Below are 125,685 nucleotides of genomic sequence, written 5' to 3'. Positions count from 1 at the left end.
GCCCTGACTTTTTTCCTCTATTTAATGTGTGATCTTCAGGAATGGTTTGAGATAGAATAAGAGGTGAGAGAAATTTGAGTAGATCCAGTAAAGCAGGACAAAGTGCTCTTCCTGCTGGTCCTTATCAGATAGTGCAAAGGGAGGAGGAAGGAGGGAGGAGAACTATATCACTGAAAGGCAGGAATGATGCCCTCTGCAACTAAAACAAAATGGAGAAGTTATGCACTTTGGTACTTCTTCCTGGTCAAAGTTCTGTTACAACTATTCACTACAACCGTCTCAAGAAAGGAATCTTTTTTTTTTCTCCAATGCCTCTTACAGAATTATAATTGAATTTTTATGAAAACTCCCAATGTGGAACCCCCTTCATAATGCATATCAGAAACTCATCTGTAATTTATGGGCCTTGGAGAGATATTAAGGGCACTGAGAAATTAAGAAACTTGCCCACTCAGAAGGGGGATTTGAACCTGTGGCATGTGAAGAGTTCTAGAGACACAGGTGCTGGGTAATTAGTCATTTTATTAATAATGCTAGTATTTTAATAAAATAGGTCAGTAACATTCTCGAATGCCAAAGACCCTCAAAGTGAGGAGCTCATAATTCCTATGTCCCTTGGAAGGACAAGTAGCAATCAACTCTGATGGTTAACAATTAATGAGAGAATGAGTATTATAATGAGAGTATTATAATTATAATGAGTAGGTTATATTCCCTTTTTAATACTAATAGCTTTTTATTTTTCAAAATACACCAAATATAGTTTTCACCCTTGCAAAACCTTGTTCCAAATTTTTCTCCCTCCCTCCTCTCCTTTCCCCCCACCCCAGAGAGTAAGTCATCCAGTAGAGAATGAAATATGTGCAAGTATTCTAAACATACTTCTACATGTATCAAGCTGCACAAGAAAAAAATAGAATAAAAGAGGGAAATGATGGGGGAAAGCAAGCAAGCAAACAATAAAAAAGAAATAAAAATACTATGTTGTGATCTGCATTCAGTCCCCCACAGTCCCCCTCTCTGGATGCAGATGGCACTTTCCATCATAAATCTATTGTGATTATCTTGAATCACCTCATTGTTAAAAAAAAAAAGAGCAAGTCCATCCCAGTTGACCATCATGTAATCTTGTTGTTGCTGTGTGCCATGCTCTCTTGTTTGAGTAGGTTATATTCCAAAGCGAGTCTTGAGAGGGGATCACTCAAGTCTTGCTCAAAGAGGTATCAATTTCCATATCAGCTATCTGATTAAAAAGGAGAACCCATATTTTCTCACATCTGAATAACACAATGATCTAGAATTCTCCCATTGCCCTAAACTTAGAATTTCTCTTACTGTCTGATTAAAATTTAGTTTCAGTAAATCTTTTACAAGATTTCCCACACTGGTTGGCTTCTGGATGAAGAAGCAGAAAAGGGGAAAAACCTTGATCCTGATTCGATAATTAGTTATTAATAAAATGGAGAAAAAAATCATTTCTCTCAAACCCAGATCTTTTTGCCTGAGTAAGGCCTTTCCTTCCCTTTATCCTATATTATCTCTCTTGCACATTATAGCCCCTTAACAACTGTTTGAATTCAATTTAACATTTCAAGATGCTGAGTATAAAATGCTATACTAGGAACTGTAATAGGTTAGCGTAGGGGAAACCCCCTTCACAATGCATATCAGAAAAGTTGTCTATAATTTATGATCTTGGAGAGCTGTTAAGGGCACTGAGAAAGTATGGAAGTGATGAGTTCACCTTCTTTAAGAGCTTTTTAAACAGAGGTTGGGGGACAACTTATCAGAGGTTGTTTTTTTTTTGTGTGTGTGTAGATGACCACAGAGAACCTTCCAACAATATTCTTGATTCTAGGATGGAAGAGTTAATGGTTTAAATTTATTTTGTTTAAAAAAAATCTGTCCATGTTCGTAAGCATCATGGAAGCAATCTAGGTACAGGAGTTGTATCTATGCTCCAAGCTCATGAGCATCATTTCCATGTCTCATTATAAGGTTTCTTAAAAAGTTCAGAAAAGAGCCCTATCTCCTGGGGAGGCACTGGGGAATGGCAGCGCTGCTGAGAGGAGATAGTGGAGAGGTGGATTAGTCCCAAGGAAGAAATGATGCAGGATGCAATCAGATGTCTTCTCTGAAAGAGAGGAAACTGGGCCCTGGCTGCTGGGTAGATCTGAGAGAGTGGGGTGAGTCCTGATGTTTGTGGGACCCACATCCTCTTGACTTGGTGATATAGAAAGCCATGACCTGAAAACAGCAGAATCAGGAGAGGTGGAGGATCTATGGTCCCCAAACATTCAGAACCTCACAAGTGAGGAAGGTTCCTTCTTCCTAGAAACAGGAGGAAGAAGAGCTCTGAACTGAAGCAATCAAATTGTTGTGTCTGGAATTTGGGGGCTAGTGCAACTCTCAGGGGAACTGCAAACTCTTAGTTCCTATCATATTTTATGATGCTTGATCTCATTCATCTTTGTTTCTATGTTATTAATAAAGCATACCATTAATCCACACTGGTGTGACTCAATTGAAATATGACATAGAGGGAAGAAGGAAGTTTTCCTGGTGGAAACTCATGGGAGCTGAGAAGAGATTATGTTTAATAAATCTACATAGATCATACTAAGAGACTAATAAGAACAGTGCCATCCATAAAAGGGGCAGAAATAGTGGTTTCTGAGGACCATAATGAGGATGATATTTCCACCCTCTGATTCTCTCTCTCCTTTCTCTTCCCCCCACCCTTCTCTCTTTCCCTCTCTCTCTCTCTCTCTCTCCCTCTCCCTCTCCCTCTCCCTCTACTCTCCTCTCTCTCTCTCTCTCTCTCTCTCTCTCCTCTCTCTCTCTCTCTCTCTCTCTCTCTCTCCTCTCTCTCCTCTCTCTCTCTCTCTCTCTCTCTCTCTCTCTCTCTCTCTCTCTCTCCTCTCTCTCTCTCTCTCTCTCTCTCTTCTCTCTCTCTCTCTCTCTCTCTCTCTCTCTCTCTCTCTCTATCTCTCTCTCTCATCCTCTCCTCTCTCTCTCTCTCTCTCTCTCTCTCACACACACACACACACACACCTGGATTAATTTACTGATAATTTCAATTCTTCAGCTAATGAGTAGAAAGGTTATTATGAACAACAAGGAGAAAACAGATTACTGGACTAACAGGTCATCAAGGACAAGGCATCCTAAAAACAAATTATACTGTTCCATTTATCAAACTCCATGAAACTAATGATCTTGTTTTATAAAATCATATTTTAGATTGGTTTTAATTCAAACTTCCTAATATCATGGACTCTGAGCAAGTCAAGGGGAGAGGGATGGGAAGCAAACAAGTATTTATTAAACATCACTAGATGTCAGGCCCTGTGGTAGGGGCTTAACAAATGCTCTTCCATTTGATATATTAGTTGGTGGGGGAGTTTTAAGCAAAAGACTTCAGTTTATATCTTACACTGAGTTTACTTGCTTTGCTTACAAAATATTTGATGTGTGCTGGTTACTAAGAAATGATTTCTGAGGAGAAAACTTCATATACCATTTCCCTTTGCCAATAAAAGTGATGAAGAAAGGGAAAGACATGTATGATTAGGGAGGCCTAGTAATCAACCTTGTATTGACTTTTGTCTTGCTTTGTCTACCTTTCCAAAACAATATGAACAGTGAAGATGGGATATTAATGTGTGCTTTATAGGCAATCAAGGGGAGGGTTATAAATAGAACAAGTTTAAGAATAAAATAGATTAACTATCATGCACAAAGTCTGCTTGATAAAAGACATCAATTTACATTTCACAAATGGGAATTTTCAGCTTGATTCTCCCTTTCTGGTCTACTAGGGCAAAGCAGCAAAACCTAGGGAACTACTAAATAAATATGGAATAATAAAAAGAGTACCAGTTCTAGAGCAAGAGGACCAGGGTTCAAAAATCTTTCTAGCACTTGCCATCTGATGACCTTGGAAGGTCATTTAACCTGAGTGGACCCTCATTTTTATTTTGTTTTGTTTTTCTGAAAAATGAGATTTTACTAGGTATTCTCGGAAGTTTCTTTTAATTCTAGATCTATGATCCTATGAAATAATTTTCCTTTTGTTTCACTATTCTTTCTGTGGAAGCGGAATCTCTCACATCACACAAACCTATGGAGAGATTTTCTCTACAGACTTATAGTAACCCAATTGGCTGAATAGTAACTTAGAGTCACATAGTACCTTTCTGCCATTATCTCAAGATAGTATAATATACCTTCCGAATACAATCCTTCCTTTGCAACAGCAACAACAACAAAATTCGGTTCTGCACATATATATTGTACCTAGGATACTATAAGATATTTAATATGTATGGGACTGCCTGCCATCTAGGGGAGGGGGTGGAGGGAAGGAGGGGAAAAACTTGGAACAGAAGGGAGTACAAGGGATGATGTTGTTAAAAAAAATTTACCTATGCATATGTACTGTCAAAGAAAATGTTATAATTATAAAAATTAATAAAAAAGAAAAAAACTTTTACAATATGCTGAAAAAAAAAAGATAGTATAATATATCTACTCCATTTCCCTTATAAAAAAAATAAAGAAAACTTTTTTAGAAAAAAAAATACAGACATCTAAAACAAATTCCTCCCCTGGCCATGTCCTAAAACATATGTCTCCTTCTGTCCTCTCTCTTTCAAGAGGGTTTCATCCGCAGTCCTTTGGAATCAAGGATGTACATTGCATTCATCAGTTCTCTAGTCTTTCAAAACTATATTCTTTTGCAATGCTGTAGTCATTGTAGAGATCTTCTGAGTCTGTTCCTTTCCTGATTTCATATAAATCCTCCCCAGATTTTCTGAATCCATCCTTCTTTCTCATTTCCTATGGCTCAACTACAACTATAGTCCTAAAGCCATTGTGAATATCCTTTATTCCAGCAATACCATCACTAGACATGTCCCCCAAAGAAATCACATATCAGGGATGTGGTATAGCACGTTGCCTATCTGGTGCTCCAGCGACGTGACCAATAACTATCTTTTCTGATTATACATCTCTTGGATGCTCTCTTTCCCACTACTTCTTGCATTCAAGAGGCCACTGATTTTACATTAAAGTCTACTTATGACTACTATTTGTCTCTCCTTTGTCTTCTACGTGACCTGCACATTAGAGACTGCCACATTTTATGATTCATAAAAACACAGGGTCATCATAAGAATATTGGTGCCAAAAATTTAGGCTTTTTAAAATACAGAATGCCCTCTTTCATTACTAAATGCAGAATATTTTTAAGTAGTAGTTTTTTGTTCAGAGAGAAGCTTGGGGTCATTGGCAAGTAGAGTACAATTTTCCAAAGGCAATTCATCCTACTCTCTTCATTCTATTCAATTCTGAAACCTAGTAACTCTTCGCTCAGGCCAGCTTTGGAAAAAAAAGATGAGAAAAGAAATCATCAGCCTTAGGGTAAAACAAAGAGAGTTTCTAGGTATTCTGTACTTCATGCTCCCTATAGCACTGTCCCTTTACATATATAAGTATATGTATAAATGTATATATACATGTGTATATGTATTATATATTCATATGTGTATATATATGTGTGTGTGTGATTGATATGCATGTATGTCTGTATATAAATGGCAGGTAGCACAGTGGATAGAATATTAGATGTGGAGTCAGAAACACCTGAATTCAAATTTCGCCTCAGATCCCTACTAGACCTAATGACCCTGAATAGGTTACTTAAACTCTCTACCTCAGTTTCCTCATCTGTAAGTGGGAATAATAATAATAATAATAATAATAATAATAATAATAATAATAATAATAATAATAATAATAATAATATCTATTACCCAGGGTTATTATGAGGATCAAATTAGATTATATCTGTAGAGTGCTTCAAATATTATATAAATGCTGGCTATTGTTATTAAAATAGCATCAAGAAAACATAAAAAACACTCAATTTTTAAAAAGGTTTAGAGAAAATGAGAACAATAGAGCTGCTAACAAAAATAAAGTAAATGGCTACACAGAAATAAAATAGAATAAAGCTCTTTAAAGAGTTTAAATAATTTACCAAGAGAATACTGTTCTATGAGTGTTTAATTGTTTATATAAAATAATCATAAAATGCTTCTCTTAACTGCGTATTTATAGTTATGTATATGCACATACACACACATATAATCCTAATATTCCTTTTGAAGGCCCCAGTACAATTTTTGGAAATTTCTTATACCCAGGGAAACTCTGGCAACTTAAATATCAGCTCAGATTATTTAATGCCAACTGGAGCTCTTAGCTGCATTCAGGTAACCATTCAGGTTGATGACAACAGCAAACAGAGAACAGCTCAAAATGGTTAAAAATAATAAACACAGAAAGGAGTCACACCTGAATCTTTGGAAACCCCCTTAATGTTGGCCTTCTTCTACCCAGAGTTCCCATAATTCATAAAAATACTCTGGGTAAAGAGCATCCAAGAGCAAAGACGGCTGACCCTGTTGCCCATCTCCATGTGGCGCTGGCTCCTTTTTTCTGGGCAGCTCACGCTGTTGTCCATCCAGTTTAGCGGAGGGCTTAGAGGAGCTTTCTTTGTCTTTCTGTCCCTTTTAAGAGAGTGTTTTCCAATATATTAAATTTAATAACCAATCATATGATGTACATTTATTTTTAAATCTACTTCTCTATGTATATATAGAGATTAAACAGCTGAACTTGCAGGATTCTGACAATTCTTAGTTATGACAAGTTTACGAAAAATAGACAAAAATAATGAGGAAAGATGCAACTATAAACATAATAGAAAGACAAATAATGGTGTGTTCAGCATTCTATCCAGCATCAAGCATGTACAAAAAGCACTCATTTAAAAAAAAAAACTCAATTTTTATTGTTGCCTTTTGTTTTTAAATGAATTTTATTTCTAAATAGATATCTCTCTTTCTCCCATCTACATTATCCCCTATTAACAGAGATTTTAAAAGAAGGGGAAAAGGGATTTCAGCAAAACTAGCCAACAACACATCAGTCATTTCTGTCAGTATTTGTAATGTTCCCTACCCATAGTCCTCCATATCTGCAAAAGAACGGTGTATATGTTCTCAACTCTTCTCCAAGATCAAGCTTGGTCCTCATAATTAGCATTAAGTTTTGGAGTTTGGGGAACTTTCTGTTGACATTGTTGTAGTCACTATGCATATTATTTTCTTAATTCTGCTTATTTTGCTCTGCTTATTTCAATCATTAAAAAAATCCAGAAAACTAGAACTCTCCAAGCACAATTTTTAAGGCAGATAAAAATATAGTTAGTGATAATGATGAGGAGGCTAATGGTAGATGGCATTTATATGGTGCTCTAAGGTTTGAGAAACACTTTACACACATAATCTCTGCCTACATTCCCTCTCGCCTGAGAATCAAAATTGATAGGAGATAATAAAAGAACACCTATCATCTCTAGTAAAGGAGATTCCCTAATGAAATCACCAAGGAAATAATGGTGTTTGATCAGTTGTGGTAAAGAGTAGAGGTCTGAAACCTGGAGATGAGTAAATGTTCTGATTTATGGTGAAAGGGACAAGATGATGAGCCACAGAAAGCACCTGGGAGATGTGGAGGGAAACAAGATCATGTAACCTGAAAGTACCCCCTGAGAGGGATCTATAAGATACAATCCAGGGAAGAGCATAAAATAGAAATGGGGAAATGGTTTACAGTGGGTAAGCTGGAGTAAAATGAACAATTTGTGTTTCTTGGGGAATGGAATATCCAGGGTGCAAGAGGTGGGCTTGAGACCCAGATGTTTGTGCATCTGAAATGGACCGTTTGAATTGCTTATCTGATTGACTCTGTTGGGCCTTGAGGGCTGGACTGCATGGTTTAGCCCACTTCTACATCCACCATCTCTCGGTCTGTGAGCTTTATTGTCAATCCCAGGCAAATTTCTAGAACGGATTATTTGACAGTTTATCAGGATTTAGAAAGTGATATCTAGAAGACAGTGTAAGTTTACTAAGAACATGTCATGGAACACTAATTTAATTTTCCAGTGACAGGATTAATAGATTAGGGGAATGCTGTAAAAATATCTTATGTGTATTTCTGCCAGGGATTTGGAATGATCCTCCATGATGTTTATTGGATCAGTGACTTTATACTTCAAACAGGTTTATTATTAGCAATTCTTTCAATTATGCATGCCATCTAGGCACCTAGGGGATGTAAAGTATAAAATAAAGTATTGTACTTATGAGTCAGAAAAACCCAGGTTTGCATGCTGTCTCAGATACTAGCTATGTGACGTTGGACAATCAATTAACTTCTCTTCATCTAATTCATAAACTGGGGATAGCAAAACCTCAAAGGATTGTTGCAAGGGCTAAGTGTAAAGTATGTGTAAAGTGGTTTGCAAAACTTAAAGCATATATATATATATATATATATATATATATATATATATATATATATATATATATATATATATGTATATATATATACATACATATATGTATATATACATATATATGTGTGTATGTTACTTATATATACATATATGTATATATGTTAATAACTATAATATGCCTTTGCACAAATTGCCTCCATCCCTCCTCACCATCCCCTCCTAAGCATACACCTCCTAACTGAAGCCTTTTCTGATCTCTTCAAATGTTAGTGCTGGCGGGCAGCGAGCTGGCTCAGTGGATAGAGCACCAGCCCTGAAGTCAGGAGGACCCGAGTTCAAATCTGATCTCAGACACTTAACACTTCCTAGCGGTGTGACTCTGGACAAGTCACTCAACCCCAGCCTCCAAAAAAAAAAAAAAAATGTTAGTGCTGTTTCCTTTATGAAAATGCATGATTAATTATGTATTTATGTATACACTTTCCTGATAGGATGTCAAGCTTCTTAGGCATGGGATGCCCAATGCTTCATTCTTTAGTTCTATATTCCCTAACACCTAGAACAGTACTAGGTAGTCTACATGCATAAAGCAGACTCTTAATATTAGTTGATCTCAGCTGAATTGATGAAGGTATAATAAACTAGTAAATAGGGTTTTAAAAATAGAACCTGAAGGGAAAAATCATCCTGGAAAAAGTGTGTTTGGGCTGTTGTGATCTGAGATAGACAAAAAGATGCTCTATTGGTTCAAACCAGACTTCACTGAATAACCAGGAAGGAGCCAGGAAAACTTGCTTGTTGTGACATTCTCAACTGGGAAAGACTACAACACAAAGGGAAGAGATAGATCTCACAGAAGTGAAGGCTCATCTCCCACAGCTTTTCCCCTCAGAGAGCTGTCTCTTATGTCAGGGACATTGACTCTGCTTGGATTCTGGACAATCTCCCTTTAAAAAATATGATGAAATAAGGGGATGGATTATATATAGTACATAAATGTAGATTCATGACTGATGGAATCATCAAATGAAGAGAATGAATTATTTACCTTGAAGAATGCTTCTAGTAGTAACCACAAGAGCTTTGCCCTTGATCCCATCATGTTTAATATCAATGATTTGAAGATGTTATATCATTGCCTAATTTGAAGATGAACAAAGTTTTTTGGAGGGATAAAAAAAATTGGGGTGAAGTCAATATTTTGGATGATAGAATGAGAATCTCAAGATTCCCCCAATTTACAAAACAAAATCAAGCCAGCGAGCTTGATCTAATGACATGAAATTTAATGACAATAACTCTGTTTAAAAACCCAGAATTTGAACTAAAAAGTAATCCAAGTGTGCTTCAGTAGTTGTACAACATTTAGTCTATAAAGATCGGGAGGAGGAAGCCCAGTGGGAATACTATTACAATACTTAGGACAAAACTACCTGAACTAGTGGGATGGCCATGACAGCAGATACAAGAGCTGCTGGGGAGACGGACTCACCAGGATGGGGGCAACCAGATGGTCTAAAGAGGAGCAGAAATGGGGCAAAGAGACCTAAATGAATTCGAGCAGGCAATTTTGGAGGAAGAGTAGTTTGGAGAGTAGCAAAGGAAGATGTGGGCTAGTGCCTAATTCAAGCTTTTTTAATAGGAAAAATAAGTCAATCAATGGAGGAGAAAAGGGAAAGCAGCTTTTCTTCTTTGAATCATCCCCATCGCCCTGGTGTCTCCATATGCAGCAGAGAATAGCCACGTGAGGTTGTGTTCAGCTGCTTTCATTATTGATACCTCTTTTCCATGGTTCTTAATTAGACCAAGTTGTCTCTCAAGGGAATATCAATTCAAAACAAACATCAGGTGATCTTAGAATAACTAAGGAGCTTGTTAACAGATGGAAAGGACTGGCACCAAGGGATAGATATTAGGCAAATGTCTTGATCCTGTAATAGGGTAAGGGATGGATAAGTAGGTTCACTAGTCCAGTCATGCAATTCATTATACAAAGACAGAGCCATATTATACTCACTTGATCTAATTATGGGGTTTATTGATAGGGGACAAATTAATTTAGTAAAGAAAGGATATTGAAGCTGCAGCTCCCTGCTCACTACCTAGGCTTCCTGAGAGAGGATGCAGAATCCACAATAGCATCCGGAAACCCGCCCAGAACTTTACAGGCTAGTCCTGAATGATCCCGAGGAAATCAGGGCTACTGGATTTAATTCTGAGATAGACAATGGGAGCTAGAACCCTTAAGGGTTCTACATGTTCCAATCTGGCATGTGAAGATACTAGTCAATTAGAAAAATATTCCAAGCATAAGATCTAGAGTAGAAGGGACTTCAGAGTTACATCTTGGGTTTGAGTTTGGGGCTGCAAATTGAATTAGGAATTGAATTATATAATAATGACCTCCAAATCCCCAAATGCAGAATTTCTTATGTATGGGTTTAAGGCCAAGATTTTCAGCACTGTTACCCAAATGTACCATCGTTAGTCTGGGTCTTTTTCAGAATGTTACAGGTCAGGGAGCCCCATTCAGAGCTACTGCCATTCAAATGGGGACATCCCATTGGAGAATCAACCTTCTCTCTCCTTTATAGTTGCATTATTGACTCCTCGAAAGTCAGGATTTCATGGTCTACAAAGCTTTGGGTGCGATCTCCTAATACCCAGGTAGGGAATGAGCAGAGGTAATCTGCTGAGGTATCCCACAGAGGAAAAAAAGTTCTGTTGTAGGGCTTTAATTGTGTACACTACGCCAAGCAATGCCTAACTAGTAGAAATATTCAAGCATATGAGATGCCATATCCCAAGGTCTTGAAATGATAGGAGGCTGCTGCCTGTCAAGGTAGGTTCCCTCCTATAATGAATAGCCATTGTGATGTGGAAGACTAGCACAGTGGAACCTCATCCATACTTAAACATCTTTTTGCTGTGGGAAAGGAAAAAAGGAAGGAAGGAAGGAAGGAAGGAAGGAAGGAAGGAAGGAAGGAAGGAAGGAAGGAAGGAAGGAAGGAAGGAAGGAAGGAAGGAAGGAAAAGAGAAAAAGGAGGGAAGGAAGGAAGGAAGGAAGGAAGGAAGGAAGGAAGGAAGGAAGGAAGGAAGGAAGGAAGGAAAGGAGGGAGGGAGGGAGGAAAAGGAATGAATGAAGAAGGAAGAGAAAAAGAAAGAATAAAGAAAGAAAAGGAGAGAAGGAAAAGGAGGGAATAAATAAAAGAAGAAAGGCAGGGAAAAAGAGAAAGGGAAAAAAGGAAGGAGGAAAGGAAGGCAGCCTTAAAAACGATATTGCTGATCTAACCCCCACTCCATACATCAGCATATGGCATCATTACCAAAATCATAGCTAACATATATATATATATGTGTGTGTGTGTGTGTGTGTGTGTGTATATATATATGTATGTATGTATGTATGTATCGAGAGAGAGAAAGAGAGAGACAGAGAGACAAAGTGACCGAGAGACAGGAAGAGGGAGAGGGCGAGGGGGAGAGAGAGGGGGGGAGAGGGAGAGAGAGAATCAGAAGATTGGGGCCATCCTCTATCCTGCTGCTTTATGTTTCTTCATGCCCAGATGCCATACATATAGAGCCTATAGCGTGTCTCAAGGTTTACAGAGCATTTTATATGTATTATCTCGATTTAAAACTGCACTCCCCGTCAGGAAATAAAACTACCCCTCTTGTCTTTCCCTAGCTGGCTGCTCCTAGGCCAATTCCTCAGCTTCTCTGACTCTCACTTTCCGTGTGCAGAAATGGAGATAGATGGTGATAGTGTCTGCCTCACAGGGCTGTTGGGAGGACAAAAAGAAGTCCTGGGTGTAAGATGCCTTGAACCTTAAAGTCCCACACCCATGTGAGATTCTACCACAATGAGCCTTCACAACTACCCTAGGAGAAAGGCAGCACTGCCATAATTTTAGAGAAGATAAACATGAATTCCCCAGGCTTGCCCTTAGCCATACTGTCAGTCCAGACTTTCTCCTCAGAATCCAAGGGACAGTGAGATGGCACAGTGGACAGAGCAGAGTCAGGAGGACCCGGCCTCAGACACTTACCTCGTCCTGGCTGGGTGACCTCAGGCAAGTCACTTACCCCCAATTGCCTCAGCAAAAAACAAACAAAAAATAAAAACCAGAATCCGGTGCTAGCTCTCACCTCTATGGGACAGATACTGCTATCTTTGTATCATCCCTAGGCCCAGCACGGCACTTTTCACATCATGCAAACCCAGTAAACATGGACTCCCTCCATCACTGCAGAGCTTTCCTTTCATTCTTCCCCAACAGACTCCTTCCCACAATCTATCTAGCGGCTGTTCCTGGTCCTTCTGCCTCTTCTAAAGCCTTTCCACATCTTTGCCCTGTCTCAGAGGATAGAACGGTTCTCCGTACAAAGGCCAATTCTCTACTGCTATTCATTGATCCTAAACAGCATTCCCTCTTTCTTTCTACTTATTGGGTCCTTCCGTGCAGTTTACAAATACATTCAGCCTTCTCATCTTTAGATTTAACCCTGCCATCTATTACAGCTAAAATAGAAACCCATATCCTAGTTACGTTACAAACTTCCCCCAAGAGCCTTTTGTTCATAAGAGTTGCCACTGTTCAATCCAGAATTTCAAAGGGATTTTCAAGTGAAATGGCCCTGGCTGGGCCTCATTGACAAGAACTTGAGAGGATTAGTATCAAACTGCTAGAAAATCAGCCAGGAGGGAGGAAGCATAAACATCCCTCTTTCCTTCCCCTTCCACTCCCCCCAGTGTTGGTCTTATTTCTCTCCTAACAGGAACTAGGAGTCTGCAAGACCACATTCCCTTTTGAGGATACAACTTTCCTACCCAGTGAGGTGCAGATCCCGGAGACTCGAAGATTGAGGCCATCCTGAATCCTGCTGCTTTCTGGCCTTTGTTCCTTCATGCTCAGCCGGAAGGCCAGTTCCTTCCTCCCCCTCCCACATTATAAAATGGATCCTATTAGCCCCAACTTTCTTCCAATTACAATTTGCAATCTCCCAAATCTAAACTTAATACAAGTATACTTAGAATTCAAGTTAATCAAACCAAAATGAAAACAAATAGGAAAAAAAAAAAAAGTCTTTGGGCATTCCCCAGTTTCCTGTATATCTGTAAAATTCAATGTTTTCTTTATTGCACAACTTTAGCAAGAATCATTAGCTGGCCAGACTAAGAATATGAACTCAAAATATACACAGTTTGTAAACTTTTAAGTGCCAGATTCCAAAATCAACTCATCACTTCCTCCTCTTCCCTCTAATTTAATAAACTTGCATCAGTAAATTGAACTAACTTTCCTAAATGAAAACACTAACACACACCCTATTGTCATTTGCGGTTTGGGTTTTTGGCTTTGTTTTTTTTTCGCTGACCCCAATTCATTTGTCTTCCCCCTTTCCCCTTGCTTAGGTTCTTTGGAAGCCACCTCATAAATCAATCCAAGCATGGCATCATGGGAAGACAGGTAGGAGAGGAGCAAGATTCAAAAGACAAGGACGATGTTACCTCCCCCTCCATTTTCCCTCCCTACCCACCCTGTGATTAATTTTGTATGTCCTCCATTTACTTGTCTGTTTTGTATTCCCCCAGTAGAATCTAAGATGGGTGAGGTCAGGAACGGCTTTCTGCTCTTTGTATCTCCAAAGCTTGACACAATGGCCTGCACAAAGAAGGGGCTAAGAATATTCATTAAATTGAATTGAACTGAGTGGAAGGAAGCCTCTATGTGGTCATTCATCTCTGTTAAAGGAATGGAACATGGAGGAACTAGGGAGAGAAATAAGGTTCACCAAAGGGGAAGTGAGGGCTGGTGGGAGGCGCCTCTGCTTAAGACCCCACAGCAGATGGGATCCCGTGGGACCATCAGCCCATCTTCCACTGCACGGCTCTATTCCTCTAAGGTCCTTTGTTTCTGAGGAGGGCCCCTGGTTTTGTGATAACATTTAAGAAAAAACTTTGAGCAAATGTCAGGTCTAGGACTAGTCTTGGTTCTGCCACCAAGAAGCTGTGTACCGCTGGGCCAGCGACTTGGGTCTCAGTTTCCTGATCTGTAAAATGAGCATGTAGCATCAGGACTCCTGGGTCCCTCCGGTTTCCTCAGGTCTCACAAAGGGTTGGGTCCCTTTCAGTTCATGATTCAAAGCCAAAGAGCAGCGAGAGCATCCAAGGTGGGGGCAGCCTCTGACCCCTCACATCCTTTGGACCTGCACACATTTAGATGAGTAAATATTAGAGTTGCACAGGGGGCAGAGGGGAGGAGGGGGAGTGGGCTAATTTTGATTCTTCTGGGAAATTAGCAGATGTCGGCTTCATTTCTCCAGCGGCTGCCTCGGGATCAGCAAACTGTGCTGAGGGCAGTGCCCACATTCCTGGGGATCGCTGACCCCCACGGGTTCTAGCTATATACTCGGGCGCTGATTTGAGGTCTGTTGTTTATCTGGGGTGGGCAGCTGGGAACAATGAGACCATTCAGGGCTGAAGGTGCTTCCTTCCGTCTAAGGCCTCATTCTTTGCCTCCTTGGACTTCTTTGTTGTTCTTGTTCTATTTAATAAACTGAGTGTGGGTGTGGGGAGAATTTGAATGGCCAGTGACCAAGGCGGATGACTGAGGACTCTTGATCAGAATGCATTTCAGGGCAAGTGGCCCAGGCTGAGCAAACCTCCCCCAAGAGGCCCTGCCCACACTTCTGCCCCCGCTTCTGCCCCCACCTCCAATTTTGGCCTTGGTCTCTTTAGTCTGCACAAGCCAAAGCCAGCCAGAACCATGGGCTGGTCCTGACACATGGGTCTCATTCCTGACCCAGGGCATGGGGTTCTCTGGGGAAAATGAAGGGCACATTTACACAACTGAGCCCCGACCCATGGTGAACGTACCTTGTATTCCTTTCCCGAGGGTCAGTTTCTAACTGTGACATGTAGCCAAGTAGCCAAGATCTCTATTATTTGGGATGATGAAAGTCCCCCCAGTAATCCCTTATTTCTCTGTTTTGTTTTCGATAGCATTATTAGCATCATCATCATTCTGGCTGGAGCAATTGCACTCATCATCGGCTTTGGCATTTCAGGTAGGTGATCCTCTGAGTCAGGAGATGGAGTTTGGCCTTAAGCTCCCCTTCTCTCAGGTGCAGCCCTCTGGGGAGCAACCACGCTCTCCAGGTAAAGGTCCCGGAGCTCCTTTACCAGGTGGGTGACCGGGGAGGCTCTGTGTCTGATGGCGAGGCTGCCCGTGGGTCTTTAACAGTCCTTAATTTAGAGAAAGGCCAAGCTCACTGTGGCCACTGTAGCATGGCGCTAACAGATGCTTCCACAGTGTGGATGACTGGTTTCTGAAGGCAGCTTATGTTTCAAGTTACAGAAAGTCACCTCTCCCTTCTGGCGGACAGCCTATTTCTCTGAAGCACCTGCACACATTTGACGAACATTAATGGTCAAAGAGCCTGAATTGTACAAACGGGCAGATATTCCCGGCTTTTCCTTTGTACCTTAACACTGTGCATGTCTAGGTGTCTTGGGAGAGACCCCCGAGGTTGCCTAGTCCAATGTTTACTAGCTCAGTGTCTCCTCTACAATACACCTGAAAAATAGTCATAGTTGTCTCGGCTCAACGACTGCTACTGCCTCCCGGAGCAGCCAATTTCACTCTTGAAAAGCTTTTACTTATCAGAAATGTTCCTTACATCAAGCTAGAATCAGTCTCTCCCTGGGTCTGGCTTCTGAAGCCAAATCGAACCCCGCTTTCCATATGCCATCCTTCAGATATTCAAGAGAGCTACTGTTATCCTCCTAGGATCTCTTCTCCGGGCTGAAAATCATCAACTAAAAATCATTTAACTGGGGATCATCTGGAAAGAGTTTCCAGGCCCCCTATCCCTCAGCTCCCCTCCTAGAGCTGGAGTTCAGCTTCAGGCTCCTTCCAGAGACATCTGATCCAGAACCGAACAGAACACTCCAGTTGTGGGCGGAGAGGGCAGGCTCTGAGCTGCTCACCTCTTCCCACAGCCTTCTCGAGTTACAAACTGAATTAGATACGCACATCTCATGAAAGTTTTATGGGTAAAATTTGGGTGAGAATTCAGGAAAAGCTGCCCCTTCCTCTCTTCCACACCTGAGAATGATTTCCCTCCTCTCAGACGGCCGTGGTCCTGAGTATTTACTTGTACCTGCAGCACCTGTTACAGGTCTGAAGGACAGTTCCCTCGGCGGCCTGTTGGTTTGTAGTCTCTGAGAACAGGGGCAGAGGCGACCCTTTGTCTCTTTTTGTATCCCCAGCTCTTAGCCCAGTACCTGGCACAAAGCAGGTATTTAATAAATGTTGATTGATTGACTGATAGATAATGCAGCCTTTGTTTGTACAACGTTCCTCCTTCCTGAATTCTCACCCAAATTTTACCCATAAAACTTTCATGAGATGCGCGTATCTAATTCAGTTTGTAACTTGAGAAGACTAATTTACTACTTGGCAGGCCTTTATCGTCTTTTCCTCCTCCTATATCACTGGCCATCTCCTTTCTATTCGCAGGGCCTCAATAACATATTTTACTCAACTTTTTCTATGTGGTTATTCCCAGATAATGTATGATAGTCTACTTATACCCACCCATCTGTTTTTCCACTGCCCTTTAAGTCGTTTCCAATTTTAGCCCCTTTGTGCTCATGACATCCCATGATTTGTAGCCATAGAGCATCACCCAGAAAACAGTAGTGGTAAAAAAATGATTTTTTGGTGCCAAAGTGTTTAAGAACACCAAAAGCATTCTGCAATTTCTCAAATGCCAGGAAGCCTTAAGCTCCCCTCCTCTTCCCCATCTGAGCCCATGAATAATGAGGTCACTGTAACACTGTAAATATTCTGTACTAAATTGGAAAAACTTTAGATGGGGAGCATTATCTCAAGCACTCAGCTACTGGGATTCTGAAGAGGTTTCCAAGCTTTCTTTTTGTCCCTGAGACCGCCAACCTTTGCAGCAACTGGCATCTTTGTGGCTTGTTATTCCACATCACCTTGAATTACATCGCCTTTCCCCTACACAAACACCCATATATATCCTATGTAGAATATATAACATAAATATATCTTATAATATATATCTTTTTGAACCATTGCTGGTTTTGAGAATTTAAAGGAGTATTCTTTGTTGCAATAATTAATTTTTACTTAATAGTAGCTACCTTTGGGGGGGGGTTGCAGAGCACTTTACAAATATTATCGCATATGCTATTATCCTCATTTTGCAGATAAGGAAACTGAGGCAGACAAAGATCAAGTGACTTGAGTACGAGGCAGATAGTAATAGTGACCGAGATCACATTTGAACTCAAGGTTCAGAATTCCTGAATCCAGGTTCCGCATTCTACCCATTGCACCAGGTAGCAGCCTTCAACATGCTAATGAATTCATGATTGCATAAATGTGGGTAATTTCCCAAATCTCTGAAGATCGCCCATCCTTCTCATCCTTGTCTTTGTCGCCCAGACCTTTCTAGAAATCCTCCCAAAGGCTTCATCCACTTGCTAGGCTGGGAGAATTCTTCTCCTTACTTGAATATTGTATGGAAATCAGGGAAACACCTGGGCTACTTAACATGGCATCTAAGATAGATGAAGCACTCTGACGTCCACAATTTTTTTTTCAAATTGAACTCCATTTTTAGTTCATGCTCATTTTTGTTCGATTCAACAAGGATTTCGTAAGTTTCCACCATGAATTGGGTGCCAAACAAAGGGGTTTGTCCTATATCCTGGAAGCAGTGGGGAAGCCTGAAAGCTTCACTTATAGGAGAATGAGATTCTCAAGCCTTCTTTAGTTTTGTTTTTTTTTTAACTATTTTGATTTTTTAAATTTTGGTTAATTTGTTTGGCAATGTAGGTCATAGGTTCATCGATTTAGAGCTAGAAGGGCTCTCATTTTCCAGATGAAGAAATTGAGGGTCAGAGTCACTGAGCCTTGCCCATGGCCTCCCAGCCACAAAGAATCAGAAGCAGTATCTGAACCTTAGCAGAAAAGACAAGGACAGAGCCTGGAGGCAAGGAGACCAACGAGACCCTTGCAATAACCCAGCCAAGAGACAGACCCGACCCAGGGTGGCGGGCAGGGACAATCCCCATCACTTAGCAAAGAACCTTAATAAATGGACCGAGTACGCACCGAGCTCCTCTCACGTGCACGCTCAGAGTCCATATTTGATATCTCCAGACTTAATGAACATTGACGTTCATTCCATCTGCCGCAGTATTAACGAAAAGAGTAAACGGGGCCCAAGGCCGCAGCACGTCCCAGCGGCTCACCACAGGTGCCCGTTTTCCATCATTATGTCCGCTCTAAAAAGTTTCAGTTCATTTCCTACCTGTGGGCTCAAGGCCAACCCATTTAAATTAATTTGGTGAGTAGCAATATTACTGAAATTGAGATACATCATTACCATTGCACTCCTTTCATAAGCTCCACTAATTGCCTATTTTTATCCAAAAAGCAATCTGCTTCCGTCCAGCATGGCTGGTTCTTTATAAACTCCTGCTATGCATAGCTACATTACCCTCAAATTGACAGATGTTTTCTCTTAGTAATATTTGTTTCATTGTTGTAATAAGAATTGATGAGGGCAGGTATTTCCTTCTCTCTCATCAGCTAGTCTCTGGGTGGGGTGGTCCCATCATCAACTCATTCCTCTCCGGTGTCATCTCCCTCAGAACTGGGACCAGAAATCGGCCTGGAGTTAAACACATACTGATAATAGCTTGCATTTTCACGGCACGCAGAGTGCTTTATACAAACACCATCCCTTTGGGGCCTTTCCAGCAACCCTGTGAGGAAGGTCACAAAAGTATTATTATTCCCATTTTACAGGTGAGGGCTCCAGGAAGCAAAACGGGCCTAAAATGAGCCACATGTTATGACACTGCTAATAAGTGACAGAGCTGAGGTTGAGTTTCTACCACTATAGGTGCTACCATTTTCCTCGTGATCCCTACAGGGAATGGGCTCTGATTAGTTCTTGATTAGTCAACATCTCTGGCCAGCATCGTTGGATCTGTGTTTAATGAGCTAAGGGAGGGGAAAAGCCCCAAGACGGCTCTTTTCAGTTTGGGGACAATTTTAACTCAATGCCATGAATGACCCTGAAAATCTCTCTCCAGTCTACCTCTGGATGCCTGGATTCGGTGCATTCATTCTCTGTGAAGGTGTCAGAGAAGCTCCAGTATACAACATAATTGTTACTAATACGTGTGTAAATTATTAGGCAAAGTGTCCAGCTCAGCAGAAAACAATGCAAGGATTATATTACAGAAACATCAAACATCAGCAAGGATTCTTCTCAGCAGTATAGAGAAGTGCCCAAATAATTCAGAAGGGTTTTTCTTGTGTCTGAAGGAAGCCCCGGGAATCTCATGACAGAGGAAGAATCCCTTGAAGACCTCTGAGGTTTTCTGTAGCTTAAAGTAGTGAATTGAATTTCATCTTCTCCTTCCCTTGCTTCGCACTTCTAAATGAGATGACAGTGATCAGTGAAATGGGCAGAGAAGGGGTAGCATTTTTCATTGGGTTCTTAACTTTTCACATTTGCAGTAGGTGAAAATTCATTCATCAATGCATGATTTGTTGACCTTGAAATCATTTTGTCTTAGCTTTCGCTTTTTTTAATTGACTTAATTCCGTATTAATTCTTAAATGGGAGATAATGATAATGTGTAATGCACTAGAAAGCATACTGGGAGTCAGGAAAAGGGTTCAGATCCTTCCCCTGCTAATACTTTGTCTGACTGGGAACAAATCATTTAATTTCTCTGGCCAATAAAATAAGGATAAGATGAAAAATAAGACCCTTTCTACCTCGGAAGGTCTCTTCTACTATTCTGGGATTGAATGATTCCATATTGTCATGTAATGATTTTAACATATGCAAGGACCTAGGATGTACTATAACATATTTAATATGTATGGGAATGCCTGCCATCTAGGGGAGGGGGTGGAGGGAAGGAGGGGAAAACTCGGAACAGAAGGGAGTACAAGGGATAATGTTGTAAAAAAATAAATTACCTATGCATATGTACTGTCAAAAAAAAAGTTATAATTATAAAAATTAATTTTAAAAAATGGAATTGAGAAATATTTAACAAAGTAAATAAAAATACACTATAAAAATATGCAAGGTACTTTTATATTCGTTCTCTTACTTGATTCAGGACAATGGCCGTCTAGATTTAGGAGAACCTGAGTCTGACTAATGAAAATGAACAATAGAGAGACTGTCTTGCCAAGGCCACACAGCTCAGGTTCTACTCAGGCCAGAATTTATTCTTCTAAATTTGTCAGATTGGGGGATATGACCTTTCTGGAGCTTCATTTTTCTCATAGGGAAAATAGATGTCTTTGTTTCTCATCAACAGGGAGGTTGTAAGAATGACTTTAGAGGGATTTTGTAGATCCTGAAAGGTCTTTTTCCTTCATTCTAGCAAACAGAGATCCACACGGGATCACAGATTGAGAGAAGAAGGCACCTCAGAGATCAACTAATCTAATGCTCTCATTTATAGATGAAGAACTAAGATCCAGACAGATTGAATAATTTTGTCTCAAGTCACACAGATATCAGAATTAAAAATCTAATGTTTTCCACATCCATTTCTTTACAAATATTTAGGTTGTAACAAATTCAAACCAGCCCCTCGCCCAGCTGAAAGTATTCTTTCCCTCCATAATTTTCCTAAAATACTTTTGTTTGGATGGCTTCTTTATCCCCATCACATGCTTGTATTATGCTTACTTGTGTACACCCTCCCTGATTAGATTGTAAGTTCCTTCAAGTCAGAGCCATGTCATTTTTAAATCTATATCTCCCTATCACCCAGGACTGTGCTCTGCTCCTGGTACGTGCTTAAGAAATGTTTGCTGAATTGAACTCAATCCCATCAAGTTTTTAGTCCTGAGGCTGGTCATTTGTAAACCCCTGGAGTAATCTATGTCTGATGTTTTTCATTCTACCGATGTAAGCCCCTTTGGCTCTTTTTGACCATAAATCACTCCCAGAATATTACCTCTACCCTTTACCCCTTCCCCAAATTTCTACAGAGCTTTCCTTGCTTCTGCTCACTCTTTGGCAGAATCCAACAAGGATTCTTGAAATATGTTCTAGACCCAAACTGCAATGCTGGAAGGTCTCAATCCTTTCCCATTCCAGCTTGACAGGCTTTAATTTTGTTCCATTTTTAATACTAGCCTTGTTTGAGCTACATTTTTTTTTATTTCCTCGTGGGCTTTTTTTTAATTATTATTCTTTTCATCTTATACTATGAATCTTTAGGTCTGATTTTTTTTTCTGTCATATAGGATGAATAGAATAATGTAGAACTGGAAAAACATTAGAATTTATCTAGTCCAGCCTATTCATTTGCAGATGAGGAAACAGATCTAGAAAAGTAACATTATCTGGTTAAGAAGTAGACCATGGGTCCATGACTTCCTGGCCCATTGTTCTCTTCCTTGCATTTTGCTTCCTCTCTTGTTCTTCATAGTGCTTTAAAGAAAGCTGTGGTTCGTTGGGAAAAGTACCAATTTTATAGTCAGAATCTGAGTACAAAACTCATTCCCAACGTGCCAATTTTATAGTCAGAGAATGAGTGCAAAACTCATCTCTTTCGATTGCCTATGTGATCTTGAAAAGTTCTCTGTGCCACAGCCTTAGTAAAATGAAGGGGGAATGTAAGATTAGAGAGTCTTTAAGGACCCTTCAAGCTACAAAACTATGAACTGATTTCTTTAAAACCTGGTCTTTTCTCTTTAGCCAGATCTCTTACTTGATGCACAGCAGGTGGTCCCAAAACATCTTCCTTTGATAATATTAATATGAGAGCAGTAAGAATTCAAAAAATCAGACTCTAGATCTCTGCAAGTCCACTGGTGCTAGTCCAAGGCTAGACTTGGAAATGACAATTCTTTATACCTAGAATTACCAGGGATAATAACTTCAATGTACTCAAAGGAAGATGTTCACCACAGCCAGCCTTGAAGAAAACCTGCCCATACTAGCAGGTGGTAATCAGAAGAACCATTTACTTTAAAAGATAAAGATATCTATGTAGATTTTTTAAAACTTGGTATATAAGTAAATAATATATTCTGTGTTTTTTCCTTTAAAAAAAGAAAAAAACATTTGGAATTTAGTTAGGTATTTTACTACAGCAGTGTCTCACTCAGTTACAGTCTCAGATGTGATCAGAGGCTACTGAAAGCTACAGAACAAAAATAACTATAATGTTTTTATTTGAATGGATCTTTAAATGGGCAGGTCTTAGTCATCACGCCTTCCTGCAGTTTCTTCATGCAGGTTCCATCTAATGTGCTGGAGGCCTTTCTCAAGGTCTCTCAATATTGTGGTGACTTGTCCTCCATTCCTGAAGAGGACCATTCCATCAGGGAGGTGGCCGTGACTTGTGAATGAATTTTATTTAAGTGAGGCAGGACTGTGCAGAGTCACCAGTCTCACTTATGCAGAGAGAGTGGCCAGATATGGAGCAGCATGACTGCAGAGGGCCCCAGATGTATAGTGGGAAACCAGCTTAAGCGCGGATCTTTCCCAGGTTTCAATCTAAGAAAATGTCCAATCAGTGATTGGACAACCTTATAGTGTAGCCAAAGGACCAGGAGTCTTCTTGATCTAAGAGATTGTTCTGCTAATAAAGGCTTTGGTTGATTTTGCCTAATTCTTGGATTTTATACATTGTTTTTCACTCCTAAAAAGGGAAGGGGAGAAAGGAATAAGCATTTTATGGCACTTACACATGCTGGGCATTGTGCTAGCTAAACACTTTACAAATATTATCTCATTTGATTTGAAAAAAGAGGACAACAAATGATCTGTGGGATAGTAGAAAGGGTGCTGGACTCAGGATCAGAGGGCCTGTTTTCTAATTCTGGCCATATTCCCGAGTCTCTTAGTCACTTCTTGTGGCCTTGGTTTATTCTTCTGTTAAATGAAAGCCTGGATAACTGAAGATCCCTGCCTATTCTTTGATCCTCTGCCTACTTAGTCATTGGCGTTTCTTATTCCCTTTATTAAACTACAACCTGCATGAATTTGGACATTTCCTTGTTCATTAGTGTATGTCCAGCCCTTAAAAGCCACAGTTGCCTGACCAGAACTGCCTAAGGAACATACTTATTTAGTCTGTAAACGATTGCAAGCTATCTTAAATAGTTTTTCACTTCATAGCAACATCCTTATAAGGTACCACTCTGGCCCTGTCGCTTCTGCCCTCCACAATGGCTAATGAATGAAGGCCAGACCTTTGAGTGGAGCCTTCAAGTCCTCCATCTCATCATTCCCCTCTCTTACCTGTGAATCCAGGAAGCTGTAGCAGGTACAGTGGCCACATCCCAGTAAAACCTTCTAAGAAGGTGGGCCAAACCAGACTGACAATAATAGACAAACCTCAAACCCGTTAATGACTTGGGGGATTCTACCCCAAGCAAGGGAAGACTTCCTCTGATGGAAGAGCCACAAAGGTGGCTGATGCAGGAGGGCTTGGAGCTTGGTCAGACATCAAAGACCTCAAGGTCGTCCACTACAACCCAGGCCATCCTGAGATTTCCTGTCTAGTCTTGCCTCTGGACCTTGATGACTCTGGAAGACAGAATGAGGGCCACAATTTGATGCAACTCTGTCTCCCTTAAAACCAAGTCACACACACATTGCTTATCACATTGTGATGTGATTGATCCTCGTCAAAGATGAAGGATGTCCAGCAACATTCGCTCTTTCTATTGGGCCCTTCATGGACAGGCCTGCCTTTAATTACACTTCATCAAAATCTGCCATCCTTCCAAGTACCATCATCTACCTCACCTGTTCTTTCACCCTACTCTCTTAGAAAAAGTTGTCTCCTCTTGATACCTTTCACTTCCCCACCATCCATTGACTTCTCAGCCCTTTTGATTTGCTTTCTGAACCTAAAATGCTACTGGAGGGATTCTCTTAACAATCATTCATCAAGTAAATCAGACGGTCTGCCCTCTTTGTCCGTTACCTCTCTGTAAATCAACACCACTGACCACCTCCTCCTCTTGAATACTTTCTCCTCCCTGGGTTTGAATAGCTTTCCTTTCTCTTAATTTCCCTGGTTCAGTCCTCTTTTCATCTCCTAATTATGGGTGTTGCTCAAGATGATGAATATTCTCATTTGTTTCCATGACTGCAATTATCCTTTCATCTGCTCTCCTGTGTTTCCAACACCCTAGTATTTTCTTTCACCTGAATATACTTCTACATCATCAAACTCAAAAGATCCAAAGCTAAACTCCTCTTTCCATTTAAAACTATGCTTCCTCCAAACTTTCTCATTTCTGGTCATAGAATCATCACCAGGCTTGAAACCTTGTGATCGTTCTGGCTCTTCCTTCTCTTTCTCCCCTATACATCTTGCTCAGTTGCCAATTCCCATTTATTTTTCCTTCGCAATCTCTTTTTATTTCTGTTTCTTTCTACTCCCACTGGACCCTCCCCCCAAATCCAAGCCACTCCCAGAATTCTCATGGGTCCCTAATATCTGTGTTCCTCTTTTTTCCTTTGACCTTGGAAGTGGGGGAATGAGAGTCACAATGACATTTGGAGCTGGAAGGCATTCATTTTGTACTAATTCTATTTTTAACACGAGGAAAATGAAGTCCGTAGAAGTGACCTCTCCAGAGTCAAGGAGGTGATAAGGAGCAGAATCTCCTTTGTCTCAAAAGTCCTTTGACTCCAGATCCATTATACGACACCACCTCTCCTCCATCATCCATTTTAACTTCTGCCCCTGTTAGCTCTGACAATCACCCATGATTTGGCATTATCACCATCTAGGAATTCACCACACAGAATTGACAGAGGCAGGGTAGGAATAGTGGGGAAAGTGTAGGATGGGACTCAATTTCCCCCTCTGACACTGACCTCCCTGGGCGACCACTCACCCTTTCCTCATCGGTACAATAAAATAATTGGACTACACAGGCTTTTCCAATTCTAAATATATGGTCCTATAAATTTCATTTTGTTTTTCAGGATACTTCTCGGCTTAAACTGTCAAAATATCTTTATTGTTCATGTATCTGATAAGATTAATTAACAAACCAATCATTTATTTCATGCTTACTACAACCAAAATATAGTCACTGGTTTTGTTTGTTTCTTTGGTTGGTTGGTTTTTAATTTGTGGTGTGCTTACAAAAAAAAAAAAAAAGGCAAAGTGCTTCAGGTGAGAAAAGGCCCTGACTTAGTCACTTGGTGTAGTGAATGGGATTAGATAAAGAGTTAGAAAGACCTCCAGTGCGACCCTTCCTGGGGACCCTTCATAGACTCCCCTTAAAAGGCGAGCAAACATTTCCTCCGGTGCTAATCTCTCTTTCAGGGAGGCACTCCATCGCGGTCACGACTCTCACCTCGGCGGGGAACATCGGGGAGGATGGGATCCTGAGCTGTACCTTTGAGCCCGACATCAAGCTCAGTGACATCGTGATACAGTGGCTGAAGGAAGGAGTCATGGGCTTTGTCCACGAGTTCAAAGCAGGCAAGGACTATCTGTCTGGTCAAGATGACATGTTTAAGGGCCGCACCGCAGTGTTTGCAGATCAAGTCATAGTTGGCAATGCTTCCCTAAAGCTGAAAAACGTGCAGTTAACAGACGCCGGCACCTACAGGTGCTACATCGTCACCTCCAAGGGCAAGGGGAACGCCAAACTGGAGTACAAAACCGGAGGTGAGTCACAGCTGGGAAAGGGGAAGGACGCGTCCCCCAAACTCACGTCGGCTTCTTTTGCAGACCTTGTAACCCCTAACAGAGTTCTTGACAGTCAGAAGGCACTTGGCAAATGAAGAAGAAATGAACTTGGATCAAATGTTTTGCAGAGAATCTAGGACCTAGCTCGCCCCTGCATCTCCCACTATCTCATCCTATAGGTCTAGGAGAAATGAATTTAACTTCAAAATAGAGCCACTTTTGGAGTAAGAAGCAATATCTGCAGGGGGAAGAAGTGCCTGAGCTTTATTATTATAAGTCTAGAGCTGGAAGGGACTTGAAAGATTAACCAGTCCAACCCTCCATTTTACAGTCCTAGAGAAGTTAAGTGACTTGCCTAAAGAGAGAGAGGGGATTAGAACTCAGGCCTTGAGATCTTTCCCCTATATCCTTTTATCTATTTACAGTTGCTAGGACTGGATAACTTCCATAAAATTAGTGAAAAAACATTTATTAATTGCCTATGTGACAGCCACTATGCTAAGTGCTGGGGATGCAAAAAAAGGCCAAAGACAGTGCTGACCCTTAATGAGCTCAGTGTCTCTGTCCCTGTGTCTCTGAGTATGTTTCTCCCTCTGTCTGTCTCTCTCTTCCCATCTTTCTTCCTCCCTCCCCCTCTGCCATTTCCTCTTTCCCTGTCTTTCAGAATGTTCTTTAATTCCCCTGAGCACTTTCATTTTCTTTTCTTACAAAGCAGTTGTATATTTGTCCATCCCCTGGCATGGGCAAGGAGAGTAGGCTCCGAGTCTGTATTAGCATCTCCAGCTTTTGGCACACTACCTCACACCCAGCAGACATGATACTTTTTTAAAAATCTATCTGAATTGTGCTCTAGTCCTAGGATGCTTCTATGAGCAGCCAGACCCACACACAGGACCCTGGGAAGCCTGATGCCCAGGGCTAGGTATAAACTCGTTTTTTGGGAGTGATTGGGTACTCAAGACCCCTGCAGTAGGGGTTCTCCTTCCAAGTCTCTCACTTTCCCATCTATCCTCTTCATCTATACAAAAATAATTTTCCTAAAGCACAGGTCTGCTCGTGTCACTCCCCTAAATAAACTCCAAATGGATGCAAGTTAATTAATGCTTTTACTTTTGAAATTTTGCTCTCAAACCACTGACTTGTACCTTTAGTCCTGACCTCTGCTCTCCTCTGGATTACATTTTAGCCTTCAGCATCCCAGATGTGAATGTGGACTACAACGCCAGTTCAGAAAGTCTGCGCTGCGAGGCTCCCCGATGGTTCCCCCAGCCCACTGTGGCCTGGGCCTCTCAGGTTGACCAGGGAGCCAACTTTTCCGAAGTTTCCAACACCAGCTTTGAGCTGAACTCTGAGAATGTCACCATGAAGGTGGTGTCTGTGCTCTACAACGTCACCGTCAACAACACCTACTCCTGCATGATTGAGAATGACATTGCCAAAGCTACAGGAGATATCAAAGTGACAGGTGGGTCCCTCTACATCTGTTCTGGGCATGGAATTGAAGGGACTCGGACTGGGTTAGAGAACTGGTGGCAGACTGAAATTTAATCTGATTGGATTCAATAGCTATTCATGGTTCTGCAGCCATCCAAGCCAGTTTTCTAACAACTCAGAGTAATTATACAACAGATTCACCTGAAGCAGCCGCTCACAAAAGCTGATTCACGGTGTACCTGGGAGCTGATGGGTTTAGACTACAATGTGGGGATGCGATTTCCTCTGATGCGGCTCTCAGGCCTCGCCTGTCCCTAGTATATGAAAGATCTCGAATAGATCCAGTGGTTTTTAACCATTTTAGAGTGAACTTCGTAGCACTGCTTGAAAGCTTTGAACTTAACTGGCCTCCCAGGTTGGACAGATGCAGATCTAAACAGTCCCAGAAGCATCCAGCTCTCCTTGGGTTCTTTTAGAATACAATTTGTGGTGGGGCTAGTCTTTCAAGAAGTTTTTCTAGACTGACCAGGACGCCCTGGGTTTATGTAAGAGTGAGGATGGAATCAAATTGGTCTCTAAGATAAAAAGTAACTAGAAAAAATTTAATTCAGAAAATCCAGTTGTTATTTACTCATATCACCATCAACCAACATTGTTTTTAGGGGCCTTTGATTTTGAAGGCTTTAAAAAAGGAGTTGTGGAATGAGTTGATTGGGAATTCAATTCCCATCGAGTGACATTTCTCCACATATTACAAAGACTGTCTATTGGCATAGAAAGGTCAAGAACGGCATACAACACAAAGGATTCTGGACTTTTACTCCATTCAGAGACTGGGTCCTTGGCTGCCCACAAGGAGGTCACATACAAAAGGGGAATCAGACCTAAAGGCCTAAGACCCAAAGAAAGTATTTGGAACAGAACAGCACAGAAATCATTAATCTGATCACTTCCTTGCTAGACACTCAATAAATATTTGTTGAATGGATGACTGTGTTATGGTCTGTTTCTTACTATTGATAACTTAGGTGACCCCTGGTAAGCCAATCTATTTCTTCACTCACTGACTTTCTCAACTATAAAATGAGCAGTTTTTCTCCCTAAGCATTTTACTAATGTTGTGAGGGTATCTGTAAAGAGCTAAATACTATGCAAGAAAATGCTATATGCACATAGGGATTTTCCATGAACATGTTTGTTGAGAAAATGAACCAAGGAAGTCTATTCTATTATTAGGCAATGTGTAATATTATTCTATTGGCAAAGGTTCTCATTTGACTGAGTGATCATGGGAATGGGTCCAAGAATGGAATTTCCTTTGAAAAAAGATCTGCTCTTAAGCCAACTATAAATTAAATGGTGATCTGGAAAAAAAATGGCTTTTGTTAAAAACAACTTCTATTGTTTCAGTGTTTGCTATTTGTTTGCTAATGAGCCACATGAAGAAAAAAAGCACCCAGTTTGCCCTCAATGGTATTTTTTCCCCTCCATCTGCAGATTCTGAGATTAAAAAAAGGGGCCACCTGCAGCTGCTGCATTCCGAAGCTGGCCTGGCAGGCTCATCCCTCTGTGCCCTCGGTTGGGTGCTTCTGCCCCTCGCCCCGCACTTGATGCTCTTATAGGTTCTCTGGGATATACAGAAACATACACAGTCATTAACAAAACAGGTAAGATACCCAGGTGAAAGGTATGGGAAACCATTTCTGAATTATATGTGCATGAAGGTAATTTCAAGAAGCTTTGCTCACAGTTGTTGGTCTCAGAAAACAATTAAGCAAATTCATGAACCGGAGCTCTATTTATTCACAAACTCTCTGGGATAATAACATTCACTTCTCAGCCCCATGCTCCAAATGCACCACCCTCCTTTGCAGAAGTGGGAGGACTGCAGGGGAAGAATGCTGCATCTATTGTCAGACATCTTGGTTAATTTTTTCTTTTTTCTTATACAAACTTTGCAGAAAGCCATCTTTTTTGGGTAGCAAACAATTCAGAAATGAAAATGGTACACAAAAAAGATATCAGGCATTTTTTAAAAAAAAACTTGTGCTCGTGATACTGGAATCAGTGTCCCCTAGGAAAGGATCTCATATTCTTCTGATGTTGTATACATGCCTCTGTACTTTTATTTATTTCAAAACCCTTGGCCTGTTTTTAGAATGCCCTTTCCCCCCATCTCTATTTTTTGAAATCCTTCACATTCTTCAAGATTCAATAAAAACACTACATGACACCTTTTCTGACGGTCCTTATGTAGTTCTTATATCTCTCATTACACTTATTAGAGTCTATTTTGTACCTGTGAGACCCTAACCACCAAGAGCCTCAGTTTCCTCATCTGTAAAATGAAGATAATAATATTTGGACTACTAACTACACAGGGTTGTCTTGAAGAAAGCACTTTGTAAAGAATAATATTCAACATAAATATGAGCTTTAATATTATCATTATTTTGATATGTGCCTTCTCTCTCTTCCAGGATAAACTCATTTGAATCAGGGATGATGTTTTATTTATTTTTGTATCTCCTGCAGGACACAGCAGTCTACCCTGTATATAGAATATGATTAATCAATGTTTAATTGAACCGAAATTTTATTAGGATTTGTAGAAATATCTTTTACTGATGGGCGTCATATACTTCAATGAAGGCAAAACAATATAAAACAAATAAATAATTAGCCCTGACCAGAGAAGGATGAAAAGGCCCCACTAATGTGTTAATTCTTTTAACTCAACAAATAGTCACTGAGCACTGTGTGCTAGAGCCAGCAAGAACTGAATTTTCAACACGATCACTGACATTTCAGAAATGAGCAAATGCTACAAGCTTTAATAGCTTACAATGATGATTGATATGATATCATCAATTATGTTAATAACACTTTCTACTGCCTCTTCTCCCTTTTCCTCCCCATTCCAATTGATTATAGCACATCAGCATCTTCCACAAACTCAAATTTCATTGTTTCACTCTACTGCTCAGGACCCAATAATGGCTCCTTTTTCCTCATTGTCAACTCTAAGATCCTCATCTCAATGTTTAAGGACCCCCATTGACATTTCAGCATTTCTTATTACTGCCCAATATGGCTCTCCACTCCAGCCGAACTAACTTGCTCCTTCCTATAATCATCTCACTGCCTTTTCTTCTGCCATTCCTGCTACATAGAATAGTTCCCTCTCCCTTCCTCTCTGACAGTATATGTGAATCACACTTCCCTTGGGACCTACCTCAAAATTGGCTTCCAAAGAGTCCTCCCAAAGTAGCCTCTCCTTTCTGCTCCAACACTGAGGGAATTTAAATAGAATTTATGCCATAATACCTTGTGCTTGTTTGTTTCTTTAAACATATTCTCTAGATGCATGAATCATGAAATTATGCCTTACTTAGGAGGTAAGCTGTACCAAAGGCAGATAGGCTATCTTGTATTTCTTTACGCAGAATTACAGTGTTTTGCTACTGGAAGGGACCCCATGGGCCCTCTGATCCAAATCATATATCAGAGGCAACCCTTCTAGAGTCCATTGGACAAGTGGCCATTTAGCCTCTGCTCAGAGACTCCCAGTGAGGGAGAATGTGAAGCTCCCTTACTAAGGCGTTGCATTTCCCTGCACACAGTTCTAATTATTGGGAAGCTTGTTCTGATATTAAGACTCATTTGCAACTTCTATCTATTACTCCTGGTACTGCTCCATCTCTGATTTCTCTTCCATGTAACAATCCTTCAAAATATCTGAAGGCAGCTAGCGTGCCCCCATATTCCCAGTTCCTTCCATCAGAATTCATTGCATGAACTTCACCGTCTACACTGCCTTCCTCTGGATGCTCTAAATATAATTATAAAAAAATATATACAACGCTCTATTTGTAGTGGGACTATAGCAACCGACTATTCTCTTTATTCCTGAAAGACAAGTCTTTTTCAATAAAGCCTCAAATCACACCATTATGATCTTCTGGTTTTTTAAACCACAAAATCACCCCATCAATTCAAAATGAACTTGCAGCCCACTAAGACCCCAATAACTTTGTCAAACTCTTTAACCATGGCTTTTTCCCTTACCTTATATTTATGAAGTAAACTTGTTGAACTCAAGTTTAAGACACTGCTTTTATTCCTAATAAATTTGGACTTGGTCCAGTGTCCCAGTCTGTCAAAATCTTTCCGAATCCTACTCAATCATCTTCCCAGCTTTGCATCATTTGAAAACCTGACAAACATATAACACCTGTATCTTTACCCAAGTCATTAATTAAAATGTTAAAAAGCACAAATTCCTGGAGTACTCCATTGGAGACCTCCTTCTAAGTTTCAATATAGAATTATTAATAATTACTCTGGTTCCAGTCATTCTAGGTCTATCTCATTGTACTAGCATCTAATCTATATTTCTCCATCTTTTTCATGAAAGTGATATAAAAGACTTTGTCAGATGTCTTGTTAAAATCTAGGTGCACCGTAACTACCAAGAACTTTTCCTTGATTTTTCAACTTAGTAATTCTACAAAAAGAGGAAATAAGGTTAGTCTGATATAACTATGAGAAAGTGGGACGCAAAGGCCTCTGAATTCCCTTCCAGGTCTAAGTCTATGGCTCTATGATCCATTCTTTTTTTTTAATTTTTTAAATTAATTTTATAATTATAAAAAAAATTTTGACAGTATATATGCATGAGTAATTTTTTATAACATTATCCCTTGTGTTCATTTATAACATTATCCCTTGTGTTCATTTTTCCAAATTTTCCCCTCCCTCCCTCCACTCCCTCCCCCCCATGACAGGCAATCCCATACATTTTACATGTGTTACAGTATAACCTAGATACAATATATGTGTGTAAATCCAATTTTCTTGTTGCACATTAAGTATTAGCTTCCGAAGGTATAAGTAGCCTGGGTAGATAGACAGTAGTGCTAACAGTTTACACTCCTTTCTCAGTGTTCCTTCTCTGGGTGTAGCTGTTTCTGTCCATCATTGATCAACTGGAAGTGAGTTGGATCTTCTTTATGTTGAAGATTTCCACGTCCATCAGAATACATCCTCATACAGTATTGTTGTTGAAGTGTATAGTGATCTTCTGGTTCTGCTCATTTCACTCAGCAACAGTTGATGTCTCTCCAAGCCTCTCTGTATTCATCTATGATCCATTCTTGATGAAGCTCTGCTGGTTCCTTTTCCAGAGGCTCTATAACCATTCCATTCATAGCATGCTCTAGAACTTTGCCAGGAATAGAAGTCAACCTCATTGGCCTCTAGTTTTTTATAAGTTTCATTTTCTTTGCTTTTATGGGGGCTGGGGACTTGTCCTTGTCCAGTGCTGCAGTATTTCTTCCCTCCCTTCTCCAAGGATCACTGCTCTTCACAGTCTGCATCTTCCAATTGCTTCAGTTCCTGGGATGTAGTTCTCCTGGGCTACCTACCTAAGTCATCAATGATGACATCGATGATAACTCTCTTACCACCTCCAGAAAATGAACAGATCTGCTCAATTTTTTTGTTTCTCCTTGCTAAGCACATAGTAAAGTTCTATGCAATAAATGTTTGTTGAACTAATAAATTAATAAATGACACCTTATTTTTATTTTTTTCCAGAGTCCCCAAAATCTCCTGGACTGTATCACACCTTGAAGAGATGATTTTTTAAACATGCTGCTTCTTTTTCTAGAGAGTAAATGCCTTTACTTCTAGAAATCTGAACTGAATAAGATCAGGAAGCAAAAAAGAAATAAAAAGCAACTCAGAAAACACAGCAGAGTATAGACAATTAGCCCACCTTCCTAGAAGCAGGTTCACAACTTGTAAAATGATTCATCTGAAACAGAACCTTTCTATAAATGTATCCGGACACAATGGACTTCCTGCCCACATCTCCCCACTCCCCACGTCAGACACAGACCTCTTCCCTGCTAATCCCTGGATGACCACCAGCATGGAAGGCAACTAAAGACGCTCTAAACTTCCCTTCAAATGTCCTCTATTAATGTACCCTGGGCTTCCTGAAGCACCGCAGTGTAGCGTGGCTAATGGCCCAGCCCCCAAAAGGGCTGCATTTCAGTACTGGGTCAAATCAGTACCATCTTCCTACGGCTGAGCACCCATGAAATGTAAGGTGTTTTCATTAGTTAAATGCACAAAATGATTTAGGTGCTCTCCCCACCTCACCCCCAGTCTTCAGGCCTCCAGGATTTAGAGGTGGGAGAGACCTTGGAAATCACCTAATTAATCCAAGCCTCTCACTTCAAAGACAGGGAAACAAAGTCCCGAGGCCTCCAGAGAACAGGGGGTCAGGGGGAAGTCGAGCTCTCTCCTCGCCTCGGCTGTTCTGCTACAACGTCCTTCCTGTAATGGTCCAGGGAGATGCTGTTGGATGTGAGAGGTCCTTGGGAGCGGGGCCTGTCTTGCTCTGTGAGCGGCTCTCAGCAGCACTCTGGAGAAAAGGCCCAGAACTGCCCATCTGGGGATGGGCCCAGCGCCGGCTCTCAGTGACCAGACCCGGGGAGCATCATCCGGCTGCTGAAACCCCTAATATCCTCCCTGCTTCTGGGAGGCCCCCAGTCTGTGAAGGAGCTCCTGCCTTCGCCTCCCGGTTCCTCCTCAGAATCCAGATGGGAAGGCCGCCCAACTGGGCTGTGCTGACAGAGGGACGGGGCAGCGGGCCTGGAGGCCAGCCCGACAGGGTGAAGAACCGGCCCAAGGGACAGTTCTTTCTGGTTCTCTTTACTGTTTTTCTGTACTAAGAGTCATCCCTTCTCCCTGGAGGTCACGCTTCAAGACTCTATTTCAGTTCTACTGTAGGAAACTTGCTTCCACATTTCTGTGAATTCCACATTTTTGCTGGAAACTCCCAACATCCACACCTGCTTCTGGGACACAGACCAGCAGCCCTTCTGTAACTTACAGACTTAGGGGTGCCTTTGTCCAGGGTCCCCAGCGGATGGGCCCGAGGCAGCCCTTGTCCTTCCTGCTCCCAAAGCCAGCCCTTGATGCAAGATGCCAGTCGGGCCAGTGAAGAGCCAGATTCGGGGACCGGCAGCATCAAGACCCTACCCAGGACAAGAGCCCAGAACTTGGGAGGGCTCAGACCAGACTGGGACGGAGAACCTTCTCTTCGCCTTCACTCCCTCTCACATGGCCCAATTCAACTCATCTCGAAATTTTAAAAATGGGACCCAGAGAGGATGATGACTGGTGAACTGTCCAGACAAAGTGAATTAGTAGCATAGCCGCGGCCTATCAACTGATACCCGGTCTGGGGGCGGGGCTCCTCCACTGTGGCTCCCTGCAGCTTAACGCCGGGCAAGCCCTTTGCCCACCAGGCCAAGGAGAGGCAAGCAGGAGAAAGATTCAGGCCCCTCTCCCACAAATTCTACATTCTCTCCTTTAACACTTAGTTACTGACCACGCAGCCACTGCTCCCGTGATGACGATACATCATACAAGCTGAAGCAAGGTCGAGGAAGGGAGTGAATGAGAGCCATGGGGAAAACCTGGAGAAAGGCTGGCTCCATGCCCAGGCCTGTGCCCAGCCCCCATGCCCAGCCCTGCTGCCCAAGTGCACGCACCCTCTGCAAGAGCTGAAGAATTCAAGGGAACCCACCTCAGGGTGAGCCTCGGGCCAACCGTGGGGGCCTGCTGTGAGAGCCCAGGGAGGTCTGCGCACGGCGCCCGCACGTGGGGCCTTTCTGGCCCCAGGGGTGGCTGGGCGCTGTGTGCATCCTCAGGAGCTCTACCCTCCCCAGACTCTCTCAGGCGGGTGAGATTCGATCAACGCCCAACGAGGCTGACTGGTTGTTTGTACTGTGCGTGGGCAGGATTGGAAACCCCCAAGGGAGCGGTGCTGGGAAATTCTAAGGAATCTCAGAGAAAGGTTCCCAGCGTTCTGGGGTGACCTGGCTTCCCTACAGCCTCTCCGGCCCTAACACCCCCCTCCCACTCTTCAGGGCCTGACAGTGGGAAAAGTGCTGGCTGGACCCAGAGGCCCGGCTCCCTTTCTCTGTGCCCGAGCCAGTCATTTCCTCGAGGGGTCGTAATTTCCTCCTCCATAAAATGTTAGACGCCCTCAGAGATGCCCCTGCCAGCTTAAATCTATGTTCTGAAGCTTCCTCCACCCGGCGCAGCCCTCACTGATCTCCCCTCCCCTTGGATTCCTATGAAAGTCTGTCACAAACACTTTAAAACTCAAATGTTTAATGTCTTATGTTGCATGATGTGCTTCACGTGTGTATGTCCTGCTTTCCCACTTAGAATGTAAGCTCGCCAAGGGCAGGTTCTCTTCCCACTGCCGCGCAAATTGTGGGTGCCCAATAAACACTTGCTACGTGCAGCTCCCGTGTAATGGTGCCACATTTACGACTGAGCTAGCTGGGACATTCAGAAGTCCGGAGGCTCCCGATATGCTCGATCTCCATGGGCGTGCTTTAGCCTGCCTGAATAACAATAAGGTGCCCATCCTGGCCCCTTCTTGACCTGACCCTGGCTTTTTCTACCCAAGTCCCAAAAATAAAACCTTTAGAGTATATTGTCCTGCTCCACCTATTAAAAAAAAAAACCACCATGTCACTAAATCTGGAGCACAAAGGCTGGCATTCAGAGTCTCTCATTGTTTGACCTCTGGGGTAAATACGTTCCCCTCTGGACCTGAGTTTTCTCATCTGTAAAATGAAGGTTGGACTTGCTAAGGTCCTTTCAGAGAGAAGCCCTATTATCTTGTGAACACAAATGAACAAACCGAGCAGAGGGAAGTCACTTCCAAGAAGTTACAAATGCTAACATCAGCGAGGCTTGTGGCTCACGTACCGCCTCAGACACTGACTAGCTGTGTGATTGTGGGAAGGTCATTTAACAGCTCTGTGCCTCAGTTTCCTCATGTGTAAAATGGGGATAATAATCGCACCTACCTCCCACGACAATATGTCAGGATCCATCATATTAAGATATGGAAAGCACTTTATAAACCTCAAAGCACCACACAAATACTAGCTGTTTTCCAAGTACCCTCCATCCCATGATGAAAACAAAGAGGAACCTGTCCCGAAAGTGGAAGAGGTGGGAGAAGAGACTAGGCTATTCAGAAACCTCTTTAGCTCGATATTTTGGAATGGTAATTCTAAAAGGAAGGGATATCATCGTCATCATTTTCAAAGCACTTTGCTTTCAAACACATGTTCACTCACGAGACCAACTCTAAACAATCTCTCTCTGGTTACAGAGAAGTTGGATGTTTGACACAACCAAAGGCCTTGTCCAATTCTCTATGGATACAAATCAGGTCCCAGGACACTTAGGGAACTGGAGCAGGACAGGTCAGCAGGTGTAGATAATACATACTCTTTAAGGAGAACGCAATAAAAACCAGAGGTAACTATTTTAAATGTTCCACAGAATGACACAGGGTGAAAGAAGAAAAATGAAATAAAGCCGGGCTGAGTCCAATCTTCAAAGAAGGAGAGGGAGGGGAGGGAGTTTGATGGGCTCCAGTTCATTTCTGGGTCCTGGGCTATACTTGCAACCCAGTGAAAGGGCCGTCTTCCCTGAGATGCTCTAAAGGCAGGGAATTTTGCTTTTTCACCATCCTCATTTTCTTTTTTTTTCCAGTTGAATCCAACCCCTAACTTTCCCTTTTCTAGGTCATGAAGGTAATATGAATTCTGGAAAGAGAATGAATAATCACTTTCTTGTTTTTTCAGAAGCCTCTCACTTCAGCTTTACAATAAGAAGAATGTTTTAACTACATGCTAAATGATAAGCACGACATCTCTTCAAGAGAGGATCATTGCTCCCTTTTTCTTTTTTGTTAATTATGAAACAGGTCTCTGGCAGAAAAGGAACCTCCAGGATTTCAAAGATGTTCAGGGCAAAACGTACACCAGTAAGTTCACTCAGCAGCAATCAACTAACATTTTCAAATGTCTAAAATGTGCGAGGCTAGGCAATGACAGTAATTTAAAGTGAAATAAAGTGCATTTGAGAGTGCTAGCTAAGCTAGCTGAGCTGATAAGAGGTAAACAAAAATATATGAAAAACTGTGCCAAATATACAGTCTGGGGAAGGACTTCCAATCCCTCCAGTCTTCTTAATGAGATGTTAAACTCTTGATAAGGTTAATTAACCTTGTTAACCAGGTGTTCTTTGAGGCATTTGTTTGGCATTAATAGAATTATCTTGAAAAGGCATTAACTTAGTAAGTTATGGCCTTGGTACTGTTAATACTGATCGAGTGGTGGATAGTAATCCACCAGAGCTATACCTTGAACTTCCCCCTTTTTAGGCCCAGAGAGTTGGCAATGCCCCAGAAAAGCCTCCAAGGGTGAAGAAAACCTTGTAACATACACAGTTCAAGTTCTTTGAAGATAAATCCATACAATGCTATGGCTTCTCCAGAAGCCCTGTGTATCAGGGGCCAGGGGGGACTCAGGAATAGAAACAGAGAGGGAGAAGTAAATGAGAATTTACTAGACCAAACGGTGAACTGAAATAATGGGAGCTTATTGCGGTGGGCAGACGGTGGCGGAGGAGAAGCTCTATCCCTGGACAACAAGGAGTTCTAGGATCAAGCCCGTTCCAGTTACACCAGGGAAAAAGTTCCTGAACCGGATGGGGGAATTCTTGCACTAAGCAGGAACTAGTCAGGATGTGGAGGGACACAGCTAGACCTTGCCTTTCACCGTGCTGGCATTAGGCGGATTGTACTGGTCCTGGTGTGCAAGGGGAGACTCTTCCTTGTTGTCCTTGGCAGCGATGGAGTCTCAACCCTGGGATAGTATTATAAAGCAAGAATATATAGCTCCTTGGGCGAGGAGAAGGTTCATAACTCAGGGAAGGAGAATTATATTATTTCTTAAGGTGTTCAGGTTTAAGTCCTCTGAATATTCTATTGGGTTAATTAAAACTTCTATATTTGATATATTGTTAGGTGGAATGAGTGCTTCCATGAGAAATGAGTGCCCCTTTTCTTTTTCTAAGACTTGAATAATAACTGAATGCTAATGTTCTCAATGGAAAACCAGGAAGGAGCATCAACCAAAAAGATGGTAGTTTGTGATGAAACCCCAAAGTTGAACCCTGCCCACATTAAGTGGGCTTTACATTATTACACTTTACCTTAAGTGGGCCAGAGATAGAAAGGGCAAGCATTGCAGAACTAAGAATGGGGTGGGCAAATGCAGGATGAGGAAAAGTGTTACGTTCAAGTAATCATGATAGTCTACTTTTTTAAAGGCAGGATATAGGGGTTTTTTTTTCTGTTATTGTGTGCTTGCATTTTTGTTTTCCTTCTCAGATTTTTTTACCTTCTTTCTAGATCCAATCTTTCTTGAGCAGCAAGATAACTGTATAAATATGGACACATATATTATATTTAACATATACTTTAACATATTTAACATGTATAGGACTAGCTGCCATCTAGGGCAGAGAATGGGGGAAAAGAGGGGAAAATTTGGAACAAAACATTTTACAAGGATCAATGTTGAAAAACTACCCATGCATATGTTTTGTAAATAAAAAGGTATAATTAAAAAAAATGTATGTTGCAGCCAGATTGTAGAAAGCCTTGAATGCAGGAGAAGGCCTATTCCACCAGCAAGGGGGATTAAGATTTGTTACTGGGAAAGTGACATGATTAGAGCCGTGTTTATTAACTATTAACCCAACAGAAGCACACACAGTAGACTGGAAAATGGGACACTAGTGGTTGGAAGACTAGGGAGGAGACAATGTTGAGTCTCAATCACAGACACCAGAAGAAAATAGGTTAACTTGATCCTATATCCACAAGAACAATGGGAGAGACTGGTATTTGTGGCTATAACTGCAAAGAATTATGAGAGAACAAGCCTGACCTCTCCTGGACACACAACTGACTGTTAGGTGAGTAAGGATCCTTAAAGTTAGTAGAGAGACAAGGAATGTAGAAAATGACAGTGCAAACCTCTCCCAATGGAAGGTATTCTAGTACTCTACTTGTAACAAATGATTTAGAGGTGGTCAAGAGCTGATAGCATTTATTAAGTTCTTCTGTATAATAAATGTCAGTCACTGTGCTAAGAAAAGTCTTTGCCTGAAAGGAGTTTGCATTCTTGTGGAGAAAACAATGTGCAAATACACAATACATATATACGATCAGTAAATAAACACTCCCACTGTGTGCCCACATAGTGCTAAACAATGGGGAGACAAATAGCCTTTCCTTGGTTAATGCTGTAAGATCACTCACAAAAGGCTCCAGAGGCAGGGGACCGGTCCCCTAAGTGCATGATGGAAAAGCTGAGAGCCTCAGAGGAGAGCAGCCCAGGAGAGGTCTCTAGTGTTCATGGCTCCACGCTCCCACTATCCACAGCACAAATGGAAGGCAACCTCAGAAAGGCATTAGCAACTTGGGAGATGAGCCTGGGCCTCCTGAAGGAGGTGAGATTTGTACTTTGAAGGAAGAAAAGGAAACTAAGATATAAAGGTATAAAGACAGAGTCTTCTAGGAATGCTGGGAAAGTGGTGCAAAATCAGAGATGGTCTGTTTGAGGATTAGCAAATAAGCTAGCAGAAATGAATGGTGCAAGGTGCAAGGGAAGAGAGGAAGAAACCAAACTGTCAAAGGACGGACTTGATATTTGATGTTGGAATTAATCGAATAAGTGACATGGTTAGATCTGCACTTTGGGGAAATCACATTGGCAGATGATTTGAGGATGGAGGAGAGACTTGACATAGAAAAACCAATTACGAGATAATTGCAGTAATCCAGGCAAGAGGTGTGGTGTAAGCCTGAACTAATACATTAGCAACTGTACGAATAAAGAGACATAAACAAGAGAAGCTTTGAAGATAGAAATGACAATATTTGGCAACGGATTACGTAAGTGGGTGAATGAGAACGAGGAGTCAAGAATGACATGAAGATTGGAAGCCTAATAACTCGGAGAACAGTTTTACTCCATCATTAACAAGGAAGTTTAGAGGAGAGGAGGATTTGTGGGAAAAGATAATTCTCTTTTGGATATGTGGAGTGCCTACAAAATCTCTAGTCTGAGATGTTCAAAAGGCAATTGGTAATGCAAAACTAGACTCATGAAAAAAAAAACATAGGGCTACATAAACAGATCTAGTTGCACAGACATGACATTTTAATTCATGAGATTATCAAATGAGATAGTTACCGAGTTAAGCAAATAAAAAAGAAGGCGCAGAATTGATTTTGGGGGATAACTATGGTTACTTAACATGGATAAAGATCCAACAAAGAAAGAGTGATCAGAAAAGAGAGGAGGAGGACCAAGATGGAGAAGTGGCAAGAAAACTTAAATGAAAAACTATCGAGATCATCAGCAGTGTCAGATTCTGGGGAGAGGACAAGGAGGATGAACATTGAGGAAAGAACAATTGCTTCCACAATTAGAACATCATTGGTAACTCTGAAGGGAAGATTTCACTGAATGATGAGATCTGAAGCCAAGGGTTTAGAAGTGAATGGTGGGGGGAAGTGGAGACACTTAAATTATAAGTTTCTCAAGGAGCTCAGCTAAGGAGAGGAAAGGTGAGGAGCTCATATTGACAGGAGTAAAACTAGATTTGAGGTCTCAGACTCCAAAAATCTGGGGAAACAAACCATACTTTCCCAGACAAGCCTTTTGGAGTCTAAAACCCCAAATTTTGCTTCACTCCCATCAATATCAAATGAGGGCTGCTTTTTTTTTTTTTGTTAGGATGAGGGAGTCATGCAAATGGTTGTATATAGAAGGGAAAGAGCCAGTAGAAGTAGAAAGACTGAAGAACAGAGACACAATGGAGAGGATCTCTGGGGTAATTTGCTGGATATGATTAGGTAGAGAGTCTGGTCTTTTTAAAGAAGGGCTGCCTAATCATCCAATATTAGAATGAGAGAGGAGATAATGGGAGGCGGGAAGGTGTATGAATGATCTGTATCTATCTTTGCAGCTTTGTCTTACCTGCACATTTGATGAACATGTCATCTATTACGGCATCCAAGTTATTGATAAAAATGCTAAGAAGTACAGGGCCAAGCATAGATCATTCAGGCATTTTACTTCAGATTTTCTTCCAAGATGTCACAGAATCATTTATCACTGCTCTTTTGAGTCCAGCCATCCAACTAGTTCTGAATCTTATCTAATTATATCATTGTCTAGTCTGCATCTCTCCTTCTTTTGCATATGAATAGCATGAGGTACTTTATCAAATGCATTACTGAAGTCTAGATATAATCACTAATTATTAGAAAAATATGAATCAAAACACCTCTGAGGTTTCATCTCTGTGGGAGGCAGGCAACATGCGATTATGAAGGACACCAGACACTGTGTTAAGCACTGGGTATACAAATACAAGTCAAAAAGAAAAACAGCCTAACCCTCAAGAGCTTACATTCTTTTTTTTAAGAGCAAGTTTATTTTTATTTTTTATTATAACTTTTTATTGACAGAACATATGCTTGGGCAAATTTTACAACATTATTTCTTGCACTCACTTCTGTTCTGACTTTTCCCTTCTCTCCCTCCACCTCCTCCCATAGATGTTAAGCAGTCTTATGCATATAACATAATGTTAAATATGTTATAGCATATCTTAGATACAATATATGTGTGCAGAACCTTGTTGCACAGGAAGAATTGGATTCAGAAGGTAAAAAACCTGGGAAGAGAAACAAAAATGCAAACAGTTTACACTCGTTTCCCAGTGTTTCTTCTCTGGGAGTAGCTGATTCTGTCCATCATTGATCAATTGGAATTGGATTAGCTCTTCTCTATGTTGAAGATACCCACTTCCATCAGAATACATCCTCGTACAGTATCATTGTTGAAGTGTACAGTGATCTTCTGGTTCTGCTCATTTCACTCAGCAACAGTTGATTTAAGTCTCTCCAGGCCTCTCTGTATTCCTCCTGCTGATCATTTCTTACAGAGCAATAATATTCCATAACCTTCATATACCATAATTTACCCAACCATTCTCCAATTGATGGGCATCCATTCATCTTCCAGTTTCTAGCCACTATGAAAAGGGCTGCCACAAATGTTTTGGCACATACAGGGCCCTTTCCCTTCTTTAGTATTTCCTTGGGATATAAGCCCAGGAGTAGCACTGCTGGATCAAAGGGTATGCACAGTTTGATAACTTTTTGGGCATAATTCCAGATTGACCACATACAAAAGGGAGCTGGGAAGGAGTGGGGGAGGATCAAGGTACCCATTAGCCATATGGTATATCTGGAAAGTCTGAAGCATATCCAACAGAGGAACAGTTAGCAAACCTGAGCCCTTCCCCAGGATGGAGAAGCCAAAAACTTACCAATTGGAGAAAGGGATCAACAGGAGCAACCTCTGCTGAGCCAGTTTTCCTTAAAAGGTACTAAAATAACATCAAGACTTGCTGGAATCAGGAGACCAAGTCTCCAGCTAGTAATAGAGCTTCTTGGTAGTCTAAGTCCAAGAGTCATTCGGAAAGTTGCTCTCAAGCATGGACAAAACACGCTCAGCTCAGTTAAGACTGGGTCCTTGCTGAATAGCCCTTCCACGCTATGGAAATCAACTTCCTCTGGTTCTGTTAGACAATTAGATGGTCTAGGAGCATTTCGTTCAAACCAGAATTTGGGTCAGATAAGCTCTCCTTAGGGGCGGAGTACTGTAACAGACCTTATGGAAGTTGAAGATGAGTGGAGAGAAAGGTGAGACCCACATAATCCCCAAGCTTGCCTTGCTCCTATTGCTACCAGCCACTTCCCGTACAGCAGCATCCATTCCACAGTTGCAATTAGAAAATATGAGCAATTCAGTAACATGATAAAGGTGAACTGGTTTTTCATCTTTCAGAACCACGTCCTAGAGATACTTCAGTTGCCCTCTTTGGGAACCTTCGTTTTGAGAAGGGCCCACTTCACCTCCCCCCAACTCTGCAGCCATGTCGCTGTACGTCGTCTTCCTCCATTAGAACGGAGGCTCCTCAGTGACACAGACTGTCCTTTCGTGTGTGTACCCTCAAAACTTAGCACAGGGCCTGTGTCAGTGATGGAAAATGAGGTGGACTGGCTTTCTTCTGTCAGCAAGAAGCCGTCTGGTGTTACCATAACCAAGTCCCAGACTCTCCTGTTTCTTGAGGAGGAAGCTCTTTATCACCCTCCATTGTCTTTCCCCCAACCTCTGAGCATCTTTAAAAATCTTTGAGACACTGGTTAGCATATTTTAGACAGGGCTGGGACCTGCTCTGCCCGGGGTATTCCATCTGGCTCTTTGATCTCTCCCTCTGCCTTTACTTCCCTGGTTTCTCTGAGAAGTTCCCAAGGCTGTATTTCCCCTAGAGAAGATCTGCTTATGATGAAGATCTTTGTTCTCTTCAGGACCAAACCCATCATGAGCAACTCCCTCTCCCCCTCATAGTGCCTTCCTTAATGGCATCTTTCTCCTTACTCTAGCTGCTCTGCTTGGTCTGCTAAACTCCTCTACACATCTAACCTGCCAGTCAAAGGCTTAATCCCACCTCACTCAGTATTTCCTTTCTAACGGTGAGTTCCCTTGGGGAACTTCTCTTTTCCTTGCTAACTATATGCTCTCCCAACTCTATTTCATATTTGCTACTCCTGGTGCCTATTTTATTCTTAGCCTCTTCTCCTAAATAAATCTGCCTTTTAGCAAAGAGAATGGTGATTGCAAATTTGTCACATTTATTTAGAACTAGGAATTGCTATCGCAACTTCATTAGTAAGTACTTAATAAATGCTGGTGGACTTGACTAAAAATGATAAATTCCATAAACTTTTTTGTTGAATTTCTATAATTTTCATTTTTGAAAATTAAAGTACCATAAAAATCTTGGACCCTGGGACAAGGTTCCAGTTGTTCTGTCCAAGGTATAGCTCTGCTCCAAGCATGGCCAGGCTATTGATTGGGGAAGGAGGGAAGAACCATATTCTAATAGGCCGTATGAATCATATAAACTAAAGTTCTATAGGAGTTCAGAAGAGGAAGAGGTCAATATTTAATCTTCCCATATTGGAATTTCAGGTTAGAGGCTAGTGGGTCGTAGAGACCTATATTTAGTTTTCAAACCACAAATTATATCTATATTCCATATAGAGGCAAGATTTCTGTCTCAGGATTAAATACCTACAAAATAAAAAATCAGCCAAAGAAACAATAACTGAGAAATGACTATGTGAGATATTTTTTAAATGCTAAGCTTTAGTTTAAGGCTTTTCTTTGCTATGATTTCTTGGGTGTTTACAGAGCTGACTCTGCCAGTGTCTTAGAGCAGACCACCCTATTATGACTGGTTGAGTATATTATCAGATCTCACCCACACTCTGCCAGCCGGGAGGCAGTAGATCACTAGGTTTGAAGCCTCTTTTATTTGCATTGGCCAGATTCTGCCCTATGGGTAGGGTAGGCCTGAAGATAGGCCTAGAGAGTAAACCAGTGGGATTAGAGGGAGAGAACACCAGAGAAACAGATGAGGAGCAAGTTTCTCACAGATGCCTAATTCTGTCCCGTCCCCCAAACTACTTCACACCTTTTCTCCCCCTATCTCCTTCCACAATCTAATTTCCCTTGTGAGAATTTGAGTGTGTCAAGATCAAGAGAGTGAGAGTGGGACCATGACCAAAGGAGAGTTGGAAGACTTCCTTTCAGAATACTTTCATAATTGAATTTCAAGTAAATTTTAAGTAAACATGTTCCTATAGAGATATATATGGATATGCGTATGCATACACAATACATGAAATTGCTGAAAAATAACAGAAAAGAATGACGTGAGCTTCTCTTCTCTTTACTCCTTCCTCTACCCCTTCTTGTAACTCCATTGTCTATCATATCTTCAATCTCCCTATACTCTGCCCCTCATTTCTCTTCTTATGCTTATTATCTGGGTCCCAAAGAGAGAAATGGTATTCCGGGGTCCCTAGAAAGGTGAGACCATCAGGACAGGGAACACACACACACACAAATGAACACATATGCATATATGTGGAGAGTTGCTCATTATTCATGGATGTCATTTTTTGAATTTCTTTACTTGATAAAATTAATCCCAAAATCCATACTCATGGTAACATTTCAGTGATTTGTGCGCATGAGCAAAGCACCCCAAACTTGGAAGTCTCACAATGTATATGTTCCCAATTGAGTAAAATAAGGTAACATATCTTCCTTCTTACAGCAGCTCTCACATTGTAAATAAGTGTTCTTTTCTCAAGCTATTTAGTGGTATAGTACTTTGTTTTTTGCATCTTTGTATTTTTCATTATTAAAAATGGCTCTAAGAATGCAAGATGATGGATTAAGGATATGGAAGAAACTTAAGTCAGAAGGCCAACCATGAGTCTCTTTTCTAATATTCCAAGCATGTCATGATGAGAGCCTGGACTGGAACAGGTGGGGTAAGTTAGAAGTGGTATTATAAACTGAGGAGAAAAGGACTCTGAGAGATAATCTATTTTTATTTAATTTTGGTTTTTAATAGTTTTTTTTTATTTTTCCAAATACATGTAAAGATCATTTTCAACATTCTCCTTTGCAAAATCTTGTGTTTCAAATTTTTCTTCCTCCTTCTACTCCTATAAATAACAAGTATAGGTTATAACATGCAATTCTTCTAAATGAATTTCCATATTCATCATGTGGCACAAGAAAAATCAGATCAAAGGGGAAAAAAAACACTAGAGGAAAAAAAAAACCAGCAAACAAACAACAGCCTCCCCCAAAAGGTGAAAATACTATACTCTGATACACATTCACTCTCCATAGTTCTCTCTCTGGATGCCATCACAAGTCCATTGGAATTGCCTTCAATCACCTCATTGTTGAAAAGAATCAAGTCCATCATATTTGATCATATTATCTTGTGTTTGCTGTGTACCATGTTTTCTTGGTTCTACTATCTCACTTAGCATCAGTTCATGTAAGTCTAAAATGAAATACTCTCCTAGAAATGAACACAGGCCTTTCTTCTCATAGTTCAAATGTTTCCTTTCTATCTACAAACTCAGTGTTTGACATTGCTGAAATTGCTAAAAAGCCAAAACAAAGAACAAACACAAAAAACAAAACCAGAAAAGAATGACTTGGACTTACCTGTCTCTCTGAGATGAGTCTTCCCTTCTATTTTTGTATCTATCAGATTTTCACTCTGCCCATACTTAGCCCCCCCCCCCGCCCCCATTTCTCCTTTTAATATTTACTGTCTGGGTCCCAAAGGCATCATGGGATCCTAGTTAGGCCATACCCTCAGGGCAAGGAATTGTCCAGGAACTTCATAGCCATTTTTTCCATAACATTCATATACCTCAATTTACTCAGCCATTCTCCAGTTGATGAGCATCCACTCAGTTTCCAGTTCCTTGTCACTACAAAAAGAGCTGCCACAAACATTTTTGCACATGTGGGTCCTTTTCCCTTTTTTATGATCTCTTTGGAATACAGGCCCAGTAGAAATACTGCTAGATCAAAGGGGGTGCACAGTTTGATGATCCTTGGAAATAGTTCCAAATTGTTATCCAGAATGGTTGGATCAGTTCACAATTCTACCAGCAATGCATTAGTGTCTCAGTTTTCCTGTCATCTTAGCCAATCTGAGAGATGTGAAATGGTACCTCTGAGAGACATTTTATTTTATTGTATTTATTTATTTATTTTTTGCTGAGGTAATTGGGGTTAAGTGACTTGCCCAGGCCAACAAGGGTTTCATGTCTGAGACTAGATTTGAGCTAAGGTCCTCCTGACTTCAGGACTGATGCTCTATCCACTGAGCCACCTAGCTGCCCCTGAGAGACATTTTAAAAGAAAAAAAATGAAGGATTTAAGAGATTGATGAGAGAAAGTATATGAAAAATAAGAATAAGTCAAAGATGATGTCCAAGTTTTGAACCTAGAAGATTAACAAATTGGTGGTGCTACAAAAAAAAAAAAAAAAAAAAGGTTCAGGAAGAAAGATTATTAATTTGGCTCTATATGTGTAGAATTTGAAGTGATATAGACATTTCCCTGCTAAAGGTGACTAGTAGGAATTTGAAGATTCAAGACTGGAGTTCATATGAAAAAAAAAAAAGGGGGGGTGATTGGGATTGTAGATATAGATTTAGAAATCATCATCTGAAAGGTAGTTAAATGCATAAAAACAAATGACCTATCCAAAGCATACAGAGAAAAGTAAAAGGCAAAACTCCTTAGATGAGAGACATAAGGAAAAAGAAACTGTGGTGGTGGTGAAACACATTCACATTTTCCCAATAACTTATGTGGTAAGTGCAGAATGTCTTTTATCTATCTTCCTAATGAGAAAATTGAAGCACAAAGAAAGATTAAATAACTTGCCTAAGGTCATAATGTTTAATCAGGGGCAGAAGCAGACACTGTGATTTTTTCACTAGGAAGTTCCCATTATGTTTCCTTTTGTTCTTAGGGAGAAGGGAAGGGAAAAGAAGAAAATAGCTTTTATATAGTTTCCTTTATGTCCCAGGAACTGTGCTAAGTGCTTTAGAAAGAAGTTCATTTCTGACTGTTGGGAGAACAAGCCCAGAACTTTTACAGCTTTCTGGGAAAAAGCCCTTGCTGCCAATTTGAGATTGCCTAATAATCTCAAAGGGGAGGCAGTCAAAGCTGGGAAATGCTTACAGCTGCATCACAACAAGATTTACCAATGAGACAAGTTTAATTCTGGACCTTCAACCAAAAATTTCAGAGAGGGTCTCCCCATCATTCCCTGGACTTTACATATACAGGCCATAGAACAGTACTAGGTCTGATCCTGGTTCAACCTCTTAATTTCTTCTCCTCTGTGAAAACAGTTATTATAATGATGGTAATGATGATGATGATGAAGATGAAGATAACAATAATAGCAGCTAGAATTTATAGCATGCTTTAAATTTGCAAAAGTACTTTTAAAAGATCATCTCATTTTATCCTTAAAACAACCATTAGAGGTTAAGTCCTATATTATTTATATTCATTTTACAAATGAGGTAGACAGAAGTCAAGTGACTTGGCCAATATAACAAAGTTATATCTGAGAAGCGAAGTCTTCCTAACTCCAGATCCAGCACTCTAACCTACTGAGCCACCTAGCTGAAAAGAGAATCGATTCCAGGAATGAGGGGAGCATGAATAAACAAGATACAAGATGAGATCAAGTGGAGAAAGAGTCCACCTCTCAAAGGTGACCAGGGACCTCCTAACTGATCAATCCAAAGTCTGTTCCTAGATCTCAGTATCCCAGACTTTCCTCCACACTCTCCACTCTAGCTTCAATGACATGGGTTTTCTGCTTCCTTCTCCCTTCTATCCCTCTCTTCCATGACCCTTTTTCTTCTGTTAAATGTAAGCTTCCCTTAATGCTGTTCTCCCTCCATTCTCTCCTTACTGACATCCTCACCCTATCTCCACACTCACTACAAACTTGAGGTGATCTCACTCTCATTGATCACTAGGATTGTGCCTTACTTTTATTAATGATTCTTCAATTTGTATTCTAATCATCTATGTATGTCTAATAATCTCTTAAGAGATTATAACCTTTTTAATGGGCAGGAACATTATCTTGTTTGTATTGCACCCAATAGCTAACACAGACTTAATAAACACAATGTTCAAATACTCTGGTGAGCGAAATAACTTCTAGAAATGAAACACAGATCTTTCTCTTCATAGTTCAACTGTTCTCTATCTGCAAACACAGAGTTTGACATTGCTGAAATTGCCAGAAAACACAGAAAAGAATGGCTTAAACTTCCCGTCTCTCTGAGGAGTCTTCCCTTTGTCTATCTCTTTTTGTAACTCCACTGTCATCACATTCAGCACCATCCCCCCATTTTCTTATGCTTATTGTCCCAAAGAGAGAAGTGGAATCATGGGGACCCTAGAAAAGCAAGACCATCAGGGTAAGGAGTTGTCCAGGAGCTTCACACACACCTTTTGCACCTCCTCCTTTGTGGCCTCCCTATCCCTGAAGCTTTCTCCTCTCTTAGCACTAGATCACCAGGGGAAGGGTTTGTTCACTGGTTTCCTGCCATCATTATTGGTATCACTATCATAGCCTAGGCTATGGGCAGAGTCCTAGGTGAAGCCCAGGAGGTAAGAAGGTCTAAGTTACAGAAAGCCCTGTACTCTAAGGGCTTAAAACCTAGTTGGGAAAAGAGAACATTATTACTGTTAACGATGATGATGATGATGATGATGATGATGATGATGATGATGATGATGATGATGATGATGATACCTTATGCTAAGTACCAAGTGGTACAGAAAAGCAGAGGCAGGATCATCAGAGAGTGAGGCAGTTGGAGGAGGTGGGTGAGAGACACATTTTGAAGGAACGGTAGGATTTAGAAAAGCAGAGATGGGGAAAAGACATGTCCAGAAAGGAGAACAGAGAGAAGAAAGGGGCGCAGACATGTACATAACGTGTTTCAGAGAGCAGTGAGCAGACAGGCTGGTTTAGGTGAAACACAAAGTTTAGGGAAGCAATTGGAAATAAGGTTGGAGAAGTAGGTAGAAATTAGATTGTGGAGGATTTTGAATGTTAAATAAGTTAAGGAGTTTATATTTTGTCTTACAAATAATGAGAAGTCCTATTTCTAAGTTCGATTTTTCTTGTGCAGCAAAATAACTGTATGGATATGTATACAAATATACATATACTGTAGCATATTTAACATGTATGGGTCTACCTGCCATCTAAGGGAGGCGGTGGGGGGAATCAGGGGAAAAGTTGGAATAGAAACTTTTGCAAGGGTCAGTGCTGAAAAATTACCCATGCATATGCCTTGTAAATAAAAAGCTAAAATAAAAAAAAAATTAAAAATAAAAAAACGAGAGTCACTGATGGTTCTTGAATGATGGCATATTAACTTGTGAAAAAAAGTATGTTTGCTTTTTTAATCACATATAAGATAAATTGATCAGAAAAAATCAGAAGCAGGGAGAGGAGCTGGGCGGTTTTTGCAAGAGGAGGAATGATGTGGTAAGAGACTGGACAAAGTTAGTGGCAGAGGAAAGGAAGAGAATGAAAGAGACTAAAAAGAAAGAACAGGACTTGGTAAGTACATGTAGGTGATGAGAGTCAAGGACGCCGCCGATGTTTCAGGAGTCTGGGTGACTGAAAGAATGATAGTATTGGGACGAACGGTTTGAGGTAATCATTATTTAGCTTTTCGATTCCCTGAGTTCTGGAAGTGACAGGAATCAGGAAGAAGCAGCAGATACAGATAAAAACACACTGCATTAGAAGTCAGAGGACTGCGATTCACAACCCTGTCCTTCAAGATCTTCTGTCTTCTTATGTGACCCCTTGGACAAAATAATGTCACTTTTCTGATGTCTTTCCTCGTCTGTAAAATAAGAAAACTGAACTAGAAGAGCTCTAAGGTCCTGCCCACTTCTGCATCCATGACTGTGAAATCTAAATAGTGATGCTCGGCAGACAAATGACTGATCTGAGCACAAGCGATGATGTCAGAGTCGGGGCTTACATTTGGGAATTTCCTACATAGAAGCGCTAGTGAAAACCACGACAGTGAGTGAATTTCCCTTTCTCAGGGAAAGCATGCCTGGAGAACGGATACATTTAGGAGAAGTGGAAGAAATCAGCATAGGCCACAGGCAAGGAGCAGTCTGCAAGGTACGGAGACCAGGAGATGCAGTGATGCCCCGCCCCTCGGTCTGCCCGCCAGATAACTCTTCGGTTCATTTTGTAAATATCTGGCTTGTTTATAAGCATACACATACCCTCCCTGACAAATGCAGGCTCCTTGAGAACAGGCGCTATTTCATTTTTCCCTCTGTGTTCCCAGCACGGCCTGATGAACACTGAATAAATGTTTTTTGATTAAATGATGGTATCTTGAAAGCTGAGGAAATAGAGATATTTGAAGAGAGGAAATTGCTGATAGAGATTAATATTGCAGATAAGTAAAAAACGGAGAACTGAGAAAAAGGTCACTAAGTCTAGTGATTAGGAGGTTATTAGAGACTTTGGAGAAAATGCTTTCATAGATTAATGGGAAAAGAAGTTAGGTTGTATTGGGCATTTAGGAAATGGAAGAATTAAATGCAGAGAAGTCAGATCACGGAATCATTAAGAACTAGATTATTTCAGTTCCACTTGATCAAGGATGGACGGAATCAGCTACCCCAGAAAAGGACACTGGGAAATGAGTGTAAACTGTGTGCATTTCTGTTTTCCTTCCCCGGTTATTTTTACCTTCTAAATCCAATTCTTCCTGGGCAACAAGAAATTCGGTTCTGCACACATATATTGTACCCAGGATATACTATAAGATATTTAACATGTATGGGAATGCCCGCCATCTCGGGGAGGGGGTGGAGGGAAGGAGGGAAAGGGAGTACAAGGGATAATGTTGTAAAAAATTACCCAGGCATGTGTACTGCCAAAAAAGTTATAATTATAAACTTAATTAAAAGAAGAAGTGGATTATAAGTAACTAGATGCTTGCTGGGCCCCCCACTTTACGATGAGGATTAGGGAGCCAAGGTCCGAAGCGCCCTCTCCAAGGTCACCCCGCGGAGAGGCTGAGTCTCCGCGCTCGGAGACCAACGTTCTTTTCGCTTTGTCACTTTTGGAGGCTTCAGAGAGAACAGACCTGGAGGGCAGGGAATGTCGGGAAACTTTAAGGAATAGGAGGCCCGAGCACATCTGTGAGTAGGACGGACAGAGGGGAACAGAGTATGGAGAAAAAGAGACGGTACAGAAGGGGATGATGGGCTACAGCGGGGGTTCTCAACCAGAGGCGCCGGGAGGACGGTTACGGGCCGCCGGGTTATGGCAAAAGGGCTGAGGGCGGAGGCAGCGGGAGCTTTGTTGTTGCTACAGTCCGGCCTCCCACAGTCCGAGGGACCGCGAACCGGCCCCTGTTTAAACGTTTGAGGGGCTCTAAAGAAGGGGAAGCAAAATCTAAGTGGAATCCCGGACGCTGACGTAAAAGATGGGCGAAGAACCAGACGCGGGCGGTGAAGATTCCTCTAAATCTGGATCCGTTCTGTGAATTAAGGCGCGGGAGGCCAATCACTAAAAGGTCTTCAGAGGAAGTGCGGATAATCGCGGTAGATGAGACACACGGAGCGCCTGCCTCTGGATCTGCGGGCTGTCTTTTGGTGAAAGGCAAGAATTAGCGTTGTAGGGTAGGAGTAGAAACAACGGCACAGGAAGGACTCAAATACCACCGAATACGCGCTAGGGACATGGGGGCCAGAAGGAAAATAGAGGGCCTTCCAGGAGCTGGTGGGGAAGCCGTAAGAAGGCGCCGCGGGGCGCGAGGACGGATGGAGAGGGGAAGGGTCACAAGGGCCCACATCTTTTCTCCAGCAAATCAGAAAGGCCGCATTTAAACTGCAGGGGACCACGCCCGAAGAGAGCGGTAAGTGCGCCCAGTAAAAAGCCAGGAGGAGGGCGCGGGGCATCCTGGGGTGGATGACGGGAACAAGCTAGAGAGAAAACAAAGTGGGGGGGGGAGTGGGGGATTGTGGGATTGTGGAAAAGAAAAGAAGCGGAACAGGAGGTGAGATTCAGCCGGGACTTCGGCGGGAGAGTGGCCCGAGTGCTGAGGAGGGCTGGCTCCGCCGGGGAGCCCGCAAGTCCGCTCCCCTCGCCTCCCGGACCACCTAGGTGCTCGCTGGAGAGCTCCCCGGCACCTTTCTATTTCCTGGCTCCCTCTGCCGCCGCCCGCGCGGCCCCCGCAGCTCCTCGGTGAATACTTGTTGAGTCACAAAACTAAAGATGGGCTGCGCGGTGACGGCGGCGTGGAATTGTGAAATCACACAAAGTCAGAGCTGGAAGGTACTTGAAGGGTCCACATGGTCCAACCCCCCAATTTTAAAAATGAGGAAACGGGTTCCCCGGACACTGACTGACTTGCCCAAGGTCACACCCCCAAATTTAGGGGCAAGGCAAGGCTGGAACTCAAGGGTCCCGACTGAGTGCCAGGTTGCTGGCCCCCTTCCCTCCCAGGCAGTCGGGGAGTTCTGGATGGGAAGGCCATGGGGAGAGTGAGGGTAAGAGACCAGGGGGACGAGCTCCTAAAACCTCCACTTCTCTGGCTTTTCTAGCCTAGTGCGGGAGGGGTTCCTCAACACTAGGGAGGGAAGAGCATCAATTTCATCAATTTCAGGGTGACATCACCCTGGTTTTCGAAAAACACAATAAGAGAAAAGTTTCTATTTCCCTTGGAGTACTTGCTTATACTCTGTCCGAAAGGAAACTACATCTCCCCAAAGCCTCTGGGGTTCGAGGGCTGGACAGAACTTTAATTGACATCTCTAATAACCAATAGAAAAGTCAAGAGGCGGTACTTCCTATTTTTAGTGCTCTGGAGACCTTCCTGCTTACATCAGGGTTGCATTAGATAAGTTTCCCCTAAAAAGGTGCCTCCCTCCTGACCTCTAACTTATAGCGCGCCGCCCCCTCGTCCCATCCTATCCCTCAGTAAATCCCTGCTCCGACGGCCCATTCATCTCTGGTTTCCTCCACTTTAGTGCCGCCCTCTCCCTTACGTGATTGGCGAAGAGTGGACTGATCCCAATGGTGGTTGGTAAGGTTCTGTGTTACTCTGGATGGAGGTGTGCCAGGTGCGTGTGGCCAGGGCCGCCTTCCCGGGATGGTGATTGGATCACCTGCGGAGTGAGGAGGCCGGGGGTGGGCTTGCGCTTTTGGGGGCAGCAGAGGGAGGAGGAGGAGGAAAGGCGGCTGACTAAACTGAGCTCTGAGGTATAAGCGCCCCGAGTTTATTACGCAGCTGAGGGAACCTTAAGAGCCCGCGGGAAGGGGGCGGGGCTCTGGGCTGCGGGGCGGGGCGTGCGCTGGAGATTGACACGTGATAGGAAAGAAAAAGGGGTTGGAGAGTAGCACATGCTTCAGGGGCGAAGGGCGCGTGCGTGGAGGAGGATCGCGCCGGGGCTGGAACCTTGAGCAGCGGGATGTATCAGCTGCACCGGGAACGGGGTGGGGCCGGAGAAGTCATGAGTCCGGCACTGGGCGGCGGCTTTGTAGGTAGAATTTAAATACAGTGGAAGGGCTTGGGGAAGGCAACCCTGGGTCTGGTGGTCAATATCCACCTTGGTAAATTGCATGTAAGAGACATCATCGGCAGGTGTGGGGGAGCTGCTGGTTCTTTCCCCTTGGAGGGGGGGGTGTGTTTCTCTGTCGGAGTGGTCCTAACTCCTCTGTTGCTTCCTCCTAGATAAGATCTGGAAAAACCTTGGGAAAATGTCAGCAAGAGAGGCGAAGCAAGAGCCCCAGGGGGTTAGGATGCAGCTCTCCAGCCCCAATGTTTCCCTTGGAAGCCTAGGCAAGACCCGGTGTCCAATGTGCATGGAGCTTTTTAAAGTCCCCAGGATCTTGCCATGCCTGCACACGTTTTGCACGACCTGCCTGGAAAAGTTGGAGCCCTTCTCCGTCCTAGCGTTAAGACCATCAGACCTAGAAACGACCCCGGAGGGCTCGAGGTCTTGGGATAAGCAGCCCCAACCGCAGGACTCACAACTCAGCATCCTCTGTCCGGTCTGTGATACGGAGGTCGACCTGCCCCCGGGAGGAGTGAAGGCCTTGACTATGGACCACCTGGCTGTGAATGAGGTGCTGCAGCAGAACCTGCAAGAGGACACGCCAGGGGTGGTGTGTGATCTGTGCAGCGACAGGGAAGTGGATAACCGCTGTCTCACCTGCAAGGTGAATCTGTGCCAGTTCTGCAGTCAGGCGCATAGGTAAAGAAGGGGCTGTCCCTTTTATCCTGGGGCCGGGGTGCAGAACGCTCTCCTAGCAATTCCCTGTGGAGAGGAAAATTAAAGCAGACACTCATCTCTCTAGTGGACGCGCCTGAACTAGGAGGGGTCTGGATTCATTCAGTGTCAGTTGCATAGAAGACACTATGCTAGACAAAAAAAAACAAAAACAAAAACAAAAAAACAAAGAAAAACAAAAAAAAAAACCCTATCAACATTTGTCTTTTTGTAAACTGAGAAAACTGAAATTGCAAAGCAAAAAATGATCACACAGGTAGTAAGTAGGAGACCTGCTTCTAACTTTCCAGGATGCTCAGAGTACAGCCGAGAGAACATTTCAACATTTATACTAACCAAAGGATCAGTCATTAGAATGCTTGGTCTGACTCTTCCCGTGAGGTGGGCCCCTAGGTGCTGGCAGCAGGCCCTGTCTTGTTTTGGGGTATTTCAGAATTTGGTGGGCAAAGCAATTCCTAGGTATTTCTGCTGGGGTTTTCTTGGCAAGAATAGTGGTTTTGACTTTTCCTACTTCAGCCCATTTTGCAGATGAGGAGACTGAGGCACATAGGGGTGATTTGCCCATGGTCTGAAGCCAGAGTTGAGTTCAGATCTTCCTGAGTGCTACATCACTGTGGCTCCCAGGTGCTTGTCTAGGATATTTTTCCTAGGAGAGCAGTCAGAGGAATAGCTTCAGCCTGGCTTTTAATCTGCGGTTGTGAGATGATCCTTAGACAGTTGAGAACAGGTCCCTCCTGGGTAACTCTTCCTGCAGGTTACGTTACTTTAAATGGATTCCTAGATGCTGAACTAACATTATGGGGTTTTTGTTTGCTTTTAATTTAGGATTGGTTACTGATCTGGACTTTTTTCTGATACTAAAAATAACTTATGGGGAACCTAAAAGAAGGCAGCTTGTGTTAAAGGTGGCATTGACTATTTGCTGCACTTCTAGTATTCTTCTGGTATCCATTATAAATGTAAGTAGTGGAGCTCTCTTGAGTTAGGAACAGCCAGAAATCAGAACTGACACTGGATTGATTTGGGGGTAGCTGCTACATGGAGAAAATGCCCTTCCAAAGCCTTTTACTTGAACTTCATCCGGACTTATTCAGCACAAGCTACTCCATAATTCAGTTCCCTTGAAGGGTCATTGCTGTGTCATTTAACAGATTTTCCAGCACCTAATGTAGAGTGTCACTTGAGAGTTCCTCTCCTGTTTGCCAAAGGGCAAACGGTTCTGCAGGCTCTTGTTTCACTTTGTTCGGACATAGAGAGAAGGGTAAAAAGCCCTTTACAATTCACCATGACCTTTCGGGATTTACTATTTCTCATGCCTTTAAGGTGGCTTTTTTTTAGTTAGCTGCTCAGAGATTTGGAGTCAGCTCTAGAACTGAAATTGCCTAGATTTTAGCATTCTGAGATGACCACGGACCAAGTTTAGAACTTATGGCTGTGCTATAGAATCTTTACTGGTTGGTAATAGTTTTTACAATTTTTGATCTATAGTAGTTGCAAACAGACAACTTTAAACATAATGAAAGGAAAATTGTCCTAAATAGAGTTATCCAAGAATGGAATGGGCCATTTTGGAAGATAATGGGCTTTCTTTAGAGAAGATTTTCAAATAAAGGCTGGATGACTGATTGTCAGCTATATTGTAGAAAGGGCTTCTAATCAGGTATTGATTAGACTAGATGGCTTCTGAGGTCCCTTTCATGTTCAAGATTCCATGATTATCACCGTGTATTCTTTTTTTTTAAACTTGCTATTCCTATACATTTATCTCTGATCACAAGTCAGTTAGTAGATTTCATTTTTTCCACAGAATCAGAAACATCAAGTAATTTGATCCAAAAAAAATGGCAGAAGTGAGCTTAGGACCTCTAGCCCCCTACATTTCATGGCCACCACTCATTTTGCTGAGTCATAATCTTCATTTAATCTTGTCCATGTCTGTTTAACCTAGGCGGCAAAAAAAAACTTCTTCCCATTCTGTCATGCCTATGAAGGACCTGAAAGGATACAGCCAGATTGGGAAGCAAATTATGTGTTCTATCCACCCTGCTGAGGAGCTGAACCTGTTCTGTGAGCAGTGTGACCTGCCAATGTGTGGGGTCTGTGTGCTAGGTGACCATCGGGGGCATACCTATGACTTGATTGGCAACATTATCCAGAAGCATGGGAACTCCATGCGGGAGCTCCTCCACAGCACCCAGCCCCATCTGGGCTCCTTAGAGAGAGCCCTGGCCCAGATTGAGGGGGTGGGAAGTGCCCTCCGTTGCCGCATGGATGCCCTATCTGCTGACATCCGGGAGTTTTGCGATGGCTACATCACTGCTATCAGAGAACATCGTGATCAGTTGCTGAAACAATTGGAAGACCTCCGGATCCAAAAAGAGAATTCTCTGCACCTTCAGAAACTCCAGGTGGAGCAGCTGCTAGCAGATCTGCGGACAGGAGTGGAGTTCACAGAACACTTGCTGAGTAATGGCTCTGACCTGGAAATTCTAATCACCAAGGAGGTCGTAGTGAATCGGCTGAAGAAGCTCAAGAAAGCTGACTACAGCATTGGCCCTGGGGTAGATGATGGCATATGCTTCTCCCCGCAGGAGAAGGCGGGCCAGTATGGTGGCTATGAAGTTTTTGGAGCAATTCTCACCAAAGGGGTTGATCCTGCCCAGTGTATTCTCCAAGGGGAAGGTAAGGAGAGCATTTCTTGTTCATCTCTTGATAGCTTTGGGGATGGACTCTTCATATGCCATGGTTTATGGTCCAGCACTCTCCTGGAGAGCATTTCTCTTCTGGTCAGCTTACTGGATACCAGGAGAAACTGGACACCTCCATCCTTCTTATTTAGTTACCATGGGAATCAGAGGGAGACATTTTATAGGCCTCTCATGAAGTTTAAGTTTTTTTCCATGAGAAAAGTAGCAATTGCCCAGCAACTCAAAGCCCATGCCTAATTTCTCTAAAGTGAATAGGTATGAGAGGCAGAGGAGGTGACAGCAATGACTTAACAGTCATTCCTTGCCTTGTAATTCCTCATGTAATACATTGGAACAGGCTCCCAGAGGGAGCAGGAGAGACAAGAAAGAAAGGGATCCTGTGAGTTCTTCCCTGTGCACACCAGCCATCAGCATGTCACTATCTTTTGAAAAAGGGGATTAGAGAAATTCCTTTTGGAAAGGGGATTAGAGGAATTCCTTTGGAAACTCCTTTTTCCCACGATCTGTCCTAGAGTTGGGTCTGAGCTCCTAGATTTAGAGAATATTAGAGCTAGAAGGAGGCTTGTCAAGTTATAGATGAGGAAGTTGAAACCTAAGAGAGAGGACTTGATTTGTCCAAGATCACATTTAGTTAGGGGCAGAATAGGAAACAAAATCCAGTCTAGATGGCTTTCAGAGCTTCTATTTGATAACCAAGGCACTTCCCGGAGTCATCCTTCTTTAGTGAAATCTTTTCCGTAGGGTATTAGAAGCATTTGGGGCTGTCTCAAAGCCTGTGCTTGCCATCATACTGTAGGGTAGCCACAGTCAGCTTCTATCTAGAAGGCAGGTTAGCAGGCCAGCAGAGCAGTGAGGAGGACCCCATGGGAAGGCTGATTCAGGCCAGATTCCTCCAGGATTTTCTCTAATGATCCAGAATCCCAAGCAGGAGAGGGTAGGAGCCATAGAACTGTGCTCTTGGGTGGAGCCTAAAGAAGGACCCAGCCTCCTGAAGCTTCCTTGTGTTACATGGGATGCCCAGCTCCTTCGGAGGACTATAACGTCTAGAAGCGTTCCTTCCTGTTCAGTGATCTCCCTTCGTTTCTATGATTTAGATATAATTTAGATGCTAACTACATCTTCCTTCTTCCTTTTCTGTACAGTAAGAATTTTGATTCCATATTCATTTTGTTCTTCCCCTGGTATAAATCTCCTCTCTATCCCAAACAGACCCTAAATGAGAATAATAATGAGTAAAGGTAAGGAGTCAGAAGGCAGCAACTGAACAGAAATAGAAACCTTAGCCAGGGGGTAACACTTGCAGGGAGACAAAATATCAATGGGGCTAGAAAGGAGCCTTTTCTTACTTCTTTTGTTCCTATTACATTTTAGCCCTTACTGAAGGGAAGGGGGAAACACTTTAATTTGGGATATACTGGCCATTTGATTTTTCTGGGCTTCAGTTTCTTCCTTTCTTAACAGTGCTAGACTAAGTAATCTTTAGTGATCTCTTGTAAAGGGCTCTCCTATTTTACTGATGGTTCCATAAAAAGTCAGCAAATTCCAAATCCAAATGCTGAATGCTCTGATCCTTTTACACTTGGCAGTGCTGGGCCTTGAGACGACCTTTAGGCTTCAGGGTATCCTTTTGGATTGGAATTGGAGCTGCCTCAAGAAGGTTGCCCTGAAGATCCATTTTCTGACTCTGGATGTGGCTTTGATTTAGGATTCCTCTAGGGTTGCTATGTGGCCAGCTTTTCTAGAGAATGCCTGGAGAGTCTCATTGTGGGAATCTCTGATTCAGTCTTGGGGGTAGCCTCCAGGGCACATGGCCTATAAACAGTAGGCTGCATGCCAAGTGACTTGCACTTTGGGTGCACTGCTAGCTGTGGCAGTCACTCAGGAGCAAGATGGAGAAGATGTCTCTGGAGCACGCTGAGAAGGGAGGTTGAGGCAAAGGTAAAATTTTTTTTCTTCTAAAAGTCTGTGGAGTAAAATGCTGTTGAATATGAGTACTTTCAGTCCTTTTAATTTTTTTGCAATAATGATTTACTTAATGCTTTCTTCTTCAGACATACACAAAGCTTGGGAAAGGCAGAAAGTCACTTTTACTCTGCTCTGCAGAGATATATTGGGGGAGTCCATGGGCAGAGGAGGAGAGCACATCCGAGTGAGCGTCATCCATAAAAACAAGAAGGACTGGTTGGTATCTGACAGCTAAGTCTCATGGGAAATACACACGTAGAACTGAACACTTCAGACTCCCAGGATTAGGACATCTAAGTGCCTTCTCCAGGGTGCTTTGAAAAGTCTATTTAAGAGTGATGATTCCCAATGGTTACATTTTTCCCTTTCAAGAGAATGCTGTCTATGTGGGGGTGAAAGCCAGAGATCTTCCTTTATCTATTACAGTTAATAGTTCCTGTGAACAGAGGCTGTTTGCTTCTCCGGGGCCCTCTCTGAGACCCCAAATGTCTCTAAGCTTAAAAAAAAAAAAAAAAAAGTTAAGTCTATGCTGGACTAATGAGCAGAGAACCCAGTATTTGCTTTGCTCCATAATAATATTCAGAATTCATGTGTTTGGTGCCAGGAAAGGGAAAGACAAACAAAGAAAATTCTAATAGAAAGAATAGGATAAAATTATCTTGGATTAGAATCATAGAAACCATTTTGGAGATGAAGGGAATCTCAGAAGTAATTAGTATCCCCTCGCTTGTTTTGAGGAAGGTCATATCATGAAGCAACACTGTATATTGGAGAGTACTTGCTGTGGACCCAGTGGGCCTGGGGTTCAAGTCCTGGCTCTGATCCAATGTGACCTAGGCAAGTCACTCACTTCCTGGACCTCATTTGCTCTGCTGTATAATTAGGGAGTTAACCTAGAATGATAATTTTAGAGAGACAAGGCCTCCGAGGCTTGCCAGTCCAGTCCCCTCTTTTACAAATGAGAAAATTGAGAAACAGGGAGAATAATGTGTATAAGGTCATTGAGTTTCTGGGAATTAGAGGTGAGACTTGAACCCAGATCCAGGATCTGCCATATCATGCCATATGGTGCAGATCCCTTGCTTCCCCAAGACATTTTTATGTGACCCTGGGCCTAGAGGAATATAAAATAGATACAGGAATCAGACCTTTACTGGCAAATAATGTGGCTTTGATTCAGTTATGAATCAAATTCATTCAGTTATGAGACCCCATACGGCATCCTGAACCACAGTCTAAGAAGCTGGAGTATAGAGTGACCCCCGAAGCTTCTTGCAGCTCTGGAGTCTTTGTCAGCTCTGGTTTGTGGCACTTGCTCAGGGGTGGAATTAATTATCGGGAAGAAGTGGTAACTCTCTGGTGAGCATCCTAGGTTCCCTGACAAGGAAGGCTTAAATAGTGATGCCCTTGGCCTCTGGAGACCCCAAAGTGTCATTGTTTCTTATAACTGATGCTCAGACATATGTGAACGAGTCTTTCTTGAACTCTTGTCCCTATCTAGTGTTCTTAAGACGATGGTTCAAGATAACAACAATGGAACTTATGCGATTTCCTTTATCCCTGAGGACCCCGGCCCCTATACTGTGTGCGTCTGTGTCAGAGAACAGCACGTCCAGGTGAGCGAGATGGCTGTTGATGGTCCTGATCCCCGTCATTGCCACAGCCCCTTCCCCCGGAGGCTGGTCCTTCTCCCCTCAGAGAGCGAATCCATCCTTTCCCTTGTGGAAAAATGCTTGAAGCAGGAAATAACAGGATTACTTGGTGCTGAATAAAGGATGTATTTGGGGGCACCGGGTGAGGTCCGTGTGCTCACCCTGTCTCTTCTTCAGTTAGTTCATTCTTTCTCAATCAGAAAACAGTGCATCGGAATGCCCACAAAAGTGGAAAACAACCTACCTTCACGCAAATTAGCCCATTAGAGCAGCAATCTCTGTCCCCTTCCCAACCTTGAGGCCTTCTGACCTTACTGGAAGAGTTCAGGGAGGGCTGTGCCCACCCCACTTTGTCCTTCTTGTATTTCTGTTTCTCTTTTCTTTTTTGGAACCAGAGATGTTCTGTAACAGACACGAGACATTGAAAAGGGAAGTTTTTCTGTCTGTGACATCTAAAAATGTGGCATTTTAGATCTGAAGTGGCAGTAAATAGTCTGCACAGGTGATTGGGATCCTGCATTTCCTCCTGGGCATTTGGCAGTGTTGGGCAGGGAGCACATAGGGACACTGGCAGTTTGGTATAGGATTCACTTGTGAGGTGGAGTAGCTCATGCATAAATGAAACTGTCACTGATAATCATTTCCCAAATGCAGAGCCTGCCCTCAATCTATTTGTTTGCCTTCTTCTCCACAGTGCTGCTCTACCTCCTGTGGAGGAAGGTGGGAATTTAAAAGGCTAGGAGGGGGATAGAGGCAGTGAACCACAGGGGTCAGACACGGTTGCAGGAGCTCCAGGGCACCCACGCCTTGTAGGGTCATGGCGCTGTATTGTAGTGGGCTTTCTGGGAATTCACAGCATATGCACTTGCACAAATAGACCCACTTAAGTAGATTGTGTTGGATCCACTAGTGAACACGAAAGCATGCAAATTTCCATACTGTGGGATACACCAGGATCACAGATTTAGAGCTGGAAGGAAACCTGAGAGCAGGAGACAGTGATGAGGATGATTTCATGGAAAAGCCCAAAAGATGTGGGAGCATTAAAAATAAATTATTTGTATTTTGTGGCTTTTAGTGCTGTGCGACCCCAATTAAAGTTTTCTTGGCAAAGATACTGGAGCGCTTTGTCTTTTCCTTTTCCAGCTCATTTTACAGATAAGGAAACTGAGGCAAACAAGGTTAGTGACTTGTGCAGTTACACAGATCTATTTGTTGTGCCACTTAGCTGCCCCAAATGATTAGGAATTATTCTTTTAATCATGAGTTATTATTTTATTAGCACATAGGCAGTACAGAGCAAGTGGGAGAAGCCTTTGAGTGAGTCTCAGGGAGCATTTTTGGAGTTCATCTGCCTTCCACAGAGCTTTGCAGTAACTTCAGAGTGCGCTGAGGGTCTGTGGGGACAAGGGGAACAAAGTCTTGACCCCTTTGCTGGAGCACACGCAGGTACAGAGGCCCATGGTTGGTGGAACAGACCTTACCTTCTGACCTTGGGGACAGTCCTCATCCTGATGTTTCTTCCACTAGGCCTGGAATTACTAAGTGCTGAATGGACACTTGCTCACGGGGCCTGTGCCCTGCTCTGTGGTCTTTATGGTTTTGTAGGGCTCGCCGTACACAATGAACGTGAAGAGGAAGCGACGCCCACATCCGGGGGTCTTCCACTGCTGCTCCTTCTGTTCCAGTGGAGGCAAGAAGAATGCCCGCTGTGCCTGTGGGGGGACCATGGCAGGTGAGGGGCCCACGCGGGGCAGGACCTGTGCCCACCCATGGAGGCAGTGGGCTTCAGAACGTCCCACCTCCCCTGACCTTGGGGTGGACCCTACAGGGCTGAGCCGTGTCACAGTAAAAATCACAAATGCCAGGAGCAGCTAGGTGGCGCAGTGGATAGAGCACCAGCCTTGAATTCAGGAGGAACTGAGTTCAAATCTGGCTCAGACACTTAACACTTCCTAGCTGTGTGACCCTGGGCAAGTCACTTAACCCCAGCCTCAGGAAAAAAAAAATCACAAATGCCTCATAGAATGTGGAGAAAGCATTCAGTTAGGGCCACAAATGGTTCTGCCTTTGGAAGGGAGGTGTGTGGGGAAAAGTATGAGGGATTTCTTTGGCAGCAGGCAGACCAGGGAGGAGCCGGCAGAACTCCCATTCCTCTCCCGTGGTCACTTGTCTCCCCGCTTTTGCTCCTCTGTTACTCCCTTTCCACCCACGCTCCCTTCAACTTGGGACAGGGGCGATAGGGCTGGTTCTGCTTTCTGATGCTTACTGTTCGTGTGATCTTGGACAAGTCACACTTCTTGCATCTCAGATTCTTCTGAAAAACGAGAGCTGGATCAGACAGTCCCCAAGGTCTTCCCCTCCCCAGTGCCCTTTGTAACTGCTTCGCACTCCTGGCTGGGTGCTGATTAAACAATGTGATAAAAATAAGGGTTCATGATAACTAATGTGGGGCAGTGAGGTGCCCCAGGGCTCGACCTGGAGTCAGGAGGACCCAATTTCAAATCCAGCTTCGCTTAGCACTCATCCATCCTCACTTAGCAGCTGTGTGAGCCTGAGAAAGTTACTTAGTCTGCCTCCCCCAAAACAAACCATATTACCTTTCTCTACCAACTTTGTTCTGGCTAATAAGATTGATTATTGACATTTTTTTTTTTTTTTGCTGAGGCAGTTGGGGTTAAGTGACTTGTCCAGGGTCACACAGCCAGGAAATGTTTAGTGTTAAAGATCAAATTTGAACTCAGGTCCTCCTGACTTCAGGGCTGGCTCTGTCCACTGCGCCAACTAGCTGCTCTGATTATTGACAGATATTAACCTGTTGGTGTGAAGATCACATGACAATGTTGTTTAAGCACTGTGCTAATAATCACTAAGTGCTTCAGCCAGCGATTGGCTGTAGTTAATTAATTTAATGTTGTGCCATGGCCAAAGCTAGCTCTGTTAAGACTTACTTTCCAGGATTTCCCTTCTGAAAGCTGATGCTAGGTGTCCCCTCCACCGTACTTAGGTAGATCAATTAACGAGCTTTCATTAAGCAAGCATCACTTTGGGCAAGGTCCAAGGCTAAGGTGCTGGAAAAAGAGAAAACGAAAGTCTCTGACCTCAAGGCTCCCACAGACTGGCAGGAAAAATCATGAACGCCAAAGAGGGGACAACATACAAACAGTGCTCTTAGTAAGCCTCCTTCCCATGGGAGTTACTAAGTGCTCAGGCTAATTCTTGGTCTCTTGGGCAGGGGGATACCAAGGCTGTGGACATGGACACAAAGGTCATCCAGGCTGCCGTCACTGGTCATGCTGTGGTGGGACGGAGGAGAAGTCAGAATGCTCCTGGAAGGTAGAAGATGAGATCAGTTCCCACAGGAGTCTGGTCCGGACGGTGGCACTCTGAGTTTTCCGATGATGGAAAGGCCGAGTCTGCAGGAACGTCAGTTACCGGGAAGTCCCTGGGCCTTGGGGCCAAGCTGGGCCGAGCTGCTGATTAATTCTGAAGAAACCCCTAAAATAAATGCGCCTTATCTTACCATCGAGATCAGTGTCCCTGCGTGTTACTGAGGTAATGAGGTGCTGCTCTGCACCCAAATGAAGCTCAGCACTAGGTGCTCTCCATGTCATGGCCCCACCAGGATTCCTGGCTAAAAATCAAGGTTTGTTTCTTGCTGCTGGTGGAACAATAGCATGATCTTCATCTACAAAGGGGCTGGATTACTAGATTATAATCATAGGGGGGAAAAAGAGGCTATTTTCTCATCTAAAATAGAGCTTTGCTTTCAATATCTATGACTTTCAGACTGCTAGAGTTGTTCAGTCATTTATGTCCAGCTTTTTATGACCCCATTTAAGGTTTTCTTTGCAAGGAAACTGAGGGAGGACAGGGTTAAGTGATTTTCCCAGGGTCACACAGCTAATAAATGTCTGAGGCCAGATTTGAACTCACAAAGGGGAATTTTCCTGATTTCAGGCCTGCCACTCTATCCATTGTGCCTCCACCTAGTTGCTCCTACTGGCTAAAAGTCAAGATTTGTTTCTTGGTAGTGGTAGTAAATCAACAGCATTATCTTAACCTATAAGGGTATTTTGCTACTACATAATAATTATGAAAAAAATCTTACTATAATTCATCATGGTTGAACTTTAAACCACCCAGTAGGAGAGGTCAAGAAAAGCCTTGATTAACTGATGTCTAGTTTGTCTATATATAATCCAGATATAATCCAAAAGGCATCAAAGGAGTCAACTGCAGATTATAACAATGGCTACAGGGCTGTCTGTTCTGTTGGTTCATTTCTGCCCTCATACAGTACTTGGAATGAAGAAACCTAAGTCTATTTTTCCGTTAATTGATAGGGCATGTATGTTTCCTATTTTTCCTCTATTAATAAGCATTTGTAATCCAAGCATCCTTTGCTTCCCTATTGAGACACATTACATCATAACTATAGTCCGTTAGTGGGGAGAAAAGCAGATGGGAAGGGGTTAAGGGCAATGAACCTATCTCCAAAAGCTGTCATTTTATAACCTGGGGAAACTAGTAGCTTTTGTTTCTGATGTACCCTTGTATTCTCCATCAAAGAGAAGAGGGGGGAAAAAAATCTCTTTAGAAACAATATCAGAAACAACTGAGGCACCATCTCTCACCATCAAATTGACTAAAATGTCAGAAAAGGAAAATGGTCGATGCTGGAGAGGGGATATGAGGAAAAGGAGACATTAATGTATTGTTAGTGGAGTTGTAAACTGGTCCAACCATTTTGGAGAATATGGAACTATGCCCCAAAGAGCTATGCATTTATCCTTTAAACCCAGTAATACCACAACTAAGTCAGTAGCCCAAAGAGATCAAAGAAAAAGGACCCAAATGTACAGAAGTCTTTATAGAAACTCTTTTCATGGTAGCAAAGAATAGGAAACTAAGGGGGGGGGGGGTGCTTGTTAAAGTTCAGTTCCACTGAATAGTGTGAACGAATACCTGAGACCAGGTGGAAGATATGCTTTGCAACCTCCAGAGTGCCAGTGCTTATACATTTTATATGAAAACACAACCTTTTAGGCCAGTGTTACTATTACTAGCTACCTTCGGTTGACATCATCTACCTTTCAGAGTTAATGCACAATCCATACTTTGACATTTCAGTATCCACCTTAACTATAAATACCAAGATATTTAATAGTTAAAATGCCTTGTTTCTGTTGCCCACATTCTCCATCAAGATTATTCTAATTTTGCCAAATATATCTTTACAATTATTAATACCTAGACTGAACTCCAGCTGTTTATGGACTTATTCAATACTGGCCCTCTACAGGTGCCTATCAATTGAGGAATAACTGAAGAACTTTATGAACATCAAATGATGGTTGTGCTGTGAAAAGTGATGAAGGGGAACATCTGAGAAAAACCTGGGAAGATTTATATGTACTGATGCAAAGTAAAGGGAGCAGAACCACAACAACCTACACAGTAACAGCAACACTACACAGATAATCAGCTGGGAAAGACAGGAACTCAGACCAATGCAGTGATTTAAATGCACACATGCAATGAAAACATGATGTAAAATGATATCCACTACCAGGGAGAGAACTGATGGATTCATGCAGATTGCAGATGAAAGCATGTTTTTTCTTTTTCTTTTCCTGCTTTTATCCCTTCAGAATATAGCTAATGTGGAAATGTTTACATGACACACACACATGTATGGACATTTCTTGCTTATTCAATGGATAAAGGAGGGGTTGGAGAGGAGAGAATTTGGAAATGAAAATATGAAATTAAAAAAAAATAAGCGAGAAGCAATTTTAAATTTTGGTACTGTTTTTTTCAGCTGTTTATACTGAAGCTTCTTATATAGTACCATATCGTTTCCCTTTTATTCCTCAGAAGTGCAGTTCACACCTTAAGAAACAGTAGCTCTAAGAGGCACCAGTGGAGTCCCAGCTCACATAGGTGCTTCACTTCAGAGTATACCCGGAATCTTTGATCCACCAATCCCTTGATTGAGGGGGAAGAGTTCTACTTAAGAAGAGCCTTTCTTGGTCTCTGTAGGTACAAATTATCATGAGAAAATAATTTTTTTTTTTTATAAAGACTCCAAACAACTGCCACCACTTCACAGAGTTTATTATAATTTGAATACCAATAAAAAACCCCAAATTATTGAGGTAATGACAGGATGATTTAACTGGGAAGTTGCCTGGTAGACTTTCTCTGAGAAGCTCCTGCCAGGAAGCTTGAAAGAAGGTCTATGGGACAAACTTCACTGGCAGGAAAATGCTAAAATAAAATGGTGTCTCCAGAGATTAACTGGGTTGCACTGTCCCATTATAACTGATGGTTTCCTGAAGATTTGGCTAAGTGCTCTATTCAACACGATGCACATTTCTGTGAAGGCTGTTAAAAGCCATAACCTCCTGGCCCTACAGGTCCTTTTTTCTAAACATAGAAAGCCCCTTTGGGTTTCTAAAGTCCTTTTCCTCCCCAGGGTGTTCATACCGATTTACAAACAAATGCTCCATCCTCAGTTTTTCTGAGAAAGCATGATTGTCCCTTTCTGGGGCTATGAAATGAAAAAACAGGCTGACTGAGCAGGGAAGGGACAGAAACAGAATCGATATGCCCAACTTATCCCCCCTCGTGAGGTCACAGAAGGGAAAGGTTTCAGGAAAGCTTAAAAACACTTCTATGAAGTGATAGAAAGTGAATGAAAAGAACCAGAAGAGTAATCTGTAAATCAGCTGTGAAAGACTTAAGCCACTTTGACCAATACAAAGATCTCCCACAACTCCAAAGGAATCATGATGTAAACTATGATCCACTTCAGAAAAGAACTGATGGATTCGGTGCAGATGCCCAAACAAAGCAACATTCCCCAGAGAGGTTATTCAGATTTGTCTTAAATAGAAAAATTAAACACCAAATAGGATTTTGAGGTCAGCAAGGGTGAGGTTGGTGAAAGATTCGCCAGATCCAGACAGAACTTGTGTGGCTAAATCCTTCTTCCTGGATTGCAGGTTTGAGATCTTCTCTTCGACTGTGTCCTCACAGACAAACCTAAAAATCCCAAAACATAACATCATTTTCCTCAGGCTGCATGGAGGAAAAAATAAACCACCAAAAAATAAATAAATAAACAAAAACCAAAACCAAAAAAACTCTTACAGAACTTGAAACTCGTTCACTAATCTTTTCAAAATAAAACAAATTCTTTTAAACTATAAATAAGATATTGAAATCTAAACTAGGGAGTCAAAAAAGGCGGGAAAAAACTTAGGATTAATATTCTTAATGAACCCTGATACAAGCATTTGAAGTAAAATATTAACAAAGAGACTAAAACACAATATCATAAAAATTAAACACTATGACCACAGTTTATTTCAAGTTTAGCAATGGGTTTAGTATGAAGAAAACAATAAACCTAAGTGATCACATTAATAATGAGAACAACAAAGATTTTATGATATCAAGATATGCAGAAAAAACTTTTGATGAAGTATAAACATCTTTTTGTTTAGAAACACTGTAAAATAAAAAAATAAATGGATTTTTTTCTTTACCTGATAAATAGTATATATGGAAAACAAAGAGGCAATATTAAATGTAAGGGGAATTAATGAGAGTCCTAATCAAATAATATAAAACAAATCCACATAAATTATCAGCACTTCTGTGTAATACCAATCAAATCTTTTTTTTTTTGGAGGCTGGGGTTAAATGACTTGCCCAGAGTCATACAGCTAGGAAGTGTTAAGTGTCTGAGATCATATTTGAACTCAGGTCCTCCTGAATTCAGGGCTGGTTCTCTATCCGCTGTGCCACCTAGCTGCCCCTCAATCAAATCTAATAGGAAGAGATAGAAATTCCATTTAAAATAACTACAGAACGGGAGTCTACTTACCAAAATCTACAGAGAAACTAAATGAATACTCAAATCACTGATTATATAATGAGAGTAAAGACATAAATAAGAGATATATTAATTGTTCCTGGATAGGCCAAGTAATATTTTAAGAAACGACAATAATATCTAAACTAATTTATTTATCCAATGCCATAATAGATTATCAAAGGATTATTTTTTAGAAATTAAAAAAAAAAAAAATTGGAGGAACAAAAAAGCCAAGAATCTCAAGGGTGAAAATGAAAAAAAGTGGGCAAAAAGTATTTCAAACTATACTATAAAGCAACAATCACAAAAACAATTTGATCCTGGTTAAAAAGCAGGGAAATTAGTCAGTACATGATCTATGTGAGTCCATGATACACTGAATGAAACAGACAAACCTAGTAACCTAGTACTTTATAAATTCAAAGACACTAAAAGTCTGTGGTAAGAACTCACTGCATGTCATAAACTTATGGGAAACATCAGTTGGGGAATGGCTGAAAAAGGTATTGTTGTTTTATAAGAAATGATGAGCAGCATGATTTCAGAAAGGCCTGGAGAAGCTTATACGAACTGATACTTAGTGAAGTGAGGGGAACCAAGAGAACAGTGTACACAGCAACAGTAAGATTATATGATGATCAACTGTGATGGACTTGGCTCTTTTCAACAATGAGTTGATTCAAGGCAATTTCAATAGACTTGTGATGGAAAGAGCTATCTGCATCCTGAACTTTGGAGACTGAATAAAAGCATGTATTTTCACCTTTTTTGTTGTGGTTATTGTTATTGTTTGTTTTTTCCTTTTTGATCTGATTTTTCTCAAATGAGAAGGGAGACAAATTTGGAACACAAGGTTTTTCAAGGGTGCATGTTGAAAACTATTTTTGCATGGATTTTGAAAAATAAAAACCTATTATTATTATTAAAAAAACTTCTGGGAAAACAAAGCAGTTGTTTGGCGGAAATTAGATTTAGAACTAACTTCATACCACAAACAAGGATAACTCCCAGTGGACACGTAATCTAGACACAAAAGGTGGCTTTATAAACAAATTAAAAGAACAAGAAAGAAATTACTTTTGAGAACTATCAAAAGGAAAGAGTTCATGATCAAACAAGGAATAGCAAAAAAATCACAGAAGATAAAGTATACAATTTCAATTACATAAAATATGAGTTTTTGCACAAAAAAGAGATCCAAAAAAAAAAGAGATTCTAAGATCCAAAAGGGAAATAGTTAAGTGGTTATTAAAAAAGTAAATAAACCTTTGCAATAAATTTCTGTAGTAGAGGTATGATTTCCAACATGTACACACACGCGTGTGCATGTGTGTGTGTATGTGAAGACAGATTCAAATTTGATTTCGGGCCATTCTCCAGTTGATAAATGGTCAAAGCATCTGAATAAGCAGTTTGGGGAGTAGGAAATCCAAGCTATTAGTAGCCCTATATAAAAAATACTCCAAATGATTAGAGAAATGAAAATTAAAAGATCTCTCAGGTACCACTTCACATCCATAAGACTGGCAAAGTTAACAAAAAAGAAAAGTGACAAATTCTGGAGAGACTGAAAGTACACATGGATGCATTATTGTGAATCGGTCAGCCATTCTGGGAAGCAATTTGGGAACCGTGCCCAAAAAGTTAACAAATTGCAATACTCTCTGACCTAACAATACAAGTAGTTAGCCTATTCACCAAGCAGATCAAAAGAGGAGGAAAAGGTCTTATATACACAAAAAAAATTTATAACAGCTTTTTTTTATGGTGGCCAAATAGTTGAACACATACATAAATTATTTCAAATCAATAAACCAAATGTAGAAGAGTTCATACCCTATCCAGAGAAGGCAAAAAATCTTAGAAGGATTTTTGAGCCCTATAAGGTCACCTCTCACCTGTGTATCACCACATCTTTTTTCTGTCCAACTCGGTAAATTCGGTCACAAGCTTGCTCCTCAAGTGCTGGATTCCTGCCAAAGATGAGAGGGAAAAGCAAAGATTTCAGCAACTTGAACTGTGATGCTTAAAACTTGCTCTTCAGTATCTCTGTAATACTGTGCAATTGTCTGTCCTCCACATTTTTGGACAGAGGTGTCTTCTTAATTATTCTTTGCCTGTCTTTATTTGAGAACTGTTTGTTATTGAGGCAAGGGTGAGACCTAGCTCCAAAGAGTCAATCTGTCAAAAATATCTATTTTCAATCCCAGTTTCTTCTTTAAAATCCTCTCAACATTTCAGTGCCTCTTTAAAATCTCTGGGAATCATCATCTGTTTCAGGAACTGCTATGATTCGTTACCATATATTCCTTATTCAGTTTTCCCTCGTAAAGATCTGTGTGGGGCCAAGCACAAGAAATTCCGAACCTAACTTTCCAGAACTCAGCCCAGTATGTTAGCTCTAACTGTATCACTTCTAAGTTGGTGAGGACTGAAGCACAGCAAGAGTCCCTGGGAGCACTGCTCATTATGGAACTTCCAGATTGAATAAAAGTCAAGAAAACAAAGGATAATATTAAAACATTCTCATAGCACTTAATCCATTCATTTTTATATGCAAACTGTATAACTGTGTTACCGGTATTTTCCCTGTCAAGTCTAACACAAGCCATAATATAGAGTTGGCATGTTAAATATACTTCAATTCCTGTACATGAAATTGAAAAGTTCGTGCTTTTTTTTTTTTTTTAAGTAACTTTTTTTTTTTTTTTTTTTTTAATTCTCCAAAACTGAAATGTTCTTGGATCCCAGAAAATGTATTTTGGAAATGAGACGTAGTGTTGCAGCTGAAACTGACAGATGTTTGCTCTCAGCTGGCAGAAATGGCTGTGCTTCAGTTACCATAGCAACAGATGTGAGTTTTAGCAATCAAGTGGAAGACTAAGTCATCATTTGAAATCTTATTCAAGATTTCTGGGAACCCTCCCCTTCACCCCCCAAACCACATTATGCTTAGTTCTATTGTAGAAACACATAAGCAAAACACATCCATGTAGACAGCCCAAGCACTTGTGGAGAATAAAGGGAAAACTCAATAAATAAAGCGATCCCTGCCTCCCATCTGTCCTACATATGGAAAGAAAGCAATGGGTACCAGTGCATATCCAGAAGAAAAAGGTGGTTCCCTCCAATGAGGTTCAGTCCAACGCCTCCAGCCAAGAGAGAGATCAGCATCACCTTCAAAAGGAAGCATATGTTACTAATTCTGAAAGGCCATCATGATCATCCTATGGGCTGCTGCCAGATTTCCTCCTCTCACCAATGACTGCATGATTCCATGGGGATCGCAAGATCTTTCCTTCACTTCCTCTTAATAAAAATTCTGTTTTACTGTTCCCAGCAGTCACACATCAAATGTAAAGTGAGTGTCGGTGACCCACATAGTGCTACCTGCAGTCAGTCTCAGTTTGAGAGTCGGGTACAAAGCTGGAGCTCTGATATGCAGTTCAGACTACCTGCTTCACCAACTTGACTGCTCCTAACAGTTCATGAAGATAGAGAACTCCAGGAAGAGCAAAGCTGTTACAAAAAGCACCGCATTGATGAATTCATAGGAGAAAATAATCCTGTGTTCAGAATTTGAATATTTTGCTAGTATCCCAAAACTCATGCTCTACAGGGGAAGCAGACTGGAGTCCAACTTTCAACCTGTATGTATTTGCCATAAAAGAGTCAGCAGTTTTAGATGCAATTACAGAATCTCTTTAATGGTAGCTAAACTGGAGTAGATTTCAGAGACTGGCAAATCCTATTATTAATAATCAATTAGTCTTAAGAATTCTTGACATCAAAGGACTATGAAAAGAAAAGGAATCTACGAAACCAAATGTCTTCTGTAAGACAACTAATCCCTTTTGACAAGGCTGAAGGCTGACAGCCTCATATTGTCACCGTTCGCTTACACCTTTGTAGATAGTATCAAACTGACCAATCTGTGCCCTGGAGAGAGAAGTTACAGACTACTAATCTTCAGGAGATTTTAGTCAGCATTTCTCATGATCCATTTCCTTACCTGAGGATTCCTGCTGCTTCTGTTGAAGGCTTCGACCAGGTCCATCCTCTGTTTGGGATTGACAGAGCCATCAATGACGGCATAAGTCAGCCCACGTCGCTGAAGATGCAGAGCCACAATTTTCAGCATGCAGGTCCACTGAGACACAATGACACTAAAAAATAGTAAAGGGAACAAATACAACACACTCTCACTCAGTCTGTAGGTCTCAGTATCCCTGTTAGGCATGACCTCAAGTCCCCAGATGCGAGAATGAGTTTCTACCTAAGTGCCATCTCCAAATCCTTATAAATCTGATACAGAGGAAAGACCACCAGCTTTAAAGTCAAAGGATGTGGATTCAGATCTTACCTGAATTACCTTGTAATTCAGTCAATAAGCAATTAAATATTTAATAGCTGTTACTATTTTTCAATCAGTCCAACTCCTTGTGACTCCATTTGGTTTTCTTGGCAAAGGTGCAGCAGTGCTTAGCCATTTCTGCTCCAGTTCATCTGACAAATGAGGAAACTGAGGCAAACAGGGTGAGGTGACTTGCCCAGAATCACATGCCTAGGAAGTGTCTGAGGCAGGATTTGAACTCAGAGAGATGATGAATCCTCTGCCTTTGCACCTGCACCTCCAGCTGCCCATTGAGCACTTAGTAGGCGCCATGACCCGAAAAGGCCACTTAAGCTCCCTGAGCCTCTGCTGCTTCTGATTCTGGATGCGGTTCTTTGTGCCTCTCCTTTGTGACCTCCATCCCATTCTTGAAGAGCTTCCCCCCTCCCCCCGTCCCTTCTCTTCTTTAGTGCTCTCCTTGCTGGAGGCTCCTTTGCTGCTGCTGCCCACAGACCTGCTGAGGCCTTCACATGCCCGTGTCCTCTCGAGTTCTGATCTTTCACCACCCATCTCTTGGAGCAGCTTACCATTGCCTCTGCCTCCCCTCTCACTCATTTTCACGTCTCTCAGAGTCAGGCTTTCACATCCTCCCCCTTCCATGGAAACTCCACAATCTCTTCCCTGCTAAGGCCAGTCCCTTTGGTCAGTGCTCTGTTTCCCTAACCACCCTCTGTTTTCTGACAGTTCTGTCCATTTCCTGCCAACACACTCTCTCCTTTCCTGGCTTCCATGATACCGCCCAAGCATAATGGACAGAACTTTGTTCTTGGGGATCACAAAGACTGAGTTTAAATGTCGCCCCAGACACTTGAAAGCTATGCAACTCTGGGCAGGGTTACAGCTCTCTCTGCCTCAGCTGCTTCTTCTAAAAGGGATATAATAACATCTACTCCACTGGGTTGTTGTGAGAATCAAGTGATATGACATATGAAAGGACTTTGGGATTCTTAAAGCACTAAAGAAATGTTAGCCGCCATCATCATCACTATCAATTCTTCTGACCACTTCTCCTTAGTCTCCTTTGCTGGATCATCCATGCCCAACAGATAAGTGCTGGTGTGGACTTCAGGACTCTGTCCTTGGCCCTCATTAATTATCTCCACTCCAAAGAGTGTTCACATGCATCACACACACACACTTTCATGTTTAGGAGGGGGGAGGGAGGGAGGGAGAGAGGGAGAGAGAGAGAGAGAGAGAGAGAGAGAGAGAGAGAGAGAGAGAGAGAGAGAGAGACAGACAGACACTAATAGTTGTTTCCTGCACCTGCTAAGTGTTCCATCTGCCCCATCCATGCAGTCACTCCGAGGCTAAGCTGAGGTGGCCCATCCTCCCAGAAGCCTTCCCTGACCCACCTCTCAATGTTCTCAAATTACCTTGAATCTAACCAGGAGTATCTCTATTGTAGCTTGCCTGCCAGTAAGATGAAACATCTTGGATGGAAGGAATGGTTTTGGTTTTGCCTTTATATCCCCAGGGTACCTTATTTACAGTAAACTCTTAAAAAAAAATGCCTGTTTAATCAAATTGCCACCTCCTTAGGATTGGCCTCTAAGGTTGCCCAAAATCTATTTTTAGAATCTGAGAGTTGAAAGGGACCATAGCAGTCATCTAGTGCAAACCATAAAGGAAAGAAATCCTCATTGTAATAGGCCTGATGAAGGAGACTCCATGCTGCCTCAAGGCTTCTGAGGAACACGACTCTACCACCTCCAGAGGCAGCCAGTCCCACATATGATCTGCTCAGATTCTGCTGCCATAGGTCTACCCTAGCTCTGAATTGATGGCATAAAGGGCAATGAATGAATTCTTTGAATTGCTTATGCTAAATACTGTCAAAATAAAATAAGAACCTCTAGTTAAATGGATATCTTTTTTGTTATTATATATCCTTGGAATCTAGCTAGAGATTCTTTTCTGTTAGAAAAGAAAAACAACAGAGATAATCAGGTCATCTTTCTGGCAGTTACTGACCTCAAAAAGTTTCCTCCAGACACTTATTATTATAGGACTCCTGGAGAGATTTCTCCTTCAGTCAGAACCACAAGAAAATTTCCATTCATAATTATGGATAGGTAATGGTTTATATCCGCTCTAATTGCTGTACTCTTTCCGTTTTGGTGTTGACTCAAGGTCCTTGGGAAAAATTTTTTGACAATCACAGAAGAGCATCCAATTCTCCAGTTTAGTCATAACCAAGCACAGGAAAGTGAAGCATTACATTTACCTTTTTTGAAATTCTGAATTTTTCTGGATCAGCTCCAGCTCTGCTAACAGATTTGAGATCTAGATAAAAGAAAGATTAATTTGTAAGTTTATGAAAAACCCATTTATATATTACTTGTATACATTAAAATTACAAGAATCCACAGAGCTGGGATTATGTTTTATATACAACAGGGTTTTGCATAGTATCATGTAGAGAAACCATACACACACACACACACACACACACACTTAAAATCCTGAACTGAATATATTCATTTGTATCTTTCCCATATGATCATGATCGTTTAAACAGGTACTACTCAATATTGCTTCCTACGAATAATTGCCTGTCAATAGGCTAATCTACTGAATAGTGTGAGTGGATGAAACAGAGAGAAATAGTCAAATGACTCCTTTTCTTTGCACCCAAACTAAAACTTTCATTGTACCATAAATAGAAATGAACTTTAAGTTCCAGTTTGATTAGGTCACGTAATTCAACAACTGTATTTTTCTTCTAACATTTTACTGATGCCCTTTTCCTTTACACTAATCATTCCCAAAATGCTTATCTCATAAAGCCTCTTTGTCAACACAGATTCATTTATTTGTTGAATGACTAATTCATTACAAAAACTACCTCCTTCACCTCTACTTTTCTTCTTTACTCTAATTGTTGTTCTAACCCATCCGATGCCCATGACTGGGTCGGCGGTCTTTCATTAAAGTTCCAGGGCATTCATTGGTTATATGGAGATTGAATCTTAAAACTGAAAAAATTAAGTTCATCCTGTTATGTAATACTTTTTTTTTTTAAAACAACAGATTTATATAGTGTTTTTAGATCTCCAAAGTATTTGATATCATTATCATGTTGGATTCTTATAACACTCTGAGGTAAATGCTACAGAGATTATAATCTTTTTTTTTGTACATGGAAAAAAACCAAGACCAATCCATTTTGTAGGGGTTGTTTAAAAAGCTAGTGAGACAGCTAAGTGGTTGTATCCAACAAGAAATTAGTGATGTAACACTAGTTAGAGGGAGAAAGACTAAGTATATATGTATGCATGTATGGGAGGCCTCTGAATGAAGATCATTAACTGAACCCCAGATGTGTGTTATGTCCTCTGAATGGAGGTAATTAAATGAACCCATAGGAGCAGAAGAGATTAACCAGGAGTGTGGAGAGTGAGAGCTGAGGGTGAGGACAGAGCCCTGAAGTACACAGCAATGTTTATCTATGGGTGTGGGTGAAAGCCTTACTGAGAGGCGTGAGAATGAGTGGGAGGGGAGGCAGAGGCAATGGTAAGCTGCTCCAAGAGATGGGTGGTGAAAGATCAGAACTCGAGAGGACACGGGCATGTGAAGGCCTCAGCAGGTCTGTGGGCAGCAGCAGCAAAGGAGCCTCCAGCAAGGGGAGCACTAAAGAAGAGAAGGGACAGGGGGAGGGGGGGAAGCTCTCCAGAAATGGGATGGAGGTCACAAAGGAGAGGCACAAAGAACCGCATCCAGAATCAGAAGCAGGAGAGGCTCAGGGAGCTTAAGTGGCTTGTTTAGGTCATGGCACCTAGTAAGTGCTCCTCTGGACAGCTGGGGGCCCAGGCCTAGAGGCAGGAGACTATTCTCTGAATTCAAATCCTGCCTCAGACACAATTTATATGATCTGGGTCTCCCTCTCCCGCGTGCGCATGTGTATGTGTGTGTGTGTGATTAATTAATTAATGAGATTCTTTTTCTCATTTTAAAGCAGAGAAACAGGCTCAGAGTGGGTAAATCAACCAACAATCATTTACTCTGCTTGGAGGGTGTCAGGCATTGTGCTATACACTTGTCTTGTAAAGACCATCCGGCTAATAAATGACAGAGGCTGGATGACGGCCCAGCCCACCAGACCCTCAGTTTCTCTGGCCAACTTCTGGAATGGCTGGCACAAGAAGGCTCTCGTTCCACACAGCCCTGCTACGCTTCTCTCAGCTGCTGAGGTGCAATGGCAGCAAACGAGCTGAGGCCATTTAGAGTTTTAACCACACAGCAGCATACTCCTTCTGTTAAAACAAAACCATTCCCTTGTTCTCTACAGGCAGCAACTTCCCTCTCAGGCGCTCGTGCAAACACAAAAAGCTTCAAACCAGGAGGACAGTTGTGATAAAGAAGGAACTTAAGGGTAAGAACGGCACGCTTCATTCAGAAACACCGAGAAGGGGACGCGAACTTAGGGGAGGGTGGAGAAGAGCACACAAATGTCCAGCTAACAGAGAGTGTGGCTGGGAGCCAGTTTACATCCTATCTCTGCCACCCTCTGGAAGGAACTGTCAGACTTAATAAGCTTTAATGGAACTAGAATGGACTGATTAATGAAGGTAGCAGGCCATGTAAGAAACAATACTTATAGCCAGAAGCTTTTCAGTGAGCAAAAACCAGCTGGCTCTCAGGTATAGCCCACATTTCATAGATTCAGATTCCTTCTGTGGCTTTCTGATAAAAGCTCTTTCTAAAAGAAATATTTGCAGCTTTGTTCAGTGCTTGGGCATTTCCCCTCCCCCCAATGTAATGTATATTTCACATCCCAGAAAAATATTGTTCTTTTTTAAAATGCCTCAGACCATGAATAATCAGCCGAGGTAACCTGGCCCTTCTCAAATTTGCTGTTTTCTGCCAGCTTTGTTCTCTTCAACACAGGGTTTGGCCATGACCAAATCTGAAAGGAGTTGAAGACTGGAGGAAAGTGAAATTCGCCAGTTGAAATCCCAGCAAGACTTTCACGCCTTCCCCCGCAAGGGCGATGACTCTCCACCACACAATACCTTGGTACTCTCTCTCGTGTCCTCAAAGAGTTCCACATTGAACTGGGTGCCATTAAGGCTGACGGTGGCAGACGGATCCGGGGTATGGAGTTCTGACAGGGTCAATGCACTGAGCTGCTCCTCCAGGGTAAACAACAGGCCTTCATTCTTCAGCTCAGTCTGGTCAAGAGTCTAGAGATGATGAAACAAATCCAAGGTCAGCAAAAAAGGCCCAGAGGCCTATGCCAGGTTAGAAAACTAGCCAAACTGCTGATCCACGCTAGGGCTGTGCTCAACAGTTAACAAAATCTTTTACACTATACCATCAGTAAATCCTCACAGAAACATTAATCAAAGCGCAATTCCAACAATACTGAAAAAGTGGCAAGCAATAAAAAGATAATGACGTGTCCATTTTTCCTAATTTTCAAACTCCATTTCAGTTATTTAAATTTAAGAGTGGGGGCAGCTAGGTGGCGCAGTGGATAGAGCACCAACCTTGAATTCAGGAGGACCCGACACTGGTCTCAGACACTTAATACTTCCTATCTGTGTGACCCTGGGCAAGTCACTTAACCCCAGCCTCAGAAAAAGACAAAAAAAAAAAAAAATTTTAAGAGTAATCTCAGAGTAAAAGGTAATTCCATTCAGTTCTTCAGCCCCACAAAAATCAAAATTATTTATACATAAATACATATGTATATACATATAAATCTATAATAAAAATTAATTATAGAGACAGTGCCACCAAATTAACCAGGCAAAAGCATATAAGTGATCCTTTAGTTAAGTGGCTTATGGGTACTAGCTGACACGCCTCCATCTGAAAGCCCAAGTAATCCCTGTTCACAGCACCAACTGCCCACTACAGCCAGTCTCAAACAGTGGCAACAGTGACTGCAGAGGAAGAATAACACTGAGTCACCCAAGTCTGTGGCACTCCCGGTCCGCCCCTTAATAAAAGATTAGCCCCTGACCTGGCAGCCAGAGAGCAGACAGCATTCTAACTAAAACAGACCTGGGGCTTCTTAATTTACCAGAGCATTAGGGGGATGCTGAATGTTTTCCTTACTGATTTTAACAGAGAGAGATGACAACAGCACTGGCGGAGCCTCAGCAACAGGGACAGGATGTGGACGGTGCTAGAACACTGGGAGGCGGCTGGGGTGCTGGGCCCAGGGGCACAGGACTCAAATTCCTTTGTCACTGCCAGAGAGAAACAAACCAAAAGATGAAGTGCAGGGCAGACAGCAGAATCTGAACATAGCTCTATTGACTTGGAAGACAGCTTCTGAAAAACTGTGGACCTTCTCCAGGAAGATATCTGACTAAATGCCTTGGAGGGCATTTCGTTGGGTCCATGTCCCTCCACCACAGGCCACCTGCCATCACATATATTGCGGCTGCCCTCCACTGTATGTGGAAGGGGACCTGGGCTCTTCAGACTCCCCATGGCCAGAGCTGGCAAGGTGGCCAGCTAGGCTCCCTGACAGAACTAAGGCCTAGTTGGAGGCTGAATGAATGTTGCCCCAAGAAGCCCCTACCAGCACGTGTGCTTATGACATGGCTACCGAGGAGGCGATCTGCTGCAACAGATGGAGTCAGCACAGGGAAGAGCCTGCACTGACGGGACTGTCAGTCTTTGGGGTGAATCCCCACACTCAGGCTGGAGCAGGGCCTACCTCTGCTGAAGGGATTAGCAGGGGTCCTTCCAGACTGCTTGTTCTCACCCATGTGCCTTTTTAAGTAGGACTGCAGAGTTGACCTGGCTCAAACAAAAGAGAGACTACGATAACCACCACTTGCACTCACAAAGCGTTCTATTACACACAACACTTCCCACAGCCGCCCACAGGCGTTCAAAGAAACCCTCAAGTGAAGGTCATGATCACCATGGCTGTGTCCCAGCAGCACCAGGCTACTGGCACCAGACAGCCCATCAGCTGAAATCAATATAATAAGAAACGATAACCAAATATGATGTTATAAGAACTAGAAAAAGTTTGTTTTTTTAACAAAAGACAGAAAAAGTCACAAAAACAGAAAGCAACAGAGAAAAAACCTGAGATCGAGGGGGAAAGATAGCTGCTATTATTAATGTATCACTGAGCAAGGTAAAGAAAAAGGCCAAGTGAGATTCCAAATATTATACACTGACTAATAAGGCAGAAAGAATATTGGTATGATAGGGCGCTGAATACAAACTACACTGAGGGATTTTTGTTTTAGAAAGCAAATATGAAAAAAGGAAGATCCAACAAATCCAAATACAATACATAGTCAAAGACCCCAATGTAACCTTTCACTTAGTACCAAAGAAAAGAGTCTGAGTGATATGAAAGACAGAGACAGAGAGAAATAAAGTGCACTTTAAAAAAAAAAATCACACACCTTGATTTTGTGAAAAGGACATCATAAACAGCCTTTTCATCCTCTGATAGTTTTAATCGGTGCAACTTAAAGTGGCGTTGGGGCAATATCACCTGATGGAGAGCAAAATAAATACTAAGCTGGGGTGCAGACACACATAATTTATAATATCCATGAAGTCAAGCAGGTATCTATTTGAGCACAATGAAAAGGACATCATCTCCCTCCTTCTCTGGGAATTTAAGTGAAAAATATAAATGAAGTTACCAGAGGTTTGCCAGTTGAATCCATCTGGTCTTTTGTTCTTCTCAGTAAAAGACTCTTGGTTAAAATACTTAACCTTTCCCCTCCTTTTGCGGTACCATTGTCAACCTGATTCTTCCACAGCTTAAACTCATCAAATGGAGAACAACGGAGAAACCTAATTTTTGAAGGAGATTTAGAGATAGAAAAAAGAAATACCAGTAAAAGGTTAAAACATAACCTGAAAGGAAAAGTAAACCATATTTTGTGTTTCATCTGTCATCCAAGTATACTAAAAAGAGATCATCAAGCCAAGCCCCATCAAATAGATCAAGACAGTATGATCAGTTACTAAAACCACATGACAACATGGGAATTTCTCCATATCTGTAGACAGAAACAAGAGCACAATAACCAAGTAGTGAAATTTTCTATAAATCAGTCTTACATCCCTGCAGGAATACATTATGGAACAACCAACAATACTCCTTTGTGCTTGCCTCAAATAAACTGGACTTTGCTCTAGACCCTGCTTTTTGAAAAAGAATAAGTCCACGATTTTCTGTTGTTCTAAATGAACTTTTTGTTTTGTTTCAAGTCAATTTATTTGGCATTCGAGAGATAGGGTGGTATGGTTGAAAAGCTACATTATATTTGTAGTTGACAGAGATATGTTCACCTCTGACCTCTGAGCTTACTAAGTGGTTAGCCACATGTAAATAATTTACCTCTCCAAGTCTCAGTTTACTCATCTAACAAACAGGAATAATAACAACTATAAGCAGCAAGGTATCCTGACACAGAGAGAGTAGGCAGCAGTCCCCCACCATTCTGACCAACACCTATACCCAAGAACCTCAAGCACAGCAGCACTGCCCAGACCATCAATCTTGCTTCCCAACTCCCAGTCATTATCCAGGGATACAACCCTTATGGAAAAGGGCCCCCTCATTCCTACCATCATCCACTGAACAACTGCCACCAAAGGACAGGTAAGCACAAGAGTATCAGTCCTACTTCCAGGTTGACTCTAAAGCCATTTACAAAAAAAGCATCCCTTCTGGAGATTAGAACTGGTAACTAATTACGGCCCCTTGCCCAGTAACCATAGTTACTGCAGATCCAGAAAAGAAAATGTTCACCCCCAAAGTCCTTGGCACTGTGTCATAGTTCAATATCAGAAAAAGAAATGGCCTTATCAATAGAAATGACATTAAAGAAGGCATATTACCATGTCTTAATGCTTCACTCTAAGGACCACTGGGTTTTTTCTAATTGAACTTTAGCCAAAACCTCTCCCATTACAATGAGTTCCTTACAAGCAAAGACTGTCTTCTCTTTGTATCCCTGGCATTTGACACAGTATGTGGTATACAAAAAGTGCTTAACAGATGCTTTTTTGGGAGGGAAGGGGAAGGATTCTGGAAAAGTGGCAGAAGAGGTTGGTAAATTTCAAGCTTTCCTGATTATCCCCACAAATAGAACAAATTTGAGGCTCAGGGTGAACATAGACTAGAGGAAAATCAGGAAGACCTGGGGCTGATCTGGGGTCCTCTGGATAGAACCAAAGAAGATCTGAAGCCACGATTAGTGCAAACACCTCCAGGCTAGCTCCACAGAAACATTAAGGGGGATCCTTGGGGCTAACTGGCTGTGGTTAGAGCCTCAGGAAGAACCACAGAGACGTCTCTTTCACCTCCCATATTGTTTGTGTAGCTGAGGTTTGGGTCCAGGAAGACTGAATGAACCTGGGCTGATTGGGAACACCAGGCCTGGCTGTCCTGTTGAGGCTTGGCTCTGGGTGAGAAGGAGCCAGCACCCAGTGAGTGCAGAACGAGCCGAGCAGGGACCTGGCTGGGGACACTTGCTGGAGGGGAGAACTCTTGGCTTGGAGTTCCTAGTCAAAGGGGAGAGCTAAAGGGAAGCTAGAGACCCCATCACCCCCACCCCAATGATTAGAAGTGCTTATCCAAATACCCCTTATTTTTAAAAATCAGATAAAAACTGTCCAAGAAAAACAAGATTATGAAAAAAAAATTTAACCAACTAGAAAAGAAGCAGAGTCTCAAAGATGGAAAAAAAAAAACTCTCTAAAAATTAGAATTGAGCAAGGGGAAGCCAGTGAAGTTATGAGAGACCAAGAAAAAACAAAACAGATTCTAAAGAATGAGAAAATAGAACAGATTGTGAAACATCTTATAAGAAAACAACAGATCTGGAGAACAGATCAAAAGAAAATATAAGAATAATTGGACTGCCTGAAAGTTGTATATTATATTTTTTATTAAAGCTTTTTATTTTCAAAACATATGCATGGATAATTTTTCAACATAGACCCTTGCAAAACCTTATGCAATTTTCCCCTCCTTTCTCCCATCCCCCTCCCCTAGATGGACTGCCTAAAAGTTGTGACAAAAAAAAAAAAAAAAAAAAGAACCTTGACACAATAATGTAGAAAATACAAGAAAATTGACCTGGAATGATAGAACACGAGAAGAAAGCAGAAATAGAAAAAATCCTCCAATCACCACCTCAAAGAGATCTTTTGTGGAAAACACACAGGGATATTACTGACAAATTTCAAAACCCCCAGATCAAGGAGAAAATTTTATAAGAAACAGGGAAAAAAAATCAATTCAAATAAACTGGAACTATGATTAGTATAGGACTTATTAGCAAGCACTATAAAAGGCGGCAGAGGTCCTGGAATGATATCTACCAACAATCAAAACAACTAGGCCTGTGGCCAAAAATATCGTGTCCAGCAAAATTAACCATAATATTGAATGAGAAAAAAATGGACATTCAATGAACTTGCAGATTTTCAGGACTTTCTATCAACCAAATTTGAACTTAACAGAAAGTTTAACACATAAGACTCAATACCAAAGTTCAAGTTCAAAGAACTCAACATGGACAAATGGCATGTTTTTTCTTTTTCACATGGGAAATGTATACTATATATTTAAGATTCACATCAACAATAGGGTAGCTCAAAAGAAATCCTGGCAATGTTACGGTAAAAATAGTAATTATACAAATGAGGTGCAGAGGAATAGGCACAGAGGCATGAGGAGGGAAGAGGAGGGCTGGTAGCTCTGAAAACCTTCTCACATTGGGAATGGGTTTAATTGGCAAAACTACATTTATACCACAAAGGTATAGCACCCTCCAAAATCTATAAAGAAATAAGGGAAGCTAAGGGTGTGGGAAGAAGAGAAGGGAGGGAGATCCATGGGGGAAGAGAAGGTTAAGTAATAGCAAAGCAAGTTAAGAAGCAGAATTAAAACAAAGTCAGGAAGGATAGGAAAGATGTATGTGTGTGTATGTGTGTGTGTATGTGTGTATAGAGATTTACATATATATGTATACATAAATATATCTTTTCTTAACTATAGCTTGCTTGAAGATGTTGAAGGGATGAAAGAGAAAAAAGAATAAAGTAAAAAAGGTGTGAAGCAATTTACAAGGAAATAAAGAAAAGATGGGTGTTCATGATATAATTTCTTCTACTAATATATTTTAAGGAAGTATTTCTTGATCTGTTAATTTGTTGTTATATATTTTGAATCCTCCCTGATGTTCCGCTGAGTATACAACAATGTTCTCTTTTGTTTTGTTTTATTTTGTTTTGTATTTATTTTCTGCTTTTCTTTTTTTCTTATTGTTTTTTAAAATAAAATTTAAAAAAATAAAAAATAAATAAATGTTTTTTTTTTTCTTTCACCCACTGATTTCATTCAATCAGATATTTAGCTCACAGGATTACTTGGCGAATCAAACAGAAGCAAATGGAAAAATGTATATTAAGTAATGTTACAGATCTGCATAAGTTATAAGTTACTTCAATAAATGCAAAGACCTCTTATAAAAAAACGCAATCATTTACCAATCAAGCAGCATTAATTTATAAAGACTTTTTGCTATTAAAAAGATTAGTAGATTCATCTTGTTGTATAAGAAACCTGATTCAGATTCAGATTCTCCATGAAGGGGATACTCTCCAAACCAAACCACGTGAATCTTAGACAGACAGTTTACCTCAGTAATGAATACATGTCCAGCAAATTATTCTGAATGGGGGGTTCCAGTGACAGCCCAGCGGGCACAAGCCTGCAGCTTACATACAGCTATGGAGGTCTGCACTCGGGGATTTTTAATATTGTGAGCCTCATCCAGTATGACCGCGAGCCCAGACTATTTGAAGCAATGGTGACGTGCAGTCCTAGAGAAGATAAGAACCAATAATAGCTTGGTGATGCAATAACTTCAAGCTAATGGTAAGAACATTAAACTGAGAATTGGTTTCAATTCCTGGTTCCTAATCTAATTGAAGAGATATACATAAGCAACTTGTCTCTACCTCATCACCTTATCCATATTTCTTCAGTAAGAACTTAAATCTGGATAACACCTAAGAATACCTTTACTTTCTAAAGCAGAAAGCAATCTTTCAAAAACAGGGTAAAAGAAAGCCTCTCCATTCACAATGGCCGCATTCTAAAAATTACCACAAAGAGATAAATCTATAAATACAAAAACTGCAATTGATACTTATTGCAGCAGTACATGCGCTAAATGCAAATAATGTGGAAAATATTTACATGATTACTATTCAGGGACAACAGACATTCACGGGGCTGTCATTTTTTTTCTTTAAATTGGGTTTGTTGCCACCATAAAAAACAACTTACTACTAAAAATAAAGTATTCATTCAATAAAGAATTATCAATGTCACACATTCTTCATTATGAGGTTGTACTAAAACCAATCATAAGCTTACCTAAAAAGTGAACTTTCTTGATTATATCTATTACTTTCCTACACTCTGACCTCTCATTTATTTGCCACAATTATCTTTTTTTAAGATAGCATGAATATGGATAGAGATGTGTATAGAATTTGCATTATTAAAGTATCCAAAAAGTAAAGTAATACACTGATTATCCTTGTGGAAAACTATGAGTCAACACACATAAGCTTCCTGTATTCATGTTGTTATTACAACAAGACCTATTTTTACTATAAAAAATGCTGGAGGGGCAGCTCAGTGGTGCAGTGGATAGAATACCAGCCTTGAAGTGAGGAGGACTTGAGTTCTAATCTAGTCTCAGATACTTAACACTCCTTAGCTGTGTGACCCTGGGGGCAAGTCACTTAACCACCAATTGCTTCAGGAAAAGGGGGAAAAAAAAAGAAATGATGGAGAGCATGGTTTTGCTTTCAGGAAATTCTATAAAAATGAGACATACACACAAACATAAAAAGCAGGGATAGTAATCATGACTTCAAACAAAGTTAAAGCTAAAATAGTTTTAAAGAGAGAAAAAAACAGATTTAAACAAAAGATACATCGTGTCAGCCATATTATTCAATATTGCCTTAGTCCATTTAAAATAACTAGATGGTATAAAATACCTAAGAACATACCTGTCAAAACAGACACAGGAATTTTCCATTGTTAACAAAATAATTATTAGTGTTTATTTGTCAATATTCTGCTAAAATATTTATAAGAACATATATATAAAACATTTGTTATACAAATAAATTTAGACCTAAATAATTGAAATGATGTTTATTTACTGTTGATGGGTAGGAAAAGCCAATAAAAAAAAAAAAAGGCAATTTTATCTAAGTAATCTATTCATGTAATGCCATTCTAATTAAATTACCAAAAAATTATCTTACTGAGTTAGAAAAAAATAATAACAAAGTTCTATTAGAAAAATAAAAGGTCAGGAACTTCAAAGTAACCAGATGTAAAGGAAATAGAGTAAATAGTAAGGAAGAACATTGTTAAAGTGTAAAATGGCTAATTTTGATTATTTTTAAATAGAAATATTCTTGAATAAATAAAACTTATGCATCCAAGAAAAGAAATGCGGAAAATGGAGGGAAATTTTTCATAGACAATCTCTCAGATAGAATATGATTGGGTTGGAATATTGCTGTGGTCTAGGAAATGGCTGGTTGATTTAGAAAAACATGGAAAGGCTCAGACTTATGAGATAAGATGCTATCCACTTCCAGAAAAATAGATGATAAGCAGAAATAAGCATCTTACATATATGTGTATGTTTATAGATATCAATATATATGTAGATATGTAGATGTGTGTCTCCATGCCTACTTGTAGCCTTCATTTGGAGGGTGGGGAAGATTGGGAAAAATTAAGTAAAAAATACACAGTAGAGGACCAAAAAAAAGCTACGTGGAAGCAAACAGAGGCAGGATGCCTTTGAAAACAATGTATTTATTATATAGTATATTTATATATTACATAGTATTTTGTAGCATATATTTATAGAGTATTTGTATTAATTGTCTAGGTTTTCTTGAAATGAAAATGTATTGCTTTATATTGAATCCTCTCATGTTCTACTGTGTACACAGCAACTATTTTTCTTTTCTTATTTTGTACTTAAGTTTAAAAACTCAAAAAAAAAAAAAAGAATTAATTTGAAATATGCCCAATTTCAACATAAAATATATACATATACATATAAAAATATACATGAATAATAAATGAATGTTTGCTGAAGTGCACAGAAGATTGCAAAAGTGATAAAGGTAGGTTAGAGAAGCAGATATTCACTCCAATCTGTAAGGCATATTATAAATGGGTTCCATTTTGCAGATTTAAAGAGATGAAGTGTTAACTCTATGAGTTAGTAAAAACTTCCACTCCAGTTAATGATATACGGTCTCTAAAATTGTTTTCTCTCAAAGCACCTCACCTCCACACAGACATCAGTAGCAGGGACATCTCCCTCTTCCTTCCTGGTAGGGATCTCCTTGGCAAGAAGACTATAAGTGGTGATTACTACATCGTACCTGGAGAGGCTATATAAACATGAGATATGGAAATGCATAAATAAATTAGGAAGGCAGAACTAATACTTGGGAAGTCCCTGTGCCTGCACCTGATTAAGTTATTGTGGAGAAAAAATTACTTTACAAATCTTTAAAATCTTACATTACTATGAACCATTATTCATGAAACTAACATCTGTCACATGACTTATATATAATGCCAAAGATAATAAACAATGAAATTCATCCACACAAGTTTTCAAATGTATTATCTCGTATATACTGTATAAGGCTGGGCTGGTTTCACTCCTAATGAAGAAAGAATATAAAGGGGGAAAAAAAGAATCAGAGATACTGAAAATCCCCTAAACTAGGAGAAACATGGATTCTAGAATACTTTTAAATAACTTTTTCTCTTCCCTGGGTGAGTGCTACTGCCACCTGATGGCAAACTCAAAGTATCCCAAGGCCTTCTAGGTTACCATCTTCAATAGTGCCAAAAATAAGAAAAGGCCAATATTTGGCTCTTAATATATGCATATTACTCTACACTATGATCGAAGGAACTGTTTTCTATTCTAACCCCAAACATGATTTTTCCTTCCTTTTCCAATGAGATCTCTGGTGAAAGATCATTTGATTTTTTTCTCCACTTCCAAATATGAATTAAAGTGATTGATTCCGAATTGAAAATTTGTATTTTGGCCATCACACGTATTAATAACATTAGTTAGAATGGAATCTAAATGGGATAGTAAATAGGAGACAGAAGAGATATCCCCATGCTGGTCTTGAAATAAAGGTCAATTTTAGCCTACTATTCCCCTCAAACTAACTGGATATTGAATATTTTCAGGCTCACAGTCATCTTCCACTTACACTTTTGCATGTTGCTCTCGACTGGATCCATGGTAAAGATAGATTCTCAGCCTGTTGTTGCTCACACGTTTTTCTATTTCCTTTTTCCAATGATGAATCAGAGAAGCAGGACAAATAATTAGAGTGCCATGGGATGTAAATCTGGTGGAATCTTAAGAGAAAAAACATACAGTCATATGATCAAATCTTACTTTAAGTTCTTATTGACCCATCACCTTTTCTTGATCACTCAATTTTTATTTTTATCATTTATTACTCTTATTTCTGGGGCAGTTTCTGAACATAAACTAGAAAGGAATGTTTTTGTAAATCAAATTACTTTAGCTACTTTCATTCCTTTCTCTCATAAAGCTATAATCCAAGAATGGCTCCTTGTTCGTACACAGAACTGTGTTGAAGACCTTCTTAGGCTGGTGCTTTGTATCATCTAAAAAGTAAGACTATTTATCATCTGATTGAAAAGGGAAGAAGGGGTAGAATGAGTGACAAGAAGATATTTGATAATATTCTAGTATTACTTGGATCTTCAGGGTGTGTATCATTTCAAAGTGCAGCAAATCCTCAAAACAAGAACACATATTCAAATGTAAGTATAAAAAACAATCTCCAAAGCCAAACATAAATTATTTAGGTTGACCTTTACTTGGGCCTTTCTGTTTACATGATTGAGAAATCTGTGAAAAATGTTCAAATATATGCATTAGTTACTCTTCCCTATAATGGAAGTGGGTTCCATTTTAATGATAAACATGGTCTTTTTTCATTTCCAGTAGGGTCTCTGATGGTGGATGGTTAAATTAAAAATTTTTTCCAGCATCTAATTTATGTTTAGAATTATTTTTGTGTGATTCAAGTTAAATCCAAAGAACATAGGATTCTAAAAAAAAAATTCTCTTCCAGAAAGAGAACCAATGAACTCTGAGATCACACTAAAATATAAGTTTTTTATTATTTGGGGGGGCTGGGGGGAATAATATGGCTAATATGAAAATGTTTTACATGATTTCACATGCATCATTTATTGTCTGCCTTCTCAGTGGTGAAGGAGTAAGAGAGAGGACCTCAAACCCAAAATTGAAAAAGAAAAGAACACTAAATAAATAAAAAATAAGAATGTAAATAGGAAACATTTAACAAAGAAAAATATAATAAATTTTTTTAAGAAATAAAATTTTTTAAGAAAATAAAAAATAAAACAATGGAAAAAATTGTGCAAATTTGGTTATAGTATTACTAAATATGGATTCAGAACTGGTCAGATCACTAGGCTCAAACAGTAGTGATTAACAATTCAATGTCAATGTATCAGTAAGTCCTCAGTGGAGTACCAAAGGGATCTGTTCTAGACTTGTACCATTTAAGACTTTAATCACTGCCTTTTGGATAAAAGCTTGAAATTTATAGGTGTCAGTAGGATAAGTACAGCTAACAAACAAGACAACAGAATCCAAAAAGATCTAGACAAGCAAGGGCACTGAGCTGAAATTAGTAAGATGAAACTCAGCAGAAATAAATGCCAAGCTTTACATATGATACCAGAAATCAATTTTACAAGTTTGGCCATAGTTAGACAACAATTTGTTTGCAAAAGACCTAGGGGTTTAAGCTCCATGAGTCAGCAGTGTGCTGTATCAGCCAAAAAAGCTAACCCCACTTGGAACTTCATGAAGAAGGGCTTAGCTTCCAGCTGATAGTCCTCCCCATACCAGGCCCTTCTCAGACCTCATATACAGTAATGGATTCAGTTCTGGGCGGACAGTTTAAGGGCAACAAAAAATGGGAGAACATGTGGAGGATAGCTGCCAGAATGGGGAAGGGGCCTTTAGTTCATGACCAATGAAGATCAACTGAAGGAACCAGGCATATTTAGTCAGAACAAAAGAAGTCTTGGGGGATGTGACCTGTGTCTACTAACATGCAAAGGGGCTGTCACATGGAAGAGGGATTGGATTCATTCTATTTGGCTGCAGAGAGAAAAATCAGAAAGAATGGGGAGAAATTATAAAGAGAGAAATCTAGGTTTGATGTCAAGAAAAATTTGGTAACACAAGAGCCATCCCAAAGTGAAAGGTCTGTCTCAAGAAGCAGTGGGCTTCCCCTCCTTTGAGATAGTCAAGTGAAGACTAGATGACCTTTTGTTGATTAAGTTGTAGTGAGGATCCCTTTGGTATAAGAATTGGGCAATGATGTCTCATCCAAATCCTGAATTCTGTGATTCTAAGTGAACATCTTTTAAATGCTAATTGGAATATCCAGGGTTCTAGTTATTTATCTTAATTTTATGTCACTTCAAATTTAATAAGCCTGCTACCTATGATCAACATGTTAAATAACTAACACAGGGTCAAGCATGGATCCCTGGGAAATCCCACTGGAGGTCTTCCCACAAGATGTCATAGAATTATTAATGATCATTTTTTTGGAGTTTTGATAGTCTAACCTATTCAATCTAACTGGAATCCAATCATTCCACAATTCCAAATCCACTTAATTATATTTTATCATCTAGCTCACATCTCATCTTTGCCATAAGATTAGTATGAACATGAACTAGATTATCATAGTTTGTTTCAGAGATCCTTTTATCTCTGTAACAGGTATCAGTACAAATAAGAATTAGAGAATTAATTTCCTTACACAATGGTATAAAATGGACAATTTTGATGTATTAAATTTTAAAACGTTTGGATAAATAATATCAATGCATCTGAAATAAGAAAAGAACTGAAAAAAAAATTAGTGCAAGTTTCTCTGATAAAAATTTTATTTCCTAAAGTACAGAAGAAAAATAGACACAGAGGTATTAGAGTAGGGAGAAGGGCTCATAGTTCTGAAAGACTACTCACCTGGGAAATGGGTTTAATAGGCAATATTATATTTATACCATGCAGAGTATAGCACCCTCCAAAGTCTAGAAAGAAATAAGGGGAGAGAAATGGGCAGATGGGGAAGATAAGGAAGGGATCCTTGGATGTGGGGAGGTTAAATAATAGCAAGGCAAGTTAGGGAACAGAACTTGATTAAAGAGTCAGCAGGGACAGGAAAGACATGTGTGTGTATGTGGGGGGGTGGTGAGTGTGTGTATATGTGTATGTGTATATATGTGTGTGTATGTGTGTTTTTTTCCCCTTAAATGTAGTTTGCTTGGGAGTGGGGTGGGGGTGGTGAAAGGGGGAAAAATAAAATTAAAAAGGTGCATAGCAGAGAAACGAACAATTTACAAGGAAGTAAAAAAAATGGACATTCATGAATATAATTCTACTAATATATATGCTTTCTTGATCTGATAATTTATTGTTACATATTTTATATTATATTACTTTTTTTTCTTATTGTTTTTTGAATAAAAATAAAATTTTAAAAAACTCTCATTTCCAAGATACATAAAGAACTGATGCTAACACAAAAATAAGAGACATTCTCCACTGATAAACAGTTTGAGGATATGAAAAAGCAGTTTTCAGAGAAGAAATTCAAGTAATCAGTAACTACATTAAAAAAAAGGTTCACATCTAATAATTAGAGAAGTACAAATTAAAGCAATTCTGAGGTTTCATCTCAGATTCATAAGATTGGCAAAGCTGACAAAAAAGGGCAAATTTGGAGATGCCATTGGAAAATGGGTACAGTGATGCAATGTTGATAGAGCTGTTAATTGATTCAATCATTCTGAAAAGCAATTTTGAACTATATTCAAAAAGTTATTAAACTATATACCCTTTAACCGTCTATATCTCCCAAAAGATCACAGAAAATAGGAAAAGCCTTACATGCACAAAAATATTTATGGTCATTCTTTTTGTGGAATGGAACTGGAACTTAAGAGGATGCCCAACAATGGATAACAAATGAATGTAAAAAAAAATTCTGTGTTGTAAAAATGAGGAAAAGGAAGGCTTCTGAGAAAGCTGGGAAGACTTGTATGGACTAATGCTGCGTGAAATAAGAAGGGGAAAGGGAAGAGAACAAGTAGTTATTAAGTATCTACTAAGTGCCAATCATGGTACCAAGTGATTTATAAGTATTATTTCATTCATCTTCACAACTCTGGGAAGCAGATGTAATTATTATCCCCATTTTACAGTTGAGGAAAGTGAGGCAGAGATTAAGTGACTTGCTTAGGATCACACTGCCAGGAAGTGTCTAAGGCTCAGTTTTTCTTAACTCCAGGTCCAATATTCTACTCACTGTACCACCAGGAAAACAATTTACACAATAACATTTTAAAAATTTAAGTCTGAAAGACTTAAAAATTCTGAGCAACACAATGTTCACCCAGGATTTAGGATTTATGGTGAAACATGCACCCACCTTCTGACAGAGAGCTAATGGACTCAAAGTACAAGATAAGACATATTTTTTTTTAATATGGCCAATAAAGGAATTTGTTTTTCACATTTGTTATAAAAGTTTTATTTTTCTTCCCTTTTTAATAGAGAGGTAGGAAGGGAAAGATGATGATTTTTTTTTAAATAAAAATTAATTTGAAAACATTTTCTAGTTAGAAAATTTGCTGATTTTAGTCAAGCTTATAGTCAGTTTGAGTTTTTAGTAAAAATGATACCTAAGAAATTAGTTGGCTCCCTCATAGATGGACTAGCAATGACCAGGGTGTTTTGACTGCTTATGATTTGAAGCCTCCTTTTCCCCGCCCAGAGGAAAACTTCCTATACCCTACCATCTCTGGAGAGGCATAAAACAAGCTTTTGGTCTTTCTTTTTCTTCTGTTCTTGATTTTTTTGGGATAAAATGAGTGCAATCATCGTCAGAGTCTTGCCTAAGCCCATGTCATCCGCTGGAAAAGAACACAGAAGAGAACTCCAATTATTCAGAGCAAAGAATTCACTTGCCTTCAAAGCTCATGTAAACAATTTTTGCTTCCTTTTCCCTTCAGAGGGTACTGTAGTTACTTTTCTTCCCTTAAAACTCTCTGGCTAAAAACAGTCCCAGGGTTTCTTCCCAATGTCATGTATTTTGATTCTTTCTACTTGACTCAGGACTTCCAAAGTACTCAGAAATTACATATTTGAAAAAGGTTCACAAATTTCACCTTATATCAAGCAAACACCCTTCAAGTGTTTTTACTTGCTCACTAAATTGAATTCCATTTACAAATTGGAAAAACTAAGACCAAGTGATGTGCCTCCCATGCAAAAAGCTGGCTACCAAAAGAGAAGTAGTTCTAATGGCAATTAATTACATCACAAAAGATACAAAGGCTTGTCTTCTGCCCATTCTAGAAATAAAAGTTCCCCCTTGCTAATCGCTGTGGATTCAGAAAAGAATCTTATTAGAAAACTCACAAAAAAAAATCTCATTAGAACCAAAGCAACTAAAATATAATTAAGTTGTAGATTCTTGTGGTCAGCAAATAGCATTATACTGTTTGAGAAAAAACAGCAACTTGTAGAAATAGGTGAAAGAGCTTAACTGGGAAAAGAACGAATCAAGGGGCAGACAAAAAAAGCAGGTGGGAATAGAATGAATTTTAAAAGAATTTGGGAATTTTAGAAAAAATTGGAGACACTAATATGGAAATATGTTTTACATGTAATACACAGATAACCTACATCAGATTGCTTACCATCTCAGTGAAGGAAGAGGGAATGAAGGATAGAATTTGGAACTCAAAACTTAAAAAACTAAGAATTATAAAAATAAAACACTGAAAGGCAAATAAGTTTTTAAAAATAACAGTAACTAAAACAAACTGATTCTGAATATATATATATATATGTATGTATATATATATATATATATATATATATATATATATATATATATATATATATATATATATGGCATTCATTTTAGAAGAAAAGAATCATGGATATATTTTAAGTTAGCAATATTTTAAAAAATTTCAGTAAATAAATGTCTGTAGTAGAATGGCAAGAGTAAAAAAGAAATGGAGAGCTAGGAACAGCCACCTGCAAAAAACAAACAAACAAAATCCAAACAAATAAACTCCTAGCAGGTTCATAAGACTGGCTATGATTCTATCTTTAAACTATTCTCCACTTCCTTCCCCTATACCTCTGCAGATATTCTGTCATTAGGCTACATGCACTCAAAAAGACCATTATTTTTCCATTTACCTAAAATTCCTCCATGAGGTTTTTGATTCTCTCTCCATAACAACCATGCCAAAGCCTGCCTTTGATGTAGCAGCAAAGGGACCTGAGAAGAAAAATGAAATGTAAAGAATAACTTGCCCAGTCATGCTGAACTTAGTTGTGGTAACTCAGAATCTAACACTTTGCTTCTTTATTACATGTTCTTCATTTACGAAATGTCATTATGAAACCAATTCAAGTGTAAGTATTCCTTCCATCTTCTTTTTCTCCTGTCTTACTTTCTTCCTTCTTCTAACTCCTTGACAAAGACTTCTTCAGATCCTTATTCAAATAACTTCTACCATTTTTAAAGGAGCATTTCATTTTACCTTATAACCTGAAGAGTAAAGAGAGGTCTTTGAGCCCCTTTATCTTTGCTCTAGACTGCATTATGAGCATATTTAGTAGCAGACAGATAAGGACAGATAAGACAGGATAAATAAAAAAATATGTTGCAGTACCATGAAAATAAGTTAGCAATGCTAAAACTCTGAATGCTCTGTTGCAAATAAAGAATACCACATGCAACAAATATTCCACTTTGTTGTTTTTTCCTTTGTTTTATAAGGTTATTATTTTTTTTTAGTTATAATGGGTAAGAGAAGATTCAAAGAAGGGATATCACTGCTACTCAATGTGGATGGACAACAGAAAGATAGAACAATTATTCAACTCTTGCTTCTATTTCCTTTGCCAAGAACAATGATTTTCAGACTGGAAAAGACAAAACAAAAACAAAAATGATTAATGGGGTACTGATGTGCAAGATTTGTAGAGAAGTACTAAAAGAGTATCTAGTTGCCCTAGATAATTCAAGTCACTAGCTGCAGAATATCTGAAGGTAGGATTTAGGAAGGGAAAATACTTGAAAGGTCATTTAGTTTAATCCCTTAATTTTACAAGTGAAGAAACTGAGGGCCAGATAAAGGGGACACACTGGGGGACAAGACCTCTGAAACTCCAATCTGCTTTCTTAGCCTTCTCCTGCCCCCAAAGTAGTGGACACACTGCCCACCTCCTTCCTTCTCTCCAAAATAGCTAACAAAATGTTACCGAACTCACTACCTTTCCTCCTGAGCCCTCCCTCTCCTACCTGCTCTATGGCTGTAGAGGGCAGCCATGTCTTCCCAGTCCCACAGCTATCCAGGCTCACTCTTGAGAGTCATCTTGGACTCAACATCATCTTTCATTTTCCACATTCAATCTAAGGTCTGTCCATTTCACTTTTGCAGCATATCTTGAATATACACCTCCTCTCTCTGTTCCAACTACTGAGTTCCCTGGCTTCCTTTCAGTCTCAACAAATATCCTACCTTCTATAAGCCTGTCCTAGCTCCTCTCACTTCTAGTGCCTTCTCTCTTTACTTCCTTCCTATTTATCCTGTGTATAACTTATACACATACGATTGTATGCGTATAACTTATACACATACGATTGTATGCTTGATATCTCCCTCATTAAAATATGAACTTCTGAGGGCAGGGATTGCCTTTGCCTCTTTTTGTATCTCTAGTGCTCAGTAAAATATCTGGAACTTAGGAAGGATTTAATAAATGTTGATTGTGATTATGAATGGCTCAAACTTAACAAAAGCTTAATGATAAAACTATTTCATTAGTAAATACAATGGAGAGGATATCAGCAGGGAAGTTACTGAAGCATCCAGAAGAAGAAATAATATATTAGAATCTCCCCAAGCTAGGCTATTTCATACAAATTGTTCATATAAAACAAAATTCATGACTTGGACTACAAAAGTTCCCATAATTTAAGGATTTCAACTTTGAGGTTTTGTATGACGCTCAACAAATTAGAAAGAATGATAGAAAATGGGAACAGATTAAATTGAAAGTTTCTTAAAAGCAGGGGTCATCTTTTGCATCTTTTTTGTGTCTCTAGCACTTAGCACAGTGCTTAGAACATATCAGGTACTTAATAAATGTTTATCGATTCACTGATTGAATGTTGAAGGGGTTGTAAAAAACAGGCACATCAATGTACTGTTTGGAAGAGTTGTGAATTGGTCCAACTATTCTGGAAGACAATTTGGAATTATACCAAGAAAGTATATATAAAATGTCTATCATTTGATTCCATTATGCCCTTAACAGGTCAGTGATAAAAAAGAAAAAGCCTCACATACATCTAATTATTCATAATAGTACTTTTTGTAATAGTAAAGAAATGGAAACAAAGTAGATGGCAATCAAATGAAGAATGACTAAATGAACTATGGTACTGTAGTAAGACATAATATAACCAGAGAAGCATGAGAAGACAAATGAACTGATCAAAATAAAGTAAGCAGAATCAGGAAAACTATACACACACACACACACACACACACACACACACACACACACACACACACACACACAATTTTCAAATAATTAAAAACATCTCCACCCCTTTCTTTGCAGTGCTGGGGGACTACAAGTATAGAAAAATACAAATAATGTGAGACTTTTTTGATGTATTGGTTGGTCTGGCTGAGCTGCTTTTTTTCTTATACTTTTTTTCATTCAGCTTACCTTCAACCCATCCGGATCTTCTGCCACTGTCTCCTTGCCAGGACATGATTCAAGAGACTTATGGAGTTGATCAATGGCTTCACTTGTAATTTTCCACACAGCTTGCAGGCGATCTTGGGTCATCCGGCCCCCATACAAATGGACTTTGTCTGGGAAAAGTGTTATAAATTACATAACCTGGCTAGACAGAGGCTCCTAAAACTTGAAACTTGAGAAGCAGTGAAGTGAAATAGATGTTAGTTTTGTTAACAGGGGACCTGCATTCAAATTCTAAAAAGTAGGAGACAATGACTGTGGAAGGTGGTTGGGTGGTGCGATAGTGCACAGAGGGCTGGATCTGGCCTTGGATGCTTTCTAGCTGGGTGATCCTGAGCAAGTCACTTCACCCTGTGTGCCTCAGTTTCTTCATCTATAAAATGAGATGGAGAAGGAAATGGCAAATCCCTCCAGTGTTTTTGCATGAAAACCCCAAAGGGGTCTTGGAAAGTTGGACAGGACTGAAAAGAAATGAATAAGGATTTGGATCATCGCATACACTAGCAGTTAAGGACCTTTTGTTGATTAGTTTTGCAGACCCATTTTCCTTTGTTACTACATAAAGTATTCAGTGAAGTCAGGTGAAAATAGTCTAACAGGAAATGACTTGTGTGAGAACAAAAGGCACTAATACAACTCTAAAAATAAATGCATGATGCTTTGGCAGAGATTTTTTTTTTTTTTAAAGTACAATCCTAGTTCTTTTACACTTTTAAGCACAGTATGAGAACCTTTTCATGCATTCACCCACTTACAAAATTGATGAGAAGAAAACTGGCACTAGGAAAAAATGCTTCAATGTTTAAAAACTTGTCTATCCACCTCATAAGGATATGAAGAAGAATTGGATTAAGTCTAAATAATGAGTTAAACTTCCCAGAATACTATCATTTCATTAAGAGAGAGTTCAAAAATAGCTTTTGCTTTCACATGAGAACAAGGGCATCCAAAAGCTAGAACCTATCTTTTTTCTATAACAATATCTGTGATGGTTAAAATTTCATAACAAAAATTGATCTTACCTCCAGAGTGTTGGCTGGATCCTCCAACAGATGCCTGATTGAGAGCATGCAATTCCAAAAAACCAGAGGAGTGAGAATCTTGAAGGTGCAATGGTTTGGGTGGCACCACGCAAGGTGCTTCTGCAGTAGTTTTAGTAAATGGGTTGCATGGCAAATTGATTTCCTTATTACTCTCTGCTCAAAAAGTAGAAAACCATCAAAAGTTTAGAAAAATAAAGAACTCAATCAATGATGTGAAAGTTACAGGAATTAGATATGAGTAGACAACACTACCCTTCTAATGAGTGAGAGGGAAAGCAGGATTCCCAAAATTACTTCAATAATGGAAATTAGAGAGCTTACTTTTGGGATAAGGAGGATATTCCAAAACTAGTACATGCTTTGGAAGAAAATTCAGAGGCAAAAATAGGGGGCAAATAAAAAAGAGAACGGCAAATCAGACCATACTCTGCCTATGTGGTGAGCTAAAGTGGCTTTTCAGCATTACAACCAGATGTTTAAACAGGACATAATTTATTTTACCTTGTTTTATACTTGTCACTGGGGCTAGGTCTAGAGCTTTGAGTGCAGCCTCCACTTCTTGGATTTGCTTGAGGAGCTTCTCACCCTTGTCTGGAAGGACCTGAAGGTTCACTGTTGCCAGTGTAGCCTGAAAAGCAGATTCTGTTAAGACTGATGCACTTTTCTTCTTAGCATGCAATGGAGAGAGAATTTTAAATAAAAAAAACCAGCAAAGTTCTGTGCATCTTGAAGCTTAGCTGTTGCATGGAGATCTGGAATTTTTTCCCTAACATTTTTCTTGCTCCAGAAAAACAAAGACAAAAAAAGCTCATAGGAGGCCACGAATACTTCCCTAGACTGTTCCCCTTATTTGCAAATTATGCTTAAAACTTTCATGCATGCTGAATGAATCCTAGAGAATAAGTTCTAGGTTATTTCCATTATAGTATTATCTGAAGTGCTCACTCTCTAAAATTCTCTCTAATTGGGCCAACAGTTTGTATATAGGTTCAGTAGCTAGAAATATGCTAAGCACAAATACTTCTAAGAGTCACTTTTCAGACAGTATTACTTCTGAACTACCCATATTTTCATACTAAAGTTACTCTCACCACAAACAAACTAAAGTCACCTTTTTCTGCTTCAGTTGTGTTGTGAGATGCAAACGCTGGGTCCCAGGGTCCACAGACTCTGCCTTCTTCAAAGTCGTTGTGAATCCTGGGATTGGTCTTGGTTCACTTGTCTTAGGTACCTGAACACTCTTTTTCTGGGTAGAATTCTCAGCCACCTGAGCCTGTGGGGAGCGTTCTGATTCAGAGGAAACAACAACTTCACTGTTTTCCTTACTGCCTCTCCTTTCTCCAGGAGCTGTGGCTGATGCTGATGGTCCATCGGTTCCTCCTTGTGGATCGTGACTCTTGGCTTTTGCCTGGGGACCAAGAGCAGCCTTTACCTTAGGGTTCTGGGGCTGCTCTCTCTGGGCCAGGCTTACAGTGTCTACACTGACAGTACCTGGAGGCCTAGGCTTAGTTTCACCTTCTCTCTTAGGTGCTGATTCACCTGAGACCGAGGGGCCCTCCTCCTTGGATTTCTTCTCTTTAAGAGGAATAGACTGTTTCCTGAGGTCTTCCTCTGTGGGCAGATCAGGCTTAACCTGAGAAAAGCTTTCTGGGTGCGAGATTTTGTGATCTTTTGCTTTGTTCTGAAGCATTGTTCCCTTCTCTGGTGCCTGTGATTTCTTTATTATCACATCGGGTGGAAGTTTTTCTTGTATGCTGGATTCTGGCATAGACTTCTGCTCCTTGTTATGTGGCAAAAGCTGGTCTTTCTTTTCCTTAAGCTGCTTTTCAGCTCTCTTTTCCTCATTTTCACCACTGTTTAGTTGTTTCCAGAGGGATGGTTCTTGGTTTTTGTCTAAGACTTTAAAAGGGTTTCTTGGATGGCTAGAATGCTGGAGCCAATAAGAGGCATCCTGGGTTTTATTGCTTAACTGTTCTTTAGCACAGGGCTCCTGAAAGAGATGATTAAAAAATAAAATTCTAACACATAGTTATAATTATGATATGTATGTGTATAATGTCTCATTCAGAAGAAATGGAAAGCATAACCTTAAATTTTTTAACTTCCTTAAAAGAATCTCTTCAGGAGGTATCCCTCTTTCTAGAAAGAGACTCATTTACAAATCCACTTATAATCTGCTACAAGACCCCTTGTACTACTTTAGTTTTCTGTCTCAGAAAATGTTGACTAACCTGTACAGGATGTTCTGCAGAATCAAAAAGTAAAAAAGCTATCCTCAAAATGCTAAATAGTAAATACTTTCTCTTGCCATCAAAATATCATTTAGTGCCTGCATCTTTCTTTTTTGCTAAGCAGACTATTTTAAGCAACTAGAGTGATACAAATGCACCCTAGGAAACAGCATATTATAGCAAAAAAGTCTGAACATATAATCAGGAGACCTGGATTCAAATCTTGGCTATCTTACTCTAAGTCAATCATTCAACTTTTGGGGATTTCAATTTCTTTGACTGTAGAATGAGATAAACTTCTTGCCCTCAAAGTTGTTGGGGGGACAGGAAAAGACATTTCTCTGACTCTCTAGACATAAGAGAATTAGTATTATTCTTATTTCAATGATCAAGCACTCTGAAATGGACACATTTCCCACATCCACATAACGTCATCAAATGGGGATTATTAGAAGGCATTATTTTCACCTTGCAATGTGGCATAAGAGCCATTTTATTTTTATGTTTTGCTTTTGTGAAGCAACTGGGTTTAAGTGAACTGCTCAAGGTCACACAGCTAAAAGTATCAATTGTCTGAGACAGGATTTGAACTCCCGATCTCCAGACACCAGGACTCCTGCTCTATCCATTTTGACATTTAGTTGCCCCCAACATAGACAGAAACAGTACTTGTGTTGGGCAGACCTGATCTCCCATCTCACTTCCATTAAATATTTGTGTGATCATAGGCAAAACACTTAGCCTTAATCACTTAACTTAATTGTTATAACCAGCCTACATTTTCCTCTTGCAACTTCCCCCCTTTTCTTATATTGCATTTAAACAACTGAGATCACAAAAGTTTATTAAGCATTGGTTATGTGCAAAGCATGGTGTTGTACTCTACAAAGACAAAAAGGAAGCAATATCTACCCTCAAAGGGGATGGAGAAGTAAAAAGACTATGAAAGTAAGTCAGAGCCAGATTGTGGAGGGCCTTAAAAAAATTAGGTAAGGAGTTAAATTCTATTCTAGAGGAAATGGGAAGCTACTGAAGGTTTCTGATTAATTTTGTTCAAAACAAAATAAAACAGGACAGTACCCAGATCATATAAGTACCTTAGGAAGGTTTAAAAAGTTCTATGAAGATTGGATGGGACAAGGAGAGAGAGTGAAAACAGGGATATTAATTATCCAAGCAAGAGGTAACTATGGCCTGACTGAGGGCAGTGGCAAATTGTGGTGGTGCAATGTGTGATTAACTCTGGCAAAATTACTGGCTACGGGTAGAAAAGGAAAGGAAGGCTAAGTGACCAAGAAGCTGTACGACATATTAAATAGGAAAGTTTGGAGGAAAAACATGTCTTACAAGGGAAATTAAGTTTTTAGAAATTTCACTTTGAGCTATTGGTAGAAAAATCAAGTGGAGATGCAGGACCAGAATTGAGACAAAGACTAGAGAGATACATATATACATTTTTGTATGTATGTATGCACATATGCATTTATGTATTTCTTGTTGTTCAGTCCTTTCTCATTAGTTTCTGACTCTCCCTGACCCTATTTGGGTTTCTTTGTCAAAAATACTAGGAATGATTTACCATCTCCTTTTCCAGCTTAGAAAGTCAAGTCTTCCTGACTCCAGGCTGGGCACTCTATCCACTTCTCACCTAGATGCCTCATAAGTATGTGTGTGTATGTGTACATAAATATGACTATGCATGTATATGCAGAGGGTGAGCTGTATAGGCCTGGATGCAGTCAAGAAGGCCTGTGTTCAAATCTTGCCTCAGATACTAGCTATGTGACCATAGATAAGTGGTCTTTCTGCTTCAGGTGCTTCCTCTGTGAATGGGGATAATGACAGCACCTAAATCCTGAGATTGTTGGAAGGATAAAATGAGGTAATATTTGTAAAGTGTTTTATAATCCTAAAGTATTACATAAATGCTAGTTATCATTATTAGGATATCATCATTATTATTATTTGAAAACAATGACAAGGGGACCAGAAACAAAGGCTCGGGGACACCCATGCTAAAAGAGGAGATGAATGATGAAGTGAACAGTAAGAAATTACATAGAAAGGAGAACTACAAGAGGGTAGTGTCACAACTGGCAAGAGATGAGAGAGTATACATAAGAAAAAGGATGATCCACAGTGCCACAGAGATTTTTTTTTTAAACAAAGATTTGGAAAAAGCTATTGCATTGGATTTAACACTGATGACTTATAAGAGAGTAGTCTGAATAGCTTAGGAGTTTAGCAGTGAAAAGAAAAAGAAAAATAGGATGAGAATCTGAGAGAAGAGTCAGCCCAAATGAAAGTTTAGAATTTTAAAAAGTGGTTAAAGGATGACTAGGATGACAAAGGAAACAGAGAAGGAACAGAAAAGGGGAGAGAAAGGAAGACAGAGGAAGACACATAAAGTGAGAGAAGGACTGTTAAAAGAGGGGAAGAAAGAAACCTAGGAGGGAGACAGAGATGGGGAAAGAAAGAGGGAAATAGGAGAAAGAAAGAAAGAAGATGAACATTTGTACCTTCCAGGGAATGTTTCCGCACCAATGTTTCTTCTCTGCTTTACTTCGACTGCATCGATAGAACAATCTGACAGAACATAAAACAAAAAAGAATCATAAAAGCCCAATTAACACATTCTAAGTTTTGTGTGTGTGTGTGTGTATGTGTGTGTGTGTGTGTATTTTAAATAATCAAGCCCAAAAGCTTTGTTAAGGCAAACATCTTGTTTGTACTCCATAATACACAGTATATATGCTGGATAATACAATACTTAGGGCATTTGAAAATGAAAGGGAAAAAAATAATAATGATAATGCTGCTGCAATAACCAGAGGATATATACACTTCTTTTGCTCCCTTCAAACTTAATTGAGCATTGAGTTAAGCTTTCCTCAAAACTGATACACTTTTGTCTTACTTTAAAGGCAACTTGAATCACAGCTGATAAGAGCTTTTATTTAATATGTTCAACATCAAGGGAGTCAAATTATTTGCATTCAGCAAAAAGTGTCCTAGAGTTAAACCATTTTTATCTTGATTATAACTGCTTTATGCAAAATAAGTCAATCAAAAGCTATAGAAAATTATCATTGAATTTAAAAAATGCAAGTGAAATAAAGAATTTCAAAAAATAGTGAAGAACTCAAGGCTGTTTCATGCCAGCTTTGCTTGTTACATTTCCTGCTAACCTTATATAGGGACTTAAGAGAGAGTGTGATTTCCTGGACCTTCTTTCTTTCCATCTTTCCCTGTGTTCCCAGCCTTTCTAAGGCTACTTTTCATTCTTACTGGGGCCTTTAGTACTTTCCCAGGCCAACACTAATTCTGCCTTCATTCTCTTCTGCCAATTCTGTACTTTAAATCTGTCTTTCTTCTACTCTCAAATCTCTTGACCTTTTATCCTGTCACTCAGGGACCATGTTTCCTGTCAACCCCTAATCTTGGATTGTTTACTCCCATCATGTACTTCCTCTATTGCGCCTATTTACAAGCTGAAAGAGACCGGATGATGCTATGTTACAGCAATGTTGGCTGGTTCCACTACAAACTTAATCAATCTTTACTGGGCTCTCTTTGAAGCAAGGTGATTTTTTTATTCCTCCAAAAAAATTCCCTCATACTTTTTCACCTCACATAAGCTAAGGACCTCAGTTTAATACTTTACTGAAATAAATAAATAAATAAAATCTACTCCAGGGAACTGCCTCTCTTGCCTTTCACAGTTCCTTGACATTATGTCCCATAATCAAGGACTTTAATCCAGTCTCTGATAAAGTCTCATTTTCTCCAATTGATTGGCCTTAAATCATCCATTTTCCTTCACACATTTTCTCTCCTTATCTACAGACACCTTTCATGCTGCTTGTAAACATACCCTAGTCTTCCCTGACTTTGAAAAGCTTTCACTAGATATCTTAAGCTAGCATCCTACTTCTCCTTTTCAAGGCCAAACTTCCAGGAAAAGTTACTGACACAATGCTGCTATTGCCTCTTCTTTCATTCACTCCTCAATCTTTTACAAAGTCTGGCTTCTGCTCTCCATATTCAGATGAATCCATTCTCTCTAAAGGTATTTACTATCTCTTAGTTGCCAATCGGATAGCCTTTTCTCAACCAGAATGCTTTATGATCTCTGAAAAAATGGCAGTGCGGGAGCCTTCTCTGCTGCCGCTGCATTCCCTTCTCCTGGTTTTTATGTCACTGTGTCTCTTGGGTCTCTCCTCCTGCCCGTTTGACTTTTGTCTCTTCTGCTGTCCACCTTCCTTATCCCCTGTTAGCTGGGCACTGTTCTCTGTCCTCAGCCCTCTTCTCTTTTGTCTCTATCCTCTCTTACTTGGCGGTGTCACCAGGTCCCGTGTTTAATCATTGTCTTTGTGCAGAAGACTCTCAGTTCGACCTAGCCAGCCTTGGTATCTCCACTGACAGGAGATTTTGAAGTACAGATGTCATTTTTTCCAGTCCAATGTGCCCCCAAGGAACTCCTTATCCTCTATTATGAAGGCTTCTCTTCCGTCCAGTTTCCCCATTCTGAAATTTAGTTTTTCCTGGACATTTTAATGTTCCTCACTCCAGAGTTGACTGCCAAATCTTGTCCTTCATAGTTCTCTAACAGACTATCTCCTCAGAGGTCTCTACCTCAATTTCTGACTCTTTCAACTCCTCCTTTATACAACCACCAAAGAAAAAAGTTTTCTGAAAATGCAGATCTAAACACATCATTCCTCTGCTCTGTCATCTCTAGGATAAAGTAAAGACCTGTATAATCTAGCTACAATCTACATTTCCAGGGGTATTATATAGGCTACCTTTCCTGCACTCAGTTGTGCAGCCAGACTTAGGTGCTTGCAGTTCCTCACAAATAATCCTCCATTTCCATATCTACACCTTTACACAGGCCTGAAGTATGCTTCCCTCTTTCCCTCTGTCTCCAAGAATTCCTACAATCCTTTAAGACTCCACAACTACAACTACCATGTACATTAAGTCTTTCCTGTCTGTTCCTTATGCTCTCCATACCACTCTATTGCTTTTGTATATATTATATATACACTTATTTGTGAACAGTAACAAAATTTAAGCTCCTTAAGGGAAGGAACTAGCTCATTTGTGTCTTTGTAATCCTACTGCCTGGCATAAATCCTGTCATATGGAAGGCACTTGTTAAAAGCATGTTGATAAGCTAATTTATCTCAATTAGTATGAATGATTCCTTCAATGGTAGAGATTCTAATATCTCCTTATCCCTTTCATTTCTTGTCATCATCTTGTCTCTTAACATTACATGGGTAGCTGGGCAGTAATGCAAACTCTCCCCATGTTCTTCTTCATTCTTACTATACAACCAAGCCACCTTGGTCATACAACTGTTTTGTACCTTTGTCACCACTTCCAGTGGCCAACCTCACTAGTAATATGCTACTGTATTATTTATCTTCATAACTTTATTTTCTTCTGAATGAGTTACAACTTTGATTCTTCAGAGAATTGTTTCCATGATTTACAGTTCCACACTATAAACTAGAAAATTGCTATTAAAAAATAGTCCTTGGCTTCAAGGAAAAGCTTCAGGTCATTAAAAGAACTGTGTAATATTCCAAATGCAAACCTTTCTATTCAATTCTGATACCAATTCATTATTCCTCCACAATCTGTTCAAGATACACCCATACAAACATATATTATATACATATCTACTAAAGGATCAGCTCTATGGGCTATCCGTGTGATAGTCAACTATCACAGTCTGGCCATTCCACATAATTCATCTATTTGGTTTTCCTAAAAACATAGTTGGACTAAATCCTTCTTTGACTGATTTTGGAATCAATTAGATTTTATAATAGCTGGGTTACTGATGCAATCAGAACAATGCTATTCTACAATAGAGACATCTAGAAGATCCCTATTTATAGGGAAACTTCCCATTTGGATTCTGTAGTGGATATACTTTATGATAATGAAAAATATCTTTAATGAGCATATAAAACCCTGTTTTATGCCTCATTTGACATTAATAATCAGATGGCTGGATAAAGTTATCACTTTTGTTACACTTCTTAAGGAATCAAAGAATCACAACTTGAGAACTGGTAAGGACCTCATGGGTCAATGAATCTGATCCAAATTCAAAAGAGTCTTCTATTATATACACAGCATCAAATTTTGCTAAAAGAACACTAATAGTGGGGGAAGAGGGAAAGATGTCTCTCAAGTCATCTCATTCTATTTTTGGTTATATTTATCAGGAAGTTTTTCCTAAAATTATAAGTAAATTTGGCTCTTCACTGTTCCTTGTTCTGCTCTCAAGTGCCTAGGACAAGGGTGATCTCTTTCTCATGAGACAGCTCTCCAAATACTTAGAGCCAGCTATCACTTTTCTCAAATCTTTTATCCTAGGCTAACCCACCCAAGGCTCCTTCAAGGCTTATTACCATTCAAGGTGCCCTCTTCTTGATTCTTTACAACAGTAGCATCGTTATAGTTAGAACCAGATTCCTGCCTTAGAAAACTACAATTAACATTATCTATGCTGCATTTTATTTTTATTCATTTTGTTAAACATTCGATTACATTTTAGTCTGATTCCTGCAGCAGCTCAAGTCTGATACCTCTAGTCTATAGCTTATCAATATCCTTCTTAACCTGTGATTCCACAGCAGTATACCATATTCTCAGAAATGATCTAAAAGGGACAAAACACAACTAGACTACTGCTTTTTTATTCTTGGAAATAATGCTTCTTTAAACAATACCCAACATTCCAACAGCTTTCCTTCTGTAGTATATTACTGAATGACTGAATGAAAAAACACTTATGAAGCATATGCTATAAGGAAAGTACTATTGCAACCTAACCATTCTTCTCCCATTTTGTATTTGTGAAGTTGATTCCCTTAATCCAAGTGAAAACTCTATAATTACCTCTATATAAAATTTCATCATATTAGATTCAACACAATATCCTAGTTTTTAAAGATCTGTGTATATCCTCACGGTCAATTAGTGTATTAGATATCTCTCCCAGTGGTGTCTTAACTCCATATCTGATAAGAATGTCCACAAAACCATAATACAAGACACTGATAATAATGTAAAAACAGCAGAGGGTAAAACAAATTCTTAAAGCGCTCTCCTAGAGACCGCCTTCCTACCCAGAAGACATTAAAGATTATTCCTAAAGATTATTCTTTGAGTCCAGTGATTGAGCCAACTCTGAATCCATCTAATTGTACTTTACCCATCCCACATCTCTCCATCTTTTCCATAAAACAACAAAAGATACTTAATCAAGTCCTTTGTTAAAATCTAGTTAAATTATAACTCCTGAATTCCCCTCATATATTAATTTTGTAAGCCTGTTAAAAGAAAGGAAATGAAGCCAGTCTAACATAATCTACGCTGATGTTCTCTAATTGGCTCTTTAATGATCTTAGAATTTTCCGGAAAATGGAGGTCAAGTTTACTGTCCTACTGTTTGCATTGTGTTTTTTTCCCTGTTTTTGAAAAACAGGCCAATATCCACTCTTTTCTAGTGCTGTACTCTCTCCTGTTTTCTACAATCTTCTAAATAAATGGCACTGACATAGTTCGCATAGTAAAAATATATTTGTAGCAGTAGACTATTATTTCTAGTGTATTTATATTTTGTAGTACTTTTTAATACTTTATGATAAAGGAAAGTAAAAAGCCAAATATTATTCCAATATTGCTACCTAGATGATTGAAGGGCTGGTCACGCTCTCATGTGAGAAACAAGAAATCTGAAAGAAGACAATAAGCTCCATTTTGTACTATTGAGTTTGAGATACCTGTAGGACATTCTGGTAGAAATGTTTAGCAGGTAGCTGATGAGGTGGTACTACTGGAGTTCAGGACAGAAATGAAACCTAACAATATAGATTTGGAAATCATCATGGAAGCTGGTAAGAATGTAGAGAGTGACAAGCTTTGGAAAGACATCAATACAGGATATGAATTAAGATCCCTCAAAAGAAGCTGAGCAAGAACAGAGAAATACAACTAGTCAGTCAATAAGCACCTATAAGTACCTACGAAAATGTAAGAAGGCACAAGAGTCATAAAAATCAAACAAAGAGAGAGTATCTGAAAGTCTAGGACAACAGAAAAACTCTTCTCAAAACCCTTCAGTGGCGTTCTTGAAAATATCTAAAATGTTTAGCATAGCATTTCTATATTAAAGGGCATGGTTTCCTCCTAATGTTCTGAAATCAAACTATTTTAAATAATATTTAAATCTTCTCACTCTTTTATGAAATGGATAATTTTGACTATATAAAATTTAAAAGTTTTATCCCAAACAAAACCAAAATTAGAAGGAAAGCAGAAAATTGGGGAGGAAAGAAGAGATAAAATTTGGAACACAAATGCTAAAATTATTTTTAACATGCAAGTAGGGCAAATATAAAATATTAATTTAAAAAAGAGAGGAGAAAAAGAAGTTCTCACTCCCAGTAATAAGTGACCTAAAAAAATATTCTTCTCACCAACTTGAATCAGAAGGACCTGCTTTTTTATTCTTTGTTATAAGGAATGGTTTACTAAGTAGAGGAAAAAGGGAGGGAAACATTCAGCAATGAATATAATGTAAAAACAAAAGATATTACTTTTTAAAATTTTAGCACCAACAAATCAACTCAAAGAAAGTTTCTAATTTCAGTTCCTTGTGAGGTTTTGTTGGCATACTTAATGTGAGCATTCAAAAGCTATTCCTGAGAAGTAACTGGTCTGCTGAGGAACTCATCAGAAGCTAGCCAGCAGTACCACCTAGTGCTAAAATTCAAGAAATACACCTTAAAGCAATCGAAAACTATTCTGTAACCATATTCTTGAGAAATGAAAAACTGTCATTTTAACCTTGTTTTTGCAACTATGAATATGTCATACAATTAATATGATGGCATTGACTAAAGAATATCAATTTTTTCATGCTCTTTGGAAGAAAACTAAGATCTATCACTTTTGGAAAGAGTAAAACTAATTTTTTTCTGATATACTTATCACTGTAAAACATAGGAATTCGTAAAAAAAATTTTTGAACACACATTAAGTATTACAGTATTTTGTTATATTCAGTGATTTGCTGACTTTATGGACCTGAATAAATTCAGTCTCTTACAAAGCACCAAGTCATCATAGATTCTTTTAAAATACCAGGAACATCACTTCTTTCTCTTCAGCCCCACTGCTTCCAGGCTAATCCAGACCCTCACCACAACCTACCTATATTATTGCAACTGCCTTCAAATTCTCTTGCTTCCATTCTTTCCCCTAAAATCAATCCATCCTGTATAACTAATATTTCCTACATGTCAAAAAAAATCTTTAATAGCTATTTATTATTACTTACAAAAATGAAAATCCAAACTTTTAACCTGTCATTCAATTCAACACCCTATTTTTCCAGGTTCATTTTACATTACATCCCTTTCAAGAATGTTCCAGTCAAACTCAAACAACTAGCTGTTTTCCCATTTTAGCACCTCATTTGACTTCATAAACACACACACATCCCCCCTAGAAAACACCCCCTCCTCATCTTGGACTTTGAGTATCCTTATCTTCCTGAAAGAGTAACCTCAAATGCCATTCTCCCTGATGTTCCCACCTTAAAGCATTTTTCAGATTTCCCTACAGCATTTTGTCCAGCTCTCTCCTTCGTCTACCTTGTACTACATTTAACTGTGAAGAAGAACATTTGCCCTTTTAGAGTTAGGAATATAGTACTAAACTGTCCAACCTTTAAGACGGATCCTTAAGTGGAAACAGAAACAAGCAACTATCTTTAAGGAGAGAACATCAATTACTATTTTTTTTTTTTTAACTATATATGGCTCCCTGGATTACCCCAAGTAATTCCAAATATCAGGTCAAAATACAAATTAACCTATCTTTTAAAATGACATCCTAAAGCACTGGTTCTCTATTAGTTCACTGAAGCCCTGATTGAATATGAAACCTAATTCCTCAGAAGAATGAGAACTTCTGAAACTATCTAGTCCAACTCTTATTTTACAGATGAAGATTTGGAGGTATTACCAACTTTTCCCCTATTATTCACAGCAGAGAAGGAGGCATGACACCAATGATCAATATTATTACCAACAAGTTGCTTGTTCCATATCAACTAGACATATTTTCTCCATTTTCTTTTTCTCAGTCTTAAATACTGAATGCCCTAAAGTAGAGATGTGAAAATCACAAATGCAGCTTGAACCAGATTAAAATGTAACTAGGAAACTAGGAAATATTAAACAAAATGAATAAAAAAAGTAAGTGTCAAGGTGTGGTTTTTTAAGTTAATATGTTGTCAGAGATTTCCATTTAAATTTAGAATCACTGTCCTAACACTTCTCAAATTTTTCCTAATGATATATCTTTCATTTTCCAGAAATCTTAAGATCACTAATAAGGCTGGGAGGGGGGGGGGGTATCTGCTGGCTCTATGATTAACCACATTAATATTTGAAATTAACATGTCAGTTATAATCAACTTGTCAGGAGGAAAAGATATGCAACAATTAACAAAGAATAATTACTCAAAGAGTGCAAAAGTATAGGAAGACTGGGCAAACATTTTTATTTATTTTTTTAATCATTTCTTTTTTATTAATTTTATAATTATAACTTTTTTGACAGTACATATGCATGGGTAATTTTTTTAGAACATTATCCCTTGTACTCCCTTCTGTTCTGAATTCTCCCTCCACCCCCTCCCCTAGATGGCAGTGTGTGTAATATGTAAGCATATACATATACAGATATTCTTAGCCGCATAAATACACATACAATAGACACATGCACATATGCTTTGGACATACCTGTATTCTTTCTTGTCCTGAGGCTTAAGCAAACCCTGAAGCTCTACCACATAATCTTCGTGTAACAAACAATGAGAAACAGGAATACTGAAGACAGAAAAAGAATATATATTTTTTCATTTCAGGATGCTGGGTACTAGTCAATATACTAAATTCAAATCCTAACAATTTTCTTAATTATTTTTTATTTTCTTAAGAAAAAAAAATTAAATATAAGAGAAATATAAAACTCATTTATGAGGTCAGGCCTCTAAAAGCCTGAGGAATTTTGTAAGAGCTTGTCAGAAACTGAAATTTACTTTTCTAAGCAGCAGTCATTGGTATTCATAACAACCTAGAGTTAACAATAAATTTTAAATTCTATTTTCTATCTAATGTTTAAGAAGGTGGTGATGTATCATATAATGTGTTTTTAAAAGAGTCTATCAAAAATGTCCAAAGGGAACTTTGCTGCTTAGAAAAGTAAATGTGTAGAGTCCCAGTGGCCCTCAAACTTTTTAAATAGGGGCCAGTTCCGTCCCTCAGACAGTGGGAGGCCGGACTAGAGTAACAACAAAAGCTCACGCTGTCTCGCCCCTCAGCCCGTTTGCCATAACCCTGCGGGGCATAAACGTCCTCAGCGGCTGCATCTGGCCCACGGGCTGTAGTTGGAGAGCCCCTGATGTAGACACAATAAGGCTTAGCATTTGGGAGTGACTTAATATAAGGGCAAAACACTCTACGCGTCTCAGTGGTCTCCACATAAAGATAAGTTTTAATTAGTTCACATCAAAACCCTGATTAACTCAGGAGTTAACCTGTCTTTGAACCTACAGGGTTTTTTTTAATAACTATGATTTCAAGATGGTTGAAGCCAAGAGTAAATAAAATAGACTAATGTGTGAACAAGAGTGTACCAGTTCAAACAGAAGGCAAGTATTAAAAACTTCGGGACAAAAATTTACACTTGGATCATTTACACTTGGAAATTGACAAACTATGAATCAGAACTTGATTTACTGCTTTGTTGTCTCCTTTGCTTTTTTTTTTCCCTGAGGCAGTTGGGGTAAAGTGACTTGCCCAGGGTCACACAGGTAGGAAGTGTTAAGTGTCTGAGGCAAGATTTGAACTCGGGTCCTCCAGACTTAGGGCTGGTGCTCTAACTAATGAGACAGCTGCCCCTTGTTGTCGCGCTCTCATTCTGCACATACATCATTGCTAAACTGTAAGCTCTTTGAGAACAGATTCCTTGCCTTGGCTACTCTCAGCATCCAACAAGTCTCCGCGTCCAAGCTGAATTGTTTTCATTTCTAAATATAATTCCATTTCGGACTAATCCTTAACCGGAAACCTGCAAGTGGGCGGGGAAAGGGGCGGGCCTTAAGCGTTCCTCAGCACGTGGATCCCTTCCACAATGCACGTCAGCCGCACTTAGTCTAGGAGAGTAGGTGAGGTTACCTCAGGGTAACTAACACTGGCGCGAGACTTGAACCCAGACGTTCCCGGCTTCGAGGCTGAGGGTCAGCAAACGTGTGTTAGACTGCCTTGGGGTGACAAGCACTGATGGGCTTCGACATCCGAGCACTGGAAGCGCTGCCCCTCCCATCCCCCCCCACACCCAAGACCTACTCGACTGGCAGCACGAAGCCGCAGGACTCTGCCCGGCACACGAAGAAGCTCTTGCCTTTATTGGGGCCCTCGCGGATTCCGGTTTTCAGAAAGCAAAGGGTCCCCTGAGGGAAGAAGGCGACAGTGAGGGCACGCGAACACCCGTCCCTCCGGGCACGCACCCGCCCACCCGAGTCCAGCCCCGACGCCCTCACCGTGATCCGGACACCGAACCGGCTCCATAGGCGCGTCCGAACGACTTCTCTCCTACTCCTGCGAAGCCCCGCCTTCTCACTCTGCCGGGAGTCAATCACTCTGCGCAGCTCGGCGTCTTCCGCCATCAGTCCGTCCTCCCTGAGATGCAGCCAATCATATAGGAGGCGGAGCTCACGAAACCCAATCAAGATCGCCTAAGGCCTTAACGCGTCAGGAATTTAAAAAACAAAACATATTGATTGGTCAAGACGAAAGAATCGTCCCTGGAGCCTATTGGCGGAGGAAAAAAACGATGTAGGCAGGAGCCAATAGTAGCAAGGCTCGCTGGTCCTACAGTCCAGATTCAAGAGCGGTGGATGCCCGGGAAAAGTGTGGTGCAACGAGAAAACTGTGAGTGTAGCTCGGTGGCGGCTAGTTCCTGGAGCAGATGCACGAGAATTTTTCCGCGTCTGCAATAAAATACCGGGAGCTTTTATTTCATTAGAAGAATCTTGTTGAGTGTTTTGGTGATGATGATGAAGATGATGAAGAAGATGATGATGATGATGATGGTGCTGGTGATATCCACAACAAAAATAAATAATTATGACAGACTATTTCCTTTCACACTCCTGCCCTTACATCCCCATTCTAAACAGCTAGATAGTGTAGTAAATAGAATGTTCTTCCCGAAATCAGGAAGACCTAAATTAAATATTGTCTCCAAATATTAATTAATTGTGTGATCATAAGAAGTTACTTCTCTTAGCGTCAGATTCCTCAAATATCAAATACACTTATTTATAATTTTGTTAGGAGAAGCGATTGAAATAATATATAAAAAGAGCTTGACAGACCTTAAAGCATCATATACACATTACCTATTTTTATCTCCTTGCAGAGAGGTAGGAGAATTGCATATAAAATTGCAGTTCTCTATTACATACAGCTTTTTGTCGTTTTTTTTTTTTTTTTTTTTTTTTTTTTTTTTTTTTTAAGTACATAACAATTGAACATATTACTCCCAAAGCTGTTTTGCTTATTCATGTCTCCTTTTGGATTTCCTTCTGTCCTTTTTTCTGAATTAAAAAAAAAAAAAAAAAAAAAAAAAGAAGTTATCCGGTTTTTAAAAAAAGCTTTGTAGCAAAGTTCTCTGATAAAGGTGATAAAAATTTTATTAGATGAAACTGAAAAACTTTTGTATAAGCAAAATCAATTCAGTTAGAATTAAAAAGGAAACAGTCATCTGGTTAAAAAAAAATCCTTGCAGTAAATTTCTCTGGTGAAGATGTGATATCCAAGATATATTAGGAACAATTCAATTCCATTTTTAATATTACCATAATTTTTTCAACCATTCCCTAATTGATGAATACTCTTGGGTATCCAGTTCTTTACTAGATCAGAAAAGTGCTCTTCTGGGTATTTCTTTTTCTATTATTTCTTTAGGACTTTTATTAAATTTAATAGATATTTTTCAAAACAACATAAAAGTTTAGAGTTTCATATATAATCCTCGTTTTCATTCGTCTTGTGCTGAAATTATTGTTGATTTTTTAATATTTAAAAAAAAAAAAAAAGTTTTTAGGGGGCAGCTAGGTGGCGCAGTGGATAGAGCACCAGCTTTGAATTCAGGAGGAGCCGAATTCAAATGTGATCTCAGACTCTTAACGCTTCCTGGCTGTGTGACCCTGGGCAAGTCACTTAACCCCAATTGTCTCAGGGGGAAAAAACAGTTTTTAGAAGTGCTTGTTAATTCATTTGGACATCTAGATCTCCATTCTTTTTTTTTTTTTCTTCTCTCTGTTTTTTTAAAAAAGGCCTCTATTCTTTATATGTATAATCTTCAATAGTTGCTTCCTAGACCTTATTTTGTAGTTTTTACTTCTGTAGCACAATGAACACTATTACAACCGTTGCAGTGTTTTCTGTGATATTTTATCCTTGTGGATTCTATGCATATGAAGTGCATAAAAATACACTTTTGCCCATTTTCTGAAAACAATCTGGAATTATGGAAATAAAATAACTAGAATAAAATCCATACTCTTTGACCCAGAGATTCCACAGCCAAGCATGCACTTCAAAGAAGTCGTTGATAAGAAGAAAGACCCCATATACACGAAAATATTCATAGTAACAATTTTTTATAATAACAAAGAATTAAAAACAAAATCGCTGCCCTTTGACTTGAGAATGGCTAAGCAAATTATAGTACTTGAACATAGTGGAATGTTACTATAGTTTAAGAAATGACAAATATGATAAATACTGAGAAGCTTGGAAAAATTTACATGATCAGATGAAAAGTATGAGTAAGCAGAGTCAAAAAGTTAATATATACAGTAACCAAACAGAAAGGACAGCCATAAAAAAGTTTAAAAAAAAAAAGAAAGAGAGAGAGAAAAAAAAGAGAGAAAAGAAAGGAAGGAAGGAAGGAAAAAGAAAGAAAGAAAGAAAGAAAGAAAGAAAAAGAAAGAAAGAAAGAAAGAAAGAAAGAAAGAAAGAAAGAAAGAAAGAAAGAAAGAAAGAAAGAAAGAAAGAAAGAAAGAAAGGAAGGAAGGAAGGAAGGAAGGAAGGAAGGAAGGAAGAAAGAAAGAAAGAAAGAAAGAAAGAAAGGAAGGAAGGAAGGAAGGAAGAAAGGAAGGAAGGAAGGAAGGAAGGAAGGAAGGAAGGAAGGAAGAAAGAAAGAAAGAAAGAAAGAAAGGAAGGAAGGAAGGAAGGAAGGAAGGAAGGAAGGAAGGAAGGAAGGAAGGAAGGAAGGAAGGAAGGAAGAAAGAAAGAAAGAAAGGAAGGAAGGAAGGAAGGAAGGAAGGAAGGAAGGAAGGAAGGAAGGAAGGAAGGAAGGGAAGAAAAGAAAAAAATAATGGTATAAAAACAAGACAAAATGAAATTTATTTTTAAGAAAAATGATTTTGTTTTTTAGAAATTTATAACTGCAAATACTATCCTTCCTCAATTTGAAGACTATCAGTGTATTTTATTGTTACTGCTATAGATATGTAAACACACACACACACACACACATATATATATATATATTTATATAATACTATAATAAACTTTTGTTAGGATTTGAGTGTATTGGAAATTAATTCTTCTTCCCCGGTGAAATCTGAGTTAGCATTTCACATGTGGAATCTCAAAGGAAAAAAACAAAACAAAACAAAACTATAAGCACTTCTAGGAGGTCTTTGATTCCTCACTTGAAAGAATAACCTAAGGCCATTCTCCTTCAAGATTCAGATCAAGTAGGACTTTCTTCATAAGACTTTTCTCTGATCTCCCAACTAATAGTGTTTTCCCTTCTAAGGTTACCTTCCATCTACTATCTCATCTATTTTATGTATGTGTTCTTTCCTTCATTAAGAGACAAACTACTTGACAGAAACTCTCCTCTGGCAGATGCTGGAAGAAGCAATATAGATACATAAGCCTTCTTCTGCTCTTATTGTTTGATTCAGAAATTAGCCAATTACTGCTATATACCCCCCAGGAGCCTTAGTCACCAAACAATGGGAATGAAATCAGAAGCAGTCTTGGGCCCAACTGTTAAAGGGCAGACAATTTTTAATATTAGTAGCAGGAGATAAGATGGGGCATTGATCTTTCTCATTGGCTCAGAAGTCCTAAAAAGTAGGGTCTAAAGAAATTAGTCAGGGACTAGATTTACCAAAGACTGAAAGATAGGCTTCTTGGTAGAGGAGAATATAACAGAGGGTACCTATGAAAAGGTAGTGTTGGATTTTTTATGGTTTTCTTTTTCTTTTCATTTCTGTCTAACCCTCCCCTCCAAAAAAAAAAAAAAAAAAAAAAAAAAAAAAAAAAAAAAAGCAGTTCTCCCATTTAGAAAATGCTGATCACAGGAGATTGCAGGAAAGACAACAAAAGTTTGGGAAAAATTATTGTGTAGTATGGTATGAATTACCTGTACATCACATTACACTGGTAAAAAACAAATGAGATCATTTATGAAATGCATCTAATGAAGAATAAAATACTATACAAATTTCAGTCATTAAAAAAGGAGATAAACTCCTTGAGAGTAGAGCCTTTAAAAAAAAAAGAAAAGAAAAGAAAGAAAGAAAGAAAGAAAGAAGAAAGAAAGAAAGAAAGAAAGAAAGAAAGAAAGAAAGAAAGAAAGAAAGAAAGAAAGAAAGAAAGAAAGAAAGAAAGAAAGAAAGAAAGAAAGAAAGAAAGAAAGAAAGAAAGAAAGGAAGGAAGAAAAAAATCTTTATTTGTATCCCTGATACTCAGTACAGTGCTCACCACGTAATGGGGTCTTAATATGCTTGACTGATTGAATCTCTCATTCTTGCCAGATAATTGGCATGTGTTCCAAATGTATGGATTTTCCCTCTTTTGTCCCTATTACCATCCAAGAATTTTCTCCCCAGGGCTAACTGCCATAGATAAAGTATCTATGTGGGCCCAGACAGCTCATAACACATACATCAGAGATAGGACTTTTATATCCACTTTTAGCAAATAAGGAAATATTCTACTCTCATGTTCCTCAAACAGTTGCTAGACTTAAGATCCAAAATATAGATTTGAAGTAGATCAGTAGATAAGAACTTGTTCTACCAATCACTATCCTGGGACCTCCAAAGTCAACTCGATAAGCCTTTATCAAACATTTGCTGCACGCCAGCCATTATACTAAGAATTTGAGAAACAGAGAAAGGCAAAAACCATCCCTGACCTCAAGGATCTCACCGACTAATGGGAGAAACAACTATGTACAAATAAGATATTTCTGGGATAAATTGAGGATAATTTCAGAGGGAAAGCATTAGCTTTGAGGGAGACTATGAGAGACTTCTTGCAGATGGTGGAATTTTAACTGTGATTTGAAGGAAGCAAGGACGTAAAGATGAGAAGGGATGGAAATCCAGGCATGGGCAATAATCAGTGATTATATCCTACATCTCAAGACTGAGTATATTATTCAAGAAAGAGGAAGGAGGTCAGTGTCACAGTATTGTGGAATCTGTGGATGAGAATACAACATAAGATGAACATAAAATTAGAAAGAAGCTAGGTTCTAAAGGGCTTTGAATAACAGGAGATTTTATATTTGATTTTTCAGGTAATATAAAGATAATGGAGTTTATTAAACAGGGGGTGCAGGGATAACATGATCAGAACTATACTTAAAGAGGGACTTGAGGCTAAGAAACCATCAGTTGATGCAGTAGTCCAGGATGGTGAAGAGGAGTGAGCACATGGGAGATAACACGAATGTAGAAACAGCAAGGTTTGACCACTGATTGGAAGTTGCACAACTACATGATGCATCTCCTCCTGTTAGAGATGGCACCTTTCTGATATAAAAGGCAACCATCCTATGAAGTTGCTTTATACCATTGGTGTATAGCAGTACTTCCTTTAGAGAACTCGAACATCTGACTACCATCTCCAGCCTTCCTGAGACTTTGATTGGCTTTTAAAATATCTTTTAATAAATCTTCACTGAACACATAAATATTGTGTGTAGATCTCCTTTTCCCCTTCCTAATGCAGTCATGAGGTTATTTAGTCATTTATTTGGAGAGGTATTTAGGAAGAAAGGAAATAAACATTTATTAAGTGCTTATTACATACCACATACTGTACTGTACACTTTACAAATATCATTTCATTTGATCCTTACAACAGCCCTGGGTCGTAAGTGCCATTATTATTCCTATTTTACAGTTGAGGAAACTGAGGCAAATAGATCGATTTGCTTAGAGTTGCACAACTAGTAAATGTTTGAGGTTGGTCTACATGGTTCCCTGATACCCATTTTTACTCTAATTCGGGGTAGTCACACCTGAAATGTCACAGCCATCTGAAATTGATTCCAAGATCCTAAACTTTGAAATCCTCTTCTCTGGCCTCCCACTTTCCTCCGTCCTTCCCTATCCCTGTTTCTTGGACTTGATTGTGATTTCCTGCCTTCAATCCTTCCTTGTTTCCCTCTTCTAGATCTTCTTGATTCTAGGGTCAGCGATTTATTTTGCCATCTAATCGCCTCATGCCTAATGTCCAATAAAACAGATGTATCTGATCAAATCACTTCCATTTTTAAATTCCCTGAACTCAAGGAGCTCTCTTTTTAATTGCTGCTACCCAAATTAAATGCTGTCATCAGCTTCTAATCTGACCCTTTTTGAATATAGAATTACATAAAGTCTTCACATTCACGCCCCTCATTCCAGAAAAATCAAGGGGTTGGAGGATATTTCTTGTCATGTATTTGGAAGGCTTGCCCAGAGGACTGATGCATAGATCTTGGAAGGACACTTTTAGTAGATGATAAATTGTACATAGAATTGAATAATAGGAAAAGAGTGGTCTGTTATACCCTTGGGAAATTGCACACCTACTTTAACCATGCCAAGCTCCTCCCTGAGATAGAAGCTGATCTTTCAATATCATTCTGATAGTTTATGACTGAAAATCATGAAATATCATAGTTTCTGAAGAATAAAAATTGCAGGTCACCCAAAAGGCAATGGAAAAAGTAATGATGAATACAAATAGAATATGATACATTAGCAGTGAGGAACTGCATAAATAAATGAGTCAAGTTAAATATGTTTGGAAAGGCATATTGGGAGGAGTTTTATATGCCAAGCTAAATAGTTAGTGTTTTCTACTATGGCCAATGAGGAGGCCCTAAAGGTTTTGAATAAGGCAAATAATATGAACAGATCTCTGCTTTGTGAAGTTTATTTTAGTGGTTATATGAGAATGGATTGGTCAGAAACTGGAAAATGGGGAGAGTAGTTAGAAGGTTTTTTCAAAAGACTAAGTGAGGGGGTGATGGGAACAAAAATTAGGGTGATAGGATAAATAAAAAAGAAGAGAATATATCTGAAATGCTGTGAAAATATAATTGATAGAACTTGGCAACTGCCTGGAAGTGGGGGATGTGAAAGAAGAAAAAGCCAAAAATGACTGAGTTTTGGAGGAGATAAGTACCCATCAATAGAAATAAGGAAAGTGAAGGAGGGGGAGTTTTAAAGGGTACAGGGTGAATCAGTTTGAGACAAATGATGACTACATAGCAGTTAATGCCTAGTTGAGGATAAATAGTATGACTCAATCAGCTCAGGTTTTCTTTTTAGCTTAATTTAGTTTTTTACATTTATTTTAGTAGTGCTCTATGGTAAGAGTAATTCTGGATTGGGAGTTAGCAAGATGGAAACAGAAAAAGAACAAAGAGACGTGGAAGACAATGTGTCATTGAGTTAACTGAAGGAGGAGACTATAGAATCAAAAATATAAATGAACATAATATTAAGCCAGTTGAAATAGGAAACTATAGAGTGAATAAAAAAATAGAAATAGATTAGGAGAAGAGAGAGGGCTTAAAGGCAGGTGATCACTGTGAAAGTCAGGAAACAGGGGGGCCAGGAGGAAATGGTAGAAGAAGGTCAGAGAAAAGGATTTCAAAATTTAGGATCCTGGAGTCAGAACAGATTCAGGTGAGTGTGACATCTCAGGTGTGAGCATCCCTGAAGTAGAGTAGAAATGGGCACCATGGAAAGTTGTTGACTAATAGAACAGAAGCTCCTTGAGATCAAGGGCCGTTTCATTTTTATCTTTGTATTCCCAGATCCAGGGCTATTGGCTAATGCCTGAACCACATTCCCAACAAATCATTAATCAGCTTCTGAAGCACCTCCCCCAGAACTAGAAACTTAACAACCCCACAAAGCATTCCATTTTTGAGATAACTCTAATTATGATGCTATTTATCCTTATTTAGAGTTGAAAGCTGTCTTCCTATAACTCCATCCCACTAGGACTAGTGATATCTTCCAAAACTGCTACAGAATAAATATATCTCCTTATTTTATAGATTAAAAAAAATTAAAGTTTAGAAAATAACATATCTTAGGTTATCTAGTTATTCAGATAACACCAGCTACTTTAAGACAGAATCAACGTCTTCTGACTCCCAGTCCTGTATCTTATCACTACCATACATACATTGGGAAAATTCAGCAACTCATTCAGTTATCTTACCTGCCTTATGTCAACTACCCATTAGTTGTGGTATAAAGATGCTGTTCCATGATTGCCTGTCTACTGTACAAAAAGCTTCTAAGTTTCTGCCGTTTCTCAAATGGTCACCAGGGAGCAGCATTCTAATACAAAATGTAATGAAGTCAGAATGAAATGTAGAGCTTTGTAACTTTCAGTGCCAAGAGAAAAAATATGGCGATTCACAGAGCTCAATTTCTTTCATTTATTTCCCTTAAAAATGTGGCTGTCTTAAACAATGTCCATATTTTATTACAGTCATAAACTAGATATACTATGATCAAGTCAAATCCTTTTATACTAAACTCCAAGGATTAATCTACTTTTTTTGGGGAGAGGAAAGGGAAGGGAGAGAAGACACTGAAATTTTACTGTATTGAATTTGAGCCAAATTGACTTAAAATAATAATCATAGAGTAGCTTGAAATACATGTATGTATTTTTTGTGTAATTGAAATAGTAATTTTCTTTAAAAACTCACATGGCTATTTGAGTGAAAATAGAAAGGATACTTTGGGTTCAGAAGGGTTAGAAAAAACTTCGATCAATGTGAAATGTCCCACAAGTGACTCAAGCAATGTGTTTCTGCATTCACTCCTGACCCTCTTAAGGGTGTCCCTTTCCAGCTACACAGCCAAATGTTTGATGACTTTTGATCATTAATACCCTACCACAAAGGTCAGTGACAAAAGTTGGCCTTTGGAAATGTGGGCCAGGGATAAGAGTTTTCCTATAGAATCTCAATCTCTGCAGGATTGAAGAAAGACAGAAAAGGTTCTCTTGCTTTTTAACTTTCTCTGACAGCAGAGACACACACACACACACACAAAAAATGGAACTATCATGGATCTTACTCCCATCTCTTCCCACCTCCCACCACCCCATGTCACCAAGGAAATATAGAATTTACTAATCCTAACAAAGATGCACTTAAATGGCCAACTCCATTTATACCCCTTGAGAATACTCTGACTCCAATTTAGTCTTGGGGTCTAACTTCAGAACTGGGATGTGAATAGCTCTGAAAATTCAGCTATTCCCAAGTCAATCTGTCCTAGAATTCATACCAAGTTTGATTCATTATTACTATCAGCCTTCTATGATATGACCTTGAACTGAGAGATAAAGTCATAAACTTTCTGGTGATTCAGGAGCCATTTCAAGTTGACAACTATAGTCCCAGGAACTAGGTCTTTTGGGACCCCTTGGTAGACTCATAGAACTGAGAGATCTGAGATAGACCAGTTAAAATTGGGGCCAGAGATTAAGGCTGGAGCACTTCTTTGAAATTCTGTCCATTTTCTGCCTCTTTCCCTCCGCTCTCATTTTTTCCGGTGTATCTTCTGCCTTAGCTGAGGGAAAGGGAGGGGTGCTATCCCCTGGACAGTATACTACCTGCCTTATTGTGATTTTATAGAGAAACTGACCAAAACTATTTTCTTAGCACCCACTTGGCATTTTCAACCTTAATCCTTCCCAAATGTGGTTCCTGTTATCTTATTTCTAACTTCTGAAAACTAGAACTGATCACCGTATGCTCAACACTACATGTTCTCTGTGCCTTGTTAGTGACTTTTATGGTTGTCACTTTGTTTAGGAATTTCTTTATAACTGAATTCTCTGGAGGGAACAGACAAATCATTGCATTCAGAAATAAAAAGTTAGGTAAAGTCCAAATGGGGCTGGAGGAAAGATTTGTTTTCTCTCACTGCATCTCCCTTAGATAGAAGAATAAGAACTGGAGATCAAAGAAGCCTGCCCACTAGATTTATGCCTTTCCATTATTCTCCCTCCACAATTCCATGCTAGAGCAGTGGCAAAGAATTTTAAAATTGAATAAGAGCTTAAAAATAAACCAATTTCCTATCTAATATGGGGATCCTCTACAATAAAGCTATGAAGTTATTCATATCATTTAAACACTCCACCAAGTGATTGGGAGCTTACGACCTCATGAAAGTACTTTGTTCCAGATTTTAATAGTTCTAATGGATGAGAAGTTTTTCTTATGTGAAATGGAAATTTGTTCCATGAATTTCATGCCCAAAGAGTTAGATTCCTTTTGGTGGCAAAGATCTCCTGATGCTTCTGTTGCAGATAATATTTTGCTGATTGCATGCTTCATTCAACAACCATTTTTTCAGGGCTTATTATATAGGCAATAGATAAAGCAGAGGTGTCAACCTCAAAAAAGAGAAGCAAGAGTCCCTAGGGCTATACATAAGGACCCTGGCTGGCTACATATTAGCTTTTTTCTGAAAGTGGGACTTTAACTAAGATCTGAAAGACATCACCTGAAGCAGAGAGATAGAGGGAGGATTTCTAGGTATTGGGAGGTGGGTAATGGAGCATTTTGTGTGAGGTATAGTGGAATCCAGGGCCACTGGATTGCAGTGTGTGGAGGGGCTTTAAGTTTTAGAAGCTGGAAAGGTAGCAAGGAGCCAGGTTATGAAAGGCTTTAGAAGCTAGAGGATTTTATACTTGATGCTGAAGGCAACAGAAGTTGATTGAATGTAAGGTTAAACCTGTGTCTTAGGAAGAGCACTTTGATAACTGAGGGGACAGTAGACTGGAGTGGGGAGAAATTTGGGGCAGGAAAACTAATCAGTAAGCCATTGCAATAATCCAGGGTAATGAAGTGAAGAAGGTCTGCACCAGAATGTATATGAAAGGAGAGAAGAGGAATATATGAAGGTGGAAATAACAAGATCTGACCATGGATTGGATACAGAGAGAGTGAAGAGTTGGCTATTATATGTAAGATGTGAGCCTTGAGGGCTGGGAGAAGAGTAGTGTCTTCAACAGGAATAGGGAAATCAGGAAGAACCAAGGATTTAGGGAAAAGGTAGTTCAGTTTTTTTACATGTTGAGTTTAAAATATCTTTGAGAGAACCAGTTTGAGATATTTAAAATTTCTCAACTGTAAGAGATATGAGACTTAAGACTAAGAGTAGGACAAGTAGATCTGAGGTGATAATCACAACCTTAGAAGCTGATGAAATCACCAAGTGAAATTATATATACATATATTTATGTGCTTACATATGTATATATGTGTGTATATATGTGTGTGTTTCTTTATGTATATGTAGAGGGGGAGGGAGAAAAAGAACTGGAAAGAAGGTAGAGAAAAGGAGGGAGAGAGAAAGGAGAGAGAGGGAAAGAGAAAGGAGAGAAGATGAGAACAGGGAGAAGGGAAGAGAAAGAAAGACAGAGAAGGAGAAAGAGTGAAAGAGATAGAGACAGAGAAAACTGGAGTTTCCTCATTTTTAGCAGGTATAGCATGGATATCTGGCAGAAAAACCAGATATGTAGAGAGGGAACCAGAAGACAGAAATGTCATTAAAACCTAGAGAAAAGAGAATATGCACAGACATTCTGTAACTTATTCCAGTCTGCTAGCCATGCAGGTAGGGAAACTTTTTTTGATTCCACTTGGAACTAGGAGCATCTTCAAAAAGGCCTAATTCAGTCTCAGTCTAGTCTTTTCACCTCATTCCCAGCTGCTCCACTCTTGGTTTGACTTTTTCACTCATGTTACCTGATGAGAGACAAAGCTATGAGAGAAATGCCCTTGTGCCTTCTCCACTCCAAGGCCTGGAAGCCTTGGGAATATAGACCTGTATTCTTTGCCTGCTCTGGCTTTTGTCCCTTTGTTTTAGATAAGAGAGGAGCGATAGCCCATTGTTACATCCTCAGCTGTTTTGCAGCCAGCTCTTCATCAGAACTATGAGGAACAAGGAATGACCTTCACTACTGACCTTCCAGACCCAGTTCACTGTAACTAAGATTAGGACTTATCAGTGGTCTTGTGGTATCTGCATGTGAACTTGGTGCAAC

General features: G+C 39.9%; 3 protein-coding genes and 1 long non-coding RNA gene across 27 annotated transcripts in view; 2 read left to right on the top strand and 2 right to left on the bottom strand.

Annotated features, from left to right (window-relative positions):
- VTCN1 (V-set domain containing T cell activation inhibitor 1) overlaps window positions 1-35,892 on the top strand; it is an 80,852-nt gene extending 44,960 nt beyond the window's left edge. For 3 of the 12 annotated variants that reach the window (XM_074263211.1, XM_074263212.1, XM_074263213.1), the window contains exons 2-8: window positions 13,154-13,213; window positions 13,791-13,845; window positions 15,381-15,445; window positions 25,761-26,108; window positions 27,316-27,594; window positions 29,061-29,230; window positions 33,162-35,892. In XM_074263211.1, coding sequence (XP_074119312.1) covers window positions 13,826-13,845; window positions 15,381-15,445; window positions 25,761-26,108; window positions 27,316-27,594; window positions 29,061-29,185 — 837 coding nt within the window. In that variant the 5' untranslated portion in view covers window positions 13,154-13,213; window positions 13,791-13,825 and the 3' untranslated portion in view covers window positions 29,186-29,230; window positions 33,162-35,892. Of the gene's footprint in view, window positions 1-13,153; window positions 13,298-13,790; window positions 13,846-15,380; window positions 15,446-25,760; window positions 26,109-27,315; window positions 27,595-29,060; window positions 29,231-33,161 lie in introns of all 12 variants that reach the window. The other 9 variants (XM_074263208.1, XM_074263209.1, XM_074263210.1 and 6 more) reach the window with 3 other exon arrangements.
- Window positions 35,893-52,810: 16,918 nt separating this feature from the next.
- TRIM45 (tripartite motif containing 45) lies at window positions 52,811-65,175 on the top strand. 13 transcript variants are annotated; one of them, XM_074263193.1, is made up of 8 exons: window positions 52,811-52,944; window positions 54,059-54,114; window positions 54,763-55,285; window positions 57,270-58,003; window positions 60,081-60,210; window positions 61,496-61,610; window positions 63,255-63,381; window positions 64,882-65,175. In XM_074263193.1, exons 2-8 carry the CDS (start codon window positions 54,105-54,107, stop codon window positions 65,034-65,036), a joined length of 1,794 nt encoding a protein of 597 aa, XP_074119294.1. In that variant the 5' UTR covers window positions 52,811-52,944; window positions 54,059-54,104; the 3' UTR covers window positions 65,037-65,175. The 13 variants fall into 13 exon arrangements, with proteins under 13 accessions (XP_074119294.1, XP_074119299.1, XP_074119296.1 ...); XM_074263198.1 differs by having other exon boundaries at window positions 54,059-54,151; XM_074263195.1 differs by lacking the exon at window positions 52,811-52,944 and adding an exon at window positions 53,242-53,363.
- Window positions 62,909-63,361, bottom strand: LOC141539855 (uncharacterized). The gene is made up of 2 exons (XR_012481398.1): window positions 63,131-63,361; window positions 62,909-63,043 (listed from the first exon to the last, which is right to left on the bottom strand). It is a non-coding gene; the product is annotated as an uncharacterized LOC141539855 (long non-coding RNA).
- Window positions 65,176-67,749: 2,574 nt separating the features above from the next.
- Window positions 67,750-113,924, bottom strand: TTF2 (transcription termination factor 2). Its single transcript, XM_074263190.1, is given in 25 exon segments — window positions 67,750-68,696; window positions 71,433-71,507; window positions 72,629-72,711; window positions 73,547-73,700; window positions 76,152-76,210; window positions 78,940-79,110; window positions 79,991-80,124; window positions 80,601-80,683; window positions 81,310-81,401; window positions 81,556-81,709; window positions 85,573-85,613; window positions 85,615-85,716; window positions 85,718-85,756; window positions 88,273-88,378; window positions 89,228-89,378; window positions 93,906-94,022; window positions 95,326-95,407; window positions 97,876-98,024; window positions 98,934-99,107; window positions 99,456-99,582; window positions 100,066-100,944; window positions 103,705-103,771; window positions 112,024-112,110; window positions 113,632-113,735; window positions 113,827-113,924. Coding segments are annotated over 25 exon segments (3,402 nt in total). The 5' UTR covers window positions 113,854-113,924; the 3' UTR covers window positions 67,750-68,551.
- Between the last annotated feature and the right edge of the window lie 11,761 nt (window positions 113,925-125,685).

This window comes from Sminthopsis crassicaudata, chromosome 4 (genome assembly GCF_048593235.1).
Source record: "Sminthopsis crassicaudata isolate SCR6 chromosome 4, ASM4859323v1, whole genome shotgun sequence".
Classification (NCBI taxonomy): domain Eukaryota; kingdom Metazoa; phylum Chordata; class Mammalia; order Dasyuromorphia; family Dasyuridae; genus Sminthopsis; species Sminthopsis crassicaudata.
This window is presented reverse-complemented; position numbering and strand designations above follow the sequence as displayed.

What these genes read in the sequence shown, in the direction of transcription:
- TRIM45 (XM_074263191.1), top strand. Translation starts at nt 54,500, where the DNA reads ATGTATCAGCTGCACCGGGAACGGGGTGGGGCCGGAGAAGTCATGAGT. An exon ending in TTCTGCAGTCAGGCGCATAG is followed by an intron (nt 55,286 to 57,269) that starts GTAAAGAAGGGG and finishes TGTTTAACCTAG; the next exon opens with GCGGCAAAAAAAAACTTCTT. An exon ending in CATAAAAACAAGAAGGACTG is followed by an intron (nt 60,211 to 61,495) that starts GTTGGTATCTGA and finishes GTCCCTATCTAG; the next exon opens with TGTTCTTAAGACGATGGTTC.